Source organism: Euprymna scolopes, chromosome 16, assembly GCF_053919585.1.
Source record: "Euprymna scolopes isolate OS-2025 chromosome 16, ASM5391958v1, whole genome shotgun sequence".
NCBI lineage: Eukaryota > Metazoa > Mollusca > Cephalopoda > Sepiida > Sepiolidae > Euprymna > Euprymna scolopes.
In genome coordinates, this window is record NC_136497.1 from 53121114 (window position 1) to 53265292 (window position 144179).

Below are 144179 nucleotides of genomic sequence, written 5' to 3' on the forward strand. Positions count from 1 at the left end.
CAAAAGTCAAAAAAATATTTGTACACGTGAAAAAAAATTATAATGAAAAATGTTTTCACGACAATATTCGGAAGCTGACAAATTCAGTTAAATTTTGAAGTTAAATAAATTCATTGTAAAATCTTTTGAAAAATAAATATTAGTTTTCCCAGTCTATTTCAAAGGTACTTAGTAAAGTAAAGTCCTATGATATTGAATTAAATAATTAAAAAAAAACACCTTGTTTGTACAAAAATAGCTTAACTAACCTCCAAAAGCGAGAGACTCATTAACCAAAACAAAAGTCGTCTAAGAATGGATTCTACGGAAGCCGAAAATTTCAGAAAGACAAAAGTCTGTCTGAAAATGATGTCAGGTAGTTGTAGGTAGATAGGGGGTGCTGGTTTTCTTTTTCTTTTTCTTTTTTTTTCCCCAGCCGTGCATCAGTGCATTACTATCGTGAACATTAGTATAATTTGTACCATTTTTTTTTTATTTAATTTTTTTCTATATTCTTGCTTTTTAGTTTTATATATATATATATATATATATATATATATATATATATATATATATGTATATGTATATGTGTGTGTGTGTGTGTGTGTGTGTGTGTGTGTGTAAGTTATAATATCATACTAAGTTATAATATCATAGTAAGTTATAATATCATACTAAGTTATAATATCATACTAAGTTATAATGTTATAGTAAGTTATAATGTTGTGCGACTAGTGAGTGAGTTGAATTATCCAAAGACGCATTTTTATTTACAGCAATGCTATTTAAACTTTTGGAACATGATTTAATGAAATATTAAGACCAATTTTACTTTTTACATACATTTTTGTTGATCATTTAAGGCCAGGATTTATTTTAACCAAGATCTTATTTAACTTTATTTTCTCCGTCATCTTTTTTTTTTTTTTTATTTTAACCTTTATTTTTGTGTGGTTTTGTGTCTTGTCGAATTCATTTGAAAATGGATAAATTTCCGGCAATATGGATGACGGACGTTAAATATGTGTAAAAGATAGAAGCTATATAAAATGCAATACTTGTGATCAGGGGTGCAATAAAGATTGCATGATAGCTATTTTTGCTTATATATTACTTGTTCGAATTTATTTTAAGAAAATGTTATTCCCAATGTTGCACGTATTTTTTTTATAGATGTTTGTAGTTAAGTTTTTATCAAGTTAATAGTTTCCTACTTTTATTTTCATATGAAACCTCGTATACAGGGAGATAACCTGGAGGAGGGGTTAACTTTGCTGGTAATATTGTTTTAAGCCTCTTTTCATTCCAGCGCTTGTAGCAATAACATCGGTTCCTAGGAGTAAATGGTCTGTTCAAGAATTTTGTTTATTGCTACAGTAGAGCTGAAGTGTGGAAATTTATCTTACATAACCAGATGAATTAAAAGAATTTATTTACAAACCCATTTGTTTATGTTACACGTCTGCAGAAAGTATAATATTGGATAAATTTAGATTGGCATCGCATTCATCTTTAGTAATTAATTATTTGAAAAATTTAACTAAAACCTTGCATTCATTTAATGGTTATCAAGCAATACGAATTCTACTGGAAAAGATCGTAACTTAACAGAACTACGAAGTTCTCACAGGGAGCGATTTGGACTGGCGTCTGATTTTTTAATGCCCGGGTTTGTTGTAACGATTTAATTGTGAATTGATTCCTACGAACACTAAAAAGCAAATGGTTATAATTCCTTCTCCGCTTCGTTTGAAAATTGCTTTCCTCCCCAAAGCAAGGAAGTTTTAACATGAACGTGTGAACTTAAAGTATTTTCAACCAATGGAAATTTTTCCAAACACAAAAAAAATAACACGTGCATGCGAAAGTAGTAAACCAGTGCGAATTCCTATGAGAACAGATCAACAAAACCAGGTTTCTCCAGACTTCACCAGCCACATCTGAGAGATAACAGAACGTACGCACTTCATCCTCCCTCCCTACAAGGAGAGACAAGTCGCAAAGGAAAGGACTCAGTGACTTGCATACTAGCTTTATCAACTTACGCACGTCTATACACGCTATAACAAGAACAAGGTAAACGAACACACATCCACAATGCCACGCTGCCAAACACTCACATGCGTATATTACTTACATACACATATATTCACACTATGAACATTTTGACTCGTGACTAACCCAACTTTCTTCACCAAACGTGTATTTGTACTATGACGTGACTAACCCAACTTTCTTCACCAAACGTGTATTTGTACTATGACGTGACTAACCCAACTTTCTTCACCAAACGTGTATTTGTACTATGACGTGACTAACCCAACTTTCTTCACCAAACGTGTATTTGTACTATGACGTGATTAACCCAACTTTCTTCACCAAACGTGTATTTGTACTATGACGTGATTAACCCAACTTTCTTCACCAAACGTGTATTTGTACTATGACGTGATTAACCCAACTTTCTTCACCAAACGTGTATTTGTACTATGAACATTTACTAGCATGAAAATAACTGCTGTATTCTTATCTCTTGTATGAAAATGTTTTGTTATAAATTTTGTTTTCTCTCAATTTTTGCAGTTACAAAACATTGTTTAAGTTTTAGATAGCACGTGTCTCCATTCGCTAAAACATCACTTTTATACCCAATTTATATTAAATATTGATGCGATTCTTGGTTATGCATAAAGACGCTTCAAGATGGTCTCTACCAAAGCCAGGGACCATTCCACACTTTTCTTTTGCACCCAGCGTGTGACGAGAGTCGTCGCAGGTCTTCCAGCTCCTAATACAATAAAGTAATTCATGAATTCCATGGAAATTTTGATTCCTTGGTCACGGGAGGCATGTGATATTCAGTCGACCTGTGATATCGTCATATCGGTGATATACTGAATCTGACAGTAGAAAGACTGGACAAAAGATTTTGATAAATGGTGGAACTTTGTTTTCAAGCATTTGGTGAATCTCTCTGGAGTATGCAAATAAGTCAATTCAAATATTTTCAGACATTGTCTTGTAAAGAATTTTTTTTTTTTACTAACGCCAAAGGTCACCTTAATATGCTGGAAACTTTGGTAAAAACCAATTACAGTTCACTTCAATTCTTTGGCGGCAAATTTCTGTAGAATTGATCTTGAATAAAATATACCGCTTCGTCTATGGGAACCAATTAATGGTCTATTAAAAGCTACGACTACTAATCAACTCATTAGATACAAGCGCTGCTGCACGGTTATTACCTGAGAAATCAGTCTGTAATTATGAAATAAGCTTTCTTTCTCTTCTTCTTTTTCCAAGGTCATCATACACAATAGATTTGCTAGGCTACTGATTTGACAAGGTTTACAAGATACATATATTATTTACCTGCTTGCATGGAGGTAAGACACAGGGTTATGTGTAGTTTTGAGAAGCCAGTGCACTAGGATAACGACAACGTACAGGATAACATCCTATCAAGAGGCGATCAGAACGGGAATTGAATTGAATAGTTTTTATTTAGCGCCAACACATGTCTACGCGTATTAATCTTGGATCTGCGCGTATGTGCCATAACACGAACGCAGTTAACAGTACAGGCTCAATCTATCGCATCATAATGTGCATACATTAAAAAAAGGTCCTTTCTAATATTCTGGTACTTTTCAGTCGTCCACTAGCTTCAGCTTTTAACCCCACCATTAGTATGTGTATTCATTTTATTTCATTTTATTTATTCATTTTTATTTATTTTTTATCTTATTTTATTTTATTTTTGCGGACTGTTATCCTCAGCTTCATAGTTGATTAAAACATAAAAATAAAAATGAAATAATACATAATACTATTTAGTACGAACCCGACAATGGAAGACCAAATAAGAACACAAAATTGGGTTGACCAACCAACATTTATCCTCCTCGGGGCCCGTGGCACAGTGGATAGAAACATTGAGTTTCTACGGTTCCAGGTTAGCATACTTAGAAGATAGCGGTTTCAATTTTAGCCAATGCGGGTCAGAGGTGAGACAACAACTATGGAAGGCAGTAATTACTGCGAATAAGGTTACAGGACTCAGCATTCCTATCTCGTCACAGTTAACCACCTGAAGAAGACAAGAGAATAATTTGGTCGAGACGTGACGAAACAACAACTATGGAGATGAGGATTGCAGTCCACAAAAAAAATGAATGCACAAATTATGAAGCTTCATCTCAAAGGATTCCAAAAATAAATAAATAAACAAATAAAAATAATATGTACCAGCAATAGTACACGGAAACTACTATCCATTGCACTTTACTGCACTTAAATACTTCAAACTGTTCTGAAATGAAAATAAGACAAAAACATTATTGAATTATATTTAGAATTTGTAATTTAAGAAGACATTACAACGTAGAATTTTTAAATAAATAAAAGTTTATTTAAAAAAAACACACATTTCCGTTGTATTGTCTTTTTAACCTACAAATTCTAAATCAAATTTACACAGTGCTTACATTAAGAGAAAAAATATATATAATTCATTTTCCGCCAAAAGCCATGTGCAATCCTCCTGATTGGAACATTTGAAAAAAAAATCAATGTTTAAGAACATACGAATTTTGATTTTCTAACGACAGCATGCCACGAGAAAAGAAGAGGAAATAACACAAACTGATTCCATGCCCGATGAAGGCACATATCGTCGAAACGGAGTTGTTATTAATTTTTAATAAATGAATGTTTATTTTTTAAATTCTGTGTTGGATTGACTTCTTACAAATTCATATTAAAATTTTACACAATATTTACATTGTTCTTTTACTCACTTCTCTCTGTCGTTTCACTTGTTTATATCGACCTGTTCTCTTGCAGGTGTATAACTTCGGCAGCTATAAGGTCAACTACTTGACCTATTCACCTCCAACGACGTCAATTTTGACAGATCTACACTCATTGGCTGGTTACTTTACCCTGCCGACCGCCTCTGTGTGTGTGTGCGCGTTTGTGTGTGTGTGTGTGTGTGTTTGTGCGTGTGTGTGTGTGTGTGTGCGTGTGTGTGTGTGTATGCCGTCTAAACACGCAACACAATCTGAAAATGAATTGTGATAATATATTTTCTTTTAATGAAATGTTAAACAATTTTTAACAAAATAAAGCAATTCCGATTGTATCCCTCTAAATATTAAGATTATGTTACAATAATATCTATTACATAATTATATATAATAAAAGTTCAAAATCAATTCTCTCAAGCTATTTTCTCCTGTGTTGGTAGGAATGCTTTCTATTAGCAAACATTTGATTATATTAATCTAGCATTATATGATTGATTCGAACATGCAAAGTATAACAAGTCTCCAAGTGAAAGTAATTCACAAGAAAATGTTGCTTTAAATTCATATATAAAACGTATGAAATCATATTCATATTAAATTCATATATAAAAAGTACAGAATGAAATCATTAAAACACATTTAAAACACACGAACATTTTTAGGCCATGACTGATGTTATCGCCATCATGAGACCCCACCACCCACCCCACCCCTTCAACGCAACGGCATCACATCTGGTGCTGTCTCCATTTCCTACTACCCACTACTACTAATACCACTGCTAACTATTTGGCTCCCCCCTCTCTCTCTATCCGTCTCTCTGTCTCTATATAAATCTTTTAAAAACTTTCCAAGGATGAGATATAGGTAAAATATTTTGGCTTGTTTTCTTTTCCTTATAAGGGAAATGGTTTTCATAATGTTTTATTGTTAAAGTGTTTTTATTCAATAAGTCTGACGAAAGGCTGTTTTTGTGAAATTTTTCAAACGACATAATGTTTGAATTTGTCCGACTAGTCTTAAAACATTTGTAACTAACGATGAAATACACTATTTGGTGCTATCAATCCATTCCTTGATGCCTTGATTTTTGTTAAAGCTATATATATATATATATATATATATATATATATATATATATATATATATATATATATATATATATATATATATATATGAAGTCTTTGAATTTTCTTTAAAACCTTTAAAACTATTCTTTTTTAAATATCCTTCGTTTGGAAAATTAATTTTCTGCATCGCTGAATCGTTTTACTTACATGAACAAACAATAGTACCAATGTTTTTAAAGGGATCATCAGTTGTTTACCATGAAACACTGTTTCGAGGATTTAAAAACAAAACAAATCATAGCTCTCCAACAATGTTAATCAAACACCACCTCCCTTAAAACACATGAACAAAAAATAGTTTTAATATCTGATCCAAAAGTTAATATGCCTGTTATTTACAAACTACTGTTTTTATATCGTGTTTGGTTGAATGCATTCTACTGCTTATCACCCCTTTCTTTGTTATTTGTATTATTTTTATATATTTACATCCTTATTTGCTCGTACAATCTCCATAAGTATTAGTTATTAAAAATATGTAAGAAATATATATTATTGGCAAGCTAAGGATTCTCAACCAAATGCTGGCTAATAGCAGAGTCTTTGTTATGCCAATAAGTATTAAATAAAGGGGCTTGAGGTTCTTCATAGAGCGGATTCCAAAAAATGATTTAAAGATTTTAGAATCTGTTTCTATTGTGATGCAAAAAACTTATTTGTGCCAGCAGAAGGAATCGATAAAAACGTTAAATCTCTTTATGGAACTTTGACCACCTTCCTTCTATTTTTTTATTCTTTCCTCACGGTGCCATTTTAATCTCCTTATATTCGTTTATTCCTTGCTCTTCTTTATCTCTTTCGATTTTATTAGCATCTACCTCAGTTACTATTCTCGGTTTTGATATAACCTTTTCATCGGCTAAATCATTCCCTAATAATAGTGAAATGCCTTTCTTTGGTAAATTTTCCACAACTCCTACTTCGACCGGACCGCTTACTGTGGTCGAATCGAGGGGGATTCGGTGGAGTGGGACATCAAGCAAATTTCAACTAATTCCCTGAATGGTGACGGATTCACCGGTTGCTGTTTTCGGTCCGTCCGGCATCTCACTTTTTAAAATCAGAGATTGGGTTGCCCCCGTATCTCTCAGGATTTTTACTGGTCGTCGATTTTGGTGATTATCTACTGTATGTACCAGACCCTCTGATATAAATGGTTGGTATCCTTTTCTAATACTATCCTCATTGTCTTTTGTAGAGATCTTGCACGAAGTAATGAAGCCTTGAGGTTTATAATCTATCCCCTTTTTACGTTCGGTATCTTTCTTTACCGGGCAGTCCATCATGATGTGTCCTACATTCTTACAGTAGTGGCACGTTATGGGTTTCCACCTGTCGATCAGTTGATAGGTTGGTGGTCGATTTACTTTCGGGGATGTATTTCTTGGGCTGGGAGGTCGATATACAGTACTTTCTGGACCTGTATTCCAACTAGAGTTCGTAACAGACATTCTCCGAAGGTTTGTGTGAATTTCACCCTCGAATGGGTCAATTTTATTTCTACCCGTCTTGTGTGTAAGAGCATACTCGTCGGCTAGAATCGTCATTTCATAGGCTGTAGCGATCTGGCGTTCGTTCAAAAACACTTTTAGGTCGTCAGGGATACAACATTTAAATTCTTCCGTCAGGATCATCTGCTGGAGTCTATTATAATCGGACTGTGCATGTTTAGCAGAAATCCACCTATTAAACTGGGTTTCTTTCTGCCGAAAGAATTCCACGTAGGTTTGCCCGTTCTCTTTTCGGTATGACCTAAACTTCTGTCGATATGCCTCGGATACCAATTCATACGATTTGAGGATGGCGGATTTTATAACATTATAATTCGAACAATCCTCGGTCGAGAGAGAGGCATACACCTCTTGCGCTCCCTCTTAATGCGGTCTGTAACAGTATCGGCCAAACTTCTAGAGGCCATTTTGCACTCAGGGCAATCTTTTCAAAATGTTGGAAGTACCCGTCCACATTCGATTTGTGGAACGTCGGTACAAGGCGGGCATGTTTGGGGACATCAAACTCCTCCCGTCTTTCTTGGTGGGGTTCGGGCATACCTTCTCACAGAGTTCTTAAAACTGCTTCGTCGACTAAGAAATTGTCGACGAGACATTGTGTTACTATCCTAACAATGCTCTTCTCATACCTGGCCTAACGTCTAGTTCATAATGTCTACCTATTGCTAAGATGCTGTCTTTTCTAAATTTGCATCATTCTTCAAAAGTAGGAGAATCTAGGAATTCTTGTATTCCCGACATGTTGAACTAACTAGTCCTCGCTACCTCAAATGTGTTCGACTATCCAGGGTGTCTTTAGGGAGGGTATATTCCGGCACAACCCCCCAATTTGTTACGACGTATCCCAGTCCTACTGGGGACGGTAGAGATGGGTGACGTAACAAAATATATTGAAAAAATAAAGTTTCCCAGGTTCCTTGATAATGCGTTGTTATGGGAATGGAACAACCGTCTCGAAGACAACAATAAAATGAAATGTACTGGACAACGAAATCACATAAGAAATAACGAGGACAAATATCGTCGAAAAATTAACAAACTTTTATTCATATAAAAAAATAAATAAAATTCAATTCAAGAAAAGAAAATTAAATATGCCTAACTAAATGAAATGATTTAATGATTCAAATTCTACCTAGAGAAAAATATATCAACAGTTAATGTTCACATAAAACAAGAAATCGTCTGCTCAATTAGATACAGGTTCTAGGGTAAGAGAGAGATGTTGGAGAAATGAAAGTTTTGGTTGAAAAACTCACTGAATGTCCTTTGAAATGTGACCTTTCTTTTGTCTCTTTTTTTTTAATATATATTTCTTTCCTGTAAATTGTTTATATTTGATTACGCGCGCAGGTTAATTTCCATATTTTTGTCCTTCGGATTATTTATGTTTCATTATGCGCGTGCGTGTTAATTGCTCCAAGTATTTGTTTCCGAAGCTCATTGAAGCCCTTGATTTATAGTAAAAATTTCACTGCTCCATTGATCCTTCCTTCACTGGGTTCATTCTTTTCTTCAGTCAATATTCTAATTTTGACCGCTGATCAAAACAGATCTTTACCGTCGCCGCCAACATCGGCTTGTGTCGTTGATATTTACCTCTGCGACACTGCTACCACGCTGCCGTCGCCTTTCGCCGGTTTCACCACCCCGACCTTCGCTGACTTACGTTTTGTCGCTTTGAAGCGCGAAGCTCCACTGCCTATTGACAACTTTTTCAGCCCTCTCTCTCTCTCTCTCTCTCTCTCTCTCTCTCTCTCTCTCTCTCTCTCTCTCTCTACAGTTTATCTCTCTATATATATACAGTTTACTTCTCTCTATCTTTTCTCTCTCCTCTCTTTCTCGTCCATGAGCTTTCTTTTCTCTTTCCTCTTCCACCCTTCGTTCGCAGTATCTCTGTCTCTTCCTTCTCCTCTTGCTCGCAGGCCTCCTCCTCACCTTTTATTTTTGTTTTGTTTACAAAATGTGAACGAGCAGACGAGAATGGATCTTTTTGGCGCCAAAAAATGATACAGTAAATAAAATATACTGAAAATATATCTCCTCTCGGCTAAAGATCAATAAAATAATAAAGTATACATTTTAATAAATGTATCACAATATATATATATATATATATATATATATATATATATATATATATATATATATATATATATATATATAAAAGGAAAAGAGAAAGTTCAATTCCACAAAGAAGACTTATCCGGATAATGTCAAGTTCAACAATAATTATTGGAGCTTATACAGTAGGACAATAAGAGTATGAAATGAGGACGCAAAACTATATATTGATAGATATAGAATGGATCATTTATTGAATAATGGAATACAGGCAAAATTTGGGGGATAGAAGGGACTCTTTATGCCAGGGCATTTCGAAGCCTAATGCTTCTCATCAGAAGAGTAGAGAAGGTGCTAGGTAGCATGGGGAAGATGCACCATCTAGCGTAAAGTTCATTAGGGATGAAAGAGATTAAGAGGAATTTCTATAATTCCTCTTAATCTCTTTCGTAAGGTTCATTAGGGACGAAATATCCTAAATTGCTCTTTATTTTCGCCATTAATATTATTTTTCATTGTTATCGTGTTTTCTCCCGATTAGATGATAGCCGAAAGAGCTCTAGAGAAATTTCCGCTAATGGTCAAATGTGTTTATAAATTACGCACCGGCTTATTTTTTTTTTTTTTTTTTAGATTTAAATAAAAAAAAAACATTGATATCGTTACACAATCATGACAATAGTTATGGATAACTAAAGACCTCATGAGGCGATACCAGTTCTTTCTTTTAAAAGATCAAATCCTTAAAGAAATGCAAGTCAACAGAAAAACGAATGTTATGAAAAATGTTTACATGTACGACGATTTTGGCAAAAAAAAAACTTGGAATTCGACAAAAAAGAAATCTGGAAATGGATTTTCTATGCCATTTTGCATATAAAAATGGCCACAGATATTTTGTACTTTTTTTAGTGTTGCACATTGTTATCGGTGCTTCATGGCCACAACAGTACGACACACTAATAATGATAATATATGTAAACAAACTAGAAACAGCGATCAAACTTATAGAACTGTTTATGTAAATATTGACAAGAAGTATAATAGAAACGGGGAAAACATTATAATAGACGTAGGAAAGCAATATGTTTTAATTCTTCATTTAGAAAATACAAATAAATCCAATGAATTTTACAAAATAGAGAAACACTATATAGCACGGATTAGACAAAACTTTTTAACAACAAAACTGATATTTTCTGATTTTTTTTTTTTTAGATGAGGATGGATAATTTGTATTATTTTTATTGTTTGGATTACTGTTTCTAATCTTGGTTGTTATTCCCACGACGTTTCGGTCGATGTAACCTCCGACCTTCTTCAGTTGTATCTTCACAATGGATGTTATTTGTGAATAAATTAATAATCCATAACATCCGTTGTGAAGATACACCTCGGATCAGAGGTTAGATTAATGGAAACGTTATTCGAACTCATACTTGATTTTGTATTTGCAGGTGGTATGTTACAAACTCTTGTATACATAATGTCTATAAGAGTCCATATAGTCACGAAATATGGTAGACTACTTTTTTTAGCTTTGCTCCATATGGAGTTCATAATTTCTCCTTGTAGGGTTTATTACAATCAAGTCCAAAATCTTATGCTTTCTTTTTTTATCTCCGATCTCAGAACTTGCTTGCAGAATTGATATCTCATTTGTCGAACACGAAATCCATTAGTTCGTCCTGTGAGGTATTATTCTCGGCAGCATTTAAATATCGTTTTCCCATCTGGTTCATGTGTCTTTTCTGGATAAACTTGATTTCTTATAAATCATGTTTCACCGCAGTTTATCCACTATTCCTGCTTACGCATTGATTTTGAAGTTTCGAAAGAAAACTTCTTTATCAACTTTGAAACGTCCCTTCATTACATGTTTCCATGTCTTAGTTTCATATGAGTTAGCAACAATCTATCAAACATTGTTTTAATCTTCCTCGCAAACATTGCTTCCGTTGGCGTGAGGAAAGATTCAGCATTCTTATTTAGAGCTATTCTGTACACCTGCAAAAATTATTGAATGGCCTTTTTCATACGTTTACCCCTTACTTTATTAAGCACTATTTTGTATTTATTCATAAACTGTTCTGCCTGGTCATTGCATTATGCATAGTACGGTGCGATCATGATGTGCTCCACTAGAGAAAATTTGACAGAATGGTTTGAATTCACGAGACATAAATTACATTTCGTTGTTTGATGCAATAAGCCGAGGACCTCAAACTGGGCCAATAAATCCTATAAAAATCTTATGATTACTTTTGTAGTTGATTTCTTACATTTCAATATTTCTGGCTATTTCGAGTAACTGTCCATCACTATTATAGTAATTGATATTAATAGAAACCACCCAGTGTGTCAGCAAAATGTATGTGGGTCCTAGACTATGTTTACTCAGTTTTCTGAACTTATTGGAAGTGTCTTCGCTGCCAAAGCACAACCATTGCATAGTTTCACCTCATTTCAATGTATTTGTTCACACTTGTCCAATACACATGGCTTCCATTGAGACATTTTATTCACAAAATTATTAGGTGATCAACATGAAATTCTTTTAATATTCTTTTCTGTAATGTCACAGAAATAACTACTCGGTCGCCATTCATTACTAATTCATTACAGATTGAATACAGTTTTGAGATTTGTGGTTATTTTTATTTTTATTTCATTTTAATGCTTTCCCTTTTGTTTCTTTGAGTATTACGGGAAGTTACCCAATGGCGTTACATAATGTATTTTTACTTCTACCTCAGTTTTTAAGTAGTCACTCACTATGTCTTCAAGAAGTTTAGTGTATTTTGGAATAAGTCTCGATAATCCGTCAGCATAACTGAATTTTGGCCGATGAGATATAAATGTAATTGAGGGGAATGCTTCCCATCTTTGTAGTCTGTTTGCAGTATGCTTTGGCAATCCCCCTTTTTTTATTTACCAGTAAATTGTTAGCAGTGGCTTATGGTCAGTTTAAAAAATAAAATGTTTCCCTTGAACAAAACAATAAAATTTATTGACTGCAAAAATAATATCCAATGCATCTTTTTTGATTTCTGAATAACTTTTTTCTGCAGTTAATATTAATATGCAGGTGATAGATTTTTCAGAACCAATATATTTTTTATCGTACGAGCTCGCTCCGGATCTGGTCTTCTACCATCTTTGTCTATAATTTGTTAAGAGATTTTTTCCCCCATTGAAAAATCGCATTTTCCCTTTGTCAATTTAACTCCATATTCCTGAATTCTCTTACTTTTCGTGTACATGCAATTTTTGTTGCTCACTGATTTATGTTGTTCCTAATAATCACTAGAATGGCATCTAGGTAGGCTATAACAAATACCAGTCTGCTAAACAATGTGTTCATTACTGATTAATATTATTTGGAATTTTCGAACTACTGTTCTCACCTTGAGTGTTACTTGCACAACATTTCAGTCGATGTAATCGTCAACCTTTTTCAGTTGTATCTTGCCAAAATCATGAATCTGCATGAAATTTCGACCAGAATCCTTTGTTTAATCCACAAGAATAGCAATAGTAATTTGGGTCGTCCGCATTGAGAATTGATCTTTCAACCTCCAGGAGTGTAACTTTTACAACTGAATTTTACCCCGTACTCTATTCACTGCATCATGGGTCCTTGCAAATAATACTAGTACAAATTTAAGAAGTATTAAATCTATTTTGTTTCTAGATGTAAATATTACTATTGTCCTGGGGATTGAAGGTTTAATCCTAAGTGCAGATTACCCAAAAATACTATTGCGAATTACTTAGGACTTCTACTCAGTCATGGCTGATGGAAGAAAAGCATGCTACTCCTGTGGATTAAATAAAGGTTTTCGGTCAAAATTCCATGCGGATTTCCGAGTTCGACATGAAGATTCCCGAGTTTGAGATGATACATTTGAAGAAGGTCAGAGATTATATCGACCGAAACATTGTGCAAAGAACACACAAGATGAGAACAGTAGTTCGAATAATCCAAATAATATAAATAATTAATATTTATCTAAAAAAATTCAGAAACGTAATATCCATTGCTTGGTGAAAAATAGCTGGTGCAATCTATGGTAATCATTCATATTTATACAAACATTTATATTGATATTTATACAAAGTAGCTTTGATCACTTCTCATTCCCAGGTATTTGTAGATTACGCAACACTTAACATTTTAAAATATTTTCCTCCATTGAGTTTAGTGAAAATATCTTTTGGACTAGATAGCTAATCCTTTAGTACATGGTTCAATCCTGTGATAAAATCTGCACAAATACGGACCTCTTTACTTTTTTCATAGACTGTAGCTATATTCAACTTTCAATAATATTTAAATTTTCTAAGAGGTCGTTTAATAATGTTCGTAATTAAAAACTCAATGTCAAAGTCTTTCCATTTAGTGTAACGTTAAACATTAGATCGCCTTTAAATTGTATTTGTTCACTAGTAACTTTTAGCTATTTTACTCGTTCTCGTCAAATTTTCCAATTTTTTTTTATATTTGAAGATTTATTATTGGCTAATGTGAGATTGAATCACGTTTTAGCTTCATATTTTTATTTAATATTTTTACTTGCATAAAATGTCCTGGTATTTTCAGCTTAGATATAAATGTGCATCTCAGCGTGTAGAGGGCAGTTTCACACACACCGAGAGTTCAATCGACATATATGTCAAGCATCAGTGTCTGTGTTTTGTATAATTTTTCTGCTTGTGGACCCGTGTGTCCCCATCGACGGTCGCCAGTGAGAAAATGACAATATAGTCACAAAATGGTGAAAGATGGAAATTAAAACCATGGCACACAATGTTTAGGGTCAGCGGCCTGTTGGTGGGGCCACGTGGTGTCACAGTGTTTTTCTGTGTCCGAATAGCAACTGTCTCTATTCTTAATCTAGCAAAAGTAGTCTAGTTTTTTGTATTCCTTCCTTGTAAAATTCATGCATTTCTACTTTTGTGGAAAAGAAATTTTTTAAGACAATTTAGTTAATAATTTTACCGCTCCAACAAGTTTTTTTTTTTCTTTGGACGGTGAGAGTTGGCAATATATAATTGAAGAATTTGGTATGTTGAACTGTACACAACTTTCTCATTGGCAAACGAACATTTTAAAACTAGTTCAATTCGCAATCTGTATTATAGAGATCTTTATACCGTCTAAAATACAAAATATGAAGCAAATATAAGTAAAATTATTGATAGCACTCCAAATAGTATCTCTTCTTTTCCTTGCAACGTCTCTTCTTGACGAAGCTTTTCTATTTATATTTTCTTCTTATACTTCATTTGTTTTATTTCTTTTCTAGTTGGAATTGTTCCTTTTGTTGGTGTTTACTGATGTCCAACATGACACGTTTAAATTCCTCCACTTTCGACCCTTTTTTTTCTTCTAACACGGTTCTAATTTTTCTCACTGGAAGGAAAAAATCCAATATGCTTTTTAACTTCTCACTGTTAATGCTGTACTTAACACAAGTCCTTTTGTTTTTTACTTGGGAGTCATCACTTACCAAGGTCTGAAGGCCATTCGAGGATAAGGGTTAATGAATGTAAGGTGGTAGTGTAGTAATCGTTAATGGTGTAAAGTGGGTAGAATTTGATTATTTATGGGGATGGCTCAACACTTGTTTACATTGGATTTGAAGGCTACCATGTTGTATTCAACCAGAAACCAGTCCAGCGGAACAGTGTAACACAGGTAGGTAGTTCTGGGAAAGAAGCTTTGTTCATGGAATCTGCGTTTAGATGCACAGTTAGAGAGTAGGGGAAATCGTATATAATAGTTGTAGATAGTCGAGTGTTTTTTGTGAAAGTTTGGTAAGAGGGAACCAAAGATTGGAGTTCAGTCGAGCACTTGCCATGAAAATAACGATAAAGTAGAGTCAGGCTCGTAACGTCTTTTCTGTGGGAAAGCGGTTAAAGGGAAAAGAAAAGGGCATCACCTACTAGGTTTTAAATCCAGTTTTGAACTCTATCTAGGATAGATATTCTTTGAAAAATCAACATCACCAGTTGATGCTTATGTTGTATCCAATATAAGCCTGAGTTCTCATTGCCACTGGTGTTTCTTACGGTCAGTTTGTGATCTTCAAGGGTTGATAATAAATAAGACAACATGAGGATATATTTACAAGAGTTTGCATTTAGAGAAGTATAACAATATTTGACAGAAAGACTGAACGTCCTTCATCATAGGCTCCTCTATATATAATGTCTAGAAGAGCCCATATAGTCATGCAACAGGGGAGATCACCATCACACCAAAATGCATTGCTATTATGGATAGAGTTCCCCATAAATTATCTTTACTTTTTCTACCTGTATGTTTAAGTCCATATTATATATAATCACGTTGAGTCACCAGTTCCTGTTAGATCACCAAAGTTAAGCGATATTGAACCTGGCGAATAAAAGATGGGTGATCATTTGGAAATGCTAGGTGCTGTGTGTAATCTTCTCTAACTAGAATATACAAATTGGAAACCGTATGTGAATTTGTATTTTCATTAAAGTTCCACTTTCAATGGAAGGCGGAATGTTCGATGCTGACTAAATGCTGCCAAAAGTGGTATTAGTGGTTCATTTTATATGATACTATCAGAGCTACCCAGCGTTGCTCGGGACTGTGTAAACAGTGAGAAAGTTGAAGTTGATTTTGAACATATCTTTTATTCTTAGGATAGAGGAATTTTTAATATCTATGTATCATTTGCTATTTGAATCAAAAGAATATTTTACCTACCCTAGAACGGGTATTACACATGTATGACATAATTGTACCTTCCCTAGGATAGGTAATTTATAACACATATATGAAATCATTTTACCTTTGCAAGGATGGATAATGTACAGCGCATATTTAAAATAATTTTACCTACCCTCAGACGAGTAATTTAAATACACATATGAAACAATTTAACATATTCTTGACAAGTATTTTATTTATGTTGTTATCTATGTGTAACCACATGCTCAACAACAATCACTGACTCCAACGCTGTGTGTGCTGTGGGTTTTTTTTTGGGGGGGGTCTTCTCGTTCTGGTCATGTCATCGTCTCTCACATTGGTGACTGCAAAGAGGTAACCATGGATTTACAAGTATAAAAATAAACAACATAAAACAAAAGACTCCAATACAGAAAACAAACTTCGACACATTCATAGTTATCAGTTGGGCTCTGGGTGCATGTGTGGCACAATCAACCTCCTAAACACTAACATCCATATCCTAGCTTTCTGTTGAGGACTTTTTGTCATAAATTGACGTCAGATAATCTCGGTCTGCTCCAAGACACAACTTGCCATCCACTGTCCCAAACTAGTGACTGTGCTCAACTGTTGTAAACTGTCTGATGAAACTGAAGATTGTCTGTAAGCTGTCATAAAACTGTCTTTAAAACCTAATTTTGTCCTTTCGTCCACACATTCGATGAATACTGTTTCTGGCAAAGAGGAAAGAATTGCTGTTTTGGGGGTCAGAATCTATTCTATCTAATACTTATCTTTGGCAAGTTTTTGACCTTGGAATATTTTTAGCTCCTCACATTAAATGGCTCCACGCCATGTCTGGAGCAATTTTAATAACTGTCAATAAACTAACTCTAAATGCCTTGATCTTTACGTTCTGTTTTTGGCCACCACATATTGATTAACAATCCTATTTCAGATGGCCTTTGTGTGTCTTGGTGAACCACTTCTTCCCCATTGTCTTTCTATTAACCTTATTTCCTATAAATTTGTTCTGCTGATAAACTTATTTCTTCTTTTTGTTATATTTCCTAACACTTTGGGATGGGATTTCGATAGTATCAAATCTATAAGCATTATTTCATTGTCAATAACCTAGAGACTCTTCTAGATATGCTATGTATAGTTAAATTTAACTATTTCAGTATTATTTATTTATTAATTGAACCAAATTGTTATAAAACTACAACTAATTTTGTTTATGGTAATATTTTAATCCTCATAACATTATTGGATGTAAATATCTTATAAACATTTCAATCTTTTCATGCATAAAAATTTGTGCAGAATAAAAAAAAAAAATTGACAGTTTAAATGCTTCCAAAAATGTTAGCTATATTCTGTTGTTAAATTGTAAATTAAAAACCGAGTCCCATGTCATCTCTAGCACATACACACAGAGGCCAAGCAAACAAGTCATTAAGTACCCCAATTATAAACTTTTACAGTTCATTTTTGAAGTTTGTGAATATTGGTTTCCCTAATTTTTCAGTGCAAGGCTGGGAGACGAGTCCCTCTCATTAAAAATAATATAATTTTTAATCATTAGAATACATGATTAGACAAAAATGAAGGAAATATATTTATAAACACAAAGTCCATTTCATTCGTTTGTCCTTTTTCCTTTTCTTTTTTTTTCAAAACAAGGCTTTTTTTTTAATTTTGCAATAAGAAAATAGGGTTGTCCATTTTATATTAAAATAACAAATCCCCTTTTTAAAGAAAAGGGGATTTGTTATTTTAATATAAAATGGACATTTTACTCTAACATACCAAATGACAAGGATTGACTTGACTAGGTATTAATTCACAAAGGATTTGATATACAAAATCAGATAAATTAAACTTAAATTATGAACAATTAACTACAGGCAAAAATAAACGTGTTGCAAGAATCACTGGCCAAAAACAAAAAAAAATTGTCATGGTGCCTAAGATGTTTCAACTGTTTTGACCTGATTTGATGGCGCTGATTCCAGAAATGCTGTCACTTTTTTTTATACCACGTTTAGTCTTTCTGCTATGATATACCCCCCCCCCTTCTGTAGGAAGCCAATAGCTACAATAAAAACAGGCAAATCGAAGAAATAATATATTTTTGACTTTAAGGCACATATTCATGAAATCACACCAAAATATTCACAATTAAAATTTGAAGTTAAAAAAAAAAAAAAATGCTTAACATAAACATCATCATTCATAATTTGATGTTTTACTGATTTTCTAGAAGGATGGGGCTCTGGTATCATCACGCTTGATAGACCAACAGTAGTCTGCAAGGATGCCAACGACCTTCCATGTCGTTGATGTCTTGATGGAAGTGCTCCCCTTGTTCATCACTCACATCACCTAGATTTTCTAAAAAACAGTCAAGATGGCTGTGCAAAAATTGTAACTTGATGCTCATATTTGCACCGAGTTGATGGAGACTTATGAGTAATGTTTCAACAAGCTGTTTGTTAGCCTTCATTTCTCAAGAAGAATTTTACTACATTCGTAAACACCGTCCAGACACTCAATCCTGCAGGATTCATAAAATCAAAGAAATTTGCATCATTCATTAAATTTTGAATCTGAGGTCCATCGAAAATTCCAGCTTTTAATTTCTCTATGGTTAGGCCTGGAAATTTGATGCAAATATATTTGAAACAAGAGACTTTTTTCTCAAGAGACTTCACAAACTGTTTCATGATGCCAAGTTTTATGTGAAAAGGAGGAAATACAATTTTGGAACAAGAAACCAGAACATTGAGAGAGCCAGGAATCAGTTCACTGTGCATAGGCCAATCTTTTTTTTTTTCTTTTTTATCCAGTGCTTTGTTCTTGCCCTACTATCCCACAAACTCAAGAAGCAAAGAAATTTTGTGTAGCCATCTTATAGCCTGAGGAGAAACCCAACCATTTTCAGATCGACCGATATGATCCATTAGAGCTGTCTGTATGAAATCTTTTCCAGAACAAATATAATTTTGACATATTTTTCTTTGAGGGTCATTGAATGACCTAGAAAAACTGATCCATATAATAAGTAATGCCCCTGACCCACTTCCCATATCAGTAGAGCAACGGAACTTGGCACAGTTATTAGTCTTTCTCTACATAGGAACCACCCAGAGTTATGCATTTCTCCCATCGTTTGATGCAGCTCTGGAGACTGTTTTTGTAGAACACCCCAGGTTGGTCCTCAAACCACTACATGACTTCAGAAATCAAGGTTGCATCATCTGGGAAACGCTTTCCTTTCAAAAACAACTTCATGGCTGGGAAGAGGTGAAAGTCAGAGGGTGCAAGATCAGGAGAGTAGGGAGGATGGGTGAGGATTTCATAACCACACGCCCATGCTTCTGATCTGGCGACATGCGAGTTGTGGACCAGAGCATTGTCCTGCAGGAGGAGGGTACCTTTGCTGATCTTGCCCCGCCTCTTGATTTTGATAGCTTCCTTTAATTTCCTCAAAAATGAAGCATAATAGGCTCCTGTAATTGTGGTATCCTTTGCCAGGAAATCTGTCATCAGTACTCCGTCCTGGTCCCAGAAGACTGTGAGCATGACCTTGCCAGCGGAGGGCTGCACCCTTGCCTACTTTGGAGATGGTGAGTCCAAGTGCTTCCACTGCATTGACTGGGCTTCGGTCTCTAAATCATAGTGATGGACCCAGGTTTCATCCTGTGCAATCAGTCTTTTGAAAAACTTTAACTCATCTTCTTGGCACATCTCCAAATTCATCCTCGAGCACTCGACGCATTCTCGCTTCTGAAATGGTGTGAGCAACTTGGGAATTCATCTGACAGACACCTTATGCATATGCAAATGGTCATGAATGATAGTTTCCACAGACCCTGTACTAATCTTGACATCTTGGGCTATTTGGCGAATAGTAATGTGTCGATTTTCTAAAATGGCAGGCTCAACTTGATGGACAGATGCCTCATCAATGGCAGAAGGAGGGGGGGGCCACCAGGTCTGGGAGCTGTTTCCACAGACTTCTGGCCATGTTTGAATTCACAATGCCAGCGTTTTACAAGGTCATATGATGGGGCATTATCACCATAAGTTTCTTTCATTTCATAAAAAGTCTCCTGTGGTGTGCATCCTTTCAAATAGAAAAACCGGATCACTGCTCGACATTCAACAGACCCCATTTCACACCTGACTCAGTTCAAACACCTGTAAAACAGAAACCACAATTAGTTCAGAGCTGCAATTTTCCGCATAACCCGTAGAGATATAAATCATTGCACATGCAAAATTTCAGCTAGATCAGACAACTGGAAGTGGGTCAGGGGCATTACTTATTACACGCCCCTCGTAAGTTGCCATTGTGAAAAACACATATTCAACTTCTTTTGGAACTCCATAAAAAGGCATCAATCTTGAGAATAATACTGTTCGACACCAAGCTGCCACAGCAGACTGGCAATGTTGTTGCAATATACTATGTTGTTTTTCTGAGTAAAATATGACAAGAGTCAATATGGTGATTTCTATAGAAGATTATGAGAGTTCCAGGCTGAAATAAATTTTTTCTTTGAGTCTTGAAGTTAAAAGTTCAAAAGATTCTTTGGAAAGGTTGAGATCTCTAGTCAGATCAAGAAGTTCTTCTTGAGAAAAAAACTGTGTAATGAAGAAGAAGGAACACCGATATCTGAAACAGTAGCTTCACTACTGTCAGTGAACAAAACAGAGGCTTGTCTTCTTCAGAACCAAGCAATTCCAATTTGGGCAAACCTTTAAACACTGGAACAGGAGTTTTATTGTAGTGTGGAATTGGCTTAATTGCAGACTTTAGGTTTGAATAAACGAACAAATTTCTGTTCTTTCTGCTGATTCTCTTCGTTTTGATTGCACAGAAATAATTTTTCGGTTCACACCAAATCATTGGAATACAAAAACGGAGTGACATTCTATCCTTTTTTATCCATAGTCGAAAATGCTCAACACATTCCTTGCGTACAATATGAGGTGTCCATGCCTTATCTTGATCACCCAGCATTTCTTTGAAGTAAGCAAGATAAGCACACTTCACAGATTTGCTGATCTCTTTCCTGTTCAATTGCAACCTATATTCCCTGCTAATATAACATAACACATTTGGACTGTTTAAACGACGTTGCCTAGGAGATAAGGCAGGCATGCTTAATTTTTGTTCCAAAAATCTGCAACGAAAATAAAATAGTGCAGCTTAATTATTTCCTGTCTGACTTATAAATGAATTCCTAAGAGAATAAACCTTACTTTGATCCAGAAATCAACAAAAACATGCCACAATCGTTAGGCCTATTTACTACTCAGTGTCCACTTCTTACCAACTACATACTTGATTGTATAGCAAATTTGAGTTTTACTTTAAAGTTTGCAATATCATAATCAATTAACATGCATCACAATAACAGCCTACTATTGTAATTATGAAGCTAGAATGTATATAGACATATGCCTAATGTACTGTCGTCGCACACACCTACACTTCACAGTCAGATAAATTATTCTAAAAAAAATAACGACCCTGAAGACTAGTACATAATTCACAGATATATTTATTTTAAAAGAAAAAGTAAAAACTGAAAGAGAAAAAATGACGGGTATGAGAAAGTAAAAACAATAACAACAAACGAGGATAGGAAAATGAAGAAGTTAAAAAAAAAATGGAAAGACTGAATAAGTTCGTAAAGAAATGGAATATAAAATGTCACGTTAGAGGAAAAAGTAAACACCCACATTGTTGTTACGTTATTTTGATGACTAGAGGTAATCACTGCAACATATATATTATAAATAAAAAAAAGAGTAAAATGAAACAGAGAATGAAGTTAAAAAGAAAATAAATTTATTGTAAATAAAAGGTAAATGTAACAAAAACTATTTTACAGTAAACAGAATTATCTAAGGGAGATAATAATGGTTTTTGTTCTAGCAATACACCATAAGTTAAAAGTACTTAAATAACATTCAAAGATATATCTTCTTTGGTCAATATCAAGATTCAGAAAAATCTATATCTACCTAGATGTTGTCCGTTGTGGTTTGTTTGTAGAATGGTTTATTAGGCTTGATGTTCAGTGTGCTTATTTACAACCAGGTTTCATTTATTTCTCGTTATTTGACTGGAGTTATCAAGAAAGTCGCATCAATTTCACGTCCCTTTTAATTTGGTGTATGAATCAATATCTGGTTTTACAAATGCATACACTTCTATTTATAGTAATTACTGGAGAATGTTCCAGAATCCAACAATTTAGAACAGTTAGTTTTTGGAACCTTCTGGAACCAATGAAAAAAAAAACTTTTTTTCAGTTATATTTTAAAAGTCTCCAGAAATGCTTAAAAGGATATTTTCATTTTCTAATATTAAATTAAAATTTTTTATATTATCTTCTATATTATTTTGATTCATATATTATTTATATTTAATTCTGTATTATATTTTATATTTCATTTTATTATATAATACTTCAAGCATTATTATTTCATTATAATATTTAACTATATTAATAATTATTTTGATTAGATATTATACTAGCATTTCGGCCCGGCGCTGCCCGGGTGTTTGGAGGTGTATGCTAAGCAAAAAAACAAAAACAAAATAAAAAAAAACGATTTGACAGAGTTATTGTGTAGGGAAATGTACACAGACAGACAGACAGATACGTTCACTTTTATAGATATATAGATAGACTAGCATGGGTGTCCAGCGTTGCCAGGGTACTTGGAGGTGTATGTTGAGCAATAAAAAAAAAAAAAGAAAAGCGGTCAAATTTTTAACATTGACCCCTATTATGACCCCTTAAAATTTATTGTTTTTGGTTCAAATCAAGTTATTAAGTTAGATCCATGTCCAAGGAACCTGTATCTAAAATTTCAAGTGTTTATACCCAAAATTGTCGGAGGAGTTTGGTAGAGTTCTCAAAGGTCAAATCGTTGAACTTTGACCTCTTAACAGCCAAATTTCTGGCTGAAAATTGATCCCATCGATTTTCCCAAATCTCAGTATTCTGTATATCAAATTTCGAGTCTATAGAGTAAAAATTGACAGTTATTGTGTAGGGAAATGTACAGACACACAGACACGTTCACTTTTATAGATATATAGACATATAAATATTTTGATTATATATATTATATATATATATATATATATATATATAAATATTTTGATTATATATATTATATATATATATATATAAATATTTTGATTATATATTATATATATATATATATATATATATAAATATTTTGATTATATATTATATATATATATATATATATATAAATATTTTGATTATATATTATATATTATATATATATATATAAATATTTTGATTATATATTATATATTATATATATATATATAAATATTTTGATTATATATTATATATATATATATATATATATATATATATATATATAAATATTTTGATTATATATTATATATATATATATATATATATAAATATTTTGATTATATATTATATATATATATATATATATAAATATTTTGATTATATATTATATATATATATATATATATAAATATTTTGATTATATATTATATATATATATATATATATATATAAATATTTTGATTATATATTATATATATATATATATAAATATTTTGATTATATATTATATATATATATATATATAAATATTTTGATTATATATTATATATATATATATATATATATAAATATTTTGATTATATATTATATATATATATATATATATATATTTTGATTATATATTATATATATATATATATATATATATATTTTGATTATATATTATATATATATATATATATATATATATATATTTTGATTATATATTATATATATATATATATATATATATATATGTATATATATATATATAAATATTTTGATTATATATTATATTTATTAATTACTAGTGGGGGTACCTGGCGTTGCCCGGGTGTGTGTAGATGGTGTAGTAAGGAACCCCCAAAAAACTGGTAGTAGGGAGGGAATCAAAACAACAATAGGCAGCCCAGGTGAAGAAAGGTGTTGTTAAAAAAAAAGTGGTAGTAGGCAGGCAGGCAGGCAGGCTTGAACGTGAAGAAGGAAAAAGAAAACGTAACGTCTTGGTCGATGCGTCCATGACGCAACAGTAGTCAAGAGTGTTTGAATTAAGCGTAGTTGATCCAACGGAGACAAACTTGCGAAAATGTGAACGGAAAAAGCGACCCCTCCTTGTACAAAATTGCTTAGTTGAGGGTGAAAGAATAAATGTTTTGGGCTAATTTTTCGATATTTGTCGTCCAAATGATCGAGCTTCAAAACGATACTGATCTCATGAGGATCCGTCGTGTGTTGGATGTATTTTTTAATCTGGGCCCTATGTACTGTTCATAACTTTATATGCATATGTATATATTAAAAAGTGTGAATATGTACGGTAATGCCTTTCTATATAATAGGCTTCCCAAACTACCATAGAGAAAAGTTGGTAGAGACTGCAGACGTCACATTTTTTTTAAACATTGACCACAATTTAGATCCCTTAACATTTATTGTTTTGGGCTCAAATTAAATTAAAATGTTTTACCCATGTCCAAGTAACCTACGTCTAAAATCTCAAGTGTTTAGACCCAAAATTGGCAGAGAAGTTTGGTAGTGTCTGCAAAGGTCAACTCTGTAAACTTTGACCTCTTGCGTGCCAAAATTTCGCTCAAAAACTGATAAAAAAGCTTGCTGCATGTCTGAATACCCTTTATGTAAAATTTCAAATGTTTAGACCCAAAATTAGCTTAATAGTTTGCCGAGACCGCAAAGGTAAAACCTTTTGAACTTTGACCCCTTGGAAGCCAAATTTTGAGCAAAAAAGAAACGATTAAAAAGCTTGCCCTATGTCTGAATATATTTTACGTAAAATTTCAAATGTTTAGACTAAAAATTGGCTGAGTAATTTGGTAGAGACCGCAAAGGTTAATTTTTTTTTAATTTGACCCCTATTATGACCCCTTAAAATTTATTGTTTTGGCTCAAATCAAATTATAAAGTTAGATCCATATCCAAGTAACCTATATTTAAAATTTCAAGTGTTTAGACCCAAAATTGGCGGAGGAGTTTAGTAGAGTTCTCCAAGGTCAAATCGTTGAACTTTGACACCATAAAAGCCAAATTACTGGCCGAAAACTGATTACAAAGATTTTCCCAAATCTCAATACTCCTTATGTCAAATCTCGAGTCTGTAGACCGATAATTGACTGAGTTATTTGATAGGGAAATGTATACACACAGACAGAGACACACACACACACACACACATACACACACACACACACACACACACTTTCACTCATCTATATATACAAAAATGTAACTGTTGGTTTGTTCGGAATTAATTGTCTAAAAAACCCACTGGACGGATGGCTTCCACGTTTTGGTATAATATGTTTACTATATCCATGTGTGTTTTTATATATTTCTTTTTAATTATAACATTATACTTAATTTTTCTATGATAAATAGGTGGATCTCTTTGTACCGAGAGGCCATTTTTTTTTTTATTTAGGGACAATTATTTATTACCGCTTCCTGTCACGTGACCAGTGTTACAATTTAGCGGTTTTCCTGCTAGATCTGGAGATTTCGTTTACAATCTAGCGGGAAATTTTAGAAAATCTGGAGGTATTTGGCACCCACACACCTGCATTAGATTATTAAAAAATAAAGAAAAGCGCTTGAAAATACGGGTTACTTTAAAACATAAAATAAACTCATTCATGTAAGTAAAAAAAAGTAGCATTTATTGCCTTTGATAACAATTATTTATTGATTATTTGTTTTGTTTTTCACCTTTTTTTCGACTAACCATTCTTAAATCTCACTATAAAATCGATTTTTCCAAGTACATTTTAGGTGGCGGGGGACATTCCAACCTCCGAAGGGGTTTGTATTACTGTACACATAGATTCGAAAAAGTTGTCAAAAAACTAATATATAATAAATAAATATTATCAAAGGCAAGATAAGTTACTTTTCTACCAAAGTGGATACATTTTTTTTTGTTTTTATTCAGTGTAACATATTTATTCACCTCGAAAAACATGCAGTGTTTACCGATGTATTGGAAAATTCAAAATGGCGCCCGACACTCTCTTTAACATGGTAAGTTTGGCGAAAGGTGTTATAAATAATAAACTAGATAAAATACTATTTAAAAAACACCGAATATATGTCAACTTATGTCACGGTAACATATAATGAGCGAATTTCTAACAGTATTTTGTCTAGTTTACTATTTATAACATCTTTTCCTGAACTTACCGTGTTACAGAGAGTGTCGGGCGCCATTTTGAATTTTCCAATACATCGGTAAACACTGCATGTTTTTCGAGCTGAATAAACATGTTACATTGAATTAAAACACGAAAAATATATCCAGTTTGGTAGAAAAGTAACTTATCTTGCCTTTGATAACATTTCTTTGTTATATATTTGTTTTTTGACAACTTTTTCGAAGCTATGTGTACAGTAATACAAACCCGATAAGTTACTTTTCTGCCAAACTGGATATATTTTTTGTGTTTTTATTCAATGTAACATATTTATTCAGCTCGAAAAACATACAGTGTTTACCGATGTATTCGAAAATTCAAGATGGCGTCTCACACCCTCTTTAACACCGTAAGTTTGGAAAAAGGTGTTATAAATAAAAAAACTATACAAAATACTATTAAAAACCCGCCGAATATATGTCAACCTATGTCACAGTAACATGTATTGAGCGAGTTTTTAACAGTATTTTATCCGGTTTTTTATTTATAACACCTTTTTCCAAACTTACGGTGTTAGAGGGTGTGAGACGCAATCTTGAATTTTCGAATACATCGGTAAACACTGTATGTTTTTCGAGCTGAATAAATATGTTACATTGAATAAAAACACGAAAAATATATCCAGTTAGGTAGAAAAGTAACTTATCTTGCCTTTGATAACATTTATTTGTTATATATTTGTTTTTTGACAACTTTTTCGAATCTATGTGTACAGTAATACAAACCCCGATAAGTTAAAAATCTAGCGATTTTCTGGACATTTCTTTCTCCTGATCTCGCGAGTTTTTTTTAAATCTCAGTTGACAACATTGCATCACTAAAAAAACACTACAGGCTTAATGTAAACAGAATGTGTTTACAATATCGGTAAATTTTCAATGGGTTTAATTACATGATTATTGATAATGTAACCATGTGATTGAACTTTAATTTAAATTAACCACACGTGGTCGCAAAATGAATGCCAACGCTCAAAGTGTATACACATTTTGACTCCTACCTTTACTTAAAAATTCACCAAAAATCAGGAAATTAACGAATTTTAATGCAAATTGCAGTATTTTTCAAATAATGATCGCAGAATATAATGAACTAATTATTTTTACTTAACTCTTAGTGAAAATCTTTTATTTTGTTTAAACAAAAAATACCTTTACTAAAGTTATGGTTTTCAGTAGTAAATAAAAAACGCAAGAATTTATTTTTGCTTTTTTAAAGCATCGTAATTTGTAACAATAAAAAATAATTTTTACAGTAACATTACGAAAAAAGCCCCTAAAGTCCGTATTAATCTATTCGATATAACTCAAAGAAAAATGAATTCTAGCATACTATTCAGGAAATTAAAGATTCAATTAGATTCCTATTTCAGTCACCTAAATTATTTAGGGTGAAATGAGCTTAGGAATTTATAGCCAAACCTAAATATTTTTTTTGGTAAATATCCAGATACGCTACTACAGAACACCGATCACTCTAATTTGTTGGGGGGGGGGATGTGATGTTGGGGCGCGTGCGCGCCAACATCACATCCGCCCCCCCCCCCCCGCTCGCGCCCCCAATGTACAAAGTAAAATCTTCGGAAAATGTTAAATGGTGTTCTAATTGGTAAATGTCGGTGCGTTACTTACGGAAAATTTGAAAATTCGATGTTCCAGGTAAAAAAAAAAAAAACAGATAAATACCCCCCCCCCTCCAACTTAGTGTGCTTTCCTTTTCTTATTTTATTTCTTTTTCAGGTAATTTTAAATTTTCCACCTAAAAAGCGCTATAATGTATTTTTGAAAATTAGAAAATTCTATGTCCTGGAAAAAAAAAATCCCCTCCTTCCAACGTAGTTTGCTTGGTGAAGCCGTCGTTTATGCTACAGCGTGCATGCGCATAGCATAAACGGAAGCTGCAAAATGGTGGAAAGAAGTTCGTGGGTTCAGGGGTAAATACCATGCAAACGGTAAATTTGCCCCAAATTTGACTATCAGATTCGTTGTCAGCGACCTCAATTACCTATAAAAAACAAATTAGAGTGGTCGGTGTTCTGTAGTAGCGTATCTGGATATTTACCTTTTTTTTTTTCTTGCTTAAAAAAATAGCATTCATACAGTAAGTTAGGTAAACTGACTTTTTCGTTTAAAAATGGAATTATTTCCCTTTCGTTATTAACTTTTTTTTAAAATTTTTTTTTTATAAATATTTTGTGTTTTATATACATAAAGTACAATTGCTGAATGTTACTGTTTTGATTATATTCGTTTGGGGGGCACAATTAAAAAATTAAGATTAAAATAAAGCGAAATTTAAGTTTCCGTTCCATTTTTAAAACAACCGTAAAACAGTGCATACTCAGCAAGTTTTATCATAATTTATAAGCATATTGAAACACTAAATCAACATTTTATTTATTTTTTTGCATAATTAATGATGGAAGTATTTTTCTGTTTATTTTTTTAACATCTGTTAAAAAAAATAAATAATTTGTACATTCTCTTGAAAAAAAGAATCAAACTTTTCTCTACTTTCACATGTGTTCCATTTTAACAAACTGAGCCACAGCAACGCGTGGCCGGGTACAGCTAGTATATATATATATATATATATATATATATATATATATATATATATACATACACAGAGTGAAATGATAAAATTGTCACCCTAAAAAAGACAACGTAATTCCATTTCCTTTTGAGAAAAACCGGTTTTCTTTTTTTTTGTTGCAGACTATCTACTAGTTGGCCGGTTGTATACAAATTCCAAGAGCGATCTGCTATCATGTCTGAAAGTGACACAAGTTCAATAAGCAAGATCGGAGATGCGTTGTTGTACCACTCATGCTCTCTACCGATCCAAGTTATGACCACAGGACCATTGCCAGCATCCTCAAAATGCGTTGTTGCATTGCCACGAATAGCAGAGATGTGCCCAGGGTTATGAAAACAAAGTTTCTGGCCAGATTTATGGTTTTTGGTGTGATTTCCAGTGAAGGCCACATTATACCACCTCACATCTTTGAAGTCGGTTTGAAAGTCAACACCAAAGTGTACCTGGATGTGCTAAAGAGTGTGGTGATCTGGTGCAATCAGGTGGCCACTGGCAGACTCTGGGTGTGACACCAGGACTTGGCACTGGCCCACAAGTTTAAAGAGACCCAGGCTTTGCTTCAGAAGGAGTGCTACCTCACTGGCCACCCTCCATCTCCAACCTTATTCCACTGGACTACTTCGTTTGGTCAGATGTCAAAAACATCACTAACATGACCTCCCCCAACACCAAAGCTATCCTGATTGCTGCCATCTATCGAGTATTTGCCAAGCTCCTACCAATGCTTATGGAAAAGGCATGTTCCCAACCCATACTGAGGCAGTGATTGAGGCTGAAGGCGACTACATTGAATAGATGTCAGCTCCACTACATAATCAAGTTGAATTGATTTTTTCAATAAAAGTTTATAAATAAAGCTGTAGTGTTGTTTTCTTTAGGGCGACAAATTTATTATTTCACCCTGTACATATATATATACACATCTAGATATACATATATATTTTTTATTGATATAAACAAATTTAAGAAGGTTAAGGTCGTGACACTAGATATGATAATGTTTCAAACAGATGGTCAGTTAAAACCACAAGTCCTCATCAGGCGACTTAAAATAGGTTGCTTTCCACACAAGAAACCAATTCTCAAAACTGGTTTCTTCTGTGAAAAGCAACCTTTTTTAAGTCACCTGATGAGGACTTGTGGTTTTAACCGACCATCTATCCAAAACATTAGAATATCCAGTGTCGCAACTTTATAAATTTGTTATCAATAAAAATATACCTTGCTCTTCTTTTATTGAACACTCTTAATAACCTCATTAAATCGTTGAGTTAGCACTCTTGAACACCATAACTTGATATATATATATATATATATATATATATATATATATATATATATATATATATAGCCGAATGGATACAGTCTTTGCTAATCGAGCCAGAGATGTCTCATGTTGCCAAGTTCGAATCATTCGACTGGTGTTGTTAATCGTGACACCCTGCACTGAAGATTCCCGAAAGGATGTAACACTAGTGTCTGTAGGTATTTAATTATTATAGTAAAAAAATAATTATGACAGCCCCTTTAAGAAATTTGTTTCTTATCGTTGAGCACTCTCAGTTGAATTAAAGTCGATCAATTTAGCTGTTATGCATAGATCATCATATAACGATTAGATCACTGTCTGACTGACGTAAAGAACACTTAAAATTAAACTGTTTAAATTCAACATTGTTTCACACGGTTAATGGTAGCCGAATGGATACGGTCTTTGCTAATGGAGTCAGAGATATCTCGTGTTGCCGAGTTCGAATCGTTCGACTGGTGTTAATCGTGATACCCTGCACTGAAGATTCCCGAAAGGATGAAACACTAGTGTCTGTAGGTATTTAATTATTATAGTAAAAAAAAAATAATTAATTATATATATATATATATATATATATATATATATATATATATACATACTTCAGATTAAAATTATCTAACTATCAACTGGTATGGAAACCTGTGATTATAAGTTTAACAAGATATTACTGGCAGTAATATTCTATAAGTACTATCCCACCTAAATCAGAATTCAAAACATTTCACCTCATAAATAAAGAAAAAATAGTAAAAGGTACTTCTGCAGAATACGAACTGTGCTTTATGGTTATTGCTAGTTTTGTTAAGTACTTCTGCAGAATACTTAGAATACTGAAGATGCCTTGATTTTATTTTCTTGGAAAAGATCTGAGAATTACAAAAGATTTATGATGGAAGGTTATGATCTAAAATTATATTTGGAAATAATTCAAATAATAACATTTTTATTCAAATGGAAATGGGTTATGAAAATGTCATTAATGGAATCCAAATGCATCCTAAATTTTTTTTAAATATCAGAGAATTATCCAAATGTTTTTTATTTCAGTTAGAATGACTAATTATTCGAAATTCCATGGCAGATGCTCGTCTGAACTCCAATCTCTGGTCCCCCCTCACCAATCTTTCACGAAAAACACCCGTCTAGCTGAATCCACTGTGAAAAATTTCCCCCACTCTATATCTGTGCCTAAATCAAGACGCAGATTCCATGAACAAAGCTTCTTTCTTAGAACTGCACGCCTGTGGAACTCTGTTCCGTCTGCCTGCTTCCCTCCGGACTACAACTTGGTTGTCTTCAAGTCCAATGTTAACAAATTCCTAATGAACCCCCCCTTAAGTAAACATATCAGCAAATCTCCTCACTAACGTAATGTACTTGCAATAACCCTTATCCCTGAGTGGCTTCCGGGCCTTGATAAGTGGTGATCACTATGTAAAAAAAAAAAAAAAAAGACTTGACGGAGGCTACTTTTCTAGGGCAATTGCTCTTGACATATCAAAGCCTTTGATAGAGTATGGCATAAAGGTTTACTTCACAAGATCTCCAGCTACGGTATAGCTGGAAATGTCTTCTCAATTATTAAATCATTTCTCTTTGATAAGTTCATAAGAGTAGTGGTTGATGGGCAGAAATCAGAAGCTCGCAGTATTAATGCTGGTGTCCCTCAGGGGTTCATCCTGGGCACAACTCTCTTTCTGATCTACATTAATGATCTTCCAAATCATATCCTTATATCATTCGTAGATATTTGTGCTGATGACACTACTATCTATGGTAGCACATCTAAGACCGTAAACGACCAAGTTCTCTCTGATTCTCTCTCCTCTGATCTTGAGCAAATGGTACAATGGGGAAAGAGGTGGCTGGTTACTTTTAATGCATCTAAAACCAAGCTTTTATCTTTACATTATCAACGCTCTGATCCCCATCTGACATCAATTGAAATGAATGGCTCTCATCTTGGGGACGCCTCATGTTTTGACAAGCTTCTGGGCTTGATCTTTACTCCTGATCTTAAATGGAACACATGCATTAAATCCGTTGCCAAGAACACTGAAAAAATGGTGGGATCCTTCTATCGATCCAGCAGATATCTCACTGCTGATGCAATTCTCTATCTATATAAGAGCCAGGTACATCCAACGATGGAGTATTGCTGTCACATCTGGGCAGGAGCTGCTAGAAAGGATTTATCCTGCCTTGACAGAGTTCAAAATAGACTTTGTAGCCTAGTGGGGATGTCCTTTTCTCTTTTCTGCAACCTCTTTCTCATATAAGAGACATTGCGAAGTTGTCTGTTTTATTGTTATTTTCATGGCAAGTGCTTGGCTGAGTTTCAATCTATGGTCCCCTCTCACCAAACATTCATGAGAAACACCCGTCTAGCAGAAAACACTATCACTAATTTCCCCCCACTCTTTATCTGTGCCTAAACCTAAACATAGATTCCATGAACAAAGCTTCTTTCTTAGAACTGCACGCCAGTGGAATTATCTTCCATTTTCCTGCTTTCCAGTTGATTACAAAATGGTTGTCTTCAAGTCTAACATAAACAAGTTTTTGATGCGTCAGTCCATATAAGTTAACAAATTTACCAAATTTCCATTATTAACGATTACTATAGTGTCAAATTTCTACTGTACACTCTTTAACCATTATCCTCGAGTGGCTTCTTGGCCTTCATAAGTGGTGATGCCTATGTAAAAAAAAAGAAGAAAGTCTCATGAAAGTTAAAATTGATTTATCCAAACAATAAATTAATAAATAAGAAGACTTAATTTCACATCTGCATCCCAGAAATTCTTGTTTCTTAAAAAAAAAAAAAAAAAAAAAAAAAAAAAAAATGAGAAATTATTAGGATTTAGTTATTATTAGGATTAAGTTAGGATATTTTTAATTTTCAATCTCAAGGAATATTACTTGAAAAAAAAAAAGGAGAAACAAGAAAAGAGAAGAAATGCCTGAACCTGAAATTTGTCCAAGACTCCAAATAACCTTTTCAATTAAAGAACTGTTTTCTTTGAATTTGTCCTTAGTCATTCAAGATTTCCTAAAAAGGAATGAACTCTTTCATTGAATTTTGTCTTCAGAGTTTCAACAAAAATAATTTCTTTCAAAAAGAAATACTTATCGTCTATTAATATGAACTTTTGAACAAACTTTATAAAAACACACACACACACACAAACAAGACAATTTCCTCTTCAAAAGGTATATGTAATTGCAAAGTTTCAAACTGTGAGTATTGTTACCTTTTTCTTTTTTAGAATGGCATATGGACAAATATGCACTGTCAATTCTTTTATTTTCAATAAATTTCTACTTCTTTGATGTAAAAGCTATTTTGTCAATCATTTTTACTTAAAATTATTACAAAGCAAAAAGAGTGTACAGACAGACATGTCTTATTGTTGTAAAACATTTTTTTTTCTCAAGATCAGATTACATTCACTGAAACGCTGTACAAATAACACTCAAGATGAGAACATTAGTCTGATTAATCAAAATACAAAAAAAAGATTGTTCTACAATACATTTATGACAATTTTATGAAACATTAGACTACCTGTTACTCATTAGATAGTATTTTTTATGTGTATTAGAAAATATTCATGAACACCTTTTGGAAATAGTTGTACATACACTGTTTTTCTGTAAATATTCATTTATAACTCAATACATCAATGAAATATATCTGAATTAAATTAACTTGTGCATCTGGCTCAAGTATGAATATTCCAAATTAAATATCAATTTGTCAAGAATAAAGGATGAATAATTGTATTATAATGTCATTCATCTTTCTTTCTTAAGTTCTTATACAGAATTCCCCCATATTAAAAAACAAAAAAAATCAAGCAAAAAGCTGTATATCTGTGATAGAATGAAAATGTCATATTCTAAAAATCGTTGAAATTAAGTATTTTTATTTTTAAATAAGAAAATTTAATTTTATGAGTAATCAAGGAGTGACTGTTTTGTCTGGAAAACAATCCAAATAAAAAAGGGAGATAATTCAATAAGGTAGATTTGTTGGGGACCGGACGGTCTGCAGTGTGTTAGACGATCCCGTCCCCATGTGTGTAATGACGAATGAATGTATTTAATGGTAGTGGAATTGAAAAGATAAAAGGTCGCATAATGAAGAAGAAAATATACCGTTATATATCAACGAAACAAATGCAATTTTATTGCATAAATATACAGGAAAGAGTGATAGAAGAATAAGAGTTCATTATGCGACCTTTTGTCTTTTCAATTTCACTACCATTAAATACATTCATTCGCCATTACACACATGGGGACGGGATCGTCTAACACACTGCAGACCGTCCGGTCCCCAACAGTTTGGTGACCCCGACGTGATAGGAGTGATAGGAAGATGAGTAACGTTACTTGCGGTTGACTGGCTAGTCAGGACGCAGTGGTGGCTTATGGCTCCACCGGAGCGGTGTTTGTCACATCTTGACTGGTTGAGCGTTCAGCAGAACAGAGAGTGAAATATGAGAAACAGGAAGTGACGTAGCTAGGTCGCTCTTCTGAGTTAAAGGGCGAGAGTTTTCAACTCCCACAGATTTATGTTGTAATGCCTACAGATTCACATTAATCGTTTAAAAGGTTTTGTTTTGTTTTTTTCATAAAAAAAAACTACTTGATCAATTTACATGATTTTTAGAATATGATATTTTCATTTCGTCATGAGGATGTACATCATACAGATTTTTCTTTGTTTTTGTTTTAATGTAAGGAGAATTTTGAACAAGAAAACCTTTTTTCTCTTAAACCATTCCCATTCTTTCACTACTTCTCTTATTTACATCATTTGCGTTTTGTCATGCCATCATCGAGTGACAAGATGCAAATAAGATATAGAGTTTTTGTAACATTATATAGATTTAGAATTGTTTGGTAAAGATATTCAATATTTTAAGATATTTTTGGATTGTGATGTAGCCAAGCTAATCAAAAACCTTAATTCCAGTAAAGAAACTGGCGCTGACAGCATTTCAATTAGTGCTGAAAAACTTCAACCAGAACTAGCTCCCATACTTACAATGCTGTTTAAACATCGTCTTAAAGAGAATTGCTTCCCAGCACCCTGGAAAATCTTATTAGTATGCTCCGTATTTAAGAATTCAGGTGATTAGTCATCTCCCTCTCAGTACAGACCAATAAGCCTCCTGTGTGTCATGAGTAGGGCTATGACAACAGCATATTCTTTTCATTGTTTTTACTCTCGAGTATATATCCAACACAGTTAGACACAATTAATCAACCGAGGATCACATCACTCTACATAAAAACATAAGATATCAATGGATATATACCTGAGAATTAAAACAAAGAAAAAAATATGTTGTCATAGCCCTAGTCATGAGCAAGTTACTGAATCTGAAACAGAGAAGTAGTCAACCACCTCACCAAAAATAACCTTGTTAGTGACATGCAATACGGTTCCCGTTCTGCTAGATCTACAGCAGATGTGCTTACGGTTATATCTCATAGGATTAGTGAATCTCTTGATGGAGATTTCTTTTCTAGGGCAATTGCTCTTGACATATCAAAGCCTTTGATCGGGTATGGCAAAAAGGTCTACTTCACAAGATCTCCAGCTATCAGAGTTAGAAATGTCTTTTCAATTATTAAATCATTTCTCTCTAATAGATTCATAAGAGTAGTGGTTGATGGGCAGAAATCAGATGCTCATAGTATTAATGCTGGCGTCTCTCAGGGGTCCAACTCTCTTCCTGATCTACATCAATGATCTTCCAAATCACATCCTTAGAATTTATGCTGATGACACTACAATCTCTGGCAGCACATCAAAGACCGTAAACGACCAAGTTCTTTCTCTTCTGATCTTGAGCATGTGGTACAATGGGGAAAGTGGTGGCTGGTTACTTTTAATGCATCTAAAACCAAGCTTCTATCTTTACATCATCACCGCTCTGATCCCCATCTGACATCAATTGAAATGAATGGTCCTCATCTTGGAGAGGCTCCATGTTTTAACAAGCTTTTAGACTTGACCTTTACTTCTGATCTAAAATGGAACATGTACATCAAATCTGTTGCCAAGGTTGCTGGAAAAATGGTGGGAACCTTCTATCGATTTAGTAGATATCTACCTACTGATGCAATTCTCTACCTATATAAAAGCCAGGTACGTCCAACGATGGAGTATTGCTGTCACATCTGAGCAGGAGCTGCTAGAAGCAGCTTATCCTGCCTTGACAGAGATCAAAATAGACTTTGTAGCTTAGTAGGGATGTCCTTTTCTCTTTTCTGCAACCTCTTTCTCATATAAGAGATGTTGCGAAGCTGTCTGTTTCATTATTATTTTCATGGCAAGTGCTCGGCTGAGCTTCAATGTATGGTCCCCTCTCGACAAACATTCATGAGAAACACCCATCTAGCTGAAAACACTATCAATAATTTCCCCCCACTCTTTATCTGTGCTAAACCTAAACATAGATTCCATGAACAAAGTTTCCTTCTTAGAACTGCAAACCTGTGGAACTGTCTTCCATTTGGCTGCTTTCCAGCTGACTACAATATGGTCATCTTCAAGTCCAACGTAAACAAGTTCTTGATGAGCCGTTCCACTTAAGTAATCCAATTTACCAAATTTACACTTCTAGTGATTACTATGATATTGTCCTTTTGACTATTGTACGCTTTTTAACTCTTATCCTCAAGTGGCCTCTGGGCCTTCATAAGTGGTGATCCCTTTGTAAAACAAAATAAATAAATAAATAAATAAAAATAAAAAAAAAAAATAATGAGGAGCATCCAGAATCCACCAATGTTACCTGATCTACCCCATTAATTTTTACCTTCATTATGGGAGCACTTTTCCTAGTTTATGTAAGGAAGAGAGTCTTGCCCCTTGCCTCATTTCTCAGACACCTTAACACAACATGTACTTGTTGTTGGCACTGGTAACAGTATGTCTCGAGGAGAGCTCTTCTTGCTTTCCGTCAGGCTGCCAACAGTCTCTGGCAAAGTGATTGAGACCTCCACAATTGTAGCACTGCACTACAACTGCATTCTGCTGGTCGAGGGTTAACGGTGCATCCAAAGGCACACAAGGAAGAGCTATGTTATACGGCTGCCACAGCAACAGGATCACTCACCTCTACCTCTTCTACCATGAGAGCTCAAGCCCTAGCAAGGATCTGTTCTAGAGTCATGTATCTATCCTTGAGGAACCATGCAATAGTCTAACCAAAGCAAGGAGTCCTGATACGAAAGTACAACTGAGTCACCAAAAAGGTTTTCTTCGATCAAACATGCCAGGTTTTGTAAGTCACCTAAGTATTCCTCGACAATTTCCCCAGGGTGCAAACAAGAAACAAAGTTATCAAATGTCACAAAAAGGTGCAGCTCAAAAGCAACAAAAAGGGCTTGTTCACCTACTTTAAATCGTCCCTCTGGTCACAAGGTAACCATCATGACAGAGCCCCACCTCATTTCAAGTGGTAAAACACGTTTTGACATTATCAACACCGCACATTTCACACACCAACTAATTGTTTCAACCATCGAACACTGTGTGATCAAGTGAAATGCCACAAAATTCGGGAATCAGTCAGATGTCAAGTGGTTTGCCTGCCATTTACATTTGATCATTTGTTGATAAGGAATTAGTTTGTTCTGCAAGATTGTGATTGATCGTAATGTTTCCACCCGCACAAGGCGTAAGAACTGCTCTCTTTCCCTCTAAGTCAGGATCTTTTATCCACCTCAAATTTTGTCCAGTTATGCGGCTTATCCTGTTCTTCATGTCTTCTTACGTAAAACCAGATATCCTTCCTACGTTTTCTTTTTTTTTCTCCTTTCCATGAATGAGTGGTAGAAAGAACAGATCCTTTGTTTCTTTGTGGTAAAGCTATTTGTGACTACTACAAGAATAAAAGGTGAAAAATAATTTACTCTAATAGAAAACCGTTTTGATATTCAGTTATTCAAAATCTAATAAAATATGTGAGCAAACATTTGTGATCTAAATTTAAAAAAAAATAAAGTGGAAAATATTTTAATCATTTTTATTTACAGTTAGTCTTATTTTCTTTTGAAAAGCATAAAAAAAAATCATTAACAAAGTAAAATGTAAGATGTAAGATTATGAAGCTTATTTGAAGACAACTGTATGCAACATGGCTCCTAAGCACTGGATGATATTCTTGGTCATCAATACATCAACATGTTCTTCGAGATGACGTTTGGGATCCTAAAATACAAATGAAAATAAATATGAAATATAAACAACATGATTGTCTAAAATTCAATTATTGATAGAGAAAATAAAAACTATGTAAACATGAAATACAATAATTTATAAAAGTCCTGAAAGAAATGTGAAATTTTACCTGTTTTCCAACATTTTTAATTGCTAACTGCTCTGGTGTCATCGATTCTTCTTCTTCTAATGCCTAAGGAAAAGAAAAAATAAAGTATTCCAAAATTAACTAATCTGTTTAAACTTTCAGTTTATGTTGAATAGAATAGAAGAAAAAAATAGCTAATAAAAAAATGAAAGGGACAAAGTTTAGTTTTGTTTTCTCTTAATTTTTTTTAAAAAGAAAATATTTTATTTTTTCAAGATAACTCAAAGAATTAAAAAAAGTTTTGAAATAAAATTTATTTGACATTTTTAACTATCATTTTTTTGCTCATTTTTACTAAATCATTTTTTTTTTTTTTAGATTTTGAAAGTTAAATTATTATATTTTTTTCTTTTTAATTAAATATTTAGAATTAATTCACTGAGCAACACTTTTTTTACTTTTTGAAGGTTCTTTAGATTTCTACAACTGACTTGGGGTATTTTTGCACTGCTGAACCAGGAAATGTCATCTGTTTCTTTTCAAGTCAGGGTTTTGTATTAAGTTGATTTGAATACATCAGATCTTGTGACAAAATCGATTACATTTTTGTGGCATCAACTAATCTTTGTCAACACATATCATCCTAAACACATTCTTAAGAGAAAAAATGTTTTGCCAACATATTGATTACCTAATAGAAACATCGATTATTGTAAACTGAATGGTAGGCATTGAAAGGAACGTCATCAACAACTTTCTGGTGGACAGACACAATACTCAGACACGTAAATTGCATGTTGCTTTACCATTGTTCAAATTTCAGTGTGAACTTCTGTTTCTTTGAACTCTTGCAATGCTCAGCAGCAGAGAGAGGTCTCTCTTCAAGTTCCAATAGTAGCCATCATGACTGCGTTCCAGTGAGGATAATACCTGGACTCCATCTCTTTCGGTTCCTGATGAAATCTCTCCCCTTGCTCGTCACTCATGGAACTCAGGAAATCGATCCATATGCCATATGAAAAATAGGTAATGAATTTTTGCTCTTAAGTTGCAGCCCAGATTTCTCAAAGCAGTCAGCATTTTGTTGACAAGTTTTGCATAGTGTCTTATTGTTGCCAAGAAAGTGTCTTCCTACCAGAACAAATGCTTTCTATGTTTCCAGTTTTATTTTATACATGGAGTTTTCAAACCCTATATCTCTGATGAGCTGCCAGAACAGAGGAACATTACAAATGACAGCTTTTAACTTCTTCATGATCAATCCTGGAAAATCCGACACTACTAAGTGAAGCAGTCACCATCCTTTACCAGAGCCTTGGTGAATTACTTGATTAAGCCAATGGGATTTAGCGATGGGAAGAGTATTGTGTCTGTCCACCAGAAAGTTGTTAATGACGTTCCTTTCTTTGCAAGGCACCAATTCTTCTCGCACAGGCCAATCTTTCTTCATGTATACTGAGCACAAATTTTTGGAAGATTTCTCAGTTTTATGACTTCATAATCACCCAAAACTATCGGATCTGAATACTTCTTGTCATTAAAATAATCATTTCCAATCAAAACAATTATTAAACATGGCATTTTATCCCCACCAACATCTTCTGTTTTACACATGCATACATGTGAAGCAAAACATAAAAAACATGTGACCATCGGTTAAAAACTTGACCTGATTGAGCAAAACTGATTTTTCGATTTAGTGCAACAGATTTGTTCTAAATCAAGTTAAAAAACGCAGACAAACAATATTCTTGCTTGTGTTATGTTGATTAATCGGACAATTATTCTCATCTTGAGTGTCATTAGCATAACGTTTCGGTCGCTGCAACCTACGATCTTCTTTGGGTGTTGAGAACAGGCTTCTTTTTCTACTAAGGAAAAAGAGGGTTGGCTCTGCATTACAAGAATTCAAACCGTTTGTTTGAGAGTGGGTCCATAGATCAGAAAGAAGATTCAGTCATCAGGGGTCACTAAGATATTTGTTAAAAGTTTTTCTATGGCTCAATTTTTCGGGATATCTATACTAATTGTTAAGTGAAAAAAAAAAGTGTTTTAAGAAACAGAATCCTTACGTATTCGTTTTTTTTTTTTTTTTTAAACACGATGTAAGGGGGACAACTCTAAGAAAAAAAGAATTTTTTGCTATTGTGAAGTTACCTCCCTTGGGATCGGCATATATATAAGGGTTTCTTTTTCTGTGATTTTGTAATAAGAGGCATCCAAATGTAACTTAGGTCTATGCTGGGATGACTAATGGTATTATTATCATCTATCATATGTGCTTCCTCTTTGAGTTTTCTGATCCGCCATCTTTCTTCTGTATCCAGTATTTTGACATCATCCCACATTAGGGAATGGTTACTCCCTTTCCTCCACACATGTTCAGCTAGGGCCGATTTTTCCGTTTCTCCACGTGACAACTTTTCGGTGTTCTTCTAGTCTCACTTTGAGGGGCCGGCAGTTTTCTGTCACAAGTTTTTCAGACTGGGGTTTTATATGCATCAGGTATTTTCAGAGTGTTGAGTTGCTCTTAAACACTGTCCTAATATCGTATTGACTGTATATTTTTTAAAATTTTTTTCAGATAGGCATTTTGAGTATGGTGTGCAGACCATAGTGTGTTTTTAGGTGGTGTCTCTGGGTGTTTCATCTGTATTTTCTGGAGCTGATGTCATGCTCTCTGGGTAGTTGTTTTGATGAAGGGTTGTTCTTAGACTGGCTATCTCTTCCTGATATGTAGTGTTGTTATTACATATTATCCTCGCCTGATGTAGGTATTGGACTATACCTTTCTTCATAACCCGTGGGTGGTGCGAGTTAAAGTTAAGGTATTGAACTGTAAAGGTTGGCTTTCAGTATACGGATGTCATGAAGCTCTGATCAGTGCGACCCCCCCCCCAAAAAAAAAAAAAGAAAACGGTTTGAATTCTTGTAATGCAGAACCAACCCTCTTTTTCCTTAGTAGGAAAAGAAGCATGTTCTCAACACCCGAAGAAGGTCGCAAGATGCAGCAACCGAAACGTTGCTAATAATACCCAAGATGAGAATAATAATCCGATTAATCAACATAACATAAGCATTTACATCTCATCTCAAAAATTCAGAATTGCAACAAATTTGATATTTACCAGTGTTATTATTTTTATTTTTATTTTATAAACCAGTCAATATCTGATCAGATAATTCAAAAAAATATTTAAAAAATATTAATGAAAAAAAAAAGTAATTTTGCATGAGAAAATTACTATTTTAACACAAAATAATCATAATACTTGAGTTTTATTGTTAAACTTAATTATTTTCTAATCTAATAAAGGCTCCAAAAATTCATTTCTGTTTGAATTAAGGTTTTAAAGACACGAAAATCAAGATTTATGATTATTTTGTGCTTCCAAAACAAAAAACAAGCATTTTTTTTTTTAAAAAAACAAGCATTTTTTATGAAAAGAAGGTCCATAAGTAAATAAATTTATTTGTAAGAACACTGACGATTGAAAAGAAATTAAAGTAAATAACTCTTTTAATAAAACTCACCTTGTGATAATTCTTAGCCAAATCCAACATTTCTTTAACAATCTCTTCATTAAGTTTGCAATGATCACCATAATCTTGTAATGTGAGTCCATCAACCCAACTCTTTTTGTGCAAATTTAGTAACATCTAAAAGAAAGAAATGAAAATAAATTTATATATCTAATGATTGAAAGACAAATATTAATTAAAAAAAAAAAAAAAAAAAAAAGAATACAATTGTAAAAACATAATTTTTAAAGGAAAGATACATGAAAGATTTTATTATATAATACAAGATGACTCACAATCCAATTGGCCAACATTGGAATGTTGTATATTAGAAAGATAGATAAAAAATAAAAAAAAACTATTAATGTTTTAAAAAATAGTAAACGAATCTATAAACCAAACATTTTCAATTTCCACAATGTCAATGTATTTCAGAATACTCTCTCCTCTTTCAATTATTTATATTTCATTTCTTTCACAACTTCTCTTATTAGTTTCTTGTATTTTACATTATTCGCTCCTCCTCCCACCACTAAAGACATTCATCTGCAGATAAAGTGTGAACAATGACAAAATAACTAAGATGACAGAACTACGATCAAGGGAGGCTAACTCCTTTTGTTTCAACAAGAGTAATCTTCGTTTTACCTCTTAGGTGAGTTTTTGCGTGCCCACAGAACGAGTGGAGACTGATGCTGGCAGGTGCTAACAGAAGGATGACTTTGAATCTGAGCAAATAACAATAGAGATATATTACTTCTATCCATGATAATTGAAACACATAAACTTAAGTAATATCAGACTAAGAATGATGTCATCCTGTGTTGCCCCCCCCCCTTGGAAATAAAATGTTTACATCAATTCAACTGAGTATCCTTATTTCTTCCACTTCTTTCTGTCATTTATGCACTACACACACATTTTTTTAACATCATCTTCTGTAAGGCATTAATACATCCCCATTCATTATGTTTTTATAGTTTTAATAGTATATAGATGCAATTAACTTACCTTTTGTTCCAATTCATTTTTACGGTAATTGATGGCTATTGAATAATAATGTCTGTTCAGGCCATGGATAAGAGCCTAAAGAAAAAAAAAAAAAAGAAAGAAAAAAAAAGAAAGAAAAGGTAAATACATTTATCAAAATAAATAAAATCAACGTTTGTTCCATTGTTTTCTTATATAAGTGAAATACAGTTGTAAACACTCACATATTTACTAGTCATACTTAGCTGAATTAGATACGGGTTTGAAGATGATCAATATTTATAAATAATCAAGCTACATTTTATCAGAAAATTCAATATTCTTTAATATAGATATAATAGCATAAACAAAATTCACCCTACTCCAAATAACCAAATATTTTAACCAAACATATCAAATGCATTTGAAGAAGCAGCAAATTCACATTGAATCGCTCTTAATTCCCCTTTCAACCACAGTGCTAAAAAGTTACACCTGAGAATATCCTGTACTTCACCCATGCATGAAGTATTGCTGCCACATTTGGGCTGGTACATCTGCTACTAGTCTTTCATTTCTAGACAAGATTCAGAAAGGAGTCACCAACCTAAAAGGTCCCGCACTGTTAACCAAACTTCAACCTCTGTCCTATCAATGAAATGTTGCATCTGCACCTATTTTACAAGTATTTTAATGGAAAGTGCTCTAATGAACTCCAAGTTCTTGTACCCTCTTGATGTAAATACCCTGACTCACCCGACAAACACCAAAATCCCACTCCTGCACTGTAGAGATCACTAGATGCATGACAGCCTTCTACTCAAGTAGTTTCTTCTCTCAAACTGTTTGACTTTGGAATTCCCTCCCAGGTCCCTGCTTCCCTGACTGAACTGACATGCAGAAATTCAAGTGTAATCTGAATATACATTTTGCTGCTTAACTCCCTAAATAGTATCTCTACAGATTTTCTCCTAAATAGTAGCCACTTACGTCTAAGTGGTACTGTGCCTTGTTTGGAGTGAAAAAGTAATAAATAAAAAAATTGACCTAATTAGTTAATTGACAGAAGAATTCAAGGTAACTATGACCTTTCTTTCTTTCTCTATCTTCAGAGACATGTTTTGACATTCTTTTTTTTTTCTCCCCAACTTTTGCTGTAAACAACATGTCAGTATTTGGGGAGTGGGAGTAGAAAGAATTTGATTTTAAATTTCTAAGATTATATGAGTAGAAACTAATCTTCAACTTTTTCTAGAAGAAACATCAAAGCTGATTCTAAGCAGAAACTTGATCATTTTTTACTTACTCTATACAAGGGCATAGAAATGCCTGGCATAATACTCTACTAAAATATTTTGTTAGGTCATCCATCTCAACGAAGAAAACTCTTACGTAAAACCTGTACTCTACATCACATCTCATAGAAAGAGTGAATGTTGTGCGTGTTATACAAAAACAAAAACTACCATCTTTACTACACGCAAACTGATAGAGAGTAAAAAATGCATCTGTAGATGCACTTTCGACAGCCCCATAGCTCTCACTTCCCCATTATCATTTAGTCCTTTGACAAAAGGGGAAAAAAATGTTTCTTGAGTTGGTTGTCGGTTAGTGTTAGTCATAGATGGAGATGACTTAAGTAAATTTTCTTTCCTCCATTTTTTCTTGCCATGTCACTGATAACAATGCTCGAGGTAAATTGTTTTATCTAGGTTGACATTGTCCGCCTGATAGTCCATAAACCAGAACAAATTTTATAAATTCCAATATGTTCAAAAAAAAAAACTTAAACTGCGTTCTTCAACTTCTAACATGGATCCTTACTATCATGTCTCCTTTTTCAACATTAGGAATCTGTGTTTCAACCTTCCATGAGTTGAAATCGCCTTACAAGAGACCAAAACGGATTTATTCTTTCAGTGTGACACTGGTATTAGTGCATCAGCTTCTACTGATGATTTTATGATTAAAGGCTACTCAAATATGATATCAAAACCAAACACTCATGATTGCCATAGGTATGGTATTTCTATCGTCCTTGGAAATGGCTTTCCATGTGGTAGAGACATATCTAAAGAAGACCCTAAATTGCTGTATATGCATTTCTGTGTAGCACTATATTCATCTTTGCTCTCTATCATTTGCATAATGACAAAGTTACTATCTCTGAGAAAATCGATGTTTACCTTTCTACTAGCATTGATCTCTATGATGACTTTAATGTTCGCAATGTTGAATGGCTAGCCCACTTAAACAAGACTTATGATGAAGGAAGATTTTGTCATGATTTTACTCTTGCTTATAATCTGACACAAACCTACTCGCAAAATGTATCAATACTTGATCTTTAATGTAAAACATTTCTCTGCACTCCATTTCTGAAAAGAATGTGTCTAATTTCACATCAGATATAATTGATTGGTTAATTGCTGATACTGAATTTCACACACTCTGAAAATTAGAACAAAAACTAAACAGCTAGCGTTGGTAGATCTTTAAATGTGTCACTGCCACTGTTCACAATAATCACTTGATTTCAAATAAATAGATGCTTTGAAACAAAAGTCGTCATTAGGAATGCTTGCAATGACTACAAAAAAGTTATAAAAAACATAAGAGTCTTATACCTAACCAACTATTCTGGCGAATAACAAACAGGATCCTGAACAGATGTAGGACTTCTATTGTTACCATCATCAATGGACTAATGGTAATTTCTTCAGCATCTGATAAAACCAAACATTTTGCAAAAATCTTTACATCAAATTCCACCGTTTGCAACCCTGAACAAAGATGGAGAACACTAAGCGACATTCGCATATCTATCCACAATGATGCCAAACATATCAAGAACAGAGATACCAGCATCCCCTTATCCCTGAGTGGCTTCCGGGCCTTGATAAGACAACAAAAAAAAAAGACAACAGGCCATGACAATATTCCAATCGTAAAGAAGCTGCAACTACAACTCCTATTCTTACAAAACTGTTGAATCATAGCTTAAAAGAAAAATGCTTCCGATCACCTTGGAAAACTTTTGAGCAAACTTTTGCTCAGTAATCACAAGTACTGAGATTAGTTTTCTGCATCTTAGTACGGACCAATCAGTCTCCTGTGCGTAATGAGTAGGGCTAGGACAACAGCATATTCTTTTCATTATTTTAACTCTCGAGTGTGTATCCGTTGATATCTTATATGCTTTTATATAGAGTGATGTAGTTCTCAGTTGATTAACTGTGTCGGATATATACTCAAGAGTCAAAACAATGAAAAGAATATGCTGTTGTCATAGACCGAGTAACGAGCAAGTTGTTTGAATCTGTCATAAATCAAGAAGTTGTCAACCATCTCAGCAAAACAATCTACTTAGTGACAAGCAACAGAGATTTCATATTGTAAGATCAACTGGTTGGATCATTCTACTGCTCCAGAAAGTAGCTCACTTCTGATGCAATCCTTTACTCGTATAAGAGTCAAATGTATCCAAAGTTGGAGTCCTTTCCCATCTTGACATAGTACAAAACGACTTAAAACTTAGTGGGAAAATTGTATATTCAACAAGAAAATATCATATTCTAAACTTATATAAATTGATCAAGTAGTTTTATTTTTATAAAATCATTTTTAAGCATTTTAATGAGAATTTGTAGGCATTACAACATAAATCTTGCAAGTTTTGAAGTGCTGAATTATCTCTTGATTTTGAGATTTTTTTGCCAGGAAAGACAGTCACCTCGATAATCATAAAATTTCATTTTCTTATTTAAAAATAAACTATTTGATTAATTTATGTGATTTTTGGAATGTGATATTTTTGTTTTGTAACAGGTATGTACATCATACAGATTTTTCTTTATTTTTCTTTTTAATATAGAGGTACTTCTGGATAAGAATCAAGAAAAAAAATAATAAAAATATTATCCAGAATGTAAATAAAAGATTGACATCATTTGAGATATAAATATCTGAGTAACTACATGTCTGAGGCAAACAAAATTAAATTGGCTTCATTTCAAAGAATACAAAATTTATTTAAAAATTCAAACAAGAAATTCAGACAAATGTAATGTCTATAAATTTAAGAAAATAATATAAAAGAATTTAACAAACTTTTATGTGTGGTATAAATTATTTCAATGGAAAATATTAAAAGTAACTGACCTGAATGGAAGGTTTATGAAGATGGCCAAGATTTGAAGTAGTTTGCCTTGGTTCTTGACCAAGGACCATCATGTTAGGGTTAATCAAGCGGAAAGCATCAATGACAACCTGAAATGAAAAACAGTTTTTGATTTTTGTTTTGTTTTTTAAGTAAAAAAAAATTAGTTGATCAAATATAGTTTAATCAAATATATTTTAATCAAATAATAACATTTCTTTTTCTTTTCAACACTTTTTAGATTTAAACATTTTTGATAAACTGAAAATAAATAAATATTGTACAAAGATTTGTTTTTTCTATAAACAAAGTAAATATTATAAAACTTCATTAAAATGTGCAATATATCAAAGTTCAAGTTCAAAATATACCTTTCATAACTATGTGTGTGTATATATATATATATATATATATATATTTGCAGAGGGAAGGGGGGCAGTTTTGTCTGGGCATAAAATATGTTAAAATATGATATTTTAATCTGTTCAGATTTCATATACATTATCATAGAGTTGTGATTTCAAAAGTTAAAAAAATAAGTCAGGGGTGTGAGTTCCGTTATAGAGGCGTTGATTTAATTTGAACAAAATAAAATACACATCAGGTGCGTTTGAAAGCCAAATCACAATATTTTTGTTTATTGTGTTGTGATTTGGCTTTTAAGCACGCCTGATGCATATTTTATTAAAAAAAGTATTTAGATGCCATCAGCTAGAATTGAAACTGAAACTGTAGCATTCAAAGCTGGTGATTACCATCGTACCAACGTAACACGCATATAAACCAATTAAAAATTAAAAAACTAAGATGAATGTACAAAATGTTTAACAATTTTTTTCAATTTTGACCCATTTTTGACCCTTTAAAAACAATTTTAATTGGCTAAAGACCCATAAAAGAATGGTCCGTAAAAAATCCAATCATTTAAGACCCCTCGCTCCGCTCTGCAATTTTTAATTTCAGAGAAGACAGAGTTTGAAAATATGGAGACAGACAGACCGACCGACCGACCGACAGCTGTTTATATATTATATATATAAAAAATTGGTGTGCATATATGTTTATGTTCGCATGGAGTAAACTCTAAATTTTGGAATACAGCTGCAAAGTGTAAGGATGAATAATATGGGTGAGAGTTTAGTTTAATTTAGTTTTATGTAAAAAAAAAAAGCGGAGGCTTTTGTGAAAATTCAGATACGTCTGAATTTGATGACTTTTTAACCATATATATGAAATGACAACAAGAAAGAGTTCCAACATATCAGGTGTTTTGAAATATTCTAAAATGTTCTAGGCGACATAATATGGACATAATCTTCTATTCAAAAATTCAAGTATTTCTGATTTTCACAATATTTGATCTATAGTCATTCAATACAAATTAAACAAGATTCCTTGAATTTGGATTTCTGCTTAAGATCACTTAGGCTCAAGCTGCAAATTTTACACAATTTTCTGGAATTAAAATTTTGATAAAAATTGGAATATGGATGTTAGGTTCAATAGAATACATGTTTTGATTTTAATTTTTGTAAAAGGGATATAAAATTGATTTATATAGATATATATATATAAGATACAATTCCTGATAAGATTATTCTGCTAGCTTGAAATGCACACCTCTTATTAGATAATTACTGAAAAATCAACACTTACATTCATTAACCCTTATCCCTGAGTGGCCTGCAGACCTTGATAAGAGGTGACCCTCAAGGCAAAAAAAAAAAAAAAAAAAAACACAAAAAGAAAAAAAATGTGTCAACTAACCTTTCCTTTCACACTCTGAATTGGATCAACAACAACTGCAACTGCCCTTTCTGAAAGAGCTTCAAAACTCTGTTGAGTATTGATATCAACGCCAGATAACCAACAGCCGAAACCCGGATGCGAATGGTACCAACCAACAACCATTTCAGGTCTAGAAAAGACAAGTTTGTTTTGTTTTGTTTTTTACAAATATTAGCTCTTATGAATAATTTGAGAAAATAAGATAGCAACAAGAAAGCAAACATTCATCTAATAAAATTAAACTTAGAGATGAATCAATCACAAATCAAATTGTGTTTATTATAAAGATGTGCAAAATTATAAAGAAAATGTAAAAATAGATTTTTTTTCTTTTGGATGAAACTCAGTGATTTATTTTGCTTATTCAGTTATCTTTATATTAATAAAATTGTGTGACTATTTCTCATGTGTAAGTTTTTCTAGTCTATATGAATCTTTTTTTTTTTTATTTACTGTTAATTATTTCTTGAAATCTAAAATGAAATAAGTTTAAATATGATTAAATTTCCAAATCCTACTTAAAAAGTTCAAGAAATCAAATACACCAGAATTCATTTCCATTTATTTGTAAACAAGTCAGCCATTATTTTAATAGTTAAAAAAATACTTTATAATCTTTTGAAACTTGAAAGGAATTTGGAAGCATTTAAACTATGAACTGAAGGTCATTTCTGGCTTTAAAATTATCATTAGCAAATCATCATGTATTAAAAGATTGCAAGTTTTGGAAGTAATTTTATATAGAGAGATTTAAACAATATTAGCATAAGAAAATAAATTATGATTTTATAACAATTTGATTTAATTAATAATTTATTGATCAAACAATAGTGTAATAATTGAATTTAATTTAAAAAATCCTATTAAAAATAAAAAAGTAAAACAAAAAAAAAAGTGACAATGGGTACAACTTGTTAAAGATAACGACGCAAAAGTGTGTGTGTATGAATTGAAAAGAAATTAAAAATCAAATTGCACGTTTACCTTCCGGTTTGTTTCAACATGTCCAACATTTTTGCTTGAAATACCGGATCAACTGCTTCTACACTCACACCCTACAAATGAACAACAACAAAAATGGGGTCATAAAAACACAAAAAAAAAACAAAAAAAACAGTAGATATGAAGTTTTATAAAAAATTAAGAGCTAAGACACATGAATTTGTCAACTAAACATTATCCAAGTGGACAAAAAAAAACCTTTTACAAAACAAGCCGTGTGTGCATGGTCCTCCTCTAGTGCTGCATGTGAGATGACGCCACAAAACATAGCAAAGAAATGATGAATGTAAGAAGTGTGAAGGGCCAACGTTGCCTTCACATTTTGGTCAAGTTTCGGAAAAATCTAATGGATGGGGCAAAAGTTATGGGATAAAACGTGTCATTTTTTGCAATTTTGGGACATTTGTGACTCCTTTTGAGCTCCTGGGAATGCTGAATCCCAGTGAAAATGGACAAACAGTGCAGTTTCAGTCCTTAACACATGTATATATGAATTTACCACCATGGAAAACCACTATATAGACATACATATCAAGTTTTTGAGTAATATGAAAAAAGAACTCCAAACCACCATGAAAAACCACTATATAGTCAAACAAAGTTCTTGTTGAAAACTATGAAAAAAGAGCCACAAAAAGGGGCATTTTTAGCACTGAAAGTTCCCGGGAGGCACGAACCAGAATTTTGCCAGGGTCACCCATACTGGATTTATATTAAAAACAATTGGCTCCACATTTTGGCCAAGTTTCAGAAAAATCTAATGAATCAAAAGTTATGGGGCAAAACGTGTCATTTTTGGCTATTTTGGAGCATTTTTGATCTCTTTTGAACCTTTAGGGACGCAACGAGAATTTTCGCAAAAGATTTTTTTATTGTGCACATATATTTATTGAAATACAATTTGTGGCAAAATTTCAGGAAAACCTAATGGACACCACTGAAAACATGGGTCCTTCTCCGATAAATAGATGGACCAAAAAAAGTGATTTTTTATATAAAAAGAAAAACTACTTGATCAATTTTCATGATTTTTGGAATATAATATTTTCGTTCAGTAAACAGTACGTACATCATAAAGATTTTTCTGTATCTTTGTTTTTATTTATTATGTAGAATTTTGGATAACACCCTAAAACATACATTTAAAACCATCTTCAGCAAAAACAAGAAATAAAAATGATCAAAGGGTAGATAACTACCCAGTTCGTTTTTTTTCTTACTGCATATAAGGTGTCAGATGGGAATTTTGAACATGCTTTTCTTCGGACAAAAAATGGTGGCACTGTTGTAAATCTTAAATAATTTGCTTCACAAATAAAAAGTAAAACATTTACATTATAACTGAATATAATGTGAATAACTTACAGTTCCTGATTGTGGCATAGCAAATACATCAATAACTCTGACGGTATAATCATCAACAAATTCTCCTAACATGAGACCCATGACTTCCATTGGGACACCAGCACGACCATGCTTCAGCATCTGTAAAAAGAAGAGAATACAAAAAATAATTTCTTTCTAACAAAGATTGCTCCAATCAATATTTTTCATGTTAACAATTTCTAAACATTTTTGTTTTTGATAAAAAATTAAAAAACTCAAATTACCATAAGATCTTGTCTTCTCAATTATTAAATCATTTCTCTTTAAAAAGTTCATAATAGTAGTTGATGGGCAGAAATCAGAAGCTCACAGTATTAATGCTGGAGTCCCTCAGGGGTCCATCCTGGGCACAACTCTCTTCCTGATCTACATCAATGATCTCCCAAATCACATCCTAAGATCATTCGTAGACATTTCTGCTGATGACACTACAATCTACGGCAACAAAAACGAAAAAACGCATCGAAGCACAAAAACTAGGAACTCGTGACTTCTGGAAAATCTACAACAGTGTAGTAAATAATGGGCAATCAACAATTCCCCCATTAACCAACAATCACGAGGTTCTTTGCTCAGCAACCGAGAAGGCTAACATGCTTGCCAGTCGGTTTGCCTCAAACTCCACACTGGACCCTCTAAACCACCCCCTACCTCAATTTCCTATGCGGACAGACGCCACGCTAGACGACCTGAAAATCACCCCTGCTCAGGTGCATGTTATCATAAAAAACCTTGACACTTCCAAAGCATGTGGACCCGACCTCATCCCAGCTGTGCTATTAAAAAAGTGCTCAGCCGAAGTAGCTCCAGTTCTCTCCAAACTCTACAACAAATGCCTTAATGAATCTTGCTTTCCGAGCTGTTGGAAAACTGCTTCTGTAGTACCAGTATTCAAGAATTCTGGCGAAAGAACTGACCCATTAAATTATCGCCCTATTAGCCTCCTCCCACTTTTTGCCAAAATATTTGAGACCTTAATTAACCATGCTCTAGTCCAGCACCTTACAGATGCTAAACTTCTGACCGACCGTCAATATGGATTTAGACAAGCCCGTTCCACGGCAGACATCCTCACTGTAATCTCTGAACGCATATACCATTCACTGGACAAAGCGGGAGAGGGACGAGCGGTAGCTCTAGATATATCTAAGGCTTTTGACAGGGTGTGGCATGAGGGTCTCCTCAGGAAGATTAGATCTTACGGTATCACTGGTAGAATACTTAACGTAATTAAATCCTTCTTAGATAAGAGAAAAATCCAGGTTGTCCTCGACGGTCGTACATCTAAACAATATGATATAAATGCGGGAGTGCCCCAGGGATCTATCCTGGGACCTCTGCTGTTCCTGATATTCATAAATGACCTCCCCGACAAGATTGCCTCTGAGATGGGGATATATGCTGATGACACCACACTCTATAGCAGGCACGACAGGAAAACAAACGAACATATATCTAAAGAAATGGCAGAAACACTAGAGGATGACCTCCAATCAGTAGTGGAATGGGGACAAAAATGGATGGTAACGTTCAATGCCACCAAGACAAAACTGGTTTCATTCAATAATTACAAGAAACCTTCTCTACCACCTATAGCAATGGCCAACGACTCTTTATCTGAGAGTACGTCTCTCAAGCTCCTTGGCCTAACGTTCACTGGAAACATGAGTTGGAACAGTTACATCGAGGGCATTGCCAGGGCCGCTGCAAGGAAGGTGGGCTCTCTCTACCGTGCTAGAAAACTTTTAACACCCGAAAGTATCCTGTACCTCTATAAGGCCACTATTCGCCCATGTATGGAGTATTGCTGTCATATTTGGGCCGGTGCATCGGCTACTTGTCTCTCGCTCCTTGACAGGGTCCAAAAGAGAGTCGCAAATCTGATAGGCCCTAAACTGGCATCAAAACTTCAGCCTCTGTCCCATCGTCGAAACGTTGCATCCCTCTGCCTGTTCTACAAGTATTATAATGGTGAATGCTCTGAAGAACTGCAAGCACTTGTGCCCCCACGACGTGAACACCCTCGACAGACCCGACAAGCTGCAAAATCCCACCCCCACACTGTAGAGATCCCTAGATGTAAAAGATCCTTCTACTCCAGTAGTTTCTTCCCCAGAACTGCTAGACTTTGGAATTCCATTCCGGGTCACTGTTTCCCCAACTGTACTGACATGCATAAGTTCAAGTGCAACGTGAACCAACATCTCGCTGCCCTAATCCCTACATAGTACCCCAGTAGATGTTTCCCCTGATAGTAGCCCCCTACACCAAAGTGGCAATGTGCCTTGTTTGGGGTGAAAATGTAATAAAAAAAAAAAAAAAAAAAAAAAAAAACACTTCTAAGGCTGTAAATGACAAAGTTCTCGGATTCTTTCTTCTCTGATCTTGAATACATGGTGCAACAGAGAAAGAGGTTGGTTAATTTTAATGTATCTAAAACCAAGCTTCTATCTTTACATCACCAATGCTCTGATTCCTGTCTAGCATCAATTGAAATGAATCGTTCTCATCTGGAGGGGAGGGGCTCCATGTTTTGACAAGCTTCTGGATCTGGCCAATTAACCAATTTTCCACTATTAACGATTACTACAATATTTTTTTTCATCGACTACTGTACACTCATTAACCCTTATATATTTATTATTTTTCTGGGCCTTGATAAGTGGTGACTCCTTTATAAAAAAAAAAAAGTTACACCTCTTATGCCAAAAATTTAAATTAATTTTAAAATATTTAGATTTATTTTTAAAATTCAATTCCTGAATCCATATATAAATAAGATATTGGGAAAATGATACATTTTAGCATGAAGATTACTATAAAGTATCCAAGATTTACCCAAACTTAATAAAATAAGTTCCAAGTTAATTACATAATGAAAAGTTGGTATTTCTCTCATAATTAGACTATAATAATAATTAAGCAGCAATGGTTATATGAAATTATATAAGCAACAAATGAGCAAAGTGTTGTATTTGTTTTAATACATTTCAATTTTCTGTCCTTAATCTGTGAATGAGAAATCCTTGTAGATTAAAGCAATTTTATTTTTATAAAATGTTCTTTTGGGGAGCTGGATTTTCCCCACAATTGTGTCTAACTGTACCCTCATGAGGAGGAAAATAAATAGGCACAAACATGAATCATCTCTAAATAAAATTGTGTGACAACTTCTCATGTGTATTTCTTGCCATTCCAAAATTATTTAAAGCGTTATTTTTTATTATTATTAAACATTTATTGAAATAAAAAATGCAATAACATGAAGTACAAAAAAAAAAAAAATGTCAAAATTCTATTTTAAAGAATCCACTATAACGCATTTCTATTTATTCCTAATGTAAACAAATGAGTCATTTTAATTTTTTATTAATAGCTGAATAAAAAAAGAATTACTTACTCTGTGGCTTTTTGAAATATGAAAGCTATAGAAAGTCATTTAAACTAATTTTAACCTTCTTAAATCCTCATTTAATGAAATTCCTATAGCTATATAGAAAACAGCTGTCAAACCTGACAGTGATATGGGACAACGAAAGCGTAGTAACCCTAGTTTAAGTCAGTATCCCTAATTATGCTGGTTTCAACATAGCTTAAAAAGAAGATAACTAAATATTAGTGATGGGACGATTTCAATATTTATACCAATTACAATGCAATTACCAATTCTTTCGAAATATTTAGATATATAGTTGTGGTATTTATTTTCTTTTTCTTTTGGATTACCATTAAAAAAAAAAAAAATGTAAAAATACATTTGTTAGGAGATGATCTATAGATTTTAGTCGGTAGTTTAAAATACATCGATATTTATCATAAGTGCCGCAATGGAAAATTTAAGTTTGGAGTAAAAAAAAAAAAAAAGAAAAGAATCTTTTTTGACATCGGAAAATAGGTAAAAAAAATTTTTCTAATAGCTCCAAAATTTCTTTTTCGATTCTAGGTGCTATGTATAACATGAAAAAAAACTCAAATCTTAGGAATGTCGTCAAGGGTGAGAGTTCCATAAAGAAACATTGATTTAATTTAAATAAAATATGCATCAAGTGCACCTAATATTACGTTGATTTGGCTTTCAAGCACACTTGATGCATGTTTTATTTTATTCTTAGGAATCTATTTATCACTCGCGTAATCATAAGAGCAACGAAACTCATGCAAACGAATTGCAAATATATCTGGTAAACCAAGTGCAAGAGAGATCCAAATCTGAAAGGGACGGTTAGAATCCTTAAAAGACCTCTCAATTAGAGTCTCTGAGATAACAGGTCAATGCCTGGCATCTTGTAGCATGCCTCATCGCCGGAAAAAATAAAAAGATAATTTATTCAAAATTAAAAGATTATAAATTTTTCATATCCAAACTGTTAATACACAGAAGATCAAAACTTTATTTTAAAATAATTATATTAGTTATACTTTTATAAAAATTTGGTTCAATTAATAATTTCATATCCCAAAACAATATCGTAATAATTAAATCATTAAATTAACTTTCAAGATCCTACTTTTTTTTTAAATAATTTATGTAAAAAAAAATTTATACTGAAATAGAATCAGTCTCTAAATGAATCAGAATAAGTATACTAGATTCTTTTGCTTATATCTCAAAAAGATAGAATTGGTCGATTTAATGAAATAAGTTATCTAATTCCTTGAGTACTAACCTATATTGATTTTCTTTTTTCTTTCTTAATCAACAACATATTGATTTCTTTGTAATGTGTTCTAAAATTGCATTTATTATAAATTAGTAAAATCCATGCATTGAAGTTGTTTAGGAAATTGAAAACTAAGAAACTCCTGCTCCTACTTTTGAACCTCATATCAGTAGTGTTAATCGAATTTTTAATTATTTATATGTGCCAATTATTTTGTTGTGTAATTATTAAAATCTCTATAATAAAAGATAACGACTGTGTGTCTGTCCGTTTATAGAAAGACAGACTGGAAAATGTTCCTACGCACATGAAGAATTTATCTAGAAACATGAGAAACAAAAATATATTATGAGTGCTATTTAAAAAGATTCAACAAATGTTCCAATTGTTCAAGTTGGTTGAGACTCAGATTCATAACCCCAAGTCTGCTGCTTTGTTTTTTTCCTATTTTTTAATATAATAAAAATAGAAGCAAAAAACATCTTGGATTTTAGTATATACAATACCTAAGACCCTCCTGTGTTTCCATCCGTACCTCTCTCCCTATTATTTCATGCATCCATATATAATATTACAAAAAGATATATTATGCACAGATTTTCAGTATTTACTTTAATAATGCTCAATACACAAGTAAAGATAGGTAATAACTTAGGAAAATATATATTTAGCCTAATAATTCCCTACGGAGATGAAACGTGGATGCATCTGTGTAGCTTAATCGCTCTCTCTCTCTCTCTCTATATATATATATATATATATATAAAAATATATATATACAATAAAGGAGATCTGTCTATGTTGTTTAATATGAAGACAAACTAAGAATTGTACTTTAAATATAAGTGTTTTACATGTAAAATTTTCTTTTATACAAGAGAAATTGTCTTGCATTTATAATTACCTTCATTAGGAAAAAAAAATGTTTAATTTAAACAAGAAAAAAAAAAAATCTAATTTTTGAAAATATTCATCAAAGAATTATATATACAAATTTTGTTTACAGAGCAAAAATGAAATAAAAATTGCAAAATATAGAATAACCCAAAAATATTTTTAAATATTTCTAAATGCTCTTTTGAAAGTCAAACCAAATACGGCCTTTTTTGAAATATTCACTCACCTTGAGAAGTGCCAATGATGAAATGTAAACTTGTTCTGCTGTATCCACTGTGGAGGCATCACTTGTTGTAGTACCCTAGCAGAAAAAAAAACAAAAAAACAATGTGATCGAGTTAAACACAAAATAGATTTTACTTAATAGACTCTTTAGCTATAGTAAACATTGCATTTGTGTGTGTATATAAAAACAGAAGATAACTCAAAAGGTAAGAGTCAGCGTCAATTATTGCTGTTTGTGGTACTTTCGCAAGTGGAAAATGTCAAGAGACCAGGAAGATTTTTTTCTAACTACAATAGGTATGTCAAAGTGTTTATCATTAAAACACCTTGTATCAAATCTTCTGTATGGAAGAGATAAAAGAAATAAGAAATATCTATATGTAAATGTAATCTGATGAGCACATAATTTTATACTACAAGCAATTTATACTTCTTATCTGAACATTTTTGACAGAAACTAAATAAGGTTTAAGAAATTATAGATGAGGATTGATAATTTGGATTAGGTATCACAAACCAGCTAGTTTAATGTATGAAAATGGGTAAATACATGACCTTCGTAATTACAGAGGGCCGTGATAAATATTATGAAATTTTATTCAATTTCAATTTGTTATAACTCATTTAAGGAGTGGGGGTTACTTTGAGAAAATTTAGATGCAAACAAAATTTAATGTTTTCTCTTTAGGCATGTTTCATTAGATAACTAACAATTGCTGCTTAAATATTTTGGTTTGGATTAGGTTATTATTTTCGATGACAAGCAATTTTATTTATTTTAAAATTTAATGTGAACGATCATATGTCTCCAGGCATATAAAAAGAGTCTGAATTTTAAAGAAAAAGAAGTCGCTCATCAATATGGTGGACTTAATATAGGATTGTAAGCTATCTTTCACAAAAGAATCCAAGTTAAAAACATTAGTAAATGAAATTTTTGCCTATTATCAAATTGTTTGTTTTTACATGGTTACAATCTGAATTTTTAAAAAATAATTTGCTATTTTTTAAAATTTAGTTTGAACTACCCATGCTATTTTTTTTTTTTTTTTTTTTTTTTTTTTTTTACACAGTGATCACCACTTATCAAGGCCCGGAAGCCACTCAGGGATAAGGGTTATTGCAAGTACATCACGTTAGTGAGGAGATTTTATGAAGTGTTTAATTAGGGGGGCGGTTCATTAGGAATTTGTTAACATTAGACTTGAAGACATCCAAGTTGTAGGCCAGAGGGAAGCAGGCAGACGGAACAGAGTTCCACAGGCGTGCAGTTCTAAGAAAGAAGCTTTGCTCATGAAATCCGCGTTTTGATTTAGGCACAGATATAGAGTGGGGGAAATTTTTCACAGTGGATTCAGCTAGACGGGTGTTTTTCGTGAAAGTTTGGCGAGGGGGGACCAGGGATCGGAGTTCAGACGAGCACCTGCCATGAAAATAACGATAAAACAAGGATAGGCTCGCAACGTCTCTTCTGTGGGAGAGGGGTTGCAGGGTAGAGAAAAGGGCATCCCCCACTAAACCACGAAGTCTATTTTGTACTCTGTCAAGGCATGATAGGCTGTTTTTGGCAGCTCCTGCCCAGATATGGCAACAGTATTCCATCCTTGGCCGTACTTGGCTTTTATATAGATAGAGAATTGCATCAGTAGTGAGATATCTTCTGGAGCGGTAGAAGGATCCCACCATCTTTCCTGCGACCTTGGCAACAGACTTGATGTACGTGTTCCATTTCAGATCAGGAGTAAAGGTCAAACCCAGAAGCTTGTCAAAACACGGGGCCTCACCCAGACGAGAGCCATCCATCACAATTGATGCCAGCTGGGGATCAGAGCGTTGATGATGTAAGGATAGGAGTTTGGTTTTAGATGCATTAAAGGTAACTAGCCACATCTTCCCCCACTGAACCACGCGCTCGAGATCAGAGGAGAGAGAATCCGAGAGAACTTCGTCATTTACAGCCTTTGATGTGTTGCCGTAGATGGTCGTGTCATCAGCATAGATGTCAACGAATGATTTAAGTATGTGTTTAGGGAGGTCATTGATGTAGATCAGGAAGAGAGTTGGGCCGAGGATTGACCCCTGAGGGACTCCAGCATTTATATTGCAGGCCTCCGATTTTTGTCCATCTACCACTACTCTTATGAGCCTATTGGAGAGAAATGATTTAATGATTGAGAAAACATTTCCAGTTATACCGTAGCTGGAAATCTTGTGAAGTAGACCCTTATGCCATACTTTGTCAAAGGCCTTTGATATGTCAAGAGCAATTGCCCTAGAAAGGAAGCCTTTGTCAAGAGATTCACTAATCCTGTGGGATATAACCGTCAGCACATCTGCGGTAGATCTTGCAGAGCGGAAACCATATTGTGTGTCACTAAGAAGGTTGTTTCTGCTGAGGTGGTTGACTATTTCTCTATTTAATATTGATTCCAGTAACTTACTCATAACACAGAGAAGACTTATTGGTCTGTATTGAGAGGGAGATGACTTATCACCTGAATTCTTAAATACAGGGCAAACTGATGAGGTCTTCCAGGGGGTCGGAAAGCACTTCTCCTTAAGGCAGCGCTTAAATAGTTTCGTAAGTATGGGAGCAAGTTCTGGTTGAAGCTTTTTTAACACTATAATTGGGATGCCATCAGGGCCAGTTGCTTTACTGGAATCTAGGTTTTTTATTAGCTTGGCGACCTCATGCACGGATATTTGTATATTACCTAGCTTGTTCTGTGTTATAGGAGGAAATATGGGGAGTTGATGGCCTTCGTCGCATAGGGTAGAATTAGCTGCAAAGTTCTTTGCAAATAGTTTGGCCTTGTCTGACGCTGACGAGATAACCTCTGGTCCATTGATAATGGTTGGGATAGAACGCACACTTCTGTTCAGGATCCTATTTGTTATTTGCCAAAACTGGTGGGAACCAAGCCGTTGATCAGCTACCTTGGATTTAACAGACTGGGCATATAGCTCTCTTGCATTTTTTATTACTCTTTTACAGTGGTTGCTGGCAGTCCTGAAAGCAGCTTTAGTCTCAGTGCATCTATTACGTTGGTAGTTATGGAAAAAGTGATTTCTGTGTGCGATAGCAGCAGCACATTCTGGGGAGAACCATGGCTGGCTGTTAGGTTTTTGTTGGAATTTTTTTGATGGTATGAATTGGTCTATGCCTACAATTAACCATTCGGTCAGATCTGATACTATAGAGGACACTTCCTTTTTAAACATGGAGTGCAGAGGTAAATCAGATATGAATGTACGGAAGCTATCCCAGTCAGCCATAGAGTATCGGTATACAGTACGGTGGAGGGGTACGTCTGATGGCTTCTTACATTTTGTTTTTATCTTAACTGATACGACGGAGTGGTCGGAGGATCCTAAAGGAGAATGAACGGTACATGAACATAGCTCAGGGGAAGTTGAAAGAAAAAGGTCTAAGAGGCTTGCATATTGATTGGGTGTATCGGGCACACGGGTGGGTTCGCGAACAATCTGAGTGAGGTCATAAGCAATGGCAAAATCATGACAAAACCTCCCCTCATCATCTGTCTTATTTGAATGGGTCAGCCATTCCACGTTATGGACGTTGAAGTCACCACAGATGTGGATGTTAGCCGAGGGATGTGAAGACAGTATGTGGTCTATTTTCTCAGATATGCTCTTAAAGATATGCTATTCATGCAATGAATCATTAAGAACATTCAATATGCTAGCTGTTGAAATAAGAGTCAAAATTACACTTACAAGTCATTTTTGTATGTCTTTTTAAAGGTTAATGAGATTTTGCCCAAGTTTAGACTGGCTTACTCTAATAATTTTTTTTTTTTCATTATGATTAATTTTCATTTATATTTGATATTACATTTGTAAAAACTTTCATCATATTAAAAAATAAAAATAAAAACCAGTACGATGTATGTCCCCGTGATGAAATGAAAAGATCATATTCCAAAAATCATGAAAATTGATCAAGTAGTTTCTTTTTTAAAAAATCATTTTTAAGCCATTAATGGGAATTTGTAAGCATTACAACATAAATCTACTAAGTATTAATTACTGTTGAGTTACCTCCCTTTGTTTAAGATTTTTTCAAAATCTTAGTCAATGCGGTCATTCTTTGGATACTCATAAATCTGATTTTCTTATTTAAAAATAAAACTACTTGATCAATTTGTGATTTTTGAAATATCATACAGATTTTTCTTTATAATATAGGGGTAATTCTAGACTTAAAAAAAAACAAACAATATTTATGCACTGAAATTCAGCTTCTGAACAAACAAGGCAACAAACTTTAATTTCCAACAAACTTTGAACAGTCATAATTCAGCTGTAAATCATACTACCAAAATAAATTTGGTATCATTGTTTATATTTTGCAAAGATATATTTTCAAGTAAAATTTTGTGTTTTTGTTTCAGAAGAGACTTTTTACCCTTTTTAAGTTTAATTATTTTTACCTGTGTAAACATGTGCAAGGCATTATATTTAATAAGGTGCATAAATGTATGCTATAGCAGGCATGTGAATGGAAAAATATTGACGACAACAGAGAGACTAAAAAAATGAGAAATATACCTGGGTTGAGGTTTGACAACTTCAAATTTGATTTCTCCATTTGGAAAAGTTATTGTCTCTTCAAATGTGCATTCATGCTGAGAGATGAAAGCACTTAAAATACTAGAACAATTAATGTTCATTAAGATACAAGATATCTTAGATAGGTTTTTTGATGTCCATAGATGAAACTGGTTCATGTTTTTTAAGTCGATAGCTAAGTGATATACCATAAAAGACATCAATTCAACATAAAAAATAAAATGTAATCTAGTGTTCATAAACAAAACTAGAATGCTTCCAGCACAATTCATCAAAACAAGTCTACAAATTTATAGACTTAAATAAAAGAAACAGCTTATTTAAAAAAATTTCATGCCAATATCAGATCTGATACAGCAGAATGCTAAAAAAAAATATCAACATGCTTTCAAACATCTCAATACAACTACTTCAGAATGCTGAAAATAACATAGCTGGATATACATTCACATAGACAGCAATGAACAGCAAAGAAAACTTTACTACATAATAAAATGAAATATATATATAAATCTAAATCTTGTTTATTTTATTTTTTTTTTACTAATACCCAATTATTCCAAGTTACTACAGAAAACTAGGAATTTAATATTCCTTTGACACTTCCTCCTTTGGAGGAAGCCAGTTCAACCTGTCTAAGGTTGAATGCCATACAACAAACATAAATTCCTAGTTATACTTCTTTATAAATTTATGAGGAGGTAAATAAATAGTAAATATGGACTGTTTCTTTAATTTGCTTTTTTTGTTAGTCTTCATATTAATACGTTATTAGTTTTTGTGTGGTTTAATCAAGATAAAAAAAAATCCATAAAATATATATCTATGTACAACTTTTAACACATTTCATATTTTTCATGCCAACCATCTCCTTGTCCTCTCACCTTTGGTCTTTTTAGGACTGCTGATTCGTAGATATGCAAGTTAAAGCAAATCTAATTACACATCCCATGATCCTTATGAATCCTCTTGCATAAATCTGTGCCTGGGGCTTCCAGACACAGCTGGCCCACAGCCAGTCACAAAACAAAATTTAAAAATCGCTTTTTTCAAAAAATACAGCCGATTCGCATTTTAAATTCTTTATTTAAAAGTTCTGACTTTTTTCTAGAAAATACAACTGAACCGTATTCTAAGTTCTTCATTAAAAAGCAACAAATCTTTTCATAAAATCCAACTGAATCGTTTTTACTCATCTCCATAACTTGACGGTATTTCTCAAAAATCTCCATAACTTGACGGTATTTCTTAAAAATCTGACTTGAATTGTAATTTTTTTTATTCTGTATGATGCAAAAAAGAAAACAAATTTAATTTAAACTCCTTCATTTCTCACTGAAATTAGCTTATGGTTTAATTAGGATACAAAAAAAATCTATAAAAAATATATTGCCAACATGTGCACAGCTTTTAACATATCTTGTATCTTTTGTGTCAACCACTTCTGTCCTCTCGCCTTTGGTCTTTTTAAGATTGCTGATTCATTGATATGCAAATTAATGCATAACAACATATCGTTAATTTTAAAAACTTACTTGACCAAGAGATGGTACTCCTCCACTCAAACGCAAAAGTCTCTCCATAGAAAAGATCTGGAAATAGAAAGCAAAATAGAATTGCATTTAGATGCGTTGATAAATTAAATTTGGCAAATGTTAATAAAAGGGCTCTATATTATTTTTCATAATAAAAAAAAAATTATGCTGTTTTTCAAGCTCACAAATAAATACAGCAAAAAGGTACTTAGAAGCATTGGGTACACAACAAATGAAGTAGAATTACTGGTAGGTTAAGAGATGATAACCAGTTTTTATGCATGAATTGTAAGAAATGCTCCTGATCCACTTTTCATAGAAGTAGAATAACAAAATTTAGCACAGTTATTAGTGTTTCTCTACATAGGAAAGAACCAGAGTAATGCATTTCTCCCATTATTTAATGCAGCTCACGAGACTTTTTGTAGGACTAATTTGGTTGGTGCTCCAACCACAACGTAATATTGGAAATCAAGGCTGCATTATCTAGGAAATGCTTTCCTTCCAAAAACAACTTCATGGTTGGAAAGAGGTGAAAGTCAGAGGATGCAAGATCAGAAGAGTAAAGGGATGGGAAAAGATTTAAAAGCCACATATCTATACATCTGGCCACATGGGCATTGTGGATTGAAGTATCATCTTGCAAGAGGAAGATACCTAAACTTGTTCTGTCTCTTGATTTTGATAGCTTCTCTTAATTTCCACAAAAATGAAGCATAATAGACTCCTGTAATTGTGATACTCTTTGCCAGTAAATATGTCATCACTACTCCGTCCTGGTTCTATATGATTGTAGTAAACATAACCTTGATAATGAAGTACTGCACCATTGCTTTTTTTTTGGAGGTGGTCAGTCCAGGTGCTTCCACTGCATTGGCTGGATGCCGGTCTCTGGATCATAGTCATAGACTTAGCTTTCATCCCATGTAATCAGTCTTTTGAAAAATTTGATCTTTTTAGCACATCTCCAAATTCATCCTTGAGCACTTGACACATTCTCACTTCTGGAAAGGTGCCAGCAACTTGGGAATCCATCTGGCAAACACCTAATGCATATGATCATCAATCATAGTTTCCACAGATCCTGTACTAATCTTGATCTCTTGGGTTATTTGGCAAATAGTCACATGTCGATCTTCCAAAATGGCAGAAATTGAGCAATCAGGTTTGGGAGCTGTTTCTCCAGATTTGTTACCAGGTTTGAATTTATGCCAGCATTTTACAAGGTTATATGATGGGGGCATTATTACCAGACATTTCTTTCATTTTATCAAAAATATCTTGTGATGTGTATTCTTTCAAATACAAAAAAACAGATCATTGCACAACACTGAACAAACCCCATTTCACACTTAATTCAGTTTAAACACCTGTAAATCAGAAACCACAATTAGTTCAGAGCTGTAATTTTTCACATAACTCAGAGATATAAATCATTGCACATGCAAAATTTCAGCTAGATCAGACAAATGAAAGTGGGTCAAGAGCTTTAATACCTTTCATAAGACAAGAGATGGATAAGAACTGAAATGTGAACAAAGTATATTTAAATGACAAAGTTATTGAAGTTGTTGAAAAGTTGTGTTATCTTGGTGATACTATTAAAGCACAGGGTGGAGCAGATGCTAGTGTGATTGCAAAAATTAGGAGTGGATGGAGTAAGTTCAGAGAACTATTGCCTTTAGTAAACATTGTTGAATAAGGAAAAAAGTCTATCAGGCATGTGTACATCGTGTCATGATGTATGGAAGTGAAACCTGGTCAGTAAGGATTGAGAACATGCACTGCATGGAGAAAAATGATATGAAAATGATATGATGGATATGTTGAATTGATGTCTTTTATGGTAGATCACTTAGCTATCGACTTAAAAAACATGAACCAGTTTCATCTATGGACACCAAAAAACCTACTATCTAAGATATCTTGTATCTGAATGAACACTAATGTGAGTCTTAAAGACAGGCTTAGTTCTAATTACTTCAGAAGGAGATTAAATCTGAACAGGGAGATGTGTGCAGAACAGGAAACTTTAATGGTATGGTCATGTTGAAAAAATAAATGTGAGTTCTTGAGTTAATAGATGTAGAAGAGTTAAAGTAGCAAGTCCAGTTCACAGGGAATGCAAAAAAAAAAAAAAAAAAATATTGAATTGAGAGAGAGAGAGGTATAAATAAAGACTTGGCCAGAGATAGGTTACTTTAGAAGTCAATTTCTTAAAGCCATTGAAACCATGGCAGCATGTAAAACGGATGTTAAACTTAATATGAAAATGATGATTCGAAAGCAAGGTGACAGATCATTATAGGTAAAATGTTCACAAGCATCAAGTAAGGAAAGTCAATACTACAAGATACAACCTGAACAAAATGAAAGGGCATAAAACAGAGGAAGATGACATGTGCTAAACAATGCCAATCTGATCTCTATAGGATTCATTTTCTTGCTCAATCAGTATACAACACCCTATCAAGTAGTTTTGATTTATATATATAAGAATGTTGTTCCAGGACTTTGGAGATGGTTGATATATTGTTAACCAAGTTCTGAAAGTTACAGATGAAGTTGAAGTGGTAATAAAGGCTAATAAATATAAACCAGGAAGAAAGATTATCAGAGCCAGAGGACAAGACGCATCAGAGAAAAAGGACAAGTCTGTGTTAATCTACACCTTATTGCTAGTTGTGGGTAGAGGTGAAAAAACAGTTGCAGTTCTGAAAGCAGATAGCTAAAATTTTTCTCTATTCAGACCTAATAATATATTCACAGTGCAAGAAGTAATGTATTATTTCTAAACTCTCCGTATGATGGAAAGAGTTTATTATTCTCGTCAAGAGAAAGTGTGAAAAATACCAAAAACTTGTTGCGTTATTCCAGTGAATAAATTCCAATGTGTATTCCAACCAAACTGAAATTGGTTGCAGAAATTTTGTAATAATCCCTATCTTCGAGTGGTCTCTGATCTTAATATGTGTACTTCAATAAGAAAACAAAGATTAAAAAAAATCAGTCCAAAATTAGGAAGAGTGAGAGCAGCATGGAATTGGTTCAAAGGAGTCAATTCATAGAACAAAAGAATACCAAAAAATGTGTTAAAAGGAAGCTGACATTTAAAGTAAACAGATTTATCCTGGTGAAAGCGTTCAATGTAGGAAACAGGATTGCTGTAATGATTTTCACTAGCTTACACTGAGCGTCTATGTTACACAGTCTGTTATTTTGTCACACTATTTAGTTTGCAATGTTTATGTGGTGTATAAACCGGCATCATTTTCAAGAAAGAAATGTTTGGGTTGCTGATGTAGTAAATCTTATAATGTAAAACCCAAAACCTAAAGTGAAACTAGTTCATCATAAATATTTAAAAGGCGTTTTTTTTTTTTTTTAACTTATTTTAACCACAAACAAGGCTTATTGTGGTTCTCCTGTAAGAGACGTTTCCCTGAACTACTTTGGCTTTTTCTCGTTCACATACCTCTATTCCGAATTTGTAGCAGCGAGCCAATATCAGTGGACTTTTTTCTACCAAATCGGCCATTAATTTTTTTTTTTCATGTTTAACATATTTCAAAATGATATAAATTATTGCGCAATAAAAATAATCAAATTAAAAAAAAATAAGTTTTCTTATTTCCAATTATTTAATCAAGTAAAAATTCCATTTTTTATTTGATTACTAAATTGAAAAGGCTATTTTTTTGCATAGTATTTTCAAGTTAAATTCAGCTTTTATGATATTTTTGTTTATTAAATTGTTAAGTACCATTTGCTAGAATAACTTTGTACATTTTAATAACTTTTAGTTTGTTAGAATAACTTTTCACATTTTGTAATCAAGTAAAAAAAAAAAAAAAATGGCATTTTTACCTGATTAAATAATTCGAAATAAGAAAAATGATTTTTAATTTAATTATTTTTATTGTGCAATAATTTATATCAGTTGGACATATGCTAAGCAGAAAAAAAACACAAAAAACAAACACTGTTAATAACTGTTTTGGTAAAAAAAAAAAAAAAAAAAAAAGTCCACTGATATCAGCCTGCTGCTACGAATTCGGAATAGGGGCATATAAGCGAAAAAAAAAAAAAAAAAATAGTTCAAGGAGACGTCTCCTTATTGTCACTTGAAACGTAAGGCTTGCTATTTTGGATTGTGTCTTGCAGTGGACTGTGGGGAGTTAAGCAAGCAGTGAGATGTTTGCTCACATTAAATTTAAACTTCTGCAGATTAGTACAGTCAGGGAACCAGGAAACAAGATTGGAATTCCAAAGTCTAGCAGTACAAGGAAAGAAACTCTTGAAGTAGAAAGCTTTCCAGTATCTAGGGACCTCAACAATGAAGTGGTGGGATTTTGTTGCTTTTCGGGTTAGTTGGGAGTATGTACATTGAGGGGGCACAACCCGGCACAAGTGCTAGAAGTTCATCAGAGTACATAACATTAAAGTGCAGAACCCCGGCATACGTTTTTTTTCGGTTACGATGTGGAATACAATGTTTTTTCTGGACCCTGGTTATATTTTCCTCGCCTTACGGTGTTATTTATAATGTTATTTGATTATATACATGTGTAGTAAGTACTGTTTTTGTTACTAATTTTTAATATGTACTGTATAAATGTTGCTTCGGCCCCGCCATACGGCGATTTCACGAACTCGTATCTCGGGCTTAAAACAAGCAAGGGGATGCCACATTGTGGCGATGGGACAGGAGTTGAAGCTTGGCTGAGAGTGTGGAACCTAGTAGATTTGAGACTTTTTTTTTTTTTCAACATTGTCTAAGAGTGAGAGAATAGTGGTAGATGCTGTGGCAACAATTCCATGGGAACTGCTGATATTTACGGTAATTCAACCATCTTTTATTAAATAATAATTTCTAACGCGAATAGGGCACAAATGAGTAGGAAAACCAAAATAAATTGTTTTTGATCAATTTCCTAACTGTATTTCCTTTAAAATAAGTTATGTCGCTAATGGTAATGTTTAACAGAAATCTGTCGAGTCGTCTTACTGTACTGTGAGTGTTCCATCATTCAACTAACAATCTCATTAACACTTACCCTCGAATTGCTTTTGACCTAGATAAAGAATGACTATTAGTAAAAAAAAAAAAAAAAAAAAATCAGTAATAAAACGCTGTGGAAAAAACAAACAAACAAAAACATTTCAATTGTAAATAAAAACAATGACTTTAATACGAGTATCGTTTGATGCTCGGCATTATTTTATAGAAATGTTATTTTTATTGAACGGAGGGTTAGTTGTACAGATCAGGAAGAACGTGTAATTTTTTCCTGATTTTTAAGATAAACATATCTTATACTAAAGTCTGATCAGGAATATTAATTATACAACTGTTAAATTCTAGGGGTCCTTAAAAGTTGCGATGATCAGTTTACAAAAATGTTTTCAATGCTAAAGTCATTATGATAGCACTCGGGGTTAAAAAAAAATACACAAAATATCCAATTGGAGACGGGAGTGATTCTATAAAATTGCAATTAAAGAAAGGGTATATAAATTTAATTAAAAGAAACAAAACAAACTATCAGATATGTTTAGTACATATGAAAAACAGGAGGAGATTTTTTGCGTGTAAACGATACTAATTAACTTATTTTAAAGAAAGAAAACAAAAATGAAAAAATATAGAAATAAGATTCGAGTACATGTTTGATAATTTCTAGTTGTATTTTCCATAAGCATATTTTGAAAATAAAATATCAATCTATTCAATATGAAAATAGTACTACATTTTTAGCTTGTTTACAAAAAAAATAGGAAAATAATTGCAACTTACTAATTACAAAAGACAAGATGTAAAAATGATTCAGCAAGAAATCACCAACAACAGAATAGAATTATGGGATATGCCGCTTCCGCTCGGCCACTTCCGCTCATCCGCAGAAACGACGCATAAAATAAAAATAAAAGACTACTATCATTTATTTATTGAGTTGAGATTATTTTTTTCATTTAGACATGACTCGAACCAAATCATACATTTTTTTTATAATTTGATGCAAAACAAAAAAGTGAAGAGAAATAGCTATTATAAAACTTACAGCAACAATCTAGATACAAAAAACTGTGGTTCTTTTTTACTTGTTTGTATCTTGTTGCTGTGCACAATAAATGGCGTCACAAATCGCCGATGACGTATATTTAATTTACCTATGGGCCTACATTTTTAGATCGGCGCTTCTTCCAAATAAGAACGAAAATCGAAATATAGGAGTTTAATTAAAAACTGATGGTATCTACTGATTTGCCATGTCGAAATTAATAACATATCCAAAAATTACGAAAAATGATAAGTTAGAAAACGAATTATTAATGAAAACATAACAAGTTATACTTAAATGATAAACAGAATATAACAGGGGAAGTAATTGCAGTCTGTTTTGTTAACTTTTCCGAAAAGGGGATGGCGTCCCAATCGATCGTGAAATCGTGAAAGGACATGTTTTATGTAATAATGCAATTATATGTTACTAATTGATACAACATGATGATAAATAAATAACATTGCTTTCAGATGAAATTGACGTAAAAATTAAGTAGATAACACTGGTTTTTCTGAAAAATTTAATTTTTCAGCTTTTTTATTTTTTGTATTTTCATTCCAAACAAGGCATAGTGCCACTTTGATGTAGGGCCCCTACATTGTAGGGAGCTATTATCTGAAACATAATTTGCAGGGATACTATATAGGGAGTTGAGCAGCAAGATGTCTGCTTACATTACACTTGAACTTCTGCATGTCAGTAAAGTCAGGGGAGCAGGGACCCGGAAGGGAATTCCAAAGTCTAGTAGTTCTAGGGAAGAAACTATTAAAGTAGAAGGGGGTCTGGGGATCTCTACTGTTTAGGAGTAAGATTTTGCTACTTCTCAGGTTTTTCGGGGGTATTTACGTCAAGAGGGTACAAGGACTCGTAGTTCGTCGGAGCACTTTGATTTTCGTTCTTATATAACATGTTGGACAACCCCAGTGTTAAATCCTGAGTCAACGCTACTAATTATAACCCCTTTGGATGGCCACCCGCCAGTTACACGTCTTGGTCCCAGTCCAGTACATGAAATCCTCGGTATCAGGACCAGGTATAACCTATGCAAGCTGCTACCTCTCATTAGGGCGTGTCAACGGTTGAGCTCCGACGACTACAAAGTTCTTTGGATCCCACGTTCGCTAAGTTTAATGCGTCCAATGTTTACAACTGAGCAACTTTGGATGATCCACTTCCGTACACTTGACAACGGTATCATTAACAAAAGGAGATTTTCATTCAATCGGTTTATGCAACGTCCGCTCTCAAGTGAAAATGAGTGTTGTCAGCAATCGTTCCCAAACAGGAGCGAACAGAAAAAAAAAATAAGTAAAAAAAAAACTGGCACAAGCCTTTGTTTTGTTTTCTAGGTTATATATTCGTAACAATACAAGTATCTCTGCTCATCAGAAGAATAATGAAAGTAAAAAAAATAAGAAAAGGAGAAAAAAAAAATAAAATCAATTCCCCAATAATGCCTGTACATCTTGCATGTTTGTTTACTTGTAGCCATGCAGAGTGGATGACGTCACAAAGAGATGACGTCATTCATCATGCACAGTGAATGATGTCACATGTCATGTATCAGACACAAACACAGAGAAAACCCATGAAACTTTGGCTTGTTGCTAGACGAACCGTTTCAACCCTATAAGTCTAAAATGCTACTCTGATGTAAATCGTATTCGTATCAGTACTAAAAAATCAGCTCAACAGAGGGGGTGGAGCTGTTGTGGCATCTTCTATCTCTGCTCTGTCTCAGGAGATCCACCCTCCCAGATTTTACCTTCTCTTTAAAAAGAGGTTATAATGTACTTATTAATTTATAAACTAACTTCTTTAAAAAGAGGTTAGTTTATAACTAATAAGTGGTGACCACCGTGTAAAAAAAAAAAAAAAAAAAAGAAAAGGAAATATACTTCAAAGTCAAAAAATAACCAACGATAAGGTTTAGGTGAATAGTTTCTATCCAAAAAACAACAATTCTTCCCTCTTTGTCAGAAACATTGATCATGGAATGTGAGGACTAAAGTTTTCAGCATTTTTATTGGGTCGAAATAAACTGTTGATTTGAGCTTTTTTTTTCCAATCAAGAGCGCATATGTAAATACAACATTCACTGTGCTGCTACTCCTAGCAGATGATGTCACAAGAGACAAGTGATGTAAATAAAGAGTGGATGATAAGTGAAGCAGTGAGAGAGGATGAATGATGCAAATAATTATAATTTTTTATCATTGTTTTGCTATAATAAAAAATAATAAACCCATAGCTTCAACCTGATGGCATAACATTTTCAAGCTTTAATACCATGAAATCAATTATTCATGGCGGTATCAGGAACTTGGGGTTTCCTTATTTGAGGAGGTCACCAGTTTTGTGGGATTTCTTTAAGTGTTTTTCATTTTTGAAATGAGCCAATTTCAAAGAATATTTTCAGTGAAAAAAGTTTTTAGGTTTATAATTAAACTAGCGGGGGTGCCCGGCGTTGCCCGGATGTTTGGAGGTGTGTGTTGAGTAAAAAAAAAAAAAAGTGGTAGCAGACAGGCAGGCTCAAACCCGTACCAGGAAGGAGGAAAAGAATGTGAAACAAAGAGGATAGTCAATTAAATGAACTGGTAATTAACTTTTGCCCGGGTGGAGGATATTGGCACAAGGATGAAATAAAAAAATTGATAGAGAGAGAGGTGGGATCGAACTCGAAAATGTAGGGTAATTAGTCTTCTTCGCTAACCATTAGGCCAAAGACGACGGCGAATTCAATGAATTGGTAATTAACTTAAGAATCATAGGAGTCGGTGCAGAAATGAAAGTTGCTTTTAAACCTGGTCGAGGGCCAGTTAAGTTTTTCACTTTCTGTTATGGTATTTATTTGCTTCCCCACAAAAGCAAATTAGAGACAAGGTCATTTATAATGTGGGGGAAAACCAGCTGTCCCCAAAAAGGGAGCACTTTGGCAGTATCCAAATAAATAGTAATTGTCTCGTTATGAAGGGTTTCCCCTACATTGACCAAGGACCGATTACAGAATAGATACTACCCTGCTGGAAGGCTAGGCGCCAGGGATTTTCGTTTGATTAGTTTCATTTTATTTATACAAAAAAGACAAACAAACACCCGAAATGAGGGAATTTTTTAAAACTTGATCAAAAAAAAGATAGAGATGATGTCCATTTGTGAATCTGAGATAATATGATTTAGGAAGCATGCGAAAACTTCTGAAATCTAACGGACCCGAGAACCCCCACCCAAAAAATCTTTCATGGACATACACAAATGCTCGCGTCCATTTTGCCTTTTATATATTAGATTAGTGTGGGTGCCCGGCGTTGCCCAGATGTTTGTCGGTGTGTGTGTGTAGGAAAAAATTTTTTTTTAAGTTTTGGTAGGCACGTAGGCTCGAACACAAAGCCTTGAGGCAAAGGCGGAAAAGAAAATGATAACTTGATAACTTACCGCAATGCTAAGAGGGCAGAGGAAGTGAGAATGGTTGAAATTAAAGAATTAAAAAGTTAAGTGAATGCGTTCACACATGTGCGTAAATTAAACGAGATCAAACGTCATGCCACACTTAACTTTGGCTGCAGGCCAGTTTCTGCGTATTTGTTTGTTTCCTCCCCAAGATGTTGGGGAAAACCAGCTCCCCATAAAAGGGGAGTGTCCAAATGAATAGCAATTGTCTGATATGACAGGTTTTCCCTGCATTGATCAAAACTGATTGGTTTCTGCATGTCCCTGGCCCGAGTGCCAGGGAGAGTCGTTTGTTATACGGATTCAGTTTCACTTTTTTATATGGAAAAGCCAAACAAATAGGCGAGAGTAAGAAATAGTGTGAAAATAGCGTGTAAAAGTCACTCAAATAAAAGATAGAGGCGCCCTCCTTTCATAAATTTTTTTTTTTTTTTTTTGGAGTTCACCACTTATCAAGGCCCAATGGCCACTCAGGGATAAGGGTTATTGTGTGTACAGTAATCAAAGGGATAGTGTAGCAATAGTATTGGAGAATTGGTAAGGTGTCATTACTTAGGGGGGGGGCGGTTCATCAGGAATTTGTTTGTGTTGGACTTGAAGACATAATCTAGGAAGTATATAAAAAGTTGTAAGAGGTGGTACCCACCCTCTCCCTGAGCACCTCTCCGTAAAAAGCCTTTGCCGGATATACAAAAAAAAGTGAGTGCACACACACACACAAACACACACACACATTTTCGTTTTTGTATAATAGATGTAAGAAAATGATAAGAAAACAGAATAATGAGTTCAGAAGGCATTCATTCAAGAAAGAGATATTTTATATATGTTTAAAATGGAAGTTTGCAGCAAAGGGAAAAACATAAAATGTTTGTGAATATTTTAGAGTTCTTGTATAACAAAGGAGATTCATTACTTGAGAATCGAAGAAGTCAGAATCAATAGCTTAAGTCTCATGCGTTACACAGGCCAGAAAATCATAATCAAACCTTCTATGCTCAATTATCTCTATACTATAAAACTGAGAATGTCTGTGGGTGTGTGTGAGGACACTTCTCAACCTATATACTCAACAAATTTTTAATCTACAGACTTGAAATTTAGTATATAGAGTATTCAGATATGTGGTTGGTTCTGGATATGATCTTAAATTATATCCAGTGGTAAGGCCCCAGTTTGCGGGTTTTGTGGAGTGTGGAGCCACTCTTTAATTGCCATTGCTCCCAGGTCCACTCTGACCCGGAGTGGTAGTACCTGTTAAGGTCCCAACTATGGGTTAAATAGAACCAACTTGAAAACAAATATGTTCTATTAAAAAAATTTTCTTCAAAATCTTTGGATCCGGCATTAAATAACCTGAAAAGGATTTTTTTTTTTTTTTTACATGGGGGTCACCACTTATCAAGGCCCAGAGGTCACTCAGGGATAAGGGTTATTGCGTGTACAGTAATCAATGAGATTGTATTGTAGTAATCATTAGTATTGGAGATTTGACAGAGTGTCTTACTTAAGGGGGCGGTTTGTTAAGAATTTGTTTATGTTGGATTTGAAGACATCCAAGTTGTAGTCAGGTGGGAAACAGGTGAATGGAAGAGAGTTCCACAATCGTGCACTTCTGAGAAAGAAGCTTTGCTCATGGAATCTATGTTTGGATTTAGGCACAGATAAAGAGTGGGGAAAATTATTGACAGTAGTTTCAGCTAGACGGGTGTTTCTCATGAAAGATTGGCGAGGGGGGGGCGAGAGATTGGAGCTCAGACGAGCACTTACCATGGAAATAACGATAAAACAAAGACAGGCTCGCAAAGTTTCTTCTGTGGGAGAGAGGCTGCAGGGAAGAGAAAAGGGCATCTCTCACCAAACCATGAAGTTTATTTTGTACTCTGTCAAGGCAGGATAGGCTGTTTTTAGCAGCTCCTGCCCAGATGTGGCAGCAGTACTCCATCCTTGGACGTACTTGGCTTTTATACAGATAGAGAATTGCATCAGTAGTGAGATATCTTCTAGAGCAGTAGAAGGATCCCACCATTTTCCCAGCGTCCCTGGCAGCAGATTTGATGTACGTGTTTCATTTCAGATCAGGAGTAAAGGTCAAACCCAGAAGCTTGTAAAAACATGGAGCCTCCCCAAGACGAGAGCCATCCATTTCAATTGATGCCAGATGGGGATCAGAGCGTTGATGATGTAAAGATAGAAGCTTGGTTTTGGATGCATTAAAAGTGATCAGCACCTCTTATGCCGTAAAACAAAAACAACCAACCAACCAAATCAGACATGTGGAAAATTTTTTAATCAGTTTCCATCTGGTAAAAAAGGGATGCTAAGGAGTCAAAATTGAAAAATTGGTACTTGGGAGGGTCATCGGATTTTTATCTGTTTGTCAACGGTTTCATAAAGTTTGAAAACACATTTTAAAGATCATGGCAAGCTGGTCTAATGGTTATTCTACTTAACTCACTGTCTTTAGGTTTTGGCTTCAATGATCTCAGTTTGAGTATTTTTTTGTACTTACAAGAAGTAAACTGTTTAGAAAAAAAGATAATGCTCACATACATGTGTCTCAGTTGCTTTCCATTTTTTTTTTTACTTCATTGTTTTAAAGGAATTTAACATTACGTTTAATACTGGGAAATGCCAGGTACATTTTCTAGTATAAATTATATTTTGTTAAAACTTGTTAAGAGTCAGTATTCATTGTTTTTCATATAAGAAGGTAAGGTCAGTGAGAAAGGTTGGGAATATTTCAATGTAAGAGTTAGGGCTATGACAACTGAATATTCTTATCATTGTTTTGTGTCTCGAGTATATATCCGACACAGTTAGACAGTTAATCAACAGAGAACCACATCATTCTACATAAAAGCATATAAGATATTAACTGATATATACTCGAGAGTCAAAATAATGAAAAGAACATTCTCTTGTTATAGCCCTAGTTATAAGTGAGCAGGTGATAACTAAGGAGTTCAAGCAGTGTGTGTGTGTGTGTGTGTGTGTGTGTGTGTGTGTGTGTGTGTGTGTGTGTGTGTGTGTGTGTGTGTGTGTGTGTGTTGCGGGACTAGGATATATATATACCAATCCCGTTACAAAAGAAAATAATGAAACGAATGGTATGAATGAAACAAAAACTCAATTGCTGGATTGAATAAACGTGTCGTTTAATTTCTGTTGAAGAATGAATGTTTTAGGTGTAAAAGGAGTGAGCAATGTAGTGGAAATGGGAATGACAGTCCAGCGTGTAGAAAAAGAAAAAGATAGAGGGTTGATATCAGTAAAGCTGTGCGGCATGCTAGCAGTCAGCTACGCGAAGGTATTCTCAGGCACAAGTTGTATATATAGAGATAGAAAGAGTAAGAATGTCAATCCAGTTCATGGAGAGAGAAAGCATATAAGGTGTACGTACTGCCTGTTAACTCTTGTCCCACGCATAGTAGCGGGTGACGTGAGACGCACGTGGGTGCACGCGCCGAAAGGGCACGCTGTTGGTCCGTAGACCATTCAGCTCGGAAGCTGGTCCGAAAAGAAAGAAGCTGCTTATTGCTCTTGCTTTTATAGTTGTTTCCGGTGGTCTTTTGCGCATGTGTGGATTTCCTTTGAAAGGAGAAGTGACGTTGCCCATGTGTGCGTACGTGTGCGCGTATGAGAGTACATGTGTGTACGTTAGCGTGTGTGTGTGTATACACGTGAATGTGAGTGTATGTACGCAAACGTGAATATATGTATGTGTGTGTACATGTGCGCGTATGTTAGTGTGCGCGTATGTATATGACAAGTAATATAGCTTGAGATGTGAACGCATGCTTTTGTGTGAGACTAGAAAAGGCTTGTGCATGTGTGTGTGTGTGTGTGTGTGTGTGTACGTGTGTCTCGCAATTTATAAGTGTGAGTATGTGTGAGCTGACATCATGCCAGCAGGCAAAAAGCCTGACAGAGGGATGCCGAAGACACCACTTCGCAGATTTTGGCTCAACTGGTTTATTGAAGAAAACTATGCTTTTTAAAGAAATCAAAATGGCACTCAGAAAGATCATTTTGAATAAATTCAGAAAGTTCTCTTTTTTTTTTTATCACAAAAGTGTCTTGTTAGTCTTTCTCTACTCCATCGTTATTTTCATGGAAGGTGCTCAACTGAGCTCCAATATCTGATTTCTCCTTGTAAAAAATATCTGATTTCTCTTTGTAAAACATTCACAGCAAGAACTAGTATTACAACCACAATGAAAAAAGACTTTCCTTTTTCTCTTCATATACCTAACATCAGGCGAAATTTTCATACTCAGAGTTTCTTTGCAAAGGCTTCTTACCTGTGGCACACATTACAATGAGGTTGATCCCAAGCAGATTACAACATAGTCTTCTTCTAATCCAATGTCAACAAATACTTGTCATACACCACCCCAGAAGTAGTCAAATCTAGTTTATACCGTTGATCGTTTCTCATCCTTCAGCTGACAATCACTCCATCTCATTAACATTTATCCTCGAGTAGCTCTTGTCCTTGATAAGTGGTGACCGACCTAATTTTATTAATCAAAAATATGTATAATATATTGCTAATGTATCTTTAAATTACGACACTATGCAATTCTTTCAGAAAATAAAATATGTACAGCAATATCATCTTAATATTCCAGCTAACATGTAAATGGTTAATTATGGCATTTTAAAAATTAAGCAAAAATTTACTTAATTGCCCACGGTTCGGTTCTTACTTATTTCGTGTTTTATATATAACCTTTCACAAAGCATTCGTTCTTTAATATTTTGACCTATAAATATTATATTTATGCACAAATGAATACTTTAAAACAATTTAATATTCTATTTAGTATATTTTGAAATTAAAGAAAACTATAAGTAACGGGAAATACATTTTAAAAAGTATTATTTATAAAGCTAGTTTCGTTCCATCCGGGTTACCGATTCTCCTTTTCACTGCATTCTTTTTTTGTAACAGTTTTGTAACGAAGGGAAAATAGATTTGTCATCATGGCTGATACGGCTGCTCCATTGACTGTCGGCGGTGATAGAACCTCTGGACAAACTGTTCGTAATCAAAATGGTGAGATAGTTGCCACTTTAATTACTCGTTGATTATATACAAAACTTATTGTGGATGCTTTTTCATTTTAATATTTCTGTGATATAGCAAAATAATCATCACTGCCGGTCGGTCGCACATGGCTTATATTTCCCGTCTCTCACGTGCAAGAGACTGGAATTTTCTAGAATTAATCTATCTAATTCTGGTTTTCATTTGTGATTGAAATACTTAGATATCAAATTTACTGCTTATTAACACATATAAAATATTATTACATGTATAAAATAACAATTATATCGTGTTAAGTGGTTAATTCGTTTTTAAAGTAAATTTCTGAATCCGTTTTTTTTTTTTGTTTTTTTTTTAAAGAAATGTTTAATACTTCAATCATTTTTTTTTACCCTAATGCAAAGCTTGCAAAATATTTTTTCTTTTAATTATTGTTGTTTCTACAAGAAATTAATTCCAAACCTTTCATACAATGGCACTTTTTATTAATGATTTTAGTTAAATTTTTTTGTATTTTGGTGTCAATCAACCAGGAATCTGTTTTCCTTCAGTTCAGAATCAAATAAAATCGATATTTCTATAAACAAAAATATCGCATATTATTGTCGAATATCACGTTAATGATACGATTATCAAAAAATAAACTTAAATAATTTGCTTAACTTCAATCACCGATAGGGGGTTCACTTTGCTATTATACTTTCATTGTAAAATGAATACTAATTTTATGGCCGGTGTCATCGGAATCCAGATTAAATTCTCCTCTTTTTTTCCATCCCCACGTTGTTAACGGGAAAATAAAAACGAGAATTTATTTTCGTGTGATTACACGTCAATATCCAGGAAATACCAATGGAATTCATGAATTTGAGGAGTTCACTAAGATCGAAACCTCGATTTGTTTGTGTATACCAGCTCTACTGATTCATACTTTTAGAATTGAGCACTTTTGCCTTGTGCCTAATTGTATGTATGTGCAATAAAATCGCAGTTTAACGTTGTGTTCAGAAAAAAAGCCCTCTCCCTATTCCGACATTGTTTCCAGTCGTAATCAACTTCTTGTCACTAGAATCAACTTGGTTGTTCAAGAAATGTGCAGCTAGAGGTTGCGCAACCTTTGCTTCAATACACTCCCCACGCTGACAGTCTTACATGGGATACCCATTGTTCTTCGAAACTGAAAGGAGTCTTTTAATACATATTGTAGATTTTACAGTTGGAATTCATTTTACTATATAAATATAACGTAAAATGTTCACCCATTTACTGTCCAGAAAGTGATATTGACCACTCAATTTTTGACCACAATCAGCGTCGGACAAAATAGGAACATTTTATTTTTTAGATGGCGAAATTAACGTGTTTTAATCAAAATAAGGGATTTCAGTTACGCCGGCTCTTAAGTCCGTTTCCATTATTTTTTATAATAGTGAAATTATTTAAAAAAAAAAAAAAAATTTAAGTAAAATTTTTTGTATTGATGAAAAAATAAACAATCATGTCTAAAAGAAAAACTTGTAAATGATACAAATTGTGTAAAAATACGGTTACGAGTTACGAAAGGTGATCACACAAAATGAAACCTCAGTTCCTGAAACGAAAAACAATGATTTATTTGCATTGTAATTAATTTTTACTGATATATTGGCGTTGTTTAATTTGTTTTATAAATTGTGCATTTTATTTCGTAATTATTGTTTCCTAATGTATTCTTTGTAAATTGTTTTTGATTTCGACGTGAATAGTTGTCTTTCTATGAAACTTAAGAGTACTTCTGTAGATCCTCGACCCTCAAGTTAAATTCAATTGTTACGGTATCTTTTGTTTATTAAATTGTCAGGTGAAAGTACAAAATCGTTAACAACTCCCACCTTCCCTACATTTTTATTTTCACCTCAAACAAGACACAGTGCCATTTGGCTGTAAGAGATTACTAATTTGGACAAAATTTGTAGGGATACTATATAGAGAGTTGAGCAGCAAAGTGTTTACATTACACTTGAACTTTTTCATGTCAATACAGTCAGGGAAGCAAGGATCCTGGATTTTGCTATTTGTCGGATTAGTTGAGGCAGTACAAACAAGAGCTTGGAGTTCGTCAGAGTGCTCTCCATTAAAATACATGCGAAATAGGCACAGCCACAGAGATGCAACATTTCGTTGATGAGACAGAGGTTAGAGTTTGGTTGACAGTGTAGAAGGTTGATCACTCTTTTTTTTTTTTTTTTTTTTTTGAACCATGCCAGGAGTGAAAGGTTAGAAGCAGATGCACCAGCCCAAATATGGCAACAATATTCCATGCTTGGGCGAATGATGGCCTTGTAGAGGTATAGGATACCCTCAGGTTTAAGTATCTTTCTAGCACAGTAGCGAGAGCCCACCTTCTTCGCAACAGTCTTGTTAAGAATGGGTCTTATTTTGGTACAATCTGTAAAATGCAGACATACCAGTTCATGAAATGGTTTACCTAACAGCCCCCATTTTTTTTTTTTAGAATAATATAGAAAAAGATTACAAAAACAATTCCATTCAACTATAAATATATCGGTAAAAAAAAATGCAATTTAAATAAATTAGTGTCTTTGGCCTTTCAAGAACTGGTTTTTGTGTGGTTTGTTTTCATTACAGTAACTTGTTACCTAACCAAAATTGGGGCTACAGCTATAAAGAGGAGAGGGGGGGGGCAATAAAATTTACTTGGGAATAATGAAACCTTACCCAAATGACATAACAATGTTAGCGACGCTTAGATTATCTGAAGTTAAGCCTGGTCAGTTTAAAATGGGTCACCACTTACCTAAAAACTTAGCGAGTTTTAACCTACTCAAACTGAATGTAGCATCAGGCAGATCAAGCAAACGCATTGATCATGATATATATAACCAATAAAATAATATGAATGTTAAATATACTTGTGATATTAAAATTGTTTACTAATGATATATATTACATTTCAATTTTGAAAAACAAATTTTGATAATTTAATTTTTGCAATGTAATTTTTTAATAAATTAGTGTTGGAAAGTACCCCATACTCTAAAAGTTTATTTTTTAAGTTTTTAACCATGAAAATAATTGAGCTGACTGTTTAACCTAATTCCAAGGTTTCTGAAACTTTTCAAGTTGTCTTCACTGCCATCTTGCATGGTAGTGAAGACCTGCCTCCATCCCATCCCCTAATGTTTCTGACTTGCAACAGTTTCAATGTAATTAACGTGCAGTGATCAGGTGGATATACTGCCACAAAGTAGAAGAAAGAATTCAGCCATTCTCTATCAGAAACTTAGGATTTGGGATGCCTGACGTGCTCAGTGTCTTTGGTGATTTAGCCATATGTTCCACCTCTTGCATCAATTCAATAACATGAGGATATGTGAAAGACCAAGGAAAGCTTGGTTTGAATGCATACAAAGTGACCTGATTACTAGCAACATGACTGGTATCAATCCTATGGATCAGACCACATGGACACCATGAGATATTGCCTGGTGTTGCTCATCTGGAAGTCTAGGACACATACGGTACCTTAACTACCAAAATCTGATCGAAGATGATGATGAGTACTGTTTATAAAAGTGACCCCCCCCCACACACACACACACACACTAATTTAGCTCTTGGGGATCTTGAGGGAATGAATATTAAGGTCGTAGAGAATTCGACGATGTAAGCTTTGTTTCTTCTGTAGTTCCAACTTTTAACAAGATACACAATGAAAATATGACTTTGCTTTTTATATAAAAGATGTCATTTTTTATTGACTAATTCTGCGAAGTAGATTTCATGATTTGTTAAATGGATATTTTCCATTTAAAATTGGTTAAGTGAAAATTGTCAGGTTGGATCGGATCTTGTTTCTTTTCACATTTTGCAAGATGATCCGTTATGCCTCACCACTAAAAGAATTTTACCAATCTTCATACCATTGACTAGAACCCATGACTTGTACAGGATTTGAACTAGACATAACTCATCATCTGCTCAGCTTTACTCGAACATGACGTCATGCGTTCTGGTTTTACTGCAATCTGACATAAGACGCCGATTAATGTATGGCAAAAGAGCAGACTATCTTTGGGGGAAAAAAAATTAACAGGACCAGCCAGGAGTTATCTTTTTAAGTTTATGTGGAGACAAGAATTTGGTAATGATCCTTTTGTCTCCATCTTAAACCATATATTGGAAAGCTACCCGGTTGGTAAAGTTTCTTCCACATCCGCTTTTTCTTCTCACCCCACTTTAACATCATCTAATGCGACTGTAGAAAAATCTACCTAATACTAAGCAAATATCCTGATTGTCTTAATTTTAATTTTTAAAAATTGGTTCCCCAACGCCACCCTACAAGAAAAAAGTTCATGAAAAGAAGAAAAAAATAACAAACAAAAAGTTAATTTTACATTAGTTACAAAAAATGAAGGGGAAAAAAATGCAAAAATAATACATGAAAAACACATAAAAATGTTCTTTTTTTAACTTTTGTTAAAAAATGTATGAAAAACACCCCAAAATTGGTTTTCTTATTGGTTTTGTTTAACCTAAAACAAATTTGGTTGAAAAAAAAAAAAACTTTATTTTTTTGATTTAAAAAAATTTGTTACAAGATAAGAACAATTTCGTACGATAGGGCGTTGTTTATTTTGGTTATTTTTATTTTTTTTATGATTTTATATTTAAATGTTTTCTTCAGTATTTTCCTTGAGTAGTGTTGTTACGCTTTGATAATCGGCAAAAGCAGGTGGTTGACTTCATGCTCCGAGCAAAGCTGAGCAGCCAGTTAGTTAAATCTGGTTCAAATTCTGCACAAGTACGCATTTTTGCACAATGTGATAAAATTTCAGAAAACAATCCAAAAGTGAACTCCTATTTATTTCCATATTTACTCCCAAAAAAAAACACTTTTTTTTCATTAGTATAAAATTTCCCTTTTCCTTCAAGATCCTCAAAAATCAAACAATTATACCTCATCCTACATTAGAATCGGATATTTTTTTCCTGAACACATTTGATTTTTTTATTTGTTTTTTTTTTTTTACAGGGTTGTTACCACTTATCAAGGTTCAAAGGTCACTCGAGAATAAGGATTAATGAGGGTACAAAGGTTACAGAGACAAAAGCGTAGTGATTGAATTTGGATAGAAATTCTTCTAGAATATTCCGATCGAATTAGTTGCTGCATAAAACCATTTCATATTCACCTGGATTTGAACAATGAAATAAAGCCATGGATTAGATAAAAGGCTATTTTTTCAAAGTTAAAGATTATAAGATTCCTAATGTAACTATAAGAACCAAATTACATTCCAAGTATAAATATGGCAATATTATGGGATGTGCTTTTAGCTGATCTGGAGATTTACGGTGTGAAATTTTGTAATTGTTTAAAACTATCAGTAGCAATGTTTGCAGTCAAAATTTTTTTTTTTTTTTTTTTTTTTTTCCATGGAAAATTTTGAGGCAATAAATTGCAAATGTTTTTTTTTTTTTATCTAAGAACTGGATGGTTTTGCAAAGTTTTCTACTTGAAATACTTAAAAACATTTAAAATAATAAACATTTCAGTTACAACTTGTTAACCTGAAGCAAAATCTTTCTCGTTCTTTCATAAAGATAGATTAACATGTTCATAATTTCAAGTTCAATGTAAACAAGTTCTTGTTGAGCTGTTCTCTTTCTACCCAATTTCCACCATCACTAATTATCACTGTTATCTCACCTAACACTCATTAACCTTTATCCTTGATGTTCTCCAGGCCTTTTTTTTTTTTTTTTTTTTTTTTTTACAAAGGCATCACCACATTATCAAGGCCCAGAGGCCACTCTAGGATAAGGGTTAAAGAGTGTACAGTAGAAGTTGGTCAATATAGTAATCATTAGTAATGAAAATTTGGTAAATTTAATAACTTATATGGAACGGCTCATCAAGAACTTATTTACTTTAGACTTGAACAAAACCATATTGTAGTCAGCCGGAAAGCAGGAAAACGGAAGACAATTCCACAGGCGTGCAGTTCTAAGAAAGAAGCTTTGTTCATGGAATCTACGTTTAGGTTTAGGCACAGATAAAGAGTGGGGGAAATTATTGATAGTGTTTACAGCTAGACGAGTGTTTCTTGTGAAAGTTTGGCGAGGGGGGACCATAGATTGAAGCTCAGTTGAACACTTTCCATGAAAATAACGATACATCAGAGACAAACTCGCAACATCTCTTCTGTGAGATAGAGGTTGCAAGGAGGAGAAAAGGACATCTCCTACGAGGCTACGAAGTCTATTTTGAACTCTATCAAGGCAGGACAAGTTCTTTCTAGCAGCTCCTGCCCAGATGTGGCAACAGTATTCCATCCTTGGACGTACCTGGCTCTTATATAGATAGAGAATAGCATCAGCAGTGAGATATCTACTGGATCGATAGAAAGATCCCACCATTTTTCCAGCGGCCTTGGCAACAGATTTGATATACGTGTTCCATTTAAGATCAGGAGTAATGGTCAAGCCCAGAAGCTTGTCAAAACTTGAGGCCTCCTGAAGACGAGAGCCATTCATTTCAATTGATGACAAATGTGGATTAGAATGTTGATGATGTAAAGAGAGAAGCTTGGTTTTAGATGCATTAAAAGTAACCAGCCACTCCTTTCCCCATTGTACTACGTGCTCAAGATCAGAGGAGAGAGAATTGGAGAGAACTTGCTCGTTTACTGTCTTAGATGTGCTACCATAAATGGTAGTGTCGTCAGCATAAATGTCTACAAATGATGTAAGGATATGATTTGGAAGATCATTAATGTAGATCAGGAAAAGAGTTGGGCCCAGGATGGATCCCTGAGGGACACCGGCATTAATATTGTGAGCTTCTGATTTTTGCCCCTCAACTACTACTCTTATGAATCTATCAGAAAGAAATGATTTAATAATTGAGAAGACTTTTCCAGCTATACCATAGCTAGCGATCTTATGAAGTAAACCTTTATGCCATACCCTATCAAAGGCTTTAGATATGTCAAGAGCAATTGCCCTAGAAAGATTGCCATCGTCGAGAGATTTGCTAATCCTATGCGATATAACTGTAAGGACATCTGCTGTAGATCTAGCAGAACGGAAACCATATTGAGTGTCACTAAGAAGGTTATTTTTGTTGAGATGTTTGATTACTTCTGTATTTAATACAGATTCTAGCAACTTACTCATGACGCACAGGAGACTTATTGGCCTGTACTGAGAGGGGGATGAGCGATCACCTGAATTCTTAAATACAGGGCATACTGATGAGATTTTCCAGGGAGATGGGAAACTATTCTCCTTAAGACAACGTTTAAACAGTTTTGTAAGTATGGGCGCTAGTTCAGGTTGAAGTTTTTTGAGTACTATGATTGGAATACCATCAGGGCCAGTTGCTTTACTGGAATCAAGGTTTTTGATTAGTTTGGCAACATCACGTACAGATATACGTATATCACATAGCGTGTTTTCTGATACAGCATTGATTCAAACTGTATAGTATAAAAACAAATGTCAATCAATTTATATTTTTACATGTGACCATAAAGAAATCAATTTGACTTTTTACTTGCAATTTAGAACTAGATCATAACTTGCTGAAAAATCAAGTCGGTCCATTTAAAGAAAGAAACATTTGAAATGCAAATACTAAATATTTATCCATGAAGTAAAATAATATTGGGGGGGGGGGGTTACAAGGCTGGTTGGCAAAAGACTTTTCTTTTTTTTCGTAATAGCTTACTTTTCATTAGCTTGTGTGGAGTCTAGGCTATTAAACTTTTGTGGTGGAGTCTCTTTCAGGCTTGATTTGTCTTGTAGTGATTCTAACTTCCTGTCCTTTTTTTATTATTACTAGTAAGGATACTCGGCATTGTACAGGTCCACAAATAATAAATAGAAAAAATGGAATTCTGTTTGGACACGCCTGCTATACTAAGGGTACTGAGCACTTTTTCATTACTATATGTTAATTCCATTGTGGGTAATGTCTATACACTCATCCCTACCCGATTATATGGAGGGTGGGGATTTGTTAACTGTACTTTTTTGTAATAATTTCATAAACTGATAAAAACACAAATGCAATCACCCTAAAAAAAAGTACCTGACTACCTCCCCACCATATTTATAGGGGAGAGGAGTAAACAAAAGATTAAGGGATACAGAGAGAAGAAACTATTCTCAGGATATTGGGCACTTTTTGATAACTATATACCGCTTTCTATCCCGTGTAAAGTGATGTTCTTAAATGCTGCCTCAATCTACAAATGATTTCTCTTTATGATTTGTTGTAATGGCCGTGTTAATTTGTGGGTGGTTATCTCAGCGGGGCCCGTAAATTTCAGATTTTTTTACATCACCTTGAAAGGTAGAGAAAAAAAACTTAAAAATAAAACAAACTGAAATTAATTCAATTAAAAAAATAAAATAGAAACTTTTTTTATGTTTTTAAGGCATAAAAATGACTGTTGATTACTTTTTGTTATTAGCAAAAGAAAAATAATGATCGTACTGGGTGTGAATATGAAAAGGGAACCCCATAAGCGTACATGCTATCTATTAGACTAACACTGTTACTATGTTCCCCCCCTCCCCCTACCAATAAAATGACATTTATACCACAAAGAATTGACAATTGTTTTCTAATTTTTACATATCATGCATCTGGATCCTTGTTTTTTCAGTCAATACCATATTCATCGTAGGTTGTTTTGTATTTTTTTTTTTTTTTTTTTTTTTTACTTTTAGCTAAACATACAAACACACGCATACACTAACAACTTTCCTTTTTATAAAAGAAAAGGAAGAAGGTTAGCTCCTTACATCAAGTAAAAATTAAAAATAATGGAATAAAAAAAACAATAATAGCTGATTAATAAAATGTCCTTTTTCCAAATTAATATACAAATTAAGTAACCTTACAACTGATATCATCTATTCATAAGCAGTTTATAAAAAAAGATCATAAGTCTATTGTGTAAATTTGAATTAACTTGAAATAGGACATTTTAATTTTACTGTTAGTGTGAGAAGCAAGCTCAACTTTTGCATTTTATTCATTTAGATTCAAATATTTCCTGCATATCAATTTGTGGTGCATGTTACTTAAGAAGGAGGGTAGATATGATTGCCAATGGATTATAAAGATGCGTTGATTAGGCCCACTTATGGAAAGTAATTCAGCTAATTTAATCGTATGACATTAGCAAAGATCTGAAGTTGGATTTCAATTGTGGCAATAATTCTTAGAGCCCTTGTATGCTGGTGTGGCCAGAAATTATCTTTTACCCTTGGTCTACTAAAGAACCATCTAACATAGGATGTATCAAGGATATATAACATCTGGGAAGGTGATCTTAAAAATGTAATTATTTTTTATGTTTATTTTGTGAAATCTAAAATGTTAATTTCTGTAATTTTTCAGTGATGGCTGCATGCGCCATTGCCAACATTGTGAAGAGCAGTCTTGGCCCTGTTGGTCTGGATAAGATGTTGGTTGACGACATTGGGGTAAGTGGATGTTTCACATTCCTTTAAAATATTCAAATATTTTTAAACATTTATTTTTGTCATTTTTTATTAAGAAACTTGTTAATGTTGGTAAAAATTTCTTTGTTTAGGACATCACCATTACTAACGATGGTGCAACGATTCTGAAACTGTTGGAAGTTGAACATCCTGCTGCCAAAATCCTTGTAGAATTGGCAGAATTGCAGGATAAAGAAGTTGGAGATGGGACAACAAGTGTAGTAAGTATTTGCTTTTAATGCTGCCTTTATTATCGACTTGACTGTTTCTTGCTTGGAAGTTTTCATTTTAATTTTTAATTCAAATATTTTTCATGATATTTTTTTTTTTAATTAAATTCATAACAAAAAAAAAAACAACAAACCAGAAAATGCTGATTACAAGATGAATACAAAAGAAAATACCATTAGTTTGATAAATTGTGAAACAATTCTGACTTAAGTTTTTTCTAAGTGAAGAAACCTAATATAAAAAATGAACAACTAAAAATTTAAAACTTTGAAGAATCTGTTGTATACATTTAAGTTTAGCAATGAAAACCACTAGCAAACATTTTTAATGATTTAATATTTTTTATGTATAAAACTTCAAGTTAAATTGTAATTTAAAAAGAAAATAGTCACTACAATTTAATTATATTTATAATGGGTAAATAATCCAAATATTAATTGGATCAAATTTATTTGAAGAAGTGGAACTACCAACAGATATTTTTTAAAGTTTTGTTTATTTGATATTTTTCATTTTTATATTAATATTACATGATTCAAGTTGCTCTCTCTTAAAGATATTATTTTAGTTTTTTAATTTTTGGAAGCGTAGTGGAGCTCTGAAACAATATTGTGCCTCAACAATATGTCTATTAAAAATGTTTTAACCTTCATAGTGTTTAGTTTTGCTTTGTAGCAAAAATAATGAAAATCCCTTTTCTTAATATCAGACTTTGTGTCTAGATGTTATTAATGATATATGCTTTTAAGTGGCACTTTTGATGGAGGGGAGGGGGTCCCAGGTATGCTGTTTCTTGGAACTTAAAGAACATTTTCCCAGTCCCGCTTTAATTTTTCACCCCGTTTATTCAATGCAATTAAAACAATCAGATGGTTCCATATAATAATCATTTTAATTAAATTTTTCCCTAAATGGTATGACACTAAACTGCCTCTTACATGCTTGTTGAAATGTGTTCATCTCATACACTTCACCAAGAAATGCATATTTAACTCTATTCGATCCAAACATGTCTCAGTTTTATTTTCTTTGCACTGTCAGCTGGAGTTGTAGATTGTGCCAACTGCTCTTTTGTAGGTGTAAGACATTTTCATCCCAAGAGGGCCATCTATTGGCCATGATGTCTATGGATTGAAGATTCTCTGGACTGAGTGATATATATCTTAAATTCCAACATAAAACTTTGGTTCTTGAACTGGATGTCAATTGGATAGGCTGATTCAATCTGATGATTGGTTATATCAAGGCCGTTCTCAGATCAAATTATCTTCTAGTAACTTTTTCCAAGCGATAACGATGTCTGTACTGCTTGCTTGTACTTGTAACATTCACCTGGGATGAAAATTGCGCCAGCTTCAATAGTGTTAACCGCATCGCTTGTTAAGGCTGTAAGGTTAATCTTAACAAAAATCCAAACGTTTTTACACTAGATATTCATCTGGCTGAACATGTATGTAAAACCTCATTTTTCTTTGGGTATCAGGTATACCATTTAGTTCTGTTGGATAAAATGAATGATCATTTTATGATTAATCAATTTTTTAAAACAATTTTTTTTTTTTTTTTTTTTTTTTTTTGTCCATCAAAACTTAACCAAGGAACTTTATTCAAACACCTACAGTAAACCGTTGCAACCACTTTTTCTAATAGAAAGATTTCTCTCTACAATTGTGGCACCCAAATCAGAAAAAAATCATCACCTGCAGCAACATGTTAATAGTGAAAGTATAGAAAAGAAAAATACTATTAAGAAAAATTACTCTCCACATGTCAGCAGTTTGGACAACATAAAAATGAAAATCTACAAAAATTGTGTAAAAAAAAAAAATAAATAAATAAATAAAAAAAAAGGCTTTGATTGGTCAAAATTCCACACGTGTTTTACTAAAACGTATAAGATGTCATGTATATCACTGCTGAATCAACACTGAACAAGATTAGGAAGAGTTTTTAAAAAGGTAATTTATACCATCAAAGATATTCCTTTTACAGAAGTGCAAAAAAAAAATCATTGAAACTGTTCTCTTAGCTCTGTTCTACTCAAGAGTAACACAACTGTGTCAAAACCTTTCTACTTCAGAATGCTAGAAATGTCATTCTAAAGCTGAATACAGGCAAAATTTCAACTTACGGAAGCTTTTAAAGGTTTCCATTCCTTCATTAAACAAGTCTCCTTAAAATTGTATCTACAGTAAAATCTATCCAAAACACCATTATCCTTCTAATCAAGAAAACCCTCTTGAGACACCTAAGAATCAACTTTTAATCTATGAAGACATCTAACACCAAAAGAGAGAATGCAAAATAAAGTGTTCACCTAAACAAAATCGGCATATTTCCATTTTCAGTGCAGAAACATCAAAATATACTGAATTTCATTTTAAACTTGGAAATTCATTGTTTTCTGATTTGCTGTCATTATTTACTGCATTACAAAGCAAGAAATTTTACAACTCTTGAATAAAATCATTCAAGTGTGGTTGCTCTACGATCAGTTGAGCATACAACAAATTCAACAATGTCAATATTATAATTTACTCCCTGTGTGTAGTAATAAACATAACTTTTTCCTGTCAAACAAGGGAATGATCTATTTGGTATATGTATGCAGTATGACAAAACATGGAAATGAAACCTGGCCAGTGAGAATTGAGGACATGTGTTGCATAGAGAGAAATGATATGCTGAATGTGTAATGTCAGTCTTAAAAACCTGGTTAGATATGATCTCTGAGATAATTAAATCTGAACAATATAGGAAGATGTGTACAGAACAGGAGACTTTGTTGGTATGATCACATTGAAAGAATAGATGAGTTTTTGGGTTTGTAGATGTAGAACAGTTGAGACAGTAGGGACAGATGAAGGAAAACCTGGAAGAAATGATAAGGATAGAATGGAGAAGTTGACCTGGTTAGAGATAGTTTAGTTTTGAAGTAAATTTCTGAAAGTGTCTAACATATGCCAACAATTGGATATGAAATTGAATATGATGATGGTTTAATACTTCCATAACTTTCATCACTTCTATCATCATGGCGGTTTACTCTTCAAAACCTTTAAATTGTTGATACATGTGTTCATCTTCTTGGATTCTGACTGTTTTGAAGATATATCAATATTTTGATTTGGAAATAATTCGGCTTTCTTCTGTCTGATTTTTTTCCATTCTGGTGGGATAAAAATAATTTTTTTATTAAAATGTTGCATTGATTTTAGATTGTATTTGAATGTAAATTGATATTTTGTAATATTTCTACATTGTAAAACAAACTTAAAAAAAATTTTTTTTAGGTAATTGTTGCTGGAGAGCTCTTGAAGAATGCTGACGAGTTGGTCAAAAGCAAAATCCATCCAACTACAATTATCAGTGGATACAGATTGGCTTGCAAGTAAGTTGAATTTTTTACTCTTCAAATTTTTCATTTTCTACAGGACAATTTTTAATTGTAGATTTGAAAATTAGGTTTTATCAAATTCTTTTAGTACTTAAATTTGAAACGTGTTATACAACTTGGCTTCATGAAGTGTCAAGTATTAAGTCTTTCTTCAGTTCTAATGCCTATTATTATCTCTTAGACATTTTGTATGATTATCAGTTGATACTGTAAATCGAAGCTTTGAAAACACATTAACATTATGTAATCCATATATTAGGCCTGCTGCATTTTGAATGAGAGCAAGATTTTTCATTGGATCGGTTGTTGATTCTAATCAGATAAGAAATTAAAATTTGTTCTACTTGTTTAGAGACCAATTACCAGATATTTTTAAATTTCTTTTAATTTAATTGGTTTCATGCACTTATTGAAATTACATGATAATTTATGTATCATTATGAAATAACTATTTTCTTTAAATTGTATTTTTTGTATTCAATAAAAGAAAATTGCTTCATCATTTTTGGAGTATCATCTATAAAAAAAATCTTTGATACAACATTGCTATGAGAAAATGCCAGTTTTCATATTTTTATTTATTACAAAAGTTATATTTAAAAAAATTTAATTTTTACTGTCACAATTGTCTTTCAGAGAGGCTTGTCGCTACATTCAAGAAAACCTGTGTGTTGGAACTGAGGAATTAGACAGTGAATGCATTGTAAATGCTGCCAAGACGAGTATGTCGAGCAAGTTGATTGGGGCGTATCCTTTTAAATTTTATACTGGACCATCATATATTTTTTAAAATCTTTTTTAAATATAATTTCTGTAAAAAAAAAAAATTCTTAGTCATATCTATGGTGAAATATTTCATTCTATTAAATATTTTACAAAAACTAAAACTTTATATTTTAGACTCTTTGTTTTGTATATATAAAAAAATCTCATTTATTCATTATTATTCAATAAATTCCTGGCCTGACAAATAGATGGCATCACTAATAACTGCTTTTTATAAAGTGTTAACCTTCAATAGGCACATGTCATAATTTGAGCCCAATATGATTCTTAGTTTATAAATTACAACTACTGTTGCAAATGTTCAAAACAATGGTGGGAGGGGGGCACTGAATTTAATTACTGTTCAAGTAAAGCAGTAGCTTGATAAGCATTACCAGCATTTTGATCTATTGTAAACATTGGTTTAGAAATGATATGGCGACTTTAAATTCATTTGTCAGGTCGCCCAAATTATGCAGTTATTGTGGAAAATATAAAACATTTAATATTTATTTTTGCTGGTTTTTCTCAAAGGAATATATTCCTATCAAGATTTTGCCGTTTTATGTTCCTTTACTCTCTCTCTCTCCCAGTGAAGCTGATTTCTTTTCCAAGATGGTCGTAGATGCTATAATGGCTGTCAAGGTGACCGACAGTAAAGGCAACTCTAGATATCCTGTAAAAGCTGTCAATGTCCTGAAAGCTCATGGACGTAGTAGTAAAGAAAGTATCCTGGTCAATGGTTATGCTTTAAACTGCACAATTGCTTCGAGAGGTACGAAACTATTTTTTATTAATTCTTGAACCTAATATCCTGAATCTTGATTTACTAAACATTTTATAATTATTGTATAATTTTATGATATATTTTTATCTTTCAATATTTTCGATTTTTATTGAAGTAGATTTTGGATCATTTCTTCAAATGTCAAATGACTTTTCATGGTGCTGATCATATTTATCTGTATTTGGTCTGTTGTATTGTTATCTTCATATATACTAAAATAGAAATGCCCCCCCCTTTTTTTAAATGACAGTATAGCTTCACAAACATTGCTTTAATACACAAATCGAAAATGGTCCTATTACATGTCAGTACTCAATGCATGTTTTATGGCTATTACCATTTGATTTTATTCGCTATCACAAATTGCTACATTGTTTCCGAACAGAGTAACTATTTAAACCAAGTCGAACGTGAAAGTAATGAACGTCCTCATTTTAATTTACTTCTGATAACAATTTCATTAGCTACTCAGACATAAACTTTCATTCTACATATTGCATTTTTCAAACACTATAAAATGAATTCATTTATAGTCAACATGACCACGAACACTCCCATTAGTTATTCCTTTCGATCAATTATGAATACTTATAACAAGAGTTAACAACATTTCTATAGAATCTTATCTTACATTGTTTACTGTTACATTGATCTTCACATAAACGCTTCCACTATCAATACCATCAACTTCATTTGTGTGTTTCACTAATCATGAGACAGACAAAAATGTGTGTTTTCTATTTCTTCTGTAAATACTACTATTAATGATTATTATTCGTCATGACTTTGGGGAGGGAAGCATATTTTTTCTAAGTTCGGTGTTAATACTTATTCCTTCTTGCGATGCCCTAATTTTTTTACCATAACAAGCACATCATAACATTTACCTTGGTATAGAAGGATTTCTCTTACCATTACAGAGAAAAACTGTGATTACCTGATGTCTTATTATTGCTTTGTTGCTACTAATATTATTCCTATAATACTAGACACCTACTACTACTAACAATAATAATAGTAATACTGCTGCTACTACAACTACTATATAATAATGTAACATCTTTGTTAATGTTATATAAACAAACTAAATATCTACATTGAAGCTGTTAGCAATGTACTATATTGAAGATGTTTACTCCCAACTATTTGTCTTTTTTACATAATTTTATATTCTTTTATTAGGAATGAAGTAAAGGTGTTCTCTGTGATATTGAAATCATGCTCTTTTTATAGAGGCTTTTGGAGAAAAATATATAATTTTTAAATAAATACAATTACACTAAATTAGGCTAATAATACATTCTACAGTTTACATATGGCTTAAATCCTACTAGAGGCTGCGGAAACATAGTTGAAAATGTTATATTTAAATTGTTGATATATTTGTAAAAGAGTACACTCAGCTAGATCCCACACTCATCCAAAATGAGATTTTTTTTTTTTTTTTTAAGGATTACCTGTTGGAACAAAAACAATTATTGCAGATTTTAGAGTGGGCAATTAGTTTATAGTCTTTTAAGAGTATATAGCCAAATGTTTTTAGTTGTGTATGCTTTTTGAGATAGAAGGGGTAAAAATAAATCTATTAACCCCACCACAAACCATAAGTCCAGGTGAACACAGTACCCTTAAATCCTTTCCTTAATCCTATCAGTAACCTCAAGTTCATACATGCACCCACCCTGAAAAAATAAAGAATACTTTACTTTTCAGATTTAACTAGAATGACTAAATGTCATTCAAGTGCTAGCTGATCAAAAAGTGACTGATCATTTTACATGAAACTTATGCATGAAACTGATCCCTTAATCTAAATTATAAAATAGTTTGTTGTACAGCATGCACCTTAGGCGGGAATATTAAATCCTCAGGCATTCTCCAGCTTTGCATGTGATGAAATTTACATTTGTATTACATTTTATATTTTTCTTTATATAAACTTGATTTTTGTGAAAATGTTTATAAATCTCTTAAGGTTAAAATGTAAAGTTTTATTTTCATATACTACTATTTTATTTTAACAAAAGCCATGTCCAACTTCTTTGTTAGTAAAATAAACAGTTAAAATAAAGAATTATTTTTTCAAGTTTCAAAGTTTATTTGAAAAAAAAAAGCATACTCATAAATTAAATAGTTTATTTATATCAGAAATTGTGTTTTTTAATGTTGCTGCTGCTATGACTACTTTTAATACTGCTATTATTATTATTATTATTATTATTATTATTATCTTTGTCATTTTCTGGGTCATTCTATGGCAACATTTTCGTTGCTTTTCTCTTGTTTTTAGGAGGAAACATATTTTCTTTTAATTATAATTATTCAATTATTGACTGGGCTCTAACTTCATAACTTACCAATTACTTACTAAAAACAAAACAAAATTACAAAGATTCTTGTTTTTGAAATGGTTTCAGGATTGATTAAAATGTTTCTTCATAAAATTTTTTTTATTCATTATTTTCCTTTATTGTGAGATCATACTTATTCTTTGTTATGCACACTTAACATTAACTAACATGCTTTTCAATATTTTCATTGGTGAGGGCCTCAATTCTTCAAGTACCGATCTCTTCATAGAATAAAACAGAATAAATTCAACTGAGTTTATAATAATATGTTAGGTAACCATAGTTTAACATATTTTTGAGGAAGGTGGGTCTTTCAACAAATCTTTTTTGGCTTCACATCATCTTTCCCCTGGGTAATGCCGATAATAATTTGTGCATATTTCTCATGAAGTTTCTTGGCGGTAGTAACCACAGGCGGACGCCAGTCGCAAGTGTACACTGTGGGTGTGTGCCCAGGAACGGATATCCTTGCCGCTGATTGTCAGCAGACGCAGAGGGATAGTCCGACCATGGAGCCGCCGATTATCGACAGTCGTTCCATGGGTTTGAAGACAGGTTGCCGCAAGTTCCTTGCAGACGCAGACTATCACCAGGCGCCGCTCATTCGGTGTTTCGATGGTTCGGCCATGCCTCTCGACATGATGCAGGGGTCTTTATCCACGAGGCTATCTCCCCACGTCCTCTACCCGGCTGGAAAAAACGTGTCGGTGGCCAGCTAAGAACGTGGCTCGGGACTATCAAAGCCGACGCTGAACTTATTTCGGGCCCGCTCATCTATGGCCTGTCTCGTTGGAGACGTGACTGGCTGTTGCTCACTCGGGATCTTGCCTCCGATCGCCGGGCTTGGGCCGCAGCGATACGAGATGTGCATCTTCATGAAGCCAACTCAACTCCTCCAGGGTGAATGTCGTTTCAAGTACAAGTAAGTAAGTAATGCCGATACATGGCTCTTACTAGAAAGATCAGCATTTGCAGGATACTGATCGCATACCTCAGATTTGTTATCAAAGGAACCTCTGTCAATCATAATTTTCAGATGTTCCTCTTCAGACCCATAGTTTTTATTTTTTAAATTTTTTTTTCATGGTTTTGTTAGTGTATGTAGGCTTATGTTAGTTGTAAATAAACTTTTAATTGTATTTTAGTTGTAAATAACTGTGCACTTTCACAATGTTGAATGTTAATCACTATTTGTAGTAAAAAGGCATGACATTTGAGAATCAGTATTTCTGACTAAGAATTAGTTTAGAAGAAAATGGTGCAGGGCAAAAATAAGTTTCTAGTATATTACTTCTACTGATCAACGATTTTTTGTGATAAGCAATATATATGGATAAAATCGTTAAGGAAATAATTATAGCAGCTAACTTGTTTTGTTAACATTTTATTTAATTTCTACTTATAAAAACAATATTTTGTTCACTATTATTAGTTTTTGACAAAAATTAATTTTCAATTACAAAATTCAAATTTTTGAGGAAAGCACATTTTCTTTAAATATGTATGTAAAAAAAATAAATAAAATAAAAAATTTGATTTTCTTTCCTTTTGAACTTAAAAAAAAATTAATTTTCTTTCTTTTTTAACTTTTAAACAAATAGTTGAAAAAACCTTCCAATCTTTACTGGATAAATTTTTATTATGACATTTTAATTTCTATTTATAAAAGAAATATATATTTCACTATTAAGTAGTTTGGGACAAAAACGTTTCTGTTATTAAATATGTATGTAAAAAAACAAAAAAACATATTTCCTTTAAATATTTGTAAAAAAAGAAACTTAACTGATTTTGACTTTGCATGTTTTCTTTTGAACTAATTCGTAGGAAAAAGTAATGATTCTCTGGTGTTTTACCTTATTTGTTTCCATGGCCTATTACTCTGAAACCAAGCATTTCCAGAACTATATGCATACATGCCATGATCCCAAAATTATGCCAGCAGTTTTCCAAATGCTGTATAGAAATTCCAATTTAATGGATTTTTTTCTTCAATTAAAATTGTTTCCTAATATAATATTATGTGTGATATAATTTTTTTTTATTTATTTATTTATTTATTTATTTTTTTTCAGCAATGCCAAGAATTATTGTTGGAGCCAAAATTGCTTGTCTCGATTTTGGTCTGAGAAAGGAAAAGATGAAACTTGGTGTGCAACTTCTTATTGAAGATCCTGAAAAACTTGAAAACATGAGAAAAAGGTATGTTTATTTGTATTTATTATTTATTTACATGGAATTGTCTAGGAATTGTTTTTTCTTTTTTTTTTTTTCCTTTTTAACTTTTGGATTTATAAATAAGCTAATAACTGCAAATACCAAATTAGCAAATAGGCTTATATATGTAGGGAGTGAAGACCAGTCATACAGTTATAGTGTAAACCTTGTATACAAGCTGGAATATTCTATTATATTTTAATTTCAGTACATATTTTATTAATAAAAAAATAATAAATAATTCACTATGTAAACCATACTTACATGGAGATTCTAATATAACATGTTTTCATACATTTCCTTTAGCTTGTTTCCAATCCTCTGAATGTTTCTTTTCCCATTATTTTGCTGTTCTCCTTTGTCATAGGTGAACAGTTATACGCATGGGAAACAATAAATTCTCTGCTAGAAAAAAATCTGGATGGATTAAATTTATAATCTTATCCTTTTTTATCTGCAAACATGAGCATTTTTCTAATATATTAAAACTTTACTCAAAACAAAGTCAAAATTCTTATAATTTGGACTTAAATTTTTCTGATCTTGTTGAAGCGTAAAGGAATTTCTTTAATAAGTGCTTATCTTAGAAAGATTAACCAACAGTCTCTTGTTTTTATTATTAACCATATTTGCTCACAAATAATACTTTATTAGCATTAAAATGAAAAGTGTGTGTTTTAGACAACACATCCAACTAGGATCACAAAGTATCTGTGCTTTTCTCAGGAGGAGAAATTTTCCCAGTCTGAGGTAATTTTATTTTTGTTTCCAATTCAGGATTCCTCTTTTTAGGGAACCTGATAATCTAATGTTAAAAAATGACCTTGTGTCTAACTTTGCATTCATTGGGAGGCAAGTAAAATTATTTTATTAGCTTTTTGAAAGGTTGCAAAAAAATATAAATTTCAAATTAGAACAGAAAGCTAACTTGACAAAAAAGCTTCCCTTATAGAGTTGTCTCCCTTGCATTGTTTTTTTTTTTTTAAATGAAAATACGCATGAGTATCGATCCTTTGTTCCATAAAACACTTTTTCACTAATGTTAACAATTAGCATAGATATCCCGAAAAATTGAGTCATAGGAAAGCCTTAAAAAATAGCTCAGTGAACCCTGGAGATTGAACTTTCTTTATGATCTATGGACCCACCCTCAAACCCACGGTTCAAATTCTTGCAATGCAGAGCTAACCTCTGTTTTCCTTAGTAGAGAAAAGGAAACATGTATTCAACACCCGAAGAAGGTCGCAGGGTACAGCGACCGAAACGTTGTGCTAATAACATCCAAGATGAGAATAATTGTCCGATTAATCAAAATAATACAAACAGAAAGCTATATTGTTATGGCACATGTAAATAAATGTCTATTCTCTTAACCTTCAAGAACCATAAGGTTGCATGGATCGGTTACAATAGCCCTTCCTACCAACATATTTGACTTGCATTCAAATATGTAAACATTTTTTGAAAGATCTTTTTTTTTTTTCCAAAATTTAATTAAAATTAAAAAAGTTTTTTAGTTTTTGTAATTTATCGTCATCCATGAAAGCATCATTTTGTCTTGTCATTTCTGTCCTCAATGAATTTCCCATTATTTTGCTGTTCTTCTTTGTCATAGGTGAACAGTTATACGCATGGGAAAAAGTAAATTCTCTGTAAAAAATCTGGATGGATTAAATTTATAATCTTATCCTTCTTTTTTCCAGATACAAACACGTTAGTAATGATTATAAGAGTTTTAATTTTAGTTTGGCCAATTGTTCTTATTTTTTACAGTGTAAAGAATTATAGAGTTCTGTCTGAACATGTTTATCTCTATTGAACCAAACAGTCTTGTTCTCTTATTTTTGTCATTAACCATAAATGCTCAAATACTTTATTAACATGAAAAGGACAATGTATTAGATAAATATTCATTTTAGCTAAGATTAAAATGTAGCATCTGTGCTCTTCTCATTAGAGAAGAAATCCTTGATTGAGATATTTATTTTTAATCCAGATTTTGTCTTTTCGGGTAGCTGGATATTCACCACATTAAAAAAAAAAAAGACTTGCTTTAACTTTGCTCATGTTTAGGATCACGTAAAATAGAGTAAAATATTCAGCATTAAAATTATATAAAGAAAATATATTAATTATTTCATGTACTCTTTTTTTCTTTTTTTTTTTTTTTTTTCTGAGATTTAAATGTTTTGAATCTCTCATGGACATTCAATCAGTTTTAACTTTTAATTGCTCTGTTTATGCAAAAGTTCAATTTTAGATGGCCTCTTAAATTTCAGAACTAATTTTTTTTATTATATTGAAAATAGTAGAAAATATTTGATTCTTGAACAGAATTCCCTCATATTAAAAAATAAAGAAAAATCCGTTTGATGTATGTACCCATGATGAAATGAAAATATATTCCAAAAATTATGTAAATTGATTATTTATTTTTATTTTTAAACAAGAAAAATCTTGTCCGCTATTTTGGAAACAATCTAAAAAGAAAAAAAAATGGAGATATAATTCAAATGTGTGCTATTTATATTGTAATGCCTATGAATTCACTTGATGATTTTCTTTATAATAATAAAACTACTTAACAAATTTGAGTGATTTTTGTTTTGGAATATGATTTTTTTTTGTTTCATCATGGTTTTGTACATCATACAGATTTTTCTTTATTTTTGTTTTTTAATGTAAAAGGAATTTAGGACAGGAATCAAATATTTTTCTCAATTTTTTTAAGTAAAACTTTGTAGAAATTTAATTTCCTTTTTGTCAAGAGGACTCTACCTGCCTTGGAACTGTTATCGGTATATTTCGGTATTAAACATGTCACATTATTGATTAAAACGTTCCCTGTTAAATTTAGAGAAATCATAGTCGCCGTCGATGCACAAGTGGTACTGCCATGGCTATTATCTCAGTCTATTAATACTAAATGTCAATTTACCAGGAATCGTCTTAAAGACATAAAGGCAATGGTAAATGATCTACATGACAAAGGACATATCAAGTTTAGATATGTAAATACAGCTGAAAATCCTGCAGATTTCGTCACAAGGGGTATTTCTGTGACTAAATTTATTAAAGAAAGGGAATTCTGGTTAAAGGGCCCACCTTGGTTACATGCAAGTGTTTTGGTTTGGCCTAATTATAATTTAGAGTGTCTCGGCGAATCTCAGTCGAAACCTGTTTGAGCATCGCAAAGATCTGTTAAAGACAAATATTATGATTTTGTTTGGTATTAATTACATTGTTTGGAGTTTTCTTTTTTCTCTTTTCTTTTTTAATTAGGAGAGTGTAGAAATTTTATTTTCCTTTTTCTCTATTTAACTCCCCTTCCTTTTTTTTCTCCGCTATTAGTGTCTTTCTACTCTCTCCATCCCTTTCCTTTCCTCCCTCTAATTGGTGTATTTTCTTCTCTTTCTCCCCTTTTCTCCCTCTCTCTCTCTGTATCTGGTGCTACTACTTCTTGCTGTGTCATGTGGGATTCGATTGGCTAAACCATTGAGTGCGCCATTTTAAAAACTGGAGCTGGGGAAGAAAAAAAAAAAAAAAGCACCAGAGCGGTGTTGGAACTAAAAAGCACCAGAGCGGTGTTGTGATGAACTGAAAGAACCAGAGCAGTTTTGCAACCTTTGAATTACACCAGAGCAGTGTTGCGACGTTTGAAATACAAGAAAGTAATATTAACCATCGAGATTATTAAACTTACCAAACAAATTCTGAACGGAATCGAAATCAGATAAAATTATAAATTTGAGAAACAAGCAAAACAGTCTGTTTTCAATTTCCCATGACAACAGTTGGAATTACTATTTTATTCGATAAAATAGTATCTAATATGTTATTTGTGGATGAATATTAATTCGATGTTAAATAACCGAAGAAATGGTTGATATGCCATGAAAAAAAAAGCAAAGTAAAAGAAATAAATTTTGGTAATAGATCCTCCATCGATTTATTTCTAGTAGTTAGAAGTCAGATAAACTCAATTGAAAACTGTTAATGATTTATGCATCTTAATTCTGCATTGAATAACAAAAAAGGGTAAGAAGTGCTGACGTGTTCCAACTACGCCAAATTTTTTTTTGTGAAAAGTATAATTGTTAAAAGTTCTTAAGAACCGCCAGAGGAACTGATTTGGCAACCCAGTCGAACTATACATTTCCTTTTCTATCATTCTTTCCTTTTCTATTTTTCTTTTTGATAAAATTTTATACCAGTTTACCTTGGTTTCTTTATTTTTTATTAATTTTTTTTTAGAACTCTTAATCTTGTGCAACGGGATAAAATTCGTTGAACGTAACAATAAAATTTCCGTTAACTTTTTAAGTAATAGTTTTATGATAGCTTATAATTTGTAAATGCCTTACGTCGTATACACTTTAAAGCTTTGAGTTGGATCAATTGATGATATAAATCACCCGCTTATAGATTACAGACTTAATTTTCTGCTTAAATTGAAGTCAATTGTTTTAATGGCAATTATTTTGATTCCCATTATTTTGCTGTCTTCTTTGTCCTAGATGAACAGTTATACGCATGGGAAACAGAAAATTCCCTGCTAGAAAAAAATCTGGGTGGATTAACTTTAAATCTCATCCTTTTTCTGGTGGGTACAAACAATTTTGTAATGAGAACTTTTCATGAATCCTAACTTCATTTCTATATTTAAATACAAACAAATTATTTTAAAATTCAGCTGTAAAAAAAAAAAATAATTCCATTAAAAATATTTCTTTGATTTAATATTTATTTTCATGATGTCGGTGTTTCATTTTAATTATTAGAAGCCAAATGTCATTATGAGTACTTTTTATTTTCATGGTAGAGAAGTCTTTATTATTGCTGTTCTTAAAAAAAAAACTTTTTTGAATAAATTATGTGCTGTAATTCATCAGAAAAAAATATGGTTCTAGTCCACAGTCCCTCGTATTAACAAAAATAAAGAAAAACTTGTCAACATAATTCAAACTTACTAAATTTATGTGGTAATGCCTATAAATTCCCATTAATCGCTTAAAAGTGATTTTGTTTATAAAATAAAACTATTTGATCAATTTACGTAATTTTTGGAATACATTTTTTAGTTATGGGTATTAACATTTTTTTCTTTGTTGTTGTTTTTTTATATCCCTCTGTATGAGGGAATTCTGGACAAATATGACAAAGTCGTTTGCCGGGGAGAGTACGTTGTTTGAATATTTTTGCAAAGCTATAAAATATGCAACAAAATTAAGTTTAAAACTTTTTAATGATTTTTTAAAAAATCCTGTAATTTGGCAGCTTCATCTGTGAAAGCATTGTCTTGTATCATTTGTTTCTTTCCCATTATTTTGCTGGTCTTCTTTATTGTAGATGAACAGTTATACGCATGGGAAACAATAAATTTCTTGTTAGAAATTAATCTGGATGGATTAACTTCATAATCTTATCCTTATTTTTCCTGCAAACATAATCTAATGAATTACATTTAGTGAAATTCATACTACTATCTAGAACTTCGTCTACTTTAATTTGTGAATTGCAAACTTTTTATAAATGTAATTCTTTGTTGATATGGTTTGAACATTTTTTTTCAGGGAATCTGACATCACGAAGGAGAGAATTGAAAAGATTTTGGCAACTGGTGCTAATGTAATTCTCGTTTCTGGTGGAATAGACGATCTTTGCCTTAAATATTTTGTAGAAGCTAAAGCTATGGCAGTAAGACGCTGCAAACAAGTTGACTTAAAAAGGATTGCTAAAGCAACGGGAGGTATGCATATACATATGCTTGATGAATGAACTGTTTCTATGGACTTTTTTCTTGCTATTAGTATATTTTTTCTACTACTAGTTAGCTCTGTATTTTTGTATTAATCACTGAAGTAAATACTGAGAAAATAGTTACAATGTAGCTATGAATTAGTTAAAAAAAAAAAAAAAAAAAAAAAAAATTAGTTATTGGACAGGTTCAATATTTTTCTTGATTCGGATACAATTGTTTTATAAATTCCCAACTCTGATATAATTACAGATTCTAAAATTGCCTCATCACTTAAAAGTAGTAGAATTTCATTATTATTGGGATGGGTAGGAGGTCTTTAAAATCTAGATATAATTTTATTTTTACTTTGACAAATTTTATTTTTTATGTATTGTATCTTAAGATTTTGATAAATTCAGTGTTAAATTTTTATTTATATTTTTCACTTATGCCATTTTTTCCTATTTATCCACACATTTTTATCTGCGCTACCCCCCCCCCTTTTTTTTTTTTTTCACTTTCTATAGAAAGTTTTTAAAAAGATTTATCAAAGATTAGGCTAAAATTTGTCTGGTTCTAATTAATCATCCCAGCATTCGTGTGTATATGTATATATGTTTATAAATATTACATTTTAATTCATGCAGATTTCTTAATATAGAGCCAATTCTCTATTGATTAATATCCAATACATAGTAATGATTTCAAAAGTTATAAAAAAAAATGATTTGGGTACCATCCACTAGAATCAAAAACAGAATGTTTAGCGTTCCAGCGTTAGTTGTTATTAATATCTTCAGCATTGTTACCATTTTAGCTACAAACAGATGGATTAAAGGACTTTGAGTCATGAATGTTTAATTTTGCACATATGCAAAAGTAACAGCAAGAGTAATGTTTTATTTGATTTACTCTGCCAAGGTCAACTGTTTTATTTTCAATTTTGAGCCCTTAGCAGCAATTTTTGCCAGCTAAAAAAAAACAAATCGAAAGTGTGCTACAGGTTCAAATTTCAATTCTGTAAACCAAATATTCAGAGAGGAGTTTAGTAGACATTTTGCACACACACCAACGAGGTCACATATATATATAAATATTTCTGTGTACTAGTATAGTATTATATTAGCATGCCATAAAATGCATTACAATTCAACTTTAAGTTCTCTAACTTTTCTTTTACTGGATACATGGCATTTAAGGTATTGCAGCATATTTATGTGCATTTACTGTAAATCATTTAAAAACTATTACTTTTTTGAGATTTTCATTAGCATATTTTGATTTCTTGCACAAAAATATACTTATATGGTAAATTTCATTGCTTAATCTTGTTTTAACAAAGATATAGTATTTTTACTGAAAAGGTAGTGTAAAAAATGTGACAAAACGCATATGGTCTTGAAGAGGGAAAATTATCCAAATATGTAAGGCACAAAAATAGTCCTAACTTCCTTATTTTTAGTTGGATTTAAAAAAATTAAAGATTCTTTGTTAGCTTATCAAGTTTTTTTTCTATGTATGCCATTATTGAGATATTTTAAACCATTTGAATTTTTTCATGTGAATTCTATATAATTCAACCATTTTTTCATTACATCAAATCGTGTTCTGCAGAGTCAAAAAAAATTTTTCTTCTACAAACCAAACCAAATGCCATGAATGTTTATATTTGAAGATATAAACAACTTGAAGCATAAATTTTTTTTCCAAAATTTTCTTTATTAAATTTTCTTTGTATTGAAAAGAAAATTGTACACATTAATTGCTGTGAAGAGTTTATCAGAAAAATTATTTTGTTTTCTAGATCAAATTTTTTTTGATATTTACATTTTTCAAGATTTATGTATATTCAGTTCTTGTTCAGAATTACCCCTATATTAAAAAACACAGATGAAGAAAAGGCTGTAATGATGTATGCGCCCATAAAAAACAAAAAAAAATTTTAAATAAGAAAATCAAATTTTATGAATATCTGAGGAGTAACTGTCTCACCTGCCATTTTGAAAAAAAAATTCACAAAACAAAGATAATTCAACAATAATTCATACTTGCAAGATCTACAAATTCCCATTAATTGCTTGATGATTTTCTTTATAAAATAAAACTACTCGATAGTTTTATGTGATCCTTTTTTTCTACATCGTACAGATTTTTTTTTTTTAATATGGAAAATTCTGTACAAGAACAGTTTATTCAAAGATGATATCAAATAACAAGTATTTTCTATTATTTAAACCTTCATATTTTATTTCTCGTATTTATAATGTCAGGTAATATCACCTTTAAAATCACCCCCCCCCCCCCAAATCATTTCATTGAATTTTAATTCGGCTTTTACTAAATGGCATTTTTATTTTTATTTAGCTACTCTGACTATGAATATGTCGAATTTGGAAGGTGAAGAGACTTTTGAAGCATCCCAGTTGGGTCATGCTGAACAAGTTTCCATGGAGAGAGTTTGTGATGATGAACTTATCGTCATTAAGGGGTTAGTTTTAAAAGTTTTTCCTCTCTTCCCTTTTTCTATTTTGGTAAACGAGAATTACCCTTCATTTTTATTTTTTTTTTCCTGAAATTTCTGCTAATCTTCCACGGGCTGTATTATCACCATTGTTAGTAAGAAGTTCTACACTCTTTAACATTTCTATTTCAGCTTACACTTTGAAACATTTTGTATGCTTATATGTATGTTCGTTCAATATTGAGGTTTAAACAAAAAGGCAAATGAGAATACCAGTGTTATGGTACTAAAGTAATAAGTTATTTTTCTCAGGTGATTTTTCTTTTAAGATGGTTATGTAAGAATGTTTCTATATTAGCAAACTATCAAACCAGATTAAGTATATGTTTTAGTTTTTTTTATAAATTGTATCAAAATCATAGCCAATAACATGGTACAACAATAATAAATGTAAATTACCTAGTCAGAATCTATTTATCAGCTTGATTGCTTTTAAATTAAATTTTTTGTATTTTTAATTCACCATATTAGATTTTAATTAAAAAGATTTGTGAAATGTTTTAGATTTGAAATGAGATAGAATTTAAAAATCCTCAATGATTTTTGTATTTATAATTTAAAATGTTTTTGTTTTTATCTTCAGACCCAAAGTTCATTCTGCTGCTTCTATCATCCTTCGTGGTGCCAATGACTACATGTGTGATGAAATGGAACGATCAGTACATGATGCCATGTGTGTTGTCAAACGTGTACTCGAATCTAAATCTGTTGTTCCTGGAGGTGGAGCTGTAGAAGCCGCGCTTTCTATATATTTAGAAAATTTTGCTACATCTTTGGTAAGTACATTACATACACACAATCATATGTTAAGTCAAAACAACTAATATTTATTTTACTTATTTGAAAATGAAGTGTTTTTAACAATTTTTTTCTTAAGATTGTAACTGTCACATAAAAATTGTATTCAATTTTTTATTTTTATTTATTTATTTATTTTTTTTAATTTTTAAGGGTTCCCGTGAACAGTTGGCAATTGCTGAATTTGCCCATTCCCTTTTGGTAATCCCTAAACAGTTGGCAGTGAATGCTGCACAAGACTCTACAGAATTGGTAGCCAAGCTGCGTGCTTATCATAATATGGCTCAAACAAAGCCAGAACATTTAGATCTTAAATGGTAAGAGATTCTTTGTTTATCATTTCTATTTCAACTTATTATGCATGTAGATTACCGTGTGTGTGTGTGTTCAATTTTGGAGATGTGACTGAATAATGTACATTTGTTGGGTGGGAGTAATGGCACGTAAAAAAATAAATAAAAAAAACTTGTGTTTTGTCAATTAGAATTGAAGCCAAAATATATAGCGTTCCAGCCTTATTCGTTAAGTTTGAAAAGTTTGCTAGAAATGACATCCTGACGTTAAAATTTGAGATGGTCACAAACAAATTCAGACTTTCAGTATAATAGATTTTACTAACTTCTGTCAAGTTACAGATCCATCCAGATTTAGGAATCAAATTTTGAAAAGAGATATTATTTTCTTACACACAGTGTTTTATTTTTTTCTATTATTGTAATAAAAATAAATTAATCAACATTTATTTCCCTGGGGTGTTTTTTTTTTCTTTGTATATTTTAATCACACAGAATACATGTTAAAATATTCTTTGCTATTGGGATTGATTGTTCCAATTAGCCGTAAATTGCAATTCATCAAATCACCCGTCCCTTAGTTTCTATCTATTACTCTCACTCTCTGTCGTATGACCCCCTCCTTCTTTTTCTTTTCCTGATGCTGACCTAAAATGCATTAAACATTTGTTATTGTTTTTCCTTTCCCTTTGTAAAACTCAGTCATGTTCTTCAAAGTGAATTTTCCTCCACAAAACAACCAAACCAAACTCCATGAATAAATATTTGAAGATATAACGAACTTGAAGCATTTAAACTTTTTCTAAAATTACTGGATTCAGCTTATTTTATAAGTTATCTACGGCTTATTGGAATAGTCCATTATAAAGAATAGGGAATATCACGACAGATATTAATCCATAACTGATTAAAAAAAAAAAACTTGCTACTTATCAGTTTCTTTATTTCATTGTTAGCTACTTTAAAATTGATTTTTTTTTTTTTTTTTTTTTTTTTTTTTTTTTCCCCAACATCTCCATTATACATTAAAAACCTATTTTTAATGTATGATGTTCCTTTAATCCTTATGATGTATTAAAAATAATAATAAAAAACAAATTACGAAATCTCTGAACACATTCTTTTTTTCTTTTTAAGGATTGGTTTGGACCTACACGAAGGCACTGTACGTGATAACAAGAAAGCAGGTGTATTGGAACCAGCCATGTCTAAGATTAAAGCTTTAAAATTTGCTACTGAGGCTGCTATTACTATTCTTCGAATTGATGACATGATTAAATTAAACCCTGAGCAGAAGGAACGTGACCCTCATGATGACTGTTGTTAATTGGTATGATCTGCCCCCCTCCCCTTCTCTCCTCACTGTCAATCTTTAGCAGTTGTGAGTCTGGCTTCTTTCCTCTCCCCCCCCCCCCCCCCCATCATACTTGCAACAACATTATCACTTCTGTCTGCATTAATTATACCGTTTGGTCACATCTGATCATTTTCCCTGCTTCAGTGTAAATTGATTTTGTCTCATTTTTATTTTCAGTTTTTTTTCACTTAAAATTAATAAAAAAAATCCAAGAACACATTTTTATTTGTTTTTTGTTGTTTTTTTTTTTTGTTTTTTTTTTTTCAAATCACTTGCACTCAAATTGTATGTGTGCATGTGCGTAGAAATACAATAAGAAAATCATAAGAAAAAAATTTATCACTGTGTGTATTAGTGATAGGACGATTCCAATATTTTTGCAGATTCCATACTAAACTCTCGATTCTGTATACATCTCTAAATGTGTTATTTTATCCCGATTACTATAAAAACACATCTTAAATGTGCATATATTTTCTCAGACGTAAAAGAACACACTTGGAAGTGGGTGATCTAGAGATTTTAATCTTACTGGAAGTTTAAATCAGTAAATTTTTATTATTACTACAAGAAGTGGAAGATGTTTCTTAAACCAGAATCAAATAAAAAGAAAATTAAAGGAATCGGTTTTGCCATCGGAAAATAGGCGCAAATTCCAATACTCCAAAAAGCTCAGATTTTTCCGATTCCAATTACTCATCCCCACACTTATATATGCACACACACATACACACACAGCATAATCATGTTGATACCGATTCTCATTAGATCACCAAAGTTAAACAATGTTGAGTCTGGCTAGTTTTTTAGTCGTCCTAGAACTTCCACTTGCGACTTGGGTGTGGTTGGAGATTGCGCAACTCTTGCCACAAAAAAAAAATTCCATATGCAGGAACCCTTGCAGTAGGTCTGTTAAGACTGAAGGAAGCCGTATATGTCTAAATTACATTTCTCTTAGTCTGTCTACTTTTTCTCAGACTGGGTTGATTTCATATCAACCTTTATTAGGTGCAGCAAACTTATGAAATCTGTTTAATGCACAGGAAGTATTAATACAAAACAACAAGCAAAAATTTAACAATATTCAACCATCAATTTAGTCTAAAAAAGATTCACACCGGCTTAAAATGACTTTGAATTTTGAACTTTGTCTTGAAAAAAAATGCTTTTACACAAAATAAAACAATGCAAACTCATAAAAAAAACTATAAATCAGTTGTGCCATGAGTGTGTGTGTGCATTAAGGGCACAACTGGTTTATACACACGATCTATCAGTTTTATTTTTCATTTTTCTATACTTGTAAACCAGTGCTCACACCCTCAACAATTACCAAAATGACATGGCCAGAATGAGAATCCATTACAAACAGCATTAGAGGTTGGAAATTGTTGTCAAGGGAAACATGGTTCAATAAATGTACAAAGCAGCTTTTGGTTCTATCACCAGATGATTGCTGTTACCAACCCAATCTGAGCATATCTGAGGGCTATCTATATCAACAGAGGATTACCAGACTTATTTATTCATAAATCAATTAAACAATGTACACAAAGTTAAAAATAAAATCTTTCAAATAAGAAACAAAAAAATATCACCAGGTAATTTGTTTCCCACTCTTGAAGATTGCAAAAAAAAAAAAAAAAAAATCTTTGCATTTTTTTTTTTTTTTTTGTCACAAATTAATTCTTTTAGTTTCTTAAAACTATTTTAATAAACCCATTTTGATCTTTGACCTTCAAGAAAATCTATCCTGTTTTAGAATTTAAAAAAAAAAAAAATCTGTAGTCTTTGAATTTGAATGACCTCCCTGCTTCCAGAGCAATAGAAATTCAATCCTCATTTTTAACCAATGTTTCGTGTTGATAGACTTTCCTCATTTTGATCAATTTAGAGTTTCTGTAGTTCTATATTTTGATTCAAGTCCAAACTTGTTGCAAAGATTTATTCTCGGTTTAATGAACTATTACCTATCACTTCAAAATTGTGTTTTTTCGTGCTGTTACCACTCTCTCCCTCTTCATTTTTTTTTTTTCTTTCAAAACACCCTGACAACACTCCTGGTGAACTTATCTGTAGGTAGACACTGATGTTAAATATTTAATGTGTTTTTACTAGAATAAATAGATACATTTCTGAACTTTATGTGTATCTAGCTCCTTGAGTGTTAAACATAAGACAATAGTCATATAGCTTTTTAGATCGAGTACATATGGTTTTGTATCATCAACATCATTTGGTGTAAATTGGCTATTTTAAGGGAATGTCTCAACAAGAACTTGTTTACATTGGACTTGAAGACAATCATGCTATAGTTAGCTGGAAAGTAGGCTAGTAGAACAGTTTCACAGGCAGTTCTAGGAAAGAAGCTTTGTTTATGGAATTTATGCTTAGATTTAGGCACAAATAATGGAAATCGTTGATAGTGGTTGTAGCTAGATGAGTGATTTTTGTTAAAGTTTGATTAGGAGGGGATCCTAGATTGAATCACAGATGAGCACTTCCCATAAAAATAACGATAGAGCAGAGCCAGGCTCACATTTTGTCTGGAAAAGAGCTTGCAAGGAGGATAAAAGAGGATCACTTACTATTTTTTTAGCTGGTTTTGAACTCTGTCAGAGCAAGATAAGGTGTTCCAATAGGCTCTTCCCCAGATGTGGAAACAGTACTCTATCCTAGGATTTACTTAGCTTTTATACAAATAGAGAATTGTATTGGAAATGAGCTACAAGAATAACGCAACCATTTTTCTTGGCAACTGATTTGATTTCAAGTCAGGTTAATCCCAGAAGCCTGTCAAAGCAGGGTGCTTCTTTGAGATGAAAGCTATTCATGTCGATTTGTGGGGATCAAAATGTTGATAGTTAAAAGATTGAAGCTTGGTTTTGGATGCATTAAAATTAACCAGCCACCTTTTCCCCCATTGCATCACATGCTCATGGTTGAAGAAGAGAGGCTCAGAAAGATCTTGGTGGTTGTTGTTGGCCTTTGGAGTGGTGCCATATAGTAACATCTGTGTATATGTGTCGACAAATGAATTTAATGTGGTTTGGAAGATCATTGATGAAGACAGTTGGGTCCTGGATGAATCCTTGAGGCATCCCAGCATTAATACTTTGAACTTCTGCCCATTGATAGGTTTATAAAAGTAGTTGTCAGAGAGAAAGATTCAATGGTTTCCAGTTTTTCTATAGCTGGAAATCTTGAAGTAGACAGTTATATCAAACTCTATCAAATGCCTTTGATATGTCAAGAGCTATTGCTCTAGAGAGGAAACTCATTAATAGATTCACTGATCGTATGTGAAATTACAGTCAGTACATCAGCTGTAGATCTTACAAAACGGAAACCATATGGCTTGTCACTGAGTAGGCTATTTTTCCTGACATTGTTGACAGTTTCTCTATTTAATACAGATTCAACCAATTTAGTCATGACATCCAGAAGACTAATTGGTCTGTACTGAGATGCAGAAGACCAATCTCCAGCATTTTAAAATACTGGGCAGACTAAACAGGTATTTCTCCTTTAGGCATCAACTGAGCAGCTTTGCAAGAATAGGCGCTAGTTCTAGTTGCAGTTTTTTGAGTACTATGACTGGAATATTGTTGGGACCAGTTGCTTTTGGCGTCAAGATTCTCGAGCTTGGTAACGTGATAAACAGATATGTGAATGTTGTTCAGATTATTTTCGATCTTCAGAACCTTGTTTGTTATTGTTGATGAGTCTCTTGTGCTTATAAAACATCTAAAATGCAAAATCTTTTTTCAGTGATTGCTGGCAGTCGTAAAGGCAGCTTTAGTTTCACAACATCTACTGTTTAAAGTAATTGAAAGAGTGGTTTCTATAAGCAATGGCAGCAAATTAAGGGGTGTACCAAGGCTGGCTCTTCGGTTTCTGTTGGAATTTCTTGGAGGGTATGTAGCTGTTTGCGCCAACGGTTAACCATTCAGTTAAGTTGGATGCTATAGCAAACGCATTCTTTTTAAACATGGAGTGTAGTAGTTCCGATATAAATGTTTGGAAATTATCCCAATCAGCCATCGCGTATTGATGTACTGTTGTCAGCAGAGTTGCTAAGAAAGAGCAAGGCTGAGGGGAAGTGTGAGAGAAAGAAGAAGGATAAAAGATGAAGTTAAGGAAGACTTTTGTAGATCAATTAAAAGGAAAAATCGTAGCAGTTCCCACTGATATAGTGTTGAAAGACTCCACCAAAAGCTACTACAAGATCCATGCTCCATTCACCAAATGATAATGTAGCAGTCCCAGTATATTGCACCTGCTGATAGGATGGCATCCTTGGGGGTTAATCCAAGGTTTGAATCCCTGATTATCTGGAGGATAACATCAACCCAGAAAAAACGTCTATCTCCAGCACCTTTTATTAGTGACATGCCGACAGAAATAGAATAGAATATATAAAAAGAGAATTTAGTAATTTCTAGTTACTGCTTGTGTAAAAGCAGCATTTTCTTCACTCTTTATAAAAAACATTATTTGTTGAAGATGAGGACTGAGTGACAAAGCAGGGGAAGCAAGAGTTTCTGGGCTGCTGCATATTAAAATCAAAGACTGAAATATTTTCATTGTTTGACAAATCGTGGACTTTTTGCACCTGCTAACCCCAATCACTTTGATGGCTGAGATAAACGTTTAAACTAACATCAAATTTGAATTACAACATACTTTCAAGTCGCCATGTTTATAATAATGCTATTCAAATCATGACTAAAGTAGACATAAGGTTTTTAAACGAGAAGAGTTCACGAAAAGGGCTCTTTATCATTCTGCCACAATCAAACGATTTGTCTTTGGATCATTTGTCGCTACAATCTTTACAGTATCTCAAAATGATGTATTATTGATTTAAATAGTAGGAACAGTTTTGATTGTGATATTGGAATGATAAACAAAAAAAAATTTTCACATTTATTCATTTAGATGTGGAACCCAATGATTGTCTGTGGTTGTGTTACCGTAAAATCAATACAAGTTGGTATAACTCAGTTGTGCTTGTTGTGTGATACCATAGCTGTTGTCCAGTCCTGTCAGCCCTAGTGACAATCTTGCCACTAGTGACCTGCACTCTCTTCAATGGTCATTATGATTTCCCTAAGAATGTACTATTTACTAATGCACCAGAAAGAGGTCTGCACAGGCATTACCAGAAACTATGTCATTGCTGCTTTTGATCGAACCGGACGAGGAACGCTTTCTCAATAAGAAACTTGGAACCCTTGAATGGACTTCCAGGAAATATAATAAACATGCTAATGACTCAGCAATTAAAGGCAAAATTGGACAGATGCTGAACTACTGTAGCCTACACACACACACACAAATATGTATATATATATATTATAACCTTCCTCATTCATAGCCAAGATCCCCCTAACAGTGGGAGGAAATTATTCCTTAACAGAGCTAAAGTATAAGAAGTTTGGTTACTAAATCGACGATTGGGAGCTGCTGAGATCTTTTTGAACTCTCAGACAGGAAGATGCCTCATGGTCAGTGGTCAATTTCTGAATAATTAGCCAGTAGACAGGGCAAGGGCAGAAGTAGTAAATTTCTATTAATTAGGTATGGTAGTGACTAAAACAAAAGACTGAATGTAGAATTTTCGATTTGGAGTCAATAAATTTAGGAGTCAGAGTTAGTTTGGGACAGTTGACAGTTTGCAGATCAGGCAGACTTTAGCATGTAAGGAGATGAACTAATATTAACTGAACGATAGTGATGGCCTTGACCACCAGATTATCTCAATTGAGTCTTAGTTGATGCACTAAAATTTAACTAAGATGTGACGTTAGTTTTTGGAGGGTAATTTTCCATGTATCACACACACACACACACAACTGATCTATATACACAATGTGCCAGAGGTGTGTTTTCTCTTGTAAGTTTTAATTTTTGATACTTGTAAGCCAGTACTCACACCCTCGATTATTGCCAATGTGAGAGATGATGACATGGCCAGAACACGAAGAAGAGTAATGGTCAAACTTATTTAGAAAATTGACACTTCTAAAAAAAATAAATAGAATACCTGTCCTAGGACGGGTAAAATTAATTCTTCAAACAGATCAGTTTTATACCACTGTTATGTCCCTTTACAAAAATTAAAATCAGCTTATAATGCTACTAAAACTTATGTCTAGAATTCTATTTCCAATTCTAACCAAAATTCGTTACATGATTTTGATTCTAGAAAATGTCTAAAGTTTTAGCTTAACACGTCTTCATAAGAAAGTGAAATTTAGGGAATCTTGCTTCACTGGTATTGAACGACTATGGATCAAATTTAATGCAAATCTGAAATAATTAGATTTTTGGAGGTTGTGGTCATATTATGCCCTGAAAAAGCCTTTAAAACACTCCGAACAAATTAAAATTTGTGAAATATTTATGTTCAATATTTAATGTTAAAGTTTTACAAAAATCAGATATCTGAATTTTCATGAAGGTCCCCGCTCCCTTTTAAAGAAAAACAAAAAACTAAATCCGAGTAAATATAGCCCAAATTTGTAATATTTACTTCCACAGCTATGTTACAAAATTCATAATGATGGATTCATTAGTTTAGGAGTGAATCCTGTTCAATACAAATATACAAGCATATATACATACCTAAGTTCATATAGCGATGACTGAGTATCTCTTTCTACTAAAACGTGTTTAATGGTTTAAAGAATTTGTAATGCAGATAAGAATAAAATAAAATAAGACGTTTTTAAAACTGCTTATTTTTACCAAAATTTTATTTGATTCTGATAATTTATTTTGTAAAACAGCAAATGACTCCTGCTGCTTTTGTTTTTTTTTTCAGATTTAGGGGAAATATCTAAAAAAAAAAAAAAAAAAAAAAAAGTACAAGTCAAAACATTCAAAGAAAAAATGTTGTTTTTTTATATTAAATACTTGTTTGCTTCTTTTTATAATAAATGTTTACAAAAAAATAAATAAAATAAATGATGAAAAGTAAATATATTAAAAAATTAATTTTCTCAAATCAGTTTTAAAAAAATTGTTTTTTTTTACAAAGATTTTTAGCAATAATATTTAAAAAAAAAATAACAAAAAAAAAAACAGCATGTCAACCCCTCTAAAGTTAAAATTGGTTACTTCTTGTTATCCTTGACTTAAGAATCCTAAGTTGTTCAAATAAATATCACACGAATAGAGAATCAGCAGGATTCATTTGTCGTGCCTTAATTTATTAATTAATGAAGAGTAAAACCCTCCATTCTTGTATTTTATTTACATATTTATTTTGGGTCAAGTCAAAATTCAGAGTGGCAGCCATTGAACTTCAACCGATGGGTGCATGTTTATAGTTTCTAGCCCAACAAGTTCTGAAAAAAAATGTTTTTTTTTTTCCAGCAAAATACAAACTTCTTTTCTAAAAAAAAATTTCTTTTAATTTTAGGTGCAAATCCAGAGTTCAGCATAATTAAAAAAAAAAAAAAAAAAAAAAATGCAGAAAAATCTTTATGGTGTACATGCACGTGAAATCATATTCCAAAAATCATGTAAATTGATCAGGTAAGGTTTTTTTTATTTTAAGAAAATCAAATTTTATGAAGTATGATGTGTCTTGATCTATCATGTTTAAAATTCGAACTTGTCCAGAAAGAAGAGGTCGAAATCAGCCACAATATACTATTAACTGCTAAAAATTGTAAATTTGATTTTCTTAGTTCCAAAAAAAAAAAAAAAAAGCTTGATTAATATATGTGATTTTTGGAATATGATATTTTTCGTTCCATGAGAGGTATGTACATCATAAAGAATTTTATATATATATATATATATATATATATATATATATATATTTTAATTAGGTTGAACTCTGCTTTTGCACCTAATTTTATTATAAAATAATAGCATTTGCCTGGAACCAACCAAAAAAAAAAAAAAAAAAAATACAAATTGATAAAACAAATGTAAGATAAGAAAAAAATAATTCATAAATATTTATTTATACTTTTTTATCATATCAGCAAGATAGAATGTGAACATGCAAACATAACAAATTTTCTTTTTCATTTTTTTTTTTTTAACCCAATTTTCGTGTGGAATTCCATTGTTTTCTTTAAGAAAGGCAAGGTAAGGTAAGGGGAGATAATCGCAGTTTAATTTCATGTGCTTCTTCCTAGGTGGCAGTGATGTTTTCCTTGGTCAAATGTATCCCCCCTCCCGCAAAAGAAATTATAAAAATAAAAGCAGAATCACAACAAAGCTAAATTTAAATCAGCAGATAATTTTTGCAATATTAAATTTTCACCTATGAAAAATAAAAATATCCCAAGTTGACTATCTTTAACTGGAGAAAGAGTTTTTTGGAGAAAACAAAAAATTGAACAGAGTGTATCTAAAAATTTGATCTGTTAGATTTCACTCTATGAACCTTTGTGTATCTATGATTTATAGAAAGCATTCAAAATTACGATTGCGAGTCAAGTAACATATGGCAAATAGAACACTGATTTCTTTGTGTCAGTTTAACTCTTTTGGGTGCTTGTCCAGAATTCTCCCTACATTTAAAAACAAAAACAAAGAAAAATCTGTATGAGGTATATTCCTGTGACAGAAAGAAAATATTGTATTTCAAAACTCACATGAATTGATCAAGTAGTTTTATTTTTATATATGGAAATCAAATTTTACGGCTAGCCAAGGAGCGACTGTCTTGCGACTCCATTTTGAAAATAGGCTGAAGGAAGATGGAAAGAAGAACTCCCAATAATTCAAACTTGTGAGATTTTAGAAAGTGATTCTTTGCAGGGAGAAGGGGTGGGGGAGACATTCACTAAAAAATGATCGTCTTAAAAATAAAACTATTTGATCAATTTGGGTGATTTAAAAAATACAATATTTTCTTTCTGTCGCAGTTATGTATATTATGATTTTTTATTTTTTTTATTTTTTAATATGTGGGTAATTCTGGACAAACACCCTGTTATTATTTTTTTTATTATTTATAAAAAAAAAGCTGTTTCTTTACTAATTGCTGTTTTGTAGAAAAAACATTTTCGACAATCATTTCTAATATTGTATTACTTTGACTACTGTTCTTGCCTTGGATGTTATTTTCACAACATTTCGAACAATGTAACTTCTGACCTTCTTCAGATGCATCTTGTCAAATTCGGAAATCTGTACAGAATTTTGAACATAACCCTTTATTTAATCTATACAATTAGATTGCTTTGGGCCTGTTGTGCAATGGATAGAGACGTTGAATCTCTACAGTTCAAGGTGAGCATTGTTTGAAAATAGCGGTTTCAATCCTACCAAAAACCGGCCAGAGGATTAGTTGGCCAAAACGTGGTGAGATAACAACAACTATGGAAGGCAGTAATTACTGAAGATACAGTTAAGAGATTCAGCATTCCTATCCCGTCACAGTTAACCACCTGAAGAAGACCAGAGGAATAGTTGGCTGAAATGTCGTGAAACAACTATAAAAATAGTCGCAAATAAATAAATAAAATAGATTGATTTCATTCTGTCAGCCATGAACGGGTAGTGGTCTTAAGTAATTTGTAATTGTATTATTAGTATCACCTGTTCTGAGGATCGAACCTTCAAACTCCAGCAAACTGTCATTTAGAACCCATTATGTTTAGCACTTTTATCAGTTCTTGAGTTTGACAAACCACATCTGAGGAAGGTTAAAGATTAGATCAGTCAAAATATTGTAGAAATAATATTCAAGATGAGAACAATAATCCAAAATAATCCAAATTATTAACCCTCATCTCAAAAATTCCAAAACAGAATTATTTTTTGTTTATGATTGGGGGTGTTGCCCCAAAAATAATTACATCTTTTTGGAGATATTAATTTTTGGAGATATTAATTTCATTAATTTTTTTTTTTATGAGAATATGATACTCTTTTACAATGATTAGGTGAATTTTATTCAAGCAGATAATAATTTAGTCAACTTTCCGCAAAAGTTATGCCATCACGAGCACCTCCTGTGCTTCCGAGTTCAATTTAACAAACAGGACTAAGAGATTAAAGTGGATAAATAAACTAGTTTTGAGTATTATGTAATTGTTAATTCACATGTGTGTGATGTCAGCATGGATGAAAATTTTGTGAGCTGCTTCCTTTGATAATATCACAAGCTGTTCTCCTTCTACATACAACGTAATTTGTATAGTTGCTGTGTAAGGAGCCTCATGTTATATAGCAGCTAATGCTGACTCTTCACACAGTCCTTTCTTGTCCTACTGAAGTGCAATGGCAGATACATGATTAGATGAATTAATAGAATGAAATCTAACCAAACCCAACACATAGGTTTGTGGATTCGCTGAAAGCAGTACATTTGCCTAGCATTAAGGATGAATTATGTTGGAACAGTCATGTTAATAAACCATTGCAGAAGCATTAGAGATCTTGGATTGCAGGAAGGTTAGCCAGTTAAGGAAAACTTGAAAGCAAGTGATTGGGCAAGACTATACAGAGTTGAATTTAGAGACAGCTGACCTGCTGAACCACGTGAGATTGTGAACTATCAAAAAATAACTGAATCCTGGACAAGGGAAAAGTGACATTAAATGGAGAGAGAGAGAATGAGAGAGAGAGAAGACTGGTAATGTTCAAAGACACAGCTGTCTAAAAAGGTTAAAAGGCCAGATGACTTCTAAACATGGGAATGGAATAGTTTCCAGATAAAGAATGATGTTATAGGAAGAAAGAAGGGTTTGTGAATTAAGAAGGGATTTCCAATGTAGTCAAAAAACAACAAAGAAATTGCTTAAAGAAAATAAGAGTCAAATATGTTTAGTTTTTGGCAGATTTGCTGCTGCTGATTATCAAACTGAAAAAATTGCGCTTCACAGCGAAATGATGAGAAAATAGCAACTTGTGTGAATTATTGTCAGAAAACTTTGGTTGATATTGTTATTTATGGATTTAAAATTAATGCTGACAGATTAAAAAATGCTCGTCAAAACTATTCAATATAAATTTTATCTTTCTAAGCTTAGCAATTTATTTAGACAACCTAAAAATACAAGCAATCTTGCACGAATGTGCTGGTATTATAATTATTATTTTAATAAATGAATTTCTAATCATATTCTAATTTGATGATCATGTTCAAAACATTGAACTGTAAAGAAATACAGACACAATACAAACGAATATAAAAAAAAAGTTACTAACGTGTATAAGCTACTCTTTTTTTTTTCTCCATTCATTCAGCTTACCCTTTTCTTTTTCATGTCTTCCTTTCTGTATCAAGTGGAAATAAGACACATACAAATTAATAGCTTTATGCTGCATATTTTGCTCCTTGAAATAAAAAAAAAACATGATATCACACAAAAGTGTGAATTCTACAATTTTTGACCAATGAAAATGATTTCTGCTTGTTCAAAATAATACATTTAGTAAGCCTATGTAAAATACCAATTTATACTAAAAATACCAAACGTGACTGCTAAAAGAACTTGAGAGTCGAACAGAGCTAGAAACAAGACAGAAGCTAGCACATTACACTCACCCAGCTGCCTTTCACGGCCAAGACTTACAAATGAATACTCAACTCCCATACACAGAAGTCCACATATATTCACACACTGACAAATGCCACACACACACACACACACACATATTCACACTAACAGAAAGCAAACATATAGACATACACACTTCTGTACATCTTCAAATATTCTACAAACACAACACTTTTCTAACAGACAATTTACTCGTTCAAAATATTTTTCACACTGGCATAAATTTGTATGAATCTAAATATGCTTTATTCGTTACCTGTGTTTTGATTTCTTTCATTTACAACTCATTAATGAATTCATCGCTTGCTAAATGATGATCCATTCTCAATTTCTTGGTCATTCACAACATACATTTTGTGTCCATTTTTCCCATTCAACATTTCTCAGTGAAGGTTCCATTACATTTTCAAAGATGTGACTGTATGATCCACGCTACAAGTTTTGCTGCAGGATCAAGTGTAGAAAGAGAAATGATGGTTAGAAAAGCCATGAAGAATTTAATTTTTAATATTTCTTTTCATAAATATTAAAAAGAAACAAAAGATACTAATTCTGTTGGTTTTTCCTGTCATCCAGCATTTCTCTTGGACAGAAGAGGATACTTAATGTCCTTTTCTTCTCCTTGCAACCTCTTTCTCACAGAAGAGACATTGCGAGTCTATCTCTATTCTATCATTAGTTTCATCGCAAGTGCTCGACTGAGCTCCAATCTATGATCCCTCCCCTTCTTGCAAAACATTCGCAACAAACATTCATTTAGCTACAGTGTCAACAATTTTCTCAACTCTCTATCTGTGCCTAAATCTAAATGCAAATTCCTAGAACTGCCTACCTGTTGAACCCTATACTGTGGGTCTGCTTTCCAGTTGACTACAACATAGCTGTCTTCAAGTCCAATATAAACAAGTTTCTGCTGTGCCATCTTCTTAAATAATGAAGTTCTACCCAATATCTACCATTAGCAATCATTACACTGTAGTCTCAGTGGCCATCGTACACTCATTAACTCTTATCCTTGAGTGGCCTTCGAGCCTTGATAAAAAGTGACTCCTTTGTAAAAAAAAAGAAAAAAGAAAAAGATTCCAACCAATATAAAAGAAAGGACTTTTTATTTTCAAAGAAATACTTCAGATATAAAAATAGGAATGCTAATTACAATCAAATCAGAATCTATTTCATCCCTAATATATTTCTGCATCAATAAAACTATCAGGTGTATCTGTGTGTCTCACCTATATGTAACTTTCATGAATACACATGGAATTATTATTTTTTTTCTATTATTAATCGAATATTTATTCAATTCAATAATAAAATAAGGTAGAACTGAAACGAAATTTTAAAAAACTCTATTAAAAAGAAAATTTGTAAACATGATTATATTTTGAATTATTTTTTTCTAAGCCCTTCACCCAGATAATGCTGGGTGAATACACCTAGTTTTTCTGAATCAAAATTAATAAGTTAAATGTTAATTTACTAAAAAGCATCCTTATTGATTTTTGTTTTGTCTATGTAAGTCAATCTTGTCATTTTTTTTTTCTTAATTTTTTATTAATGAAATAAGAAACGAATAAAGGGGATAACGCTTTTGACTTATTTCAAACAAGTTTTTATCAAACAAAATAGACAAATAAAAACAAAAATAAATGTAAATAGTTTCTTTATAAGAACTTCCCATCTTTATAACACATTGCTATGGGACTGCTTTCCTACAGATTACAACACTTATCTTCAAGTCCAATGTCAACAAATACTTGTCGAGCCATTCTCTTAAGTAATCAAATTTTATCTGTTCCATTCACTGTATTCAACCCTCTCATAATATTGTTCATCATCCAACTGACAATCTCATTAACTCTTCTCTTCAAGTGGCGTATGACTTTGGTAGGCAATGACTCATTAGTATTAAAAAAAAGAATATATTATTAATTGATTCTTTTATTTAAGTTGACATTAGCTTTAGGGGAATCCTAATAAATAAAGCTCGGCACTATTTCAAAACAACTTACTATTGCATAATATCTTTAGAGTTAATGTTTGTTTTTAAAAAAAAACAAATACAAAAAGAAAAAACAGTACATTATAGAAAGATTTTCAATAAAGCTAATAAACAAATCGAACAAGATGCAAAAAGCAATAACTGTGTTTGTATTAACCCGTATCATCTAACATTTTTACAAAACATAAAAATGAAAATAAAATATTTTTATTTACATTTTTATAATATATCCCTTTATATATAAACAACAGAGCTTGTCTATTTTGTTTAATAATAATTTGTTTGAATGAAACAATGCATTGATTTGGTTAGTCTCATTTCTATTCATACATAATAATTTTTGCTGCCCGTTTTCTACAAATGGAAATTGCATAACAATTTGTCAATCCAAGAATCATTTTCAATCCTCTCATAATATTCTTCATCTTTCAGCTTTCAATTATTCCATTTTATATACTTATATCCTTGAGTGGCTTTAGACATTGATAAATGCTGACTCATTAAAAAAAAATTAACAAAAAAATGAAGAGGTAGCTCAACAGGCTCAGCTTAGTTATTCTCCCCCCCGCCCCCAACGGAACCCGAATTGCCTTCTCTTATAATTTAATAAAATTTACCGATTGATTGTTTGAGAAAGCGACAATTCAAAAAAGTCTTTTTTTCCCCTTACAAGTGGCGATCCAGATCCACTTGAAAAGATTTTCTTATTTGCAGTTCAGCAACAGAAGTAAAATGATACCATTCAGTGGCAGAACATGAAATTAGAGATTTGCAGAGTTTTGGGGAGGATTTTTTTTTTTTTTTTTTTGTGTATGTGTGTATTTTTGCTTATGTCCAAATTCCAATGCATGATTTAAAACAAGATAAAATGTTTATCAGAACCAATTTTCTTTTTCTCCAACCGTCATCAGACAGAGTTCTAAGTGTTTTTTTGTTTTGTTTTTTGATAAACCCAGTCTCTACCTGTAAATATTTAATGTTTCGATTCGTATTTACAATCACATCACCATAAAAAAATCTTTTTTTAAAAAACAGGTCCATTTTAAATGTGGATAAGTAAAGCACCTTTCTATGCCTACAGCTTTATATAACTCGACGGTTTAATCCCGGTTTATAGTGTTAAGTGGAACAGATAGCCAGAAACGTTATTTTCATGGAAAGTGTTCGACTGAGCTCTAGTCTATGGCCTCCCCCCTCGCCAAACTTTCACAAGAAACACTCGTCTAGCTGAAAACACTATCAATAATTCCCCCCCCCCACTCTTTATCTGTGCCTAAACCTAAACGTAGATTCCATGAACAAAGCTTCTTTCTTAGAACTGCACGCCTGTGAAATTGTCTTCCGTTTTCCTGCTTTCCGGCTGAGTACAATATGGTTGTCTTCAAGTCTAACGTAAAGAAGTTCTTGATGAGCTGTTCCACTTAACAAATTTACCGAATTTTCATTACTAATGATTACTATATTGTCCAATTTTCTACTGTACACTCTTTAACTTTTATCCTTGAGTGGCCTCTTGGCCTTGATAATGTGGTGATGACTGTGTAAAAAAAAAAAAAAAAAAAAAAAAACATGCCTGTGACAGGAAATTAGTTTGTCACCAGCTATACTCCTAACAAGGATGGTGTAGCAAGATCTAAGGTTGATGTATAAAACCAGAGTTAGAATGATAAATTCCCACATATTTGTTGGACATTTCTTAGCACTGGTGGATGTGAGGAGTCAGTTGAAAAACTTCTAAGGTTTTTATAAAACCTAATTTATGGGGATGCCATCAGGTGAATTCTGTGGCCAAATGTTGGGATTGGTGAAGTTGTAGAAGTTCTCAGACAGCCACCTCAGAGTTTTTCTTAAAGGTTTGACACAGAGCTGAATCCTGCTTCCATATGTACAGCTTTCCTGCAGATATCCTCTCCATCCAGCACTTGACAACATTGGACAGCAAACTCAAGGTGCTTCTGCAGAATAGCAGGATTTGAAACAAATGAATTTCAGGTAAAAATATTATAATGTACTTAGTAGAGTGAAATTTTTCCAATTAGAAAGCGAGTAACAGCTATGTATCTCGGCAAAAAACCATTAAGCTTATATGGTGAATAGGGATAAAGGATATTTCTCTTTTGACTAAATTAACAGAAAGAACTGCAGGTTTAGATAACTTCTCTCCTGTTCATGGGACAGGGGGTACTTTATATGTATACAATGATTGCTATAAAGAAAGAATAAAACCGCAAAGTGATTTTTAAAATCCAATTGCATTTGTCAATGTTTTTTTTTTATTATTAATAACGTTTATGAAAGCTGTTGTAAAGAAGAAGAAAAAGCAAAAGAAAAAAAACAGAACAAAAGAAAAGGAGAAGGAGAAAAAGAAGCCAATGACAGAAAGAAGAGCAGATGTGAACCTCGCCACTGCTAACAAAGTGGATACACTGCAGAGATTTAAAGAACACTCCAGCTACGCTACACTGGTACCCATTTATAAACTTCAATATAGTGTTTGCTTACAGCACATAGTATTCCCAAATGGTCACTCATCTATCTAATAACTTGGCTCAATGTTGCTTAACTTTGGTGATCTGATGAGAACCAGTGTATCAATTTGATCTAGCTATAAACTTTGAAATTGGATATTCCAGTACTACTGAACTCTAACGATTAAATAATAAAATAATTCTTTCCATTTTACTTGTATCTAAGAATTATTTTTTTTCTATAAATAAATTTTATTTGTTCACAAAAAAATTTTCATATTTATTTAATTTCACCTCAAAAACAAAACCGTTTTGTAAGCATGAGGATTCAAGAATTTTATTTGTATCTTTAAAACTCACTGATTTTCACGACTAAAAGATTTCAGTTTCCCATGGGAAACTGATAAAGAATTTGTTCGGTAGAGGCTGGGTTATAACAGAAACTTTTAAAAGGATAATTTACTGAACAAATAATAATGATAATAATAATAATATAAAGTAAGCCTTTTTTAATTTTTGAAATTCTTTGCAACGAGACGTGCAAAAAAAAAAAAAAGATCGAGAATTTTTAACAATGACCAGTCTGAAGGGCAGAAAAATTAGAATTCTTTTCTTTTTTTTTATCAGAGATTGAAAAATATTTTTTAGAGATCTTTGACCTTGAGTTTTAAAAACATTATTATTGCTTGACAGCAATGAATTAGATTTGTCAAAAAAAATCTTTATAACAGAGTTAATTTGTGCTGTATCCTTGTTCGTCCTTATCACACATTTCTCCTTTTTTTCTATCATTTGTTCTTTACACTGAGTGGATCATCAAACAAGCTGGTGTCATCATCGTCGTCATCAAATATAGAAGTGACTTTGCTTGATATTGGCTTCTCAGATTTCTTTGCAGCACCGTTTTCATTTTTAAGTGTACTTTCTTTTTTCTTGCTTGGCAGACTGTCAGCAAAAATATCATCTGGAAAAAAAAAAACAACAAAAAAACAAAACAAAACATTAATTGGCCATAAAAATAAGAAAATATCAATTAGAAACACCCAAAAAAAAATAAAAAATTTCCAAGGATCTATTTGTCGAACATTTCTTTGTAGTGGCAGATGTGAAGTGTCAGCTAGAAAAAATATCTAAGATTTTATAAAACCTATAATAAGAAGAAAGCGCGCGCGCGCGCGTGTGTGTGTGTGTGTATGTATGTGGTTATACAACTTACCTTCAGATGAGATCTGAGAGAGAGAGAGAGAGAGAGATTAAAAATGGCAGCCATGGATTTATCAGGTGTAGTCTCATGGAATCTCACGAGATCTCATCGTCCACTGCACACGTATGCAAATGGAATGGAGTCAGTTTTCTAAGAAAATGCCTGTTGGCAGAAGTGGTGGGCAGAACACCTGCTGGAAGTTGAGAGAGAAAGTTGGCAGTGACGAATTCTAGCTGAACTTTTGCTTTTTGTATTTATTCTATTTTGTTTTGCTGTTTACCAGCCCATTTAACGGCAAGCTATTTGGGCATAATGGGGGATAAGTTTGACCTTAAATTAATATCAGAATTCGATGGCTCGACCCCAGTACTTGACTGGGTGGAGAAGGTAGAACTGCATTGCTTGTTGTCTAGTGTAAAGAGCATTGAATACGTAGTTCCTCTATATTTGTCCGGCGGGACTTTCGTGGTATATCAACAGCTTAGTCCTGAGGAAAAAGAGGATTATGAAAGGATCAAGACAGCATTATACAAGGCATTTGCTATCGACCCCGCCACTGCTTGGGAGCAATTTGAAGCAAAAACCTTACATCCCGGCAAAACTGTCGACATTTATTTGGCCACCTGACGAAGTTGATGGTGTTGTTTGGTGGGCTGCCTGAGCGGGCCTTAGAATGCAAATTTTTGGCAGGGCTCCCAACCGGAGCAAAGCAACTCCTGTGGGCTAGCTCAAGCATAGCTTCATTGTCCCTTAATGACCTGGTAGAACGGGTCAGGACCATGATGAAGAATACCTGTGAGATGAGAGAACTGGTAGTCGCTGCTGCACAGCCCACATCAAGTGATGATAGATCGTCTCTGGGGCCCGTCATGCGCGGTGAAGTCGTGTGTGGAGTGACGCGGACATTTTGCGGGGTGGGCGCTGTGAACATTCGCGCAAAAACTGGAAATTCGACTAACGTCGAAGCGCTGGTAGTACTCGAGAAACCGCTGAGCTTTGACCTGCTTCTAGGCTATGATGCCATCAGAGCCCTAGGTGGTGCTCACATAACGCAGACGGGGGCGATACAATTTCAGGAGAAGGTTCCAGTGTGCCCCGCTTTGAAGATTGACCAGCTAGACTTTATTATCGAATTTGACCAGCAGCAGAAGGCTTGGACAGCTGCGTGGAAGTGGTTGGAAAATCAGGAACCAGCTAAACTACAAAATGAGGTAACAGAGTACCATGGGCCCAACCAAATGAGGCCTACATACAAAGAGGAACTTTGTGATTGGATCAAGGATGGTTGGTTAATTCCTTACCCCTGTGAGAAACTCGGACCTCCCAGAGGCCTGATTCCGCTGATGGCGGTTGCTCAGCACAACAAACCTTGCTTATAGATTCACTCGGGTGCCACAGAGACGGTATGACACCATGAAGAAGAAAGCCAAGCCAGTACCATAATTATGTGCTGTCTCTATTGAAGTGGCGGATGAAATCAGGAAGATACACCACCTCAGTGGGCACCTTGGAGTGAGACAGACATGTTATTTTGTGCAGTTTTCCAATCCATCGATGTCCAAAAGTGCAGTGAAAGCGGTAGTCAGGGAATGCCAAACATGCCAGTCAATTGACCCCACCCCAGCCAGATGGCAGAAAGATCAGCTGGGAGAAGACATGACTTGGAGCCGACTGGATATGGACATAACCCACTACAGGAGCCAACACTTCTTCACCCTGATCGATTGTGGACCGACAACGTTCGCAATCTGGCGCCTGTTAATAAGACAGGATTCCTCCAATGTCATCCATGAATTGGAGTCCATATTTTATGAAAGGGGTCCGCCTGAAGAGATCCTCACAGACAACGACATGGCCTTCTGCAGTGGGGAGTTCTGACGTTTCGTAGACAAGTGGGGGATCCAGCTCAGACACAGATGTGCATATGTGCTGAGTGGCAACGGCATAGCAGAACGCAGAGGCGGTTTATAGATATAATGCAACACCAAAAGATGGTATGACTGCTGCAAGCGCACCCGCCAATGCGATCCATTGCTATCGAGTGCATATCAAGGACATTGACGTCCATCTGCCTGATCAGCAGGAAACCCGAGGGCTGTATGAGTTAGGTGATACAGCCATGGATTTATCAGGTGTAGTCTCGTGGAATCTCACAAGATCTCATCGTCCACTGCACATGTATGCAAATGGAATGGAGTCAGTTTTCTAAGAAAATGTTTGTTGGCAGAAGTTCTGGAAGTTGAGAGAGAAAGTTGGCAGTGACGAATTCTAGCTGAACTTTTGCTTTTTGTATTTATTTTATTTTGTTTTGCTGTTTACCAGTCCATTTAACAGCAAGCTGGATGGTTATACAACTTACCTTCGGATGGGATGATGAGATCTCGTGAGATTCCACGAGACTACACCTTATAAATCCATGGCTGCCATCTTTAATCTCTTTCTGTCTTTCAGATCCCATCTGAAGGTAAATTGTATAACCACACAATGCACACACACGGGCGCTTTCTTCTTTGATTATAACATTCAACTCTACAATAATGTAATGGAATTTCCATCCGGTGAATTCTGTGGACAAATATTGGGATTAGTGAAGTTGTAGAAGTTCTCAGACAACCACCTCTTGAGTTTTTCTTGGAGGTTTAACATGAAGCTGAATCCTACTTCCACACGTATGGCTTTCACGCAAGTATTCTCTCCACTCAGCACTTGACAACATTGAACAGCAAACTCAAGATGCTTCTGCAGAATAATAAAATTTGAAACAAATGCATTTCAAATAAAAATGCGATAACGCATTTATATGTCATGCTGAAATTAGTATAAATTTAAAAAATAACGAAAAATGATCCAGTACAAACATACAAGTAAAAATAAAATTTAGCGAATTATAAAGTTTTATCGTATGTTTTAATGCGTTCTTTGTGACCAATTCTCTATGACAAACTGATTTATCTTCCTTGCTTTCCTTATTTTCAATTCAAATCTGCCATTTAAAATTACAAAATATCGAACCATTAATATCTATGATTTTTTTGTAAGAACTAGATCCACCAGGTCTTCTACTGAATCATTTAACATAATTTTTGGAATTTATACTAATTTCTATATGACAGGTATGTAACAGTGTTTGTTTTGTTTTTTACCTGAAATTCATTTGTTTCAAATCCTTGTAGATTACTAGATCTTAAAATAGAGAGAGATAGTAAGAGAGAGAAAGAGAGAGAGATATTGAGGAAGAGAAAAAGATAGTGAGAAAGAAAAAAGATAGTGAGGAAGAGAAAGCGAGAGAGATTAAGGAAGAGAAAGAGAGAGAGAGAGAGAGAGAGAGATTGAGAAAGAGAAAGAGAGATTCTGGAAGAAAAAGAGTAATTTTTTTTTCTTTTTTTTTTTACATAGGCGTCACCACTTATCAAGGCCGGTAGGCCACTCAAGGATAAGGGTTAAAGAGTGTAGAGTAGTCAAAAGGACAATATAGTAATCGATAGTAATGGAAGTTCGGTAAATTTGTTAACTTAAGTGGAACGGCTCATCAGAAACTTGTTCACGTTGGACTTGAAGACAACCATATTATAGACAGCTGGAAAGAAGGAAAACAGAAGACAATTCCACAGGTGTGCAGTTCTAAGAAAGAAGCTTTGATCATGGAATCTATGTTTAGGTTTAGGCACAGATAAAGAGTGGGGAAAATTATTGATAATGTTTTCAACTAGTCGAGTGTTTCTTGTGAAAGTTTGGCGAGGGGGGACCATAGATTGAAGCTCAGTCGAACAATTTCCATGAAAATAACGATAAAGCAGAGACAAACTCACAACATCTCTTCTGTGAGATAGAGGTTGCAGCGAAGAGAAAAGGACATCTCCCACCAGGCCACAAAGTCTATTTTGAACCCTATCAAGGCAGGACAAGTCTTTTCTAGCAGCTCCTGCCCAGATGTGGCAACAGTATTCCATCCTTGGACGTATCTGGCTCTTATATAGATAGAGAATTGCATCAGCAGTGAGATATCTACTGGATCGATAGAAGGATTCAACCATTTTTCCAGCGGCCTTGGCAACAGATTTGATGTACGTATTCCATTTAAGATCAGGAGTAAAGGTCAAGCCCAGAAGCCTGTCAAAACTTGAGGCCTCCCCAAGACGAGAGCCATTCATTTTAATTGATGCCAGATGGGGATCAGAACGTTGATGATGTAAAGATAGAAGCTTGGTTTTAGATGCATTAAAAGTAACCAGCCACTCCTTTCCCCATTGTACAACGTGATCAAGATCAGAGGAGAGAGAACTTGGTCGTTTACTGTCTTAGATGTGCTACCATAAATGGTAGTGTCGCCAGCAAAAATGTCTACGAATGATGTAAGGATGTGATTTGGAAGATCATTAATGTAGATCAGGAAAAGAGTTGGGCCCAGGATGGACCCCTGAGGGACTCCAGCATTTATACTGTGAGCTTCTGATTTTTGCCCATCAACTACTACTCTTATGAACCTATCAGAGAGAAATGATTTAATAATTGAGAAGACATTTCCAGCTATACCATAGCTGGAGATCTTGTGAAGTAAACCTTTATGCCATACCCTATCAAAGGCCTTTGATATGTCAAGAGCAATTGCCCTAGAAAGGTTGCCTCTGTCGAGAGATTCGCTAATCCTATGAGATATAACTGTAAGCAAATCTGCTGTAGATCTAGCAGAACGGAAACCATATTGTGTGTCACTAAGAAGGTTATTTTTGCTGAGATGATTGTGAAAGAGAAAGAGAGAGAGAGATTGGAGAAAAGAGAGAGAAAGAGGAAAAGAGAGGTAGAGAGAGATATCTTTCAGGATATGTGAATGCAGAACAAAGAGAAACCATCACAAAACTCACCAATGTCTCCTTGAAACAAAGGTTTTGAAGCAGATTTTGTTGTGGTTGGGGTTTTCTTTTCCTTCTGTTTTGTGGCTGGCAAATCAGCAAAAATATCCGTGTCATCTGCAAAAAGGTCATCATCTTTCGACACATTATTCTTTAGCTTTTTGCCTGTTGTCTTCAAACTGCCATCTTTAGAATCTGCCCCTAACACCTGAAATGTTAAGACAACAAAACAAGACACTTATTTGACATCACAAAAAATTAAACAAAACACAAGCTTAATTCTATGAGCGTTAACAAACAAAATACTACCTTATATATTTATCAGCAGCGTAAGCAGCAAATGACAAAAACAATTTCCCAATCTGCGAGTGATGTTTGAAACTAGGTGGGTTGCAGTCATGAATAAAACAGAAACTTATTTTCTCTTATGAATCAATATCCATGCTAAGCAATTTAGCCACACACTGACCAATCATCTTGCAAGGTGAATTGATTCTATCTGCCCCCTGAAGAAATACTTCTGCCTCTTTGAAAATCACGGTCAGTTAGCAGAGAGAACCCAGGAAGCATCAAAGAAAGATATCCCTTCTCTCTTTTCTTGTCCCTCTGCACTGAACGCCCCAGCATTGACGATCTTTGCTTGAAGATAACCGCTGACCGACCTTTAACAGCTCAAAAGTATTTTTAGCTTTTCATTTTATTCACTCGGGCACAGTCCAACTTTCCATCGCTGAAATAAACCCTTTCATTGTAATGTTAAGAGAAGTTTTGTTTTTTCCCTCCATGCTACCTTTTCGCTTACTAATAATATATATATAGAGAGAAAGGCATCCTATTAGGTTGGATTCTTTTTTAAATCTTTTCTAAGAAGAGATTAGTGGTGAATGCATCAGCCCAGATGTAGCAACAATGCTCCATGCAGGAGTGAATGGCTGCTTTGTAGCGATATCAGATACTGTCAGCTAATTCTTAGTTAATATAAAATACATCAACATTTACAAAAAAAAAAGGTAGTAAAATTGGTTTCTAATAAATTCATTTAATGAAACAAAAACGAACTAAAAAAAAAAAAAAAATGAAACAATGGTTTGAGATTTTTTTTAGATAAGGATTGATAATTTGTAATCTTCTTGGTTGTTATTTTCACATTAGTTTTGACTAATATAATCTCTTACCTTCAGGTGCATTTTTTCTAACTTGGGAATCTTTACAGAAATTTTGAATACTCTATTTAATCAACAGGGTAGATTGTTCTCATTCTGTCAGCCATGATTGGATGGAAATGATAAGTAACCTTTATTTTATTTTCAGTCAACATCGTCTGTAGTTAGAATTAAACCCATGCAAATGGATAAGAATGTTTTTAAGTTTTAAGGAGGTTGAGTTTTTAGTGACAGTCTTTTGGGGGTTAAAAGTTCAATTCTCACTATGGTTGATGCTCACTAAGAAGAAAAAAAAAATGATTAAATAATTCTATCCGGTTATTGATGATGGGATGAGTTTGGTTAAAAATTCTGTACAGATTCCAAAGTTTGAAAAGATGCACCTAAAAGTTGGAGGTTACATTGGTCGAAACATAAAAATAACAACCAAGATGAGAATAGTAGTCTAAATAAACAATATCAATTAAAGTTGTTTTCCATAGGAAATGAGGTGCACGCATCACACATAGTGTGCAGTTTGCCTATACTTGAAGTGGCACTCATCCTAGGTAGGCTGAACCAGCTTCCTCCAAAGAAGGAAGTTTCATGGAAATATCAAATTCACAAGTAGTTTCTAGTTGCTTGTATCAGAGGAGATTACAATGGTAGGTTTTTGCTGTTCTTGCAGAGAGGTATCACCATCCTCCAACATACAGTGTTTGTTATTCCCAAATGGTTACTCATCTGATACTGACCAGGCTCAACATTGATTAACTTCAGTGATCTAATGAGAACCGGTGTGTCAATGTGATTATGTCACTTAGATATGGTTTGACTGCTCTTGACAGATAAAAAGAGTTATGATATTTTCAGGTTCCAAAATAATAAAAAAATGATATTTGTTTGACCTTTGTGCTGACACTGCTTGATGCAAATATGTCATCCTCATCATCATCGGGTTTTGCAACAAGTTTTTCGTCTGAAAATGAAAAACAAGTCTGTTAATAAAAATTCTTTTATTTGTAGAACTTTTGCTCCAATAATAGTAATAACAACAAACGGTAGAAAAACAACAAATTATTCAATGTTTATTGGTTGAAATATTTAACACTGATTGGTCAATTTTATGAAAATAAACATCCTCGACTGGTTGCCAATATCAGATTTTAACCAATTATTTATACGAGGGGTGTGCAATAAGTAATGCCCTTAACCCACTTCCCATAGCAGTAGATCAACGAAACTTGGCACAGTTATTGGTCTTTCTCTACATAGGAATCACCCAGAGTTATGCATTTCTCCCATCGTTTGATGCAGCTCTGGAGACCGTTTTTGTAGAACACCCCAAGTTGGTCCTCCAACCATGACGTGATTTCAGAAATCAAGGCTGCATCATCTGGGAAACGCTTTCCTTTCAAAAACAACTTCATGGCTGGGAAGAAGTGAAAGTCAGAGGGTGCAAGGTCAGGAGAGTAGGGAGGATGGGGATATTTTCATAACCACACACCCGTGCTTCTGATCTGGCGTCATGCGAGTTGTTGACCGGAGCCTTGTCCTGCAGGAGGAGGGTACCTTTGCTGATCTTGCTCCGCCTCTTGATTTTGATAGCTTCCCTTAATTTCCTCAAAAGTGAAACATAATAGGCTCCTGTAATTGTGGTACCCTTTGCCAGGAAATCTGTCATCAGTACTCTGTCCTGGTCACAGAAGACTGTGAGCATGACTTTGCCAGCAGAGGGCTGCACCTTTGCCTTCTTTGGAGGTGGTGAGTTCAAATGCTTCCACTGCATTGACTGGGCTTTGGTCTCTGGATCATAGTGATGGACCCACGTTTCATCCATTGTAATCAGTCTTTTGAAAAACTTTGACTCATCTTCTTGGCACATCTCCAAATTCATCCTTGAGCACTCAACGTGTTCTCGCTTCTGGAATGGTGTGAGCAACCTGGGAATCCATCTGACAGACACTTTATGCATATGCAAATGGTCATGAATGATAGTTTCCACAGACCCTGTACTAATCTTGACATCTTGGGCTATTTAGCGAATAGTAATGCGCTGATCTTCCAAAATGGCAACCTCAACTTGACGGACAGATGCCTCGTCAATGGCAGAAGGCTGGGGGGGGGGGGGACCAGGTCTTGGAGCTGTTTCCGCAGACTTCTGGCCATGTTTGAATTCACAATGCCAGCATTTTACAAGGTCATATGATGGGGCATTATCACCATAAGTTTCTTTCATTTCATCAAAAGTCTCCTATGGTGTGCGTCCTTTCAAATAGAAAAACTGGATTACTGCTCGACATTCAACAGGCTCCATTTCACACCTGACTCAGTTCAAACACCTGCAAAACAGAAACCACAATTAGTTCAGAGCTGTAATTTGCCACATAACCCGTAGATATATAAATCATTGCACATGCAACATTTCAGCTAGAGCAAACAACTGGAAATGGGTCAGGGGCATTACTTATTGCACGCCTCTCATAGTTAGATTAAGCAAAATTGATATATAGAAGATCGATTTTTGATGTGCATTTTTGGAAAATATGTGCCAGTTTTGTTCACTTTCAGTAATTTCTATAGTTTCTGACTCATCTGTTTCTCCTAAAATGGTCATACATGAAGGAAATTGGAGTAACTTTTACACCAGGAAATAAACTTCATTGAATACTTTTTCTCGGTACTGCCATCATTATTCCATTTTTTTTTTCTAAGTTACTGTTGACTCCTTCCAGCTATGATCTAAATACAGGTCATTTCTTTCAGTTTTTGCAGCAAAATTCTCAAATAAAGAATTATGTTAGTGTCCACATTCGTTATTCATTACTGTTTGTATATATTTTCTTACTTTCTTTCTGATTTTAGCTCCTCATACAATTTCTGTAACGACATAAGCTTTCTTTTCCCGGTTGATGCTGAATACATTTGGTTACTTAGATTTGTTTTCATATAACCATTTGCATTTATTTACATGCTTTCCTCATCATATATACTTTTATATTTTGGACAAAAATTTTTTTCGAGAAATTCGTGGTCGTTAGGATTCTCTGTTGGAGATTGTATAACTTTGTGTAGTTTTTTTATCCTTTAAATACCCCAGAAATTCCACCTGCCACAATTCAAATTTAGATTTTGATCTGTCAAAGAAAAGACGATGGCTGGGCACATAACCTGTTAAGTGTTGAGACATTATGTTGAACAAAGATAACAGGATAACAGCAATAAATCAAATCGGTAAAGAATCAATGTAGTCCCAATCTTGAGTGTTAAGTAATTCCTAGTAACAAAGATGGTGGCGAAGAATCAATGTAGTCCTGTTTCTTGACAGAGGTGACGGTGAATTGATTGAATCCAAAATTTGACATTTTTATGGTAACTTTTGAAGCTTCTGATTGGTTATGAGAACTGTGGTTATAAAAACGATCATCAAAATCATTGGAGTCATACCCTCTATTATGAGTCAAAAACATTTTAACAATACAAGAATATGATTAATGAAGAGAAATGAGTAATTCTAAAATGGTGGCTACATATTTTTTTTTATTTACCATTTTCTTTTTTTTTATCTTTCACAACGAAAGCACATTTGTTTTTTAGTAATATTTCTGTGACACCTTAATATATCTTTCCTGCTCCCAACGAGATATATTCATTCACTTAGATTTGTCTTCTTAACCATCATATCTCCACTGCGTTGGATTACACTATTTCACTATCATACCTATTTTTCTGTTCTCTGTTAATGGAATGCTGTTTTTTGAAGTGTTGGAAATATTCTTAACAAGACTTTTAGGGCAATTTTCATAAGTGACTTCATGCAAATTACCCGTTATTATTTGAGGAGAGGCTATATATAAACACTAAAAGAAGAACCTCCAACGAGAAGAACTAAAAAAAAAAAAAATTCCTGAAAGGAATGAAAACACTTCTTTTTTTCACCTCTTCTACCTAATTTTCTACAACAAAAAAGAAAATTCTCCAGAACAACCGTTTTGGAAACTACAAAACTTCAAACTGACATAAGCATTACTCTTTATTATATTTATGGAAAGAATTTAATACAATTTTCGCTGAGAAGAACTAAAAAAAAAAAAAAAAAAATTCCTGAAAGGAATGAAAACACTTCTCACCTCTTCTACTTAATTTTCTACAACAAAAAAGAAAATTCTCCAGAACAACCGTTTTGGAAACTACTAAACTTCAAACTGACATGAGCATTACTCTTTATTATATTTGTAATTATAATTGTGAATATAATTGTTTTTGAATGCAATAACTTGTTGGTTTTTAATTGCCTTTGTCTAAAAAACGGAAGGTTGTTCTGCTACAAAAAGATTGTTCTTTTCTGTAAAGACAAAAAAAAAAAAAAGTAGTTAGAAATAACTGACTCAAGAAAATTTCTAACATAAAATCAGAAACGTAAAGAAACACTTATTCTTCTACCATGGTGACCAAGACTTTTTCTCCTAGTCTTCTTTTAGTGGTGGACGCATATTCACAATTTTGTAAAAAGTATTTTTATTAAACAAAAATCCACCATACCTTTTTAAAAAAGGAAATACACTTAAGATATCAATCAAAAACAATTTTTTACTTGAAATATCCATTTGTGACCTATTTGTGTTTATTACTATTTTATACAAGTTATGAGTCTTAAGTTCATGTAAATATCGATTCTAAGCAAAGTAGCCATCTTTGTATTGCTGACTAAACAAACATGGCCATTTTGTTCAGAATCGGTATTTACATGGACTTTGACCTATAACTTCTATTACATATTAATTTTTAATGCAACTATGCTGTTACATTTTTGACTACTACTTCAAGGAAGTAGGAAGAATTAATGTAACAAAGTTAGCCTTTTAATTGCTTATTTTATTATAAACGTTTTGTCTACAAAAGGAATATGTTTTTGTGGAGCAGCTTCATACATATGCATCTATTTGTATCTTGCTAGAGAGAAGGAAGAAAAAAAAGAAATAAAGCTAGGAGTTTTTGGTTTGGATACGAAAACGTCTTTTCATATTTTGTATCATAAAATGGATCCTGTTTAATTTCTGTGGCAGTTACAATACTCCCCCGCAAGATAACAGATTTTTAGTAACGGTTTTATTAATTTTTATTATTATTATGCGTTTCTCTTAAGTATTTGTTCATCCTTTTGTTTAATATAAAAGTGAAATTGTGTGTGTTGTGTACATTTCCCTACCAAAGTACTCTGTTAATTTTCAGTCTACAGACTCGATATTTGACATAAGGGGTATTGAGATTTGAGAAAATCTTTTAAATCGGTTTTTCGCCAGAAATTTAGCTGTCAAGAGGTCCAAGTTCAACGATTTGACTTTTGAAAACTCTACCAAACTCCTTTTTTTTTTTTTGTAACACCTCTCTCCGCTGCCACCTGTGGTTTTGACCCCCCCCCCCCCCCGCTACTACCACTTTTTTTTAACACTTCTCTCCGTCTGGACTTCCTACTGTTACCCCCCCCTCCACAGACCTTTCCATACCCGGGCAACGTTGAGTAGCCCCACTAGTCTACAATAATAGCAAGACATTTTTTTTATAATAAGCAAGCAAGATAACAATATATCCCATGTTTTATAAGTATTTTAGATCTCCAAGGTGTCTAGAGAGTTTGTCTAGATAAAACGTCATAAAGGATACCCGCTTCTCTCTTTAGTTTGATGGATGATCAAATCATTTTGTGATGTCATCGACTGTGCACAGTTATCTCCTATCTCTATTTTAATGGATAACAGCATCCTTATGCGGCACCATCCACTGTGCATGGTTATTTGCACCTCTAGTTTAATGGATGACATCATTAAACAATGATATCATCCACTTTGCACAAGGACAAGGAAGATACATATTCTTATCAGTATAGTAGCTCTGCAAGTAGGCAATTTGTCTGTAGAATTAGTTTTTTTGAGAGGGGGGGGCAATAAATTTCTATTGATAAAAATATCTAAAAATGTTTGATTCAAGGGAGAAAGGAAGAAGGGGGAAAAAAGGGAGATAGAAAGGAAGGGGGAGAAAAGGAACAGAAAGAAGGAAGGGAGTGAGAGAGGAGGATGAATAAGAGAAGTTTTAAAACTATTCTATTTTGTTGTTCATAATCCCGAGCAACACCAGATATCCATGCTAGTATTTATCTCATACGTACAGATATTTTCAAATCTATATATTAAAAAAAATATTATGATGTTATCTTGCTTGCTTGTCACTGTGCTCATTTAACATTCACGCTTCCAATTTAAAATATTTATGTATAGGAGAAATGGTGATAGGAATGAAATCATGTAAATAATTGAGAGAGAGAAAAAGAAAGCGAGAAAGAGAAAAAGAGAGAATGTTATAACATCACAATGTATTCTGAAATCATTTAACTTTACAAATTCAAAAGATTAGAAAAACATTGTGATGTCATAATAGATCAGTATCTTTTTCTCTCTATATATTTATTACTATTATAGTTTTAATTGGATAAAGGTTCCCTTCATTATGCTATAAAACTGCTCACACCTAACATTATCCTGTATCTCTACAAAGCCACCGTTTGTCTATGCACGAAGAATGTTGCCACATTTCGGCTGCTGCATCTACCACTAATCTCTCCCTCTTAGACCGGGTTTAAAAAAATCTTCAATCTAATGTCCTGCACTATCAACCAAGCATCAACCTCTGTTCCATCACTGCAGTGATACATCCTTTGTCTGTTTAACAAGCGCTTTAACAGAATGTGGTCTGATGAGCATTTGTGGCCACTCAACTTAAATACCCCCCCAACTAATTCAACAAGCAGCAAAATCCCACCCCTCCACTGTGGAGGTCTCTAGATACCAGAAAGCCTTCTATCATAGTTTCTTCTCTAAAACTGTTGGACTTTAGAATTTACTCCCTGCTTCCCCAACTGTACAAACATGTTGAAATTTAAATGTAATGCAAACAGATATCTTGTTTCTCAACTCTCCACATAGTGCCTCTGTAGACATGGTCCTCAATAGTAGCCTCTTACATCCAAGTGGTAATAAGCCTTGTTTGGGGTGAATAAGAGTAAAAAAAAATTTTTTAAAATAAAACAACAATAACTGACCCAACGGGTCATAATCAGCCTAGTTTCTATGAATAGACAAAAAAAAAAAAAATATGGATGAATGCAAAATGACACAGCTTTACCTTTCTTTTTTGAAACTGTAATAGCAGCATCAGCAAAGATATCATCATCGTCATCATTATCACGGGCATCATTTTTGGCCGTTTCACTTTTTAATAGTGTAGTTTTCTCAGTTTTAGAAGTGTTCGTATCCACTTTCTTTTTGGAAGTCACAACATCCTTGGCTTTTTTGCTGTCACTCGACACAGAACTTGGACCAAACAAGTCATCTGTGTCAACAGTTTTGGAAGGCATTTTTTTGGCAACATCGGCAAACAAATCATCCTCTAAAGGAGGAGGAGGAGCTGCCGTCGTTACTGCAGCTTTGTTATTTTTGTGTTCTTTGGAAATGGAATCCTTTGAGTCTGAACTTGCTGACACCTTGGGTGGAGTATCTTCCTGGGTCGGCGTCGAAAGGGCAGATGGTTTCGTCTTGCTATTAAGTATCTCTTTGTAATTAAAAGGGTCTTTGTCAGAGTAGAGGACTGGTGCCGACATGGCATCAATTGGATTGACAGGTGAGAATGTACCCTCATCAGTCAAGTAGGGTGCGGCCGTCATTGGAGAAATAGGAGAAAAGTCCGTGCTATCAAATTCCGCTCCGGCTGCAGCTAGTCTAGCCCTTCTGCTTTGAGGACGTCGGCGAGATATAATGCGAGCACGCTCCTGCAACAACAAAAAAAGGGTCATCCATGATAATGAAGACATATATAAAACAAATAAAAAGTAAAATGATCTTTTATCACTGCCAGTGTCTAATTGGTGGAGATCATAATAAAGAGTCTAGGTCTCTAGTTGGAAATTAATAGCCAACCCTCAGTTTGCAAGAGCACTAGGACCTAAATTTGCCAAATAGTTACCCATCTTAAGTACTAAGCAGGTTTGTAGAGTTTTCACCTGAATAAGATTGCTGCCCTGAACAGCTTCTTAAAAAAATCTGAATAAAAATAGTGAATAGATGATTTAAGATTATGACATGAACATTTTGGAGTGAAAATCAATTTAGAATAACATAGTAATAATTAAAAAAAAAAAAAAAACAACATATTTTAACACTTTTTTTTTATCTTGAGCAATACAAAAGCAACCATTGCTTCATGAGCAATGAAAAAATCTGGAACGTAAGCAATGTACCATGAAACAAATTAAAGTCTTGCAGTGAATTATAAAAATTATTTTTAAAAATATTTGTTTCACAACCTTTAATATAGATCGTTTGATACAAGTGTCAACTGTAAGAGTTGTTTACCTTGGTCTAAAGAGTAAAATAGTTTTTTGTTGTTTTTTGTTCTTAAAAGTTTTATTTCCTTGTTAAATTCATTTACAAATGATCAAATGGACCTTTCTCTTGCATTGGTTTTGTCACACTGATTCTCTTCTTTACCACAAGAGTCTCCTTGTCACACTATTCTCTCCTAGACATATGACCTGCGACCTAATCATAGTTTTCTCAAACAATACCATTGTTTTTTGTTGATCATGCTTTTGATCTACTGACATCATGGACAAGGAATGTTTTTGCGTTGTCATTTCTTCTCAAAATAATCTGTTTTTTTTTTTTTTTTTTAAATTTTAATCTTAAATGCATTTGCAGACAACCTGGGTCTAAAATTGCATTCTGCCTAATAATATGCTCAGTATGGCTTAACTTTGATGATTATATGGATAATGGTATTTTAATGTGATCTAGGCATATATGTATAAAACAATATAGGCATCTTATGTCATAAAACATTATAAAGCTTGTAAGCTTATTGGACAATGAAATATGAGCTTTTGAGTGCGAGAAATTTCAATATACGAGAATGAATAAAAGAAACAAAATTTCATGATAAGCAAATATCTAAATAAATTAAAAATAATATTCAGCTTATAATTTTGGAATTGACAGAATGATTTCATCTCTAAAGGCAAGCTTTTCTCTTTTTACCATCAATGCTCAGATTCTTGTTTCAGGACTGGTTTTTACTCCAAATCTAAACCGGAAGACTTATACCAAATCTGTTGTTAAGGTTGCAGGAAAAATGGTTTGACCATTTTACTGTTACAGATAATATCTGACTTCTGATGCAATCTTCTATGTAAGAGTCTGATACATCCTAAAATGGAGTACCAGTTAGAATACTATTTCTTGTTTTGACAGAATACAAAACCAACTTTGCAATCTAGTGAGGATAATCCCTTCTGTCTTTACAACTTCTTTCTCACAGAAGAGATATTATTAGTCCTTTTCTACACTATCAATATTTCTATAAAAGGTGCTCAACTGATCTTCAATCTCTAGTTTTGCTTTCTAAAGCGTTCACAGCAAGAATTCATCTTCTACCACAACTGCAAGGAACTTTCCTTTCTTTCCCTGCATGTCTAACATCACAAACAATTTCTATAAACGAAATTTTTTTCCAAGAACTTCCCATCCACGAAACACATGAAACTGCTTCCCTCCAGACGACAATATGATCATCTTTAAATCCAATGTTAACAAATACTTGTCATAAGCTATCTTCATAAGTAATCAAATCCCATTCATAATTTTCAATCCTTTCATAATATTCAACTGAAAATCCATCATTCATCTCATTAAATTAAAGGTAGGCCCCCTTTGTCAATCCATCCATCTCATTAACAGTCAGATGGATAACAAAGTCCATTTGGCAAATAATGTTTTAATATTTAAAGGCTTGTATATAAGTTATCTCCCTTGCTAAAAGACATTTAATACACGAGTTATCTGCCCCTGTATTTAAGATGACAAAACAGGGGAAATTTAAGTGGAGGAACACTTACCAAAATCGGCTTAGCATTAACCTCTTCATTTCAAAGTAATTCTTTCAGTTGTAAATTGTTAATAAGTTATTTATTATTGTTGCTTTATATAGAATCGTTTTCATCCATTTATTTCTTTGGTATTTTACCAATTTTACTGTTCACAAATCACTTCAAAACATTAAGGTTATACACAAGTTGCTGTTGGCTTGGATTAGTGTTGACTTATTAGTAAAAAAAAAAAGAATTATAATTAAGATTTAAAATGCCTTGAAATACGAACTTAATTAAGTTGGATAGTATGACTACAAAGGCATAATTTGATTAAAAACTAAATAAATTTAAATTGTACCTTTGTGACTGTTGCACTATGTAATGGCTGTGGGGTGGGTGGATGGTCGAAGGAAACGCCAGGTGACTCTAATTTGTCAGTACCAAAACTGGTAGGAGGTTGCGGTCGAGGAATCTGCAGAATCAAACATAGAATTATTTAAACATATGAAAAGAATAAGGAGACGATGATCAATCTATGAAAGCTATTTTAAAGATTATTTGGGTGCTTCTACGTTATTGGGACGAAATTTTGGAAATCATAAAACTGAATTTCACATGAAAACAATAGTATCTACATATTCCTTGTATTTTCAAGATGATTATATAAAATATTATATAAAAAAAATTACGAAAATCGATAAGGTAGAAAATTATTTATTAAAGAAAAAAAATAGAATTTGATGAAAACGATTGTAAGATACAGGAGAGTTGAACAGGGAAGTAATTTTCCGTTTTCATTTAAACAAGATGGCTGAAATTTTTCACCTGCTAGCACGATAAAAGTTGTTTTGTTTAATAATTCAGTAAAATTCAAGCAATTTCGACTAAGTAATTTGGAAGCTACCATTGTAACTAATTAGAATTGACAAAAAAATCAGTTGAAACCATTGTTTTTTTTATCTGAAAACTCCATTTATCGACTACAAAATCTCATCCCAATTCTGTAGAAGCGCCGATTATTGTATATTATTAAGAGAACTGAAGAACCTATTCACCTTTTGCCAAATCCAGTAATTTTGAAAAAAAAAGTTTGGTCAATATGCACTGGTTGTCCAACCTGTTTATTCTGAAAGCTGTTCTTAAAATGCGGAGGTTAAAAATAAGAAACTGTGTTTAGGAATAAACGCCCCCCCCCCAACCTCCTCATGTTAAGAACGGCTTTTGGAATAAACAGGTTGGACAACCAGTGCTCACTGACCAAAAGTTTTTATGCTTCAAGTTCTTTATATCTTCAAATATTTATTCACATGGTTTGATTTGGTTGTTTTGTAGAGGAAATTTTTTTTTTTATTTTTGCTTTTGACTTTGCAAAATATGACTGCGTTTTTCAAAGAGAAAGAAAAAAAAACATTGATGTTTGGTGCATTTTAGCTGAGGAAGCCAGTATTTTCAGACAGCCTGATCTGGTAGCACCCCCCCAAAAAAATGTCTGGGATTGGTAACTATGATGTAGCAGATACCATTAGCCTCTTGTAAGAGTACACAAGTAAAGAGGCTACAGATATCAAAGGATCACATAAATTTATTCAGAGACGGATAATTTTGTACACACTTGGCAAATGTGAAAGAATCTTCAATGCAGTACAAGGTAAACAGGTTCCAATATTATAGCAAACTACTTTGTGTTAAGGAGACCCTATCATAGATAATATTGGCTGTAATGGAATTCTTTTATAGGAGTTTTAGCTAAACCATAAATATTACATTGTTTGAATGAGAAAGTTTGACACCTAAGGTGAAGGTGACTACAGGACAGAAATTGATGAAATTATATGACTTTTCCTGGCAAGAATTTAAGCAGAGAAGATGTGTTAAAAGCACAGTCTCCAATGGGGATACGGACACATACAATGTAGCAAAAAAGCTATCTGTACATCTGTTCATCTTTCTCTCTCATGTAAGTTATGCTTCTCTGATTTTTTTCTGTGACCATTCTTCTCTTTTTTAATAAACTGTTTTATAAATTAACATCAGTGTCCGAGTAATTGTGTCAACAGATATTCAAACCTGGTTTATACATGCACTGAACATGGAAATCTAACAGAGATAGTAATGATTAGAGCCTGTAATGCAATCCTGTGATTTTGAAGGGAAATAAGCTTGAACACAAAGGGACGCATCTATCAGGTAATGGTGAGACTCATCCTTTTCTATGGATATGGAACATGGCCTTTGAGAGTAGTGGATTTGCATAAATTGGAAATCTTCAACAACAGCTGTCTTCACAAAATTCTGTGCTGCCGCCTATTCCAGTATCTGCTCTTCGCTGAAAATGAGTGCAGGTATTTTACAATTCATTGTTTAAATCGATTATGTTTATAATTCATTGTTTAAATCGATTATGTTTACAATTCATTGTTTAAATCGATTATCCATTGCTCAATAAGGAAGAAATGGGTTTCTAAATTTTTGAGATGAGGATTAGTTATTCGTATTATTTGGATTTTTCAGACTACTGTTCTCATCTTGAGTGTTAGTTGTACAAGATTTTGGTCGATGTAACCTCCAACATTCTTCAGGTGTATCTTGTAAAACTTGCGAGTTTGCACAGAATTTTGAATGGAACCCTTTATTTGCATGGTTGATGGAACAAGAGCATGCTACCTCTGTAAATTAAATAAAATGTTCTGTTGGAAATTCTGTGCAGATTCCAGCTTTCAAAAGATTCCAGAGTTCCGCAAGATATACCTGAAAAAAATTGGAGGTTACATCAACTGAAGCATGAACATACCCCCCCTCGACGTAAATACCCCCGAAAAACCCGCCAAGCAGCTAAATCCCACCCTTATACAATAGATATCTCTAGATGTAAGAAAGCCTTCAACTCCAATAGTTTTTTCTCCAAAACTGCTAGACTTTTTTTTTTTATTACACTTTCACCCCAAATAAGGCTCATTGCCACTTTGATGTAGGGGGCTACTATC

The 144179-nt window shown here is 33.2% G+C and overlaps 3 protein-coding genes across 5 annotated transcripts in view; 1 reads left to right on the plus strand and 2 right to left on the minus strand.

Annotated features, from left to right (window-relative positions):
- Positions 1-38493: 38493 nt before the first annotated feature.
- LOC145295961 (ubiquitin C-terminal hydrolase PSMD14) lies at positions 38494-77762 on the minus strand. Of its 2 annotated transcripts, none has more exons than XM_080141869.1 (11): positions 77346-77762; positions 63527-63583; positions 57400-57474; positions 51595-51714; positions 50212-50282; positions 49207-49357; positions 47442-47549; positions 43323-43397; positions 42324-42449; positions 38832-38894; positions 38494-38692 (listed from the first exon to the last, which is right to left on the minus strand). In XM_080141869.1, the coding sequence occupies exons 2-11, from the start codon at positions 63572-63574 to the stop codon at positions 38594-38596; spliced, it is 936 nt and encodes a 311-aa protein (XP_079997995.1). In that variant the 5' UTR covers positions 63575-63583; positions 77346-77762; the 3' UTR covers positions 38494-38593. The 2 variants fall into 2 exon arrangements, with proteins under 2 accessions (XP_079997995.1, XP_079997994.1); XM_080141868.1 differs by lacking the exon at positions 77346-77762 and adding an exon at positions 69324-69433.
- A 150-nt stretch (positions 77763-77912) lies between these two features.
- LOC145295960 (T-complex protein 1 subunit alpha-like) lies at positions 77913-108295 on the plus strand. Its single transcript, XM_080141867.1, has 12 exons — positions 77913-78103; positions 87516-87601; positions 87712-87840; positions 91144-91241; positions 91884-91994; positions 92606-92787; positions 97226-97352; positions 102941-103116; positions 105472-105595; positions 106212-106404; positions 106580-106743; positions 107857-108295. Exons 1-12 carry the CDS (start codon positions 78031-78033, stop codon positions 108044-108046), a joined length of 1653 nt encoding a protein of 550 aa, XP_079997993.1. The 5' UTR covers positions 77913-78030; the 3' UTR covers positions 108047-108295.
- Positions 108296-124402: 16107 nt separating this feature from the next.
- The window catches only part of LOC145295963 (uncharacterized), a 372355-nt gene continuing 352578 nt past the window's right edge, over positions 124403-144179 (minus strand). For both annotated transcript variants that reach the window (XM_080141871.1, XM_080141870.1), the window contains 5 exons: positions 141554-141667; positions 138459-139101; positions 132188-132258; positions 130150-130345; positions 124403-125047 (listed from right to left, as the gene is read on the minus strand). In XM_080141871.1, the coding sequence (XP_079997997.1) occupies positions 124872-125047; positions 130150-130345; positions 132188-132258; positions 138459-139101; positions 141554-141667 (1200 nt within the window). In that variant the 3' untranslated portion in view covers positions 124403-124871. The remainder of the gene's footprint in view (positions 125048-130149; positions 130346-132187; positions 132259-138458; positions 139102-141553; positions 141668-144179) is intronic.

Coding starts and splice junctions, on each gene's coding strand:
- LOC145295960 (XM_080141867.1), top strand. CDS start 78,031: ATGGCTGATACGGCTGCTCCATTGACTGTCGGCGGTGATAGAACCTCT. Junction 87,602..87,711: donor TGTTGGTTGACGACATTGGG/GTAAGTGGATGT, acceptor TTCTTTGTTTAG/GACATCACCATTACTAACGA. Junction 103,117..105,471: donor GATTGCTAAAGCAACGGGAG/GTATGCATATAC, acceptor ATTTTTATTTAG/CTACTCTGACTATGAATATG.
- LOC145295961 (XM_080141869.1), bottom strand. CDS start 63,574: ATGGAGAGACTTTTGCGTTTGAGTGGAGGAGTACCATCTCTTGGTCAA. Junction 57,475..63,526: donor GAGTACCATCTCTTGGTCAA/GTAAGTTTTTAA, acceptor TTTTTCTGCTAG/GGTACTACAACAAGTGATGC. Junction 47,550..49,206: donor TTCAGAGTGTGAAAGGAAAG/GTTAGTTGACAC, acceptor TTTTCATTTCAG/GTTGTCATTGATGCTTTCCG.